Source organism: Xenopus tropicalis, chromosome 1, assembly GCF_000004195.4.
Source record: "Xenopus tropicalis strain Nigerian chromosome 1, UCB_Xtro_10.0, whole genome shotgun sequence".
Taxonomy (NCBI): domain Eukaryota; kingdom Metazoa; phylum Chordata; class Amphibia; order Anura; family Pipidae; genus Xenopus; species Xenopus tropicalis.
In genome coordinates this window covers 212,795,117-212,934,755 of record NC_030677.2, presented here as the reverse complement: position 1 = coordinate 212,934,755, position 139,639 = coordinate 212,795,117, and the positions used below count along the sequence as shown (strand labels likewise).

At 52.7% G+C, this 139,639-nt stretch overlaps 9 protein-coding genes across 23 annotated transcripts in view; 5 read left to right on the top strand and 4 right to left on the bottom strand.

The window, feature by feature from the left end:
• Positions 1-32,457: 32,457 nt before the first annotated feature.
• On the top strand, positions 32,458-55,971 carry fam214b (family with sequence similarity 214 member B). The gene is made up of 9 exons (XM_031894967.1): positions 32,458-32,675; positions 43,870-44,076; positions 44,695-45,898; positions 48,626-48,678; positions 49,348-49,435; positions 50,332-50,490; positions 51,492-51,560; positions 52,330-52,559; positions 53,613-55,971. Exons 2-9 carry the CDS (start codon positions 44,003-44,005, stop codon positions 53,764-53,766), a joined length of 2,031 nt encoding a protein of 676 aa, XP_031750827.1. The 5' UTR covers positions 32,458-32,675; positions 43,870-44,002; the 3' UTR covers positions 53,767-55,971.
• A 7,202-nt stretch (positions 55,972-63,173) lies between these two features.
• stoml2 (stomatin like 2) lies at positions 63,174-68,588 on the top strand. Its single transcript, NM_001004808.1, is given in 10 exon segments — positions 63,174-63,264; positions 65,353-65,505; positions 66,252-66,351; positions 66,561-66,619; positions 66,732-66,833; positions 66,921-67,055; positions 67,162-67,306; positions 67,824-67,903; positions 68,154-68,282; positions 68,367-68,588. Coding segments are annotated over 10 exon segments (1,053 nt in total). The 5' UTR covers positions 63,174-63,222; the 3' UTR covers positions 68,475-68,588.
• A 3,580-nt stretch (positions 68,589-72,168) lies between these two features.
• On the top strand, positions 72,169-79,033 carry mtarc1 (mitochondrial amidoxime reducing component 1). 6 transcript variants are annotated; one of them, NM_001278436.2, is given in 9 exon segments: positions 72,169-72,366; positions 76,143-77,675; positions 77,724-77,778; positions 77,819-77,863; positions 77,925-77,991; positions 78,092-78,322; positions 78,387-78,440; positions 78,489-78,541; positions 78,582-78,609. In NM_001278436.2, a coding segment is annotated over 1 exon segment (1,038 nt). In that variant the 5' UTR covers positions 72,169-72,366; positions 76,143-76,157; the 3' UTR covers positions 77,196-77,675; positions 77,724-77,778; positions 77,819-77,863; positions 77,925-77,991; positions 78,092-78,322; positions 78,387-78,440; positions 78,489-78,541; positions 78,582-78,609.
• LOC116408229 lies at positions 77,539-78,810 on the bottom strand. 4 transcript variants are annotated; one of them, XM_031894964.1, is made up of 3 exons: positions 78,387-78,810; positions 78,207-78,347; positions 77,625-78,139 (listed from the first exon to the last, which is right to left on the bottom strand). In XM_031894964.1, the coding sequence occupies exons 1-3, from the start codon at positions 78,784-78,786 to the stop codon at positions 77,646-77,648; spliced, it is 1,035 nt and encodes a 344-aa protein (XP_031750824.1). In that variant the 5' UTR covers positions 78,787-78,810; the 3' UTR covers positions 77,625-77,645. The 4 variants fall into 4 exon arrangements, with proteins under 4 accessions (XP_031750825.1, XP_031750826.1, XP_031750824.1 ...); XM_031894963.1 differs by having other exon boundaries at positions 77,625-78,242; positions 78,274-78,347; XM_031894965.1 differs by lacking the exon at positions 78,207-78,347 and having other exon boundaries at positions 77,539-78,139; positions 78,452-78,810.
• A 4,286-nt stretch (positions 79,034-83,319) lies between the features above and the next one.
• fancg (FA complementation group G) lies at positions 83,320-103,734 on the top strand. Of its 6 annotated transcripts, none has more exons than XM_012955789.3 (15): positions 83,320-83,382; positions 84,809-84,976; positions 86,760-86,850; positions 87,605-87,736; positions 88,257-88,450; positions 90,288-90,444; positions 91,238-91,368; positions 92,272-92,418; positions 93,482-93,648; positions 94,258-94,324; positions 95,330-95,625; positions 97,719-97,759; positions 98,375-98,536; positions 100,813-100,945; positions 103,355-103,734. In XM_012955789.3, the coding sequence occupies exons 2-15, from the start codon at positions 84,914-84,916 to the stop codon at positions 103,467-103,469; spliced, it is 1,896 nt and encodes a 631-aa protein (XP_012811243.2). In that variant the 5' UTR covers positions 83,320-83,382; positions 84,809-84,913; the 3' UTR covers positions 103,470-103,734.
• Positions 103,735-106,172: 2,438 nt separating this feature from the next.
• vcp (valosin containing protein) lies at positions 106,173-118,580 on the top strand. Its single transcript, NM_001005677.1, has 17 exons — positions 106,173-106,302; positions 111,040-111,151; positions 111,351-111,523; positions 112,413-112,555; positions 113,118-113,248; positions 113,758-113,889; positions 114,143-114,245; positions 114,607-114,740; positions 114,885-115,020; positions 115,116-115,228; positions 115,309-115,473; positions 115,556-115,678; positions 115,894-116,106; positions 116,193-116,501; positions 116,795-116,950; positions 117,102-117,256; positions 117,794-118,580. The coding sequence occupies exons 1-17, from the start codon at positions 106,286-106,288 to the stop codon at positions 117,894-117,896; spliced, it is 2,418 nt and encodes an 805-aa protein (NP_001005677.1). The 5' UTR covers positions 106,173-106,285; the 3' UTR covers positions 117,897-118,580.
• A 3,464-nt stretch (positions 118,581-122,044) lies between these two features.
• Positions 122,045-128,322, bottom strand: LOC116408228 (protein huluwa-like). The gene is made up of 3 exons (XM_031894962.1): positions 127,492-128,322; positions 125,793-125,991; positions 122,045-124,322 (listed from the first exon to the last, which is right to left on the bottom strand). The coding sequence occupies exons 1-3, from the start codon at positions 128,089-128,091 to the stop codon at positions 124,150-124,152; spliced, it is 972 nt and encodes a 323-aa protein (XP_031750822.1). The 5' UTR covers positions 128,092-128,322; the 3' UTR covers positions 122,045-124,149.
• Positions 128,323-137,640: 9,318 nt separating this feature from the next.
• LOC116408227 lies at positions 137,641-139,165 on the bottom strand. Its single transcript, XM_031894961.1, has 2 exons — positions 138,767-139,165; positions 137,641-138,560 (listed from the first exon to the last, which is right to left on the bottom strand). The coding sequence occupies exons 1-2, from the start codon at positions 138,972-138,974 to the stop codon at positions 138,166-138,168; spliced, it is 603 nt and encodes a 200-aa protein (XP_031750821.1). The 5' UTR covers positions 138,975-139,165; the 3' UTR covers positions 137,641-138,165.
• The window catches only part of dnajb5 (DnaJ heat shock protein family (Hsp40) member B5), a 20,771-nt gene continuing 18,772 nt past the window's right edge, over positions 137,641-139,639 (bottom strand). For both annotated transcript variants that reach the window (XM_004910329.4, XM_012966469.3), the window contains one exon: positions 137,641-139,639. This exon is cut by the window's right edge and continues 613 nt beyond it. The gene's annotated coding sequence lies outside the window, so the exon portion shown is untranslated.

Here is a 139,639-nt window from a genome sequence, read left to right as displayed (position 1 = left end):
GGAATTTAGGTGGGGGGTCAGGTGTCTCCCCTAGGTACTGGTGGAATTTAGGTGGGGGTCAGGTGTCTCCCCTAGGTACTGGTGGAATTTAGGTGGGGGGTCAGGCGTCTCCCCTAGGTACTGGTGGAATTTAGGTGGGGGGCCAGGCTTCTTCCCTAGATACTGGTTGAATTTAGGTGGGGGGCCAGGCATCTCCCCTAGGTACTGGTGGAATTTAGGTGGGGGGTCAGGTGTCTCCCCTAGGTACTGGTGGAATTTAGGTGGGGGGTCAGGTGTCTCCCCTAGGTACTGGTGGAATTTAGGTGGGGGGCCAACCGTCTCCTCTAGGTACTGGTGGAATTTAGGTGGGGGTCAGGCGTCTCCCCTAGGCACTGGTGGAATTTAGGTGGGGGGGGGCAAGCGTCTCCCCTAGGTACTGGTGGAATTTAAGTGGGGGGCCAGGCGTCTCCCCTAGGTACTGGTGGAATTTAGGCGGGGGGCCAGGTGTCTCCCCTAGGTACTGGTGAAATTTAGGCGGGGGGCCAGGCATCTCCCCTAGGTACTGGTGGAATTTAGGCGGTGGGCCAGGCGTCTCCCCTAGGTACTGGTGGATCTTAGGTGGGGGGCCAGGCGTCTCCCCTAGGTACTGGGGGAATTTAGGTGGGGGGTCAGGCGTCTCCCCTAGGTACTGGTGGAATTTAGGTGGGGGGTCAGGCGTCTCCCCTAGGTACTGGTGGAATTTAGGTGGGGGGTCAGGCGTCTCCCCTAGGTACTGGTGGAATTTAGGTGGGGGGCCAAGCGTCTTCCCTAGCTACTAGTGGAATTTAGGTGGGGGACCAGGGTTCTTCCCTAGATACTGGTGGAATTTAGGTGGGGGGCCAGGCATCTCCCCTAGGTACTGGTGGAATTTAGGTGGGGGGTCAGGCGTCTCCCCTAGGTACTGGTGGAATTTAGGTGGGGGGCCAACCGTCTCCTCTAGGTACTGGTGGAATTTAGGTGGGGGGTCAGGCGTCTCCCCTAGGCACTGGGGGAATTTAGGTGGGGGGGGGCAAGCGTCTCCCCTAGGTACTGGTGGAATTTAAGTGGGGGGCCAGGCGTTTCCCCTAGGTACTGGTGGAATTTAGGCGGTGGGCCAGGCGTCTCCCCTAGGTACTGGTGGAATTTAGGTGGGGGGCCGGGCGTCTCCCCTAGGTACTGGTGGAATTTAGGCGGGGGGCCAGGTGTCTCCCATAGGTACTGGTGGAATTTAGGCGGTGGGCCAGGCGTCTCCCCTAGGTACTGGTGGAATTTCGGCGGGGGGCCAGGTGTCTCCCCTAGGTACTGGTGGAATTTAGGTGGGGGGTCAGGCGTCTCCCCTAGGTACTGGTTGAATTTAGGCGGGGGGCCAGGTGTCTCCCCTAGGTACTGGTGGAATTTAGGTGGGGGGGTCAGGCGTCTCCCCTAGGTACTGGTGGAATTCAGGTGGGGGGCAAGGGGTCTCCCCAAGGTACTGGTGGAATTTTGGTGGGGGGGTCAGGTGTCTCCCCTAGGTACTGGTGGAATTTAGGTGGGGGGCCAGGCGTCTCCCCTAGGTACTGGTGGAATTTAGGTGGGGGGTCAGGCGTCTCCCCTAGGTACTGGTGGAATTCAGGTGGGGGGCAAGGGGTCTCCCCAAGGTACTGGTGGAATTTTGGTGGGGGGTCAGGTGTCTCCCCTAGGTACTGGTGGAATTTAGGTGGGGGGCCAGGCGTCTCCCCTAGGTACTGGTGGAATTTAGGTGGGGGGTCAGGCGTCTCCCCTAGGTACTGATGGAATTTAGGTGGGGGGCCAGGGGCCTCCCCTAGGTACTGGTGGAATTTAGGTGGGGGGCTAGGAGTCTCCCCTAGATACTGATGGAATTTAGGTGGGGGGCCAGGGGCCTCCCCTAGGTACTGGTGGAATTTAGGTGGGGGGCTAGGCGTCTCCCCTAGGCACTGGTGGAATTTAGGTGCAACTCAGTGTAGCTAGGGGGATATGGTACCCCCGGGATCCGTGTCATGCCCAACTCAGTGTAGCTAGGGGGATATGGTACCCCTGGGATCCGTGCCCAACTCAGTGTAGCTAGGGGGATATGGTACCCCTGGGATCCGTGCCCAACTCAGTGTAGCTAGGGGGATATGGTACCCCCGGGATCTGTGCCCAACTCAGTGTAGCTAGGGGGATATGGTACCCCCGGGATCTGTGCCCAACTCAGTGTAGCTAGGGGGATATGGTACCCCCGGGATCTGTGCCCAACTCAGTGTAGCTAGGGGGATATGGTACCCCCGGGATCTGTGCCCAACTCAGTGTAGCTAGGGGGATATGGTACCCCCGGGATCTGTGCCCAACTCAGTGTAGCTAGGGGGATATGGTACCCCCGGGATCCGTGCCCAACTCAGTGTAGCTAGGGGGATATGGTACCCCCGGGATCCGTGCCCAACTCAGTGTAGCTAGGGGATATGGTACCCCCGGGATCCGTGCCCAACTCAGTGTAGCTAGGGGGATATGGTACCCCCGGGATCTGTGCCCAACTCAGTGTAGCTAGGGGGATATGGTACCCCCAGGATCCGTGCCCAACTCAGTGTAGCTAGGGGGATATGGTACCCCCAGGATCCGTGCCCAACTCAGTGTAGCTAGGGGGATATGGTACCCCCGGGATCCGTGCCCAACTCAGTGTAGCTAGGGGGATATGGTACCCCCAGGATCCGTGCCCAACTCAGTGTAGCTAGGGGGATATGGTACCCCCGGGATCTGTGCCCAACTCAGTGTAGCTAGGGGGATATGGTACCCCCGGGATCTGTGCCCAACTCAGTGTAGCTAGGGGGATATGGTACCCCCGGGATCCGTGCCCAACTCAGTGTAGCTAGGGGGATATGGTACCCCCGGGATCTGTGCCCAACTCAGTGTAGCTAGGGGGATATGGTACCCCCGGGATCCGTGCCCAACTCAGTGTAGCTAGGGGGATATGGTACCCCCGGGATCCGTGCCCAACTCAGTGTAGCTAGGGGGATATGGTACCCCCGGGATCCGTGCCCAACTCAGTGTAGCTAGGGGGATATGGTACCCCCGGGATCTGTGCCCAACTCAGTGTAGCTAGGGGGATATGGTACCCCCAGGATCCGTGCCCAACTCAGTGTAGCTAGGGGGATATGGTACCCCCAGGATCCGTGCCCAACTCAGTGTAGCTAGGGGGATATGGTACCCCCGGGAAGCACAAAGCCCATCTCTTGGCAACATCACCTGGTAATTACCATCATATCAAGAGCAGCTCCGTCAGTCTCTGATGTGTAAATAGGATCTTATTGTCGGTGCAACAACAAAGGACGTGAGTCACGTTTCATATCGGGGTTTAATTGTATCCAGGAATAGTACTTAGGGGTAACGAGATTAAATGTCCGTTACTAGTGAGCTCACACCTATCACTGTGACCAGGGGCCCAAAGGACTAACTTGCACCTACTGGGTTACTCTCTATGGCCGACAGGTCACGTGATTCCTCATTGTAATAAAGTCACTACAGGGCTACTACTCTGTAACTATCCCCAGCCCAGTCTGCTGTGGGCATTATATATATATATATATCAATAGAATCCAGAGGAGAGCTCCCGTTTGTGTAGAACATTATATAATGCTGTGGGCATTACCTTAGAACAGTGCTGTCCAACTTCTGTTGTACCGAGGGCCGGAATTTTTCCGACCTACGTGGTGGAGGGCCGATAATGGAAGCCAGTTTTGACCACTCCCCTTTTTGAAACCACACCCACTTGAAACCACACCCATGTTATCACATGACCATACCCATTTTAATGGTTGTAGTACAGCAAAAACCTGCCATACTCTGCCTGCCCTACCCTGCCTGTGTGTGTGCCATACTCTGCCTTCCCTACCCTGCCTGTGTGTGCCATACTCTGCCTGCCCTACCCTGCCTGTGTGCCATACTTTCACTGTGTGTGCCATTCTTGGCTGGTTTGTGCCATACTTGGCCTGTGTGTGCCATACTCTGCCTGCCCTACCTGTGTGTGCCATACTCTGCCTGCCCTACCTGTGTGTGCCATACTCTGCCTGCCCTACCTGTGTGTGCCATACTCTGCCTGCCCTACCTGTGTGTGCCATACTCTGCCTTCCCTACCCTACCTGTGTGTGCCATACTCTGCCTTCCCTACCCTACCTGTGTGTGCGCCATACTCTGCCTTCCCTACCCTGCCTGCGTGTGCCATACTCTGCCTTCCCTACCCTGCCTGCGTGTGCCATACTTTCACTGTGTGTGCCATTCTTGGCTGGTTTGTGCCAAACTTGGCCTATGTGTGCCATACTCTGCCTGCCCTACTCTGCCTGTGTGTGCCATACTCTGCCTTCCCTACCCTGCCTGTATGTGCCATACTCTGCTTGCCCTATGCTGCCTGTGTGTATGGGACACACAGGCAGCCTACAGTGACACAATGCTGGCACTGCTCCTAAAGTCTGCACAATAACTATATATTTAAAAACTTTTTAATTGCAGTACCACCTCAGTATATGTTCTTTTTGTAGTATGCAGGGATTATTTGTGGGTTTCTACTGCTCCTGAGGTGTGAACAGGGGAACAATGGGGGTGATTACAGCCTGAGCCTGAGGTGTGAACACTGCAGGGGTTGAACAATGCAGAAACTAAAAGGTGTGAACAACACAGGGGATTACATATTTAAACAATACAGAGGGATTACAGCCTGAATCTGAGGTGAGAACCATGCAGGGGGGGCAGTTAATCTCAGTACTGATACCATTTAAATCTTACACAAGAGTAAGCCATCAAAGCAGCCAGACAGGTGGGGGGCCACACAGAGGGGGGTCGCGGGCCGCATGCGGCCCGCGGGCCGCCAGTTGGACAGCACTGCCTTAGAATAATGGGGGCTTTATGGGCTTTCACCTCCTAGTGTATCTGTAATCCCCCACCCTGATCTGATAGTCCCTGCATCTTGTTTCACCTCTCCGCGCCCCTGTGCCCTGCCCACCTTGCCCAGCAGGGAGCCTACACCTCCATTAGCCTTGAATCACTTACCTGGGATGAGCAAGTATAAAAACAAGTCTGGGAGGATTGGAGGGGTACAGGTGATTCTTTGCTTTGTATAGTATATGAGTAAAGGTTATGCCAGGACTCCCCGGGGCACCTTGCACCCTACACGCACCATCTCACATCCTATCAGCCAGGCATGTAGTGCTGCCACGCCTATTGTCTCCATCTTGTCCTACTGTCTCCATCTTGCCCTACTGTCTCCATCTTGCCCTACTGTCTCCATCTTGTCCTACTGTCTCCATCTTGTCCTACTGTCTCCATCTTGCCCTACTGTCTCCATCTTGCCCTACTGTCTCCATCTTGCCCTACTGTCTCCATCTTGCCTTACTGTCTCCATCTTGCCCTACTGTCTCCATCTTACCCTACTGTCTCCATCTTGCCCTACTGTCTCCATCTTGTCCTACTGTCTCCATCCTGCCCTACTGTCTCCATCCTGCCCTACTGTCTCCATCTTGCCCTACTGTCTCCATCTTGCCCTACTGTCCCCATCTTGTCCTACTGTCTCCATCCTGTCCTACTGTCTCCATCCTGTCCTACTGTCTCCATCTTGCCCTACTGTCTCCATCCTGCCCTACTGTCTCCATCTTGCCCTACTGTCTCCATCTTACCCTACTGTCCCCATCTTACCCTACTGTCTCCATCTTGCCCTACTGTCCCCATCTTACCCTTCTGTCTCCATCTTACCCTACTGTCTCCATCTTACCCTACTGTCTCCATCTTGCCCTACTGTCTCCATCTTGCCCTACTGTCTCCATCTTACCCTACTGTCTCCATCTTACCCTACTGTCTCCATCTTGCCCTACTGTCTCCATCTTGCCCTACTGTCCCCATCTTACCCTACTGTCTCCATCTTACCCTACTGTCTCCATCTTGCCCTACTGTCTCCATCTTACCCTACTGTCTCCATCTTGCCCTACTGTCCCCATCTTGCCCTACTGTCTCCATCTTACCCTACTGTCCCCATCTTACCCTACTGTCCCCATCTTGCCCTACTGTCTCCATCTTGCCCTACTGTCTCCATCTTGCCCTACTGTCCCCATCTTGCCCTACTGTCTCCATCTTGCCCTACTGTCTCCATCTTGTCCTACTGTCCCCATCTTGCCCTACTGTCTCCATCTTGCCCTACTGTCTCCATCTTGCCCTACTGTCTCCATCTTGTCCTACTGTCTCCATCTTGCCCTACTGTCTCCATCTTGTCCTACTGTCTCCATCTTGCCCTACTGTCTCCATCTTGCCCTACTGTCTCCATCTTGCCCTACTGTCCCCATCTTGCCCTACTGTCTCCATCTTGCCCTACTGTCCCCATCTTGCCCTACTGTCCCCATCTTGCCCTACTGTCTCCATCTTGCCCTACTGTCCCCATCTTGCCCTACTGTCTCCATCTTGCCTTACAGTGAGTAACCGAAGATGAACAGACAGTGGCTGAACATGCTCCTCAGATCCATCCAATCATAATGTCTGTTCTTGGCTGCTGTTCTCCTTGCACAATGGCAGTACCCACCCTAATATGACAGGCAGATCTGCATAGTGATGCCAGGCTGCAGTTCCTTGCTACACTATATATCCTTGCTATATATTTAGCTACACAAATCTGGTCACAGAGCTGTTAGTTATGGCAGTGAGATTCACACCTCAGTGAGGATTTTAGGGAAATACTGACAAGTCTGTGGCAAATCCCCTGCTAGGAACCCTGTGATAGTTGCTATGCTACATTCTCACTCCCAGCAACCACCGGCGGATTCTCTCTAAGCTGCAATCCCTTTACTCCCGGTGAGGAAAGCACAGTCCATGTAGCGTAGGGCAGAAAGGGCACCCCCTACCTGAGGGCTGCAAAATTACACCTGTAATAAAGCTTGGTCAGGAAAGGGTTACTGCTCCTCTGTCACTCTCACCCCAAAGGCAGGAAAAGGGTTGCTTTATTTCTATTCCACGGTGCCCTGTGCCAGCAGGGAAAGAGTTACTGGCTTGCCAATTCTCTCACAGCCCTAGTGTAGAAAGGGTTAGTGTATCTATCCCACCTCTATGCCTCTCTGTGCCCATCCCAGCAGGGAAAGGGTTACTGGCTATCCATTCCTCTTCGTATGGAAAGGGTTACAGTGTCTCTATGCCTCTCTGTGCCCATCCCAGCAGGGAAAGGGTTACTGGCTATCCATTCCTCTTCGTATGGAAAGGGTTACAGTGTCTCTGTGCCTCTCTGCCCCCCATCCCAGCAGGGAAAGGGTTACAGTGTCTCTGTGCCTCTCTGCCCCCCATCCCAGCAGGGAAAGGGTTACAGTGTCTCTGTGCCTCTGTGTGCCCATCCCAGCAGGGAAAGGGTTACTGGCTACCCATTCCTCTCTCTATGGAAAGGGTTACAGTGTCTCTGTGCCTCTCTGTGCCCATCCCAGCAGGGAAAGGGTTACACACGTACCCCCTGACATGCCATCTGGATCCCCCGCTCTAATTGTATCTAAGCAGCTTTATGGCAGAGCGGCATTTAGTCGTGTCACATGTTTGGGCTCTTTTCCTCCTATTCACAAAATCAGTTATTTTTAGGCAGTAGAACAGCCCCCCTGGCATATCTGGGGCACAGCTACACGGATCAGCCCCCCTGGCATATCTGGGGCACAGCTACACGGATCAGCCCCCCTGGCATATCTGGGGCACAGCTACACGGATCAGCCCCCCTGGCATATCTGGGGAACAGCTACACGGATCAGCCCCCCTGGCATATCTGGGGCACAGCTACACGGATCAGCCCCCCTGGCATATCTGGGGCACAGCTACACAGATCAGCCCCCCTGGCATATCTGGGGCACAGCTACACAGATCAGCCCCCCTGGCATATCTGGGGCACAGCTACACAGATCAGCCCCCCTGGCATATCTGGGGCACAGCTACATGGGACTGAGCGGCTGGGAATAGCTGCTGCCCCACGGGGGGGGTGCCAGGGGACCCCGCAATATATCGGTACATACTGAGCCAAGTTCTGCCCAAGTACCAACCTACCAATCAATAGGGAAAAGGAACATGTCATTTCATGCCCCCCCTGATTGGGAAGTCGGGGGGTTTCTCCCACCTACTCGCTATCACATGGAGGGACCCTCCCCACAATGGGAAAATGAGAGGATCCACTGGGCCAAGTGCGACTGCAAGAAATTAAAGCACAAGCTGTCAGGTTATAGGGGAAGCCAGCAGCACAGTCTCGCTTTACTGCAGCTGCTGCAGAGAGAGGCTTGAGATCAGACTCCCAATGACCCTTCTACACAGTGTGGGGGAGCTGGGGCCGCAGATCCTTAATTACTGTTGACATATCTCTAGGGAGCTGCCCTGGGTGCTGCCACATCTCTAGGGAGCTGCCCTGGGTGCTGACACATCTCTAGGGAGCTGCCCTGGGTGCTGACACATCTCTAGGGAGCTGCCCTGGGTGCTTAATATCTCTAGGGTGCTGACACATCTCTAGGGAGCTGCCCTGGGTGCTGACACATCTCTAGGGAGCTGCCCTGGGTGCTGACACATCTCTAGGGAGCTGCCCTGGGTGCTGACACATCTCTAGGGAGCTGCCCTGGGTGCTTAATATCTCTAGGGTGCTGACACATCTCTAGGGAGCTGCCCTGGGTGCTGACACATCTCTAGGGAGCTGCCCTGGGTGCTGACACATTTCTAGAGAGCTGCCCTGGGTGCTGACACATCTCTAGGGAGCTGCCCTGGGTGCTGACACATCTCTAGGGAGCTGCCCTGGGTGCTGACACATCTCTAGGGAGCTGCCCTGGGTGCTGACACATCTCTAGGGAGCTGCCCTGGGTGCTGACACATCTCTAGGGAGCTGCCCTGGGTGCTTAATATCTCTAGGGTGCTGACACATCTCTAGGGAGCTGCCCTGGGTGCTGACACATTTCTAGGGAGCTGCCCTGGGTGCTGACACATTTCTAGGGAGCTGCCCTGGGTGCTTACTATCTCTAGGGAGCTGTCCTGGGTGCTTACTATCTCTAGGGAGCTGTCCTGGGTGCTTACTATCTCTAGGGAGCTGTCCTGGGTGCTTACTATCTCTAGGGAGCTGCCCTGGGTGCTTACTATCTCTAGGGAGCTGTCCTGGGTGCTTACTATCTTCAGGGAGCTGTCCTGGGTGCTTACTATCTCTAGGGAGCTGCCCTGGGTGCTGACACGTCTCTAGGGAGCTGCCCTGGGTGCTTACTATCTCTAGGGAGCTGCCCTGGGTGCTGACACGTCTCTAGGGAACTGCCCTGGGTGCTGACACGTCTCTAGGGAGCTGCCCTGGGTGCTTACTATCTCTAGGGAGCTGTCCTGGGTGCTTACTATCTCTAGGGAGCTGTCCTGGGTGCTTACTATCTCTAGGGAGCTGTCCTGGGTGCTTACTATCTCTAGGGAACTGCCCTGGGTGCTGACACGTCTCTAGGGAACTGCCCTGGGTGCTGACACATCTCTAGGGAGCTGTCCTGGGTGCTTACTATCTCTAGGGAGCTGTCCTGGGTGCTTACTATCTCTAGGGAGCTGCCCTGGGTGCTTACTATCTCTAGGGAGCTGTCCTGGGTGCTTACTATCTTCAGGGAGCTGTCCTGGGTGCTTACTATCTCTAGGGAGCTGCCCTGGGTGCTGACACGTCTCTAGGGAACTGCCCTGGGTGCTGACACGTCTCTAGGGAGCTGCCCTGGGTGCTTACTATCTTCAGGGAGCTGTCCTGGGTGCTTACTATCTCTAGGGAGCTGTCCTGGGTGCTTACTATCTCTAGGGAGCTGTCCTGGGTGCTTACTATCTCTAGGGAACTGCCCTGGGTGCTGACACATCTCTAGGGAACTGCCCTGGGTGCTGACACGTCTCTAGGGAGCTGCCCTGGGTGCTGACACATCTCTAGGGAGCTGCCCTGGGTGCTTACTATCTTTAGGGAGCTGTCCTGGGTGCTTAATATCTCTAGGGAGCTGCCCTGGGTGCTGACACATTTCTAGGGAGCTGTCCTGGGTGCTTACTATCTCTAGGGAGCTGCCCTGGGTGCTGACACATTTCTAGGGAGCTGTCCTGGGTGCTTACTATCTCTAGGGAACTGCCCTGGGTGCTGACACGTCTCTAGGGAACTGCCCTGGGTGCTGACACGTCTCTAGGGAACTGCCCTGGGTGCTGACACGTCTCTAGGGAACTGCCCTGGGTGCTGACTGTCTCTAGGGAACTGCCCTGGGTGCTTACTATCTCTAGGGAACTGCCCTGGGTGCTGACACGTCTCTAGGGAACTGCCCTGGGTGCTTACTATCTCTAGGGAACTGCCCTGGGTGCTGACACGTCTCTAGGGAACTGCCCTGGGTGCTGACACGTCTCTAGGGAGCTGCCCTGGGTGCTGACTGTCTCTAGCTAACTGCCCTGAGTGCTGACAGTCTCTAGGGATCTGCCCTGGGTGCTTACTGTCTCTAGGGAACTGCCCTGGGTGCTGACTGTCTCTAGGGAACTGCCCTGGGTGCTGACTGTCTCTAGCTAACTGCCCTGAGTGCTGACAGTCTCTAGGGATCTGCCCTGGGTGCTTACTGTCTCTAGGGAACTGCCCTGGGTGCTGACTGTCTCTAGGGAACTGCCCTGGGTGCTGACTGTCTCTAGCTAACTGCCCTGAGTGCTGACAGTCTCTAGGGATCTGCCCTGGGTGCTGACTGTCTCTAGGGAACTGCCCTGGGTGCTGACTGTCTCTAGGGAACTGCCTTGGGTGCTGACTGTCTCTAGGGAACTGCTCTGGGTGCTTACTGTCTCTAGCTAACTGCCCTGAGTGCTGACAGTCTCTAGGGATCTGCCCTGGGTGCTGACTGTCTCTAGGGATCTGCCCTGGGTGCTGACAGTCTCTAGGGAGCTGCCCTGGGTGCTGACAGTCTCTAGGGATCTGCCCTGGGTGCTGACTGTCTCTAGGGATCTGCCCTGGGTGCTGACAGTCTCTAGGGATCTGCCCTGGGTGCTGACTGTCTCTAGGGATCTGCCCTGGGTGCTGACTGTCTCTAGGGAACTGCCCTGGGTGCTATCTCTAGGGATCCTGGGTGCTGATCTTCTCTCGGAGCTGCCCTGGGTGCTATTTTTAGAGTGCCGCTCTGGGTGCTGACTATCTCTGTTTCCTCACTCTGCGAGAGTGATAAGAGACAGACGTGCAGATGTCTCCGCGGGCTGACTCAGTTCTCCTGGAGTCTCTGCTCTTCAGCAACACTTTGCCCCACACTCGCTCATGAAGGTTGGGGGGGGGGTCATTTGTCAAGAGCTCAGAGCAGCTTGTGTGACCCCCCCTGCTTCATTAGGGCACTGCCTTGTGTATATGTACTAACCCCCGTCATAGGCAAGTCCTACACTATGGGGGGTATTTATTAAATTTATTATAGTGCGTAAGCCAATACCACCGGCGATGTTCCCCTCAGCAACCAATCATATCTTTGGTTTTGTTTTATGTAGTTGACTGTTCAAATCTAACTGCTGATTGGTTGCTATAGGCAACTGCACTGGTGGTGTTGGCTTAAACACTATAATAAATATGTCCCTATATGCGTAATCTCGTGCATGTTCCCGCGCTAATACGCACCCGGTATCCCCGCGCTTATGCCCACATATCTCCGCGCATATGCCCACGTATCCCCGCGCGTATGCCCACGTATCCCCGCGCGTATGCCCACATATCTCTGCGCGTATGCCCACGTATCCCCGCGCGTATGCCCACATATCTCCGCGCGTATGCCCACGTATCCCCGCGCGTATGCCCACGTATCCCTGCGCATATGCCCATGCGTATTCCCATATCAGGGAAGTTCTTGGTCCCCTTAGTAAGGGGCAATTCTAACCCCCTGCCCAGCTGGAAAAGGACCCCCAAACCTTTTACTTTCTGTTGAATCTGAGAGAGTCTGGGTTTTTGTTCTCTTTCTATGGAACATTTTTGGGGGGTCTCCCTGCTCAGTAGAAGGGGCCACATTACTACAGGGCAGATTGTTGCAGTGAATAGCCCCCCTGCCCCAGTGATATTTGTGCTGTTAGTCTCTATTTCAACCAAAGCTTTTAAAAGTTTTCAATAAACAACATAAACCCCTATGTCTGTACCCGGGATGGGGGGCCAATTGAGGGCCCTGACGTCACACACGGGTCCCCGCGGCACAATGTGCGCCCCCCCCAGCGGCCAATCCGCGGAGCAGCGATGTGTTTGTGTGAGATCTGCAGGGATCCCGGAGCCATTCATTCCCTGTGCGCTGGGGCTTTGTCTCTCCGCCACCGCCGGGGCCTCCCACGTCCCCCACAGACAAAGCCAGTTCCGCAACCCCCCCCATGACTGAACCAGTTCCGTGCCCTCCCCGCCTTAACCAATTCAGTACCCCTCTTCCTGAGCCAATTTACCCCCCCACAGAACCAGTTCCGTGCCCTCCCCACCTTAACCAATTCAGTACCCCACTTCCTGAGCCAATTTACCCCCCCACAGAACCAGTTCCGTGCCCTCCCCACCTTAACCAATTCAGTACCCCACTTCCTGAGCCAATTTACCCCCCCACAGAACCAGTTCCGTGCCCTCCCCACCTTAACCAATTCAGTACCCCTCTTCCTGAGCCAATTTACCCCCCCACAGAACCAGTTCCGTGCCCTCCCCACCTTAACCAATTCAGTACCCCTCTTCCTGAGCCAATTTACCCCCCACAGAACCAGTTCCGTGCCCTCCCCACCATAACCAATTCAGTACCCCTCTTCCTGAGCCAATTTACCCCCCCATGACTGAACCAGTCCCGTGCCCTCCCTGCCTCAACCAATTCAGTACCCCTCTTCCTGAGCCAATTTACCCCCCCATGACTGAACCAGTTCCGTGCCCTCCCTGCCTCAACCAATTCAGTACCCCTCTTCCTGAGCCAATTTACCCCCCCATGACTGAACCAGTTCCGTGCCCTCCCCGCCTTAACCAATTCAGTACCCCTCTTCCTGAGCCAATTTACCCCCCCACAGAACCAGTTCCGTGCCCTCCCCGCCTTAACCAATTCAGTACCCCTCTTCCTGAGCCAATTTACCCCCCCACAGAACCAGTTCCGTGCCCTCCCCGCCTTAACCAATTCAGTACCCCTCTTCCTGAGCCAATTTACCCCCCCCACAGAACCAGTTCCGTGCCCTCCCCGCCTTAACCAATTCAGTACCCCTCTTCCTGAGCCAATTTACCCCCCATGACTGAACCAGTTCCGTGCCCTCCCCGCCTTAACCAGTTCAGTACCTCTCTTCCTGAGCCAATTTACCCCCCCACAGAACCAGTTCCGTGCCCTCCCTGCCTTAACCAATTCAGTACCTCTCTTCCTGAGCCAATTTACCCCCCCACAGAACCAGTTCCGTGCCCTCCCCACCTTAACCAATTCAGTACCCCTCTTCCTGAGCCAATTTACCCCCCCACAGAACCAGTTCCGTGCCCTCCCCGCCTTAACCAATTCAGTACCCCACTTTCTCTCTCTCTCTCTGATGGTTTTCTCTCTCTAAGTTAATAGATTGATGGGTCAGTTTATATATCATTTCAGTTCAATGCAGATGGATTGAGACCCTTTGGATCCTCCCATTGTCCAATCAGGTAACTTCCAAATTAGTTCCAAAAGTTTATGCCTCTTGGGGGCAGTACAGGGGGACTTTTCAAACTCGACATATTGACCCTACAGCGAGGTGACACTTTTGGTAGTAAATCTTTGCATTTAGACGGTACATTATATGCACGATATATCTGAGCAGGAAATAGTTACAGGCACCAATGGTACGACAGTGACCCCCACGGTGGGGCCCCCAAGGGTATCGGTAGATACACAGATACATGCGCAGGTTTTATCCTTATCCAACTGATATTTTCCAACACGTCCAACTAAACGACCGATCACCATGGTAGGAAAATATCGGGAGAATAATTGTGAGCCCCCACATACATACAGTCTGTCTTACAGCCGAGCTGCTACAGCCATCGTGCCATTTGTCATCGGAATTTGTTAGTTGAAACCATATATGAGATCTCGCAGGCAGCACCGGCACCGCAGGTACAACCCCTACTGACCTCCTCGTTGGAGCCTCCAGCTGCTCTACTGGCTGATCCTGCCTCTCACAGTGACCTATTACACATCTACCCTGGCACCTCACTGTGCCTCCCCCCGGCCCCCCTGCACCACCGCACTCCCTCCAGCAAGTGGAGAACAAAATAACATGTGTGTAACCCTTTCTTGGCTACTCCCATAGAACAGGATCTCACTCACTTTAGCTCTGGGGCAGTTTAATATCAGTTCAATATCACTGTCCCACAATCAACTCCAAATAGGATTAAATAATGCACAGTTCAGTTCAATGCAATATATCCCTTCCCAAGAGCTCTTATACCCCAGGCAGTGTTACCTGCCCCAAAGTACCACAGCTTGGATTTAGTAGCCGCTCCCATGGAGCAGGTAAACAAAGGAAGCAGAGGAGAAGAACACAGGAAGCAGGGAAGGATTACACAGGAAGCAGAGGAGGATTACGCAGGAAGCAGAAGAGAAATATACAGGAAACAGAGGAGGAGGACACAGGAAGCAGAGGAGGATTACGCAGGAAGCAGAAGAGAAATACACAGGAAACAGAGGAGGAGGACACAGGAAGCAGAGGAAGATTACGCAGGAAGCAAAGGAGAAATACACAGGAAACAGGAGGATTATGCAGGAAGCAGAGAAAGATTACACAGGAAGCAGAGGAGGAGAACACAGGAAGCAAAAGAGGAGGACACAGGATGCAGAGGAGAAATACACAGGAAACAGAGAAGGATTATGCAAGAAGCAAAGGAGGAGAACACAGAAAGCAAAGTGGCAGAACACAGGAAGCAAAGAAGGATTACACAGGAAGCAGAGGAGAAATACACAGGAAACATAGGAGGATTATGCAGGAAGCAGAGAAAGATTACACAGGAAGCAGAGGAGGAGAACACAGGAAGCAGGGAAGGATTACACAGGAAGCAGAGGAGAAATACACAGGAAACATAGGAGGATTATGCAGGAAGCAGGGAAGGATTACACAGGAAGCAAAGGAGGAGAACACAGGAAGCAGGGAAGGATTACACAGGAAGCAAAGGAGGAGAACACAGGAAGCAGGGAAGGATTACACAGGAAGCAGAGGAGGAATACACAGGAAACAGAGGAGGATTATGCAGGAAGCAGAGGAAGAGGACACAGGAAGCAGAGGAGAAATACACAGGAAGCAGAGGAGAAATACACAGGAAACATAGGAGGATTATGCAGGAAGCAGAGAAAGATTACACAGGAAGCAGAGGAGGAGAACACAGGAAGCAGGGAAGGATTACACAGGAAGCAGAGGAGGAATACACAGGAAACAGAGGAGGATTATGCAGGAAGCAGAGGAAGAGGACACAGGAAGCTGAGGAGAAATACACAGGAAGCAGAGGAAGAGAACACAGGAAGCAGAGGAGGAGGACATTGGATGCAGAGGAGGATTACACAGGAAGCAGAGGAGGAGAACACAGGAAGCAGAGGAGGAGGACACAGGAAGCAGAGGAGAAATACACAGGAAACAGAGGAGGATTATGCAGGAAGCAGAGGAAGAGGATGCAGGAAGCAGAGGAGGAATACACAGGAAAAAGAGGAGGAGAACACAGAAAGCAGAGGAGGAGGACACAGGAAACAGAGGAGGATTACACAGGAAGCAGAGGAGAAATACACGGGAAACAGAGGAGGATTATGCAGGAAGCAGAGGAAGAGGACACAGGAAGCAGAGGAGAAATACACAGGAAGCAGAGGAGGAGGACACAGGATGCAGAGGAGGAATACACAGGAAGCAGAGGAGGAGAACACAGGATGCAGAGGAAGATTACGCAGGAAGCAGAGGAGGATTACACAGGAAGCAGGGGAGAAATACACAGGAAACAGAGGAGGATTATGCAGGAAGCAGAGGAAGAGGATGCAGGAAGCAGAGGAGGAATACACAGGAAGAAGAGGAGGAGAACACAGAAAGCAGAGGAGGAGGACACAGGAAGCAGAGGAGGATTACACAGGAAGCAGAGGAGAAATACACAGGAAACAGAGGAGGATTATGCAGGAAGCAGAGGAAGAGGACACAGGAAGAAGAGGAGGAATACACAGGAAGCAGAGGAGGAGAATACAGGAAGCAGAGGAGAAATACACAGGAAACAGAGGAGGATTATGCAGGAAGCAGAGAAAGAGGACACAGGAAGCAGAGGAGGAATACACAGGAAGCAGATGAAGAGAACACAGGAAGCACAGGAGGATTACACAGGAAGCACAGGAGGAGGACTCAGGAAGCAGAGGAGGATTACACAGGAAGCAGGGGAGAAATACACAGGACACAGAGGAGGATTATGCAGGAAGCAGAGGAAGAGGATGCAGGAAGCAGAGGAGGAATACACAGGAAGCAGAGGAGGAGAACACAGGATGCAGAGGAAGATTACGCAGGAAGCAGAGGAGGATTACACAGGAAGCAGGGGAGAAATAAACAGGAAACAGAGGAGGATTATGCAGGAAGCAGAGAAAGAGGACACAGGAAGAAGAGGAGGAATACACAGGAAGCAGAGGAGGAGAATACAGGAAGCAGAGGAGAAATACACAGGAAACAGAGGAGGATTATGCAGGAAGCAGAGAAAGAGGACACAGGAAGCAGAGGAGGAATACACAGGAAGCAGATGAAGAGAACACAGGAAGCACAGGAGGATTACACAGGAAGCACAGGAGGAGGACTCAGGAAGCAGAGGAGGATTACACAGGAAGCAGAGGAGGAGGACACTGGAAACAGAGGAGGAATACACAGAAAGCAGAGAAGGAGAACACAGGAAGCAGAGGAGGAGAACACAGGATGCAGAGGAAGATTACGCAGGAAGCAGAGGAGAATTACACAGGAAGCAGAGGAGGATTACACAGGAAACAGAGGAGGAATACACAGAAAGCAGAGAAGGAGAACACAGGAAGCAGAGGAGGAATACACAGGAAGCAGAGGAGGATTATGCAGGAAGCAGAGGAGGATTACACAGGAAGCAGAGGAGGATTATGCAGGAAGCAGAGGAAGAGGACACAGGAAGCAGAGGAGGATTACGCAGGAAGCAGAGGAGAAATACGCTGGAAAATCGAGGAGGATTATGCAGGAAGCAGAGGAAGAGGACACAGGAAGCAGAGGAGGAATACACAGGAAGCAGAGGAGGAGAACACAGGAAGCAGAGGAGGAATACACAGGAAGCAGAGGAAGAGGACACAGGAAGCAAAGGAGAAATACACAGGAAACAGGAGGATTATGCAGGAAGCAGAGAAAGATTACACAGGAAGCAGAGGAGGAGAACACAGGAAGCAAAAGAGGAGGACACAGGATGCAGAGGAGAAATACACAGGAAACAGAGAAGGATTATGCAAGAAGCAAAGGAGGAGAAACACAGAAAGCAAAGTGGCAGAACACAGGAAGCAAAGAAGGATTACACAGGAAGCAGAGGAGAAATACACAGGAAACATAGGAGGATTATGCAGGAAGCAGAGAAAGATTACACAGGAAGCAGAGGAGGAGAACACAGGAAGCAGGGAAAGGATTACACAGGAAGCAGAGGAGAAATACACAGGAAACATAGGAGGATTATGCAGGAAGCAGGGAAGGATTACACAGGAAGCAAAGGAGGAGAACACAGGAAGCAGGGAAGGATTACACAGGAAGCAAAGGAGGAGAACACAGGAAGCAGGGAAGGATTACACAGGAAGCAGAGGAGGAATACACAGGAAACAGAGGAGGATTATGCAGGAAGCAGAGGAAGAGGACACAGGAAGCAGAGGAGAAATACACAGGAAGCAGAGGAGAAATACACAGGAAACATAGGAGGATTATGCAGGAAGCAGAGAAAGATTACACAGGAAGCAGAGGAGGAGAACACAGGAAGCAGGGAAGGATTACACAGGAAGCAAAGGAGGAGAACACAGGAAGCAGGGAAGGATTACACAGGAAGCAGAGGAGGAATACACAGGAAACAGAGGAGGATTATGCAGGAAGCAGAGGAAGAGGACACAGGAAGCTGAGGAGAAATACACAGGAAGCAGAGGAAGAGAACACAGGAAGCAGAGGAGGAGGACATTGGATGCAGAGGAGGATTACACAGGAAGCAGAGGAGGAGAACACAGGAAGCAGAGGAGGAGGACACAGGAAGCAGAGGAGAAATACACAGGAAACAGAGGAGGATTATGCAGGAAGCAGAGGAAGAGGATGCAGGAAGCAGAGGAGGAATACACAGGAAAAAGAGGAGGAGAACACAGAAAGCAGAGGGAGGAGGACACAGGAAACAGAGGAGGATTACACAGGAAGCAGAGGAGAAATACACGGGAAACAGAGGAGGATTATGCAGGAAGCAGAGGAAGAGGACACAGGAAGCAGAGGAGAAATACACAGGAAGCAGAGGAGGAGGACACAGGATGCAGAGGAGGAATACACAGGAAGCAGAGGAGGAGAACACAGGATGCAGAGGAAGATTACGCAGGAAGCAGAGGAGGATTACACAGGAAGCAGGGGAGAAATACACAGGAAACAGAGGAGGATTATGCAGGAAGCAGAGGAAGAGGATGCAGGAAGCAGAGGAGGAATACACAGGAAGAAGAGGAGGAGAACACAGAAAGCAGAGGAGGAGGACACAGGAAGCAGAGGAGGATTACACAGGAAGCAGAGGAGAAATACACAGGAAACAGAGGAGGATTATGCAGGAAGCAGAGGAAGAGGACACAGGAAGAAGAGGAGGAATACACAGGAAGCAGAGGAGGAGAATACAGGAAGCAGAGGAGAAATACACAGGAAACAGAGGAGGATTATGCAGGAAGCAGAGAAAGAGGACACAGGAAGCAGAGGAGGAATACACAGGAAGCAGATGAAGAGAACACAGGAAGCACAGGAGGATTACACAGGAAGCACAGGAGGAGGACTCAGGAAGCAGAGGAGGATTACACAGGAAGCAGGGGAGAAATACACAGGACACAGAGGAGGATTATGCAGGAAGCAGAGGAAGAGGATGCAGGAAGCAGAGGAGGAATACACAGGAAGCAGAGGAGGAGAACACAGGATGCAGAGGAAGATTACGCAGGAAGCAGAGGAGGATTACACAGGAAGCAGGGGAGAAATAAACAGGAAACAGAGGAGGATTATGCAGGAAGCAGAGAAAGAGGACACAGGAAGAAGAGGAGGAATACACAGGAAGCAGAGGAGGAGAATACAGGAAGCAGAGGAGAAATACACAGGAAACAGAGGAGGATTATGCAGGAAGCAGAGAAAGAGGACACAGGAAGCAGAGGAGGAATACACAGGAAGCAGATGAAGAGAACACAGGAAGCACAGGAGGATTACACAGGAAGCACAGGAGGAGGACTCAGGAAGCAGAGGAGGATTACACAGGAAGCAGAGGAGGAGGACACTGGAAACAGAGGAGGAATACACAGAAAGCAGAGAAGGAGAACACAGGAAGCAGAGGAGGAGAACACAGGATGCAGAGGAAGATTACGCAGGAAGCAGAGGAGAATTACACAGGAAGCAGAGGAGGATTACACAGGAAACAGAGGAGGAATACACAGAAAGCAGAGAAGGAGAACACAGGAAGCAGAGGAGGAATACACAGGAAGCAGAGGAGGATTATGCAGGAAGCAGAGGAGGATTACACAGGAAGCAGAGGAGGATTATGCAGGAAGCAGAGGAAGAGGACACAGGAAGCAGAGGAGGATTACGCAGGAAGCAGAGGAGAAATACGCTGGAAATCGAGGAGGATTATGCAGGAAGCAGAGGAAGAGGACACAGGAAGCAGAGGAGGAATACACAGGAAGCAGAGGAGGAGAACACAGGAAGCAGAGGAGGAATACACAGGAAGCAGAGGAAGAGGACACAGGAAGCAGAGGAGGAATACACAGGAAGCAGAGGAAGAGAACACAGGTGTAAGGAGAGGTGCCTTACCGGCACGGCGGGGACGCCCGCCGCACTGCCATCGGCGGGGACGCCCGCCGCGCCGTCTGCTCACTGTGCCGGCTCCTTCCTAAGTGCGCGCGCACTTCCGCGTCTTAAAGGCGCATGCGCGCTGACGTCGTGACGTCAGCGTGCAAAGGCGCGAAATTCAAAATATTTAAAGGGCCATTTGTATTAGATTGATTGCCCGTGATAGGAATTCATTCCTGGTGCCTTTCTGAGCCTTGTGTATTTCGTTCCTGTATCCTGCTTGTTGCCTTCCTGTGTTTTTGACCCGGCTTGCTCCTGACTATCCTGATTATCCATATCTGACCTACGCAGGAAGCAGAGGAGGATTACACAGGAAGCAGAGGAGGATTATGCAGGAAGCAGAGGAAGATTACGCAGGAAGCAGAGGAGGATTACGCAGGAATCAGAGGAGAAATACGCTGGAAACCGAGGAGGATTATGCAGGAAGCAGAGGAAGAGGACACAGGAAGCAGAGGAGGAGGACACAGGAAGCAGAGGAAGATTACGCAGGAAGCAGAGGAGGATTACACAGGAAGCAGAGGAGGATTATGCAGGAAGCAGAGGAGAAATACACAGGAAACAGAGGAGGATTATGCAGGAAGCAGAGGAAGAGGACACAGGAAGCAGAGGAGGAGGACACAGGAAGCAGAGGAAGATTACGCAGGAAGCAGAGGAGGATTACACAGGAAGCAGAGGAGGATTATGCAGGAAGCAGAGGAAGAGGACACAGGAAGCAGAGGAGGAGGACACAGGAAGCAGAGGAGGAGGACACAGGAAGCAGAGGAGGAGGACCTCTGCTTCCTGTTGAGCCCAAAGCACTGGTCCAGCTTGGTACAAAATAAAGAGGTTCTGTTTGTGCCACTGAGTGGTTCTGCCCTATGGAGACTGATCCAATGGAACCATGGACCCATTCTCTCTCAGGTTCCTATGTGGCACTTGCGCCAGGGTGCCCGGCAGGGTGATAGTACCAGTACTCTAGGCATAAATCCCTGGGAATAATATATATATGGGACTATATTTATAGGAATGGGGCGTGGGCACATTGTTTGCCCCAAGGAAATGTCTGTGTTGCACCCAGTGGGGCAAATGTCTGTTCTGCTACAACTGAGCGCATACAACTGCCACCATCTGGGGCAGAACTACATGGGGGACCCTGGAAATCCCCAGCCCCCCTGTACTTGCAGCCTTATATTACCCCCCTGTGCTGGGTATAGCCATGCCCCCCCCGACAGGTGCCCTAAGTAACAGCGATTCCATACGTGCGACGCCCAATCTGTTCCCCCGGGGGAGACAAATGATATCGCACACAGTCATTTATCTTCCCCACTGCTATTTCCAGCGCCGATATAACTGGGGCGCAACGTGTCTCTGGCACTCGCTGCTCTCTCCCCGGAACCCTGCTGGGAACCCCAGGGGGCATCTGCGTGGCACAGTAACCCCTTCCTGCCTGCTCAGGCCCAGTCTGTGTGTAACAGGGAACCCTCTGTACCCAGGGGGGCATCTGCGTGGCACAGTAACCCCTTCCTGCCTGCTCAGGCCCAGTCTGTGTGTAACAGGGAATCCTCTGTACCCAGGGGGCATCTGCGTGGCACAGTAACCCCTTCCTGCCTGCTCAGGCCCAGTCTGTGTGTAACAGGGAATCCTCTGTACCCAGGGGGGCATCTGCGTGGCACAGTAACCCCTTCCTGCCTGCTCAGGCCCAGTCTGTGTGTAACAGGGAACCCTCTGTACCCAGGGGGCATCTGCGTGGCACAGTAACCCCTTCCTGCCTGCTCAGGCCCAGTCTGTGTGTAACAGGGAACCCTCTGTACCCAGGGGGCATCTGCGTGGCACAGTAACCCCTTCCTGCCTGCTCAGGCCCAGTCTGTGTGTAACAGGGGACCCTCTGTACCCAGGGGGCATCTGCGTGGCACAGTAACCCCTTCCTGCCTGCTCAGGCCCAGTCTGTGTGCAACAGGGAACCCTCTGTACCCAGGGGGCATCTGCGTGGCACAGTAACCCCTTCCTGCCTGCTCAGGCCCAGTCTGTGTGTAACAGGGAATCCTCTGTACCCAGGGGGCATCTGCATGGCACAGTAACCCCTTCCTGCCTGCTCAGGCCCAGTCTGTGTGTAACAGGGAACCCTCTGTACCCAGGGGGCATCTGCGTGGCACAGTAACCCCTTCCTGCCTGCTCAGGCCCAGTCTGTGTGTAACAGGGAACCCTCTGTACCCAGGGGGCATCTGCGTGGCACAGTAACCCCTTCCTGCCTGCTCAGGCCCAGTCTGTGTGTAACAGGGAACCCTCTGTACCCAGGGGGGGCATCTGCGTGGCACAGTAACCCCTTCCTGCCTGCTCAGGCCCAGTCTGTGTGTAACAGGGAATCCTCTGTACCCAGGGGGGCATCTGCGTGGCACAGTAACCCCTTCCTGCCTGCTCAGGCCCAGTCTGTGTGCAACAGGGAACCCTCTGTACCCAGGGGGCATCTGCGTGGCACAGTAACCCCTTCCTGCCTGCTCAGGCCCAGTCTGTGTGTAACAGGGAATCCTCTGTACCCAGGGGGGCATCTGTGTGGCACAGTAACCCCTTCCTGCCTGCTCAGGCCCAGTCTGTGTGTAACAGGGGACCCTCTGTACCCAGGGGGCATCTGCGTGGCACAGTAACCCCTTCCTGCCTGCTCAGGCCCAGTCTGTGTGTAACAGGGGACCCTCTGTACCCAGGGGGCATCTGCGTGGCACAGTAACCCCTTCCTGCCTGCTCAGGCCCAGTCTGTGTGTAACAGGGAATCCTCTGTACCCAGGGGGCATCTGTGTGGCACAGTAACCCCTTCCTGCCTGCTCAGGCCCAGTCTGTGTGTAACAGGGAACCCTCTGTACCCAGGGGGCATCTGCATGGCACAGTAACCCCTTCCTGCCTGCTCAGGCCCAGTCTGTGTGTAACAGGGAACCCTCTGTACCCAGGGGGCATCTGCGTGGCACAGTAACCCCTTCCTGCCTGCTCAGGCCCAGTCTGTGTGCAACAGGGAACCCTCTGTACCCAGGGGGCATCTGCGTGGCACAGTAACCCCTTCCTGCCTGCTCAGGCCCAGTCTGTGTGTAACAGGGAATCCTCTGTACCCAGGGGGCATCTGTGTGGCACAGTAACCCCTTCCTGCCTGCTCAGGCCCAGTCTGTGTGTAACAGGGAATCCTCTGTACCCAGGGGGCATCTGTGTGGCACAGTAACCCTTCCTGCCTGCTCAGGCCCAGTCTGTGTGTAACAGGGAACCCTCTGTACCCAGGGGGCATCTGCGTGGCACAGTAACCCCGTCCTGCCTGCTCAGGCCCAGTCTGTGTGTAACAGGGAACCCTCTGTACCCAGGGGGCATCTGCGTGGCACAGTAACCCTTTCCTGCCTGCTCAGGCCCAGTCTGTGTGTAACAGGGAACCCTCTGTACCCAGGGGGCATCTGCGTGGCACAGTAACCCCTTCCTGCCTGCTCAGGCCCAGTCTGTGTGTAACAGGGAACCCTCTGTACCCAGGGGGCATCTGCGTGGCACAGTAACCCCTTCCTGCCTGCTCAGGCCCAGTCTGTGTGTAACAGGGAACCCTCTGTACCCAGGGGGGCATCTGCGTGGCACAGTAACCCCTTCCTGCCTGCTCAGGCCCAGTCTGTGTGTAACAGGGAACCCTCTGTACCCAGGGGGCATCTGTGTGGCACAGTAACCCTTTCCTGCCTGCTCGGGCCCAGTCTGTGTGTAACAGGGAACCCTCTGTACCCAGGGGGGCATCTGCGTGGCACAGTAACCCCTTCCTGCCTGCTCAGGCCCAGTCTGTGTGTAACAGGGAACCCTCTGTACCCAGGGGGCATCTGTGTGGCACAGTAACCCCTTCCTGCCTGCTCAGGCCCAGTCTGTGTGTAACAGGGAACCCTCTGTACCCAGGGGGCATCTGTGTGGCACAGTAACCCCTTCCTGCCTGCTCAGGCCCAGTCTGTGTGTAACAGGGAACCCTCTGTACCCAGGGGGCATCTGTGTGGCACAGTAACCCCTTCCTGCCTGCTCAGGCCCAGTCTGTGTGTAACAGGGAATCCTCTGTATCCAGGGGGCATCTGTGTGGCACAGTAACCCCTTCCTGCCTGCTCAGGCCCAGTCTGTGTGTAACAGGGAATCCTCTGTACCCAGGGGGCATCTGTGTGGCACAGTAACCCCTTCCTGCCTGCTCAGGCCCAGTCTGTGTGTAACAGGGAACCCTCTGTACCCAGGGGGCATCTGCGTGGCACAGTAACCCCTTCCTGCCTGCTCAGGCCCAGTCTGTGTGTAACAGGGAACCCTCTGTACCCAGGGGGCATCTGCGTGGCACAGTAACCCCTTCCTGCCTGCTCAGGCCCAGTCTGTGTGTAACAGGGAACCCTCTGTACCCAGGGGGCATCTGCGTGGCACAGTAACCCTTTCCTGCCTGCTCAGGCCCAGTCTGTGTGTAACAGGGAACCCTCTGTACCCAGGGGGCATCTGCGTGGCACAGTAACCCCTTCCTGCCTGCTCAGGCCCAGTCTGTGTGTAACAGGGAACCCTCTGTACCCAGGGGGCATCTGTGTGGCACAGTAACCCCTTCCTGCCTGCTCAGGCCCAGTCTGTGTGTAACAGGGAACCCTCTGTACCCAGGGGGCATCTGTGTGGCACAGTAACCCCTTCCTGCCTGCTCAGGCCCAGTCTGTGTGTAACAGGGAACCCTCTGTACCCAGGGGGCATCTGTGTGGCACAGTAACCCCTTCCTGCCTGCTCAGGCCCAGTCTGTGTGTAACAGGGAATCCTCTGTACCCAGGGGGGCATCTGCGTGGCACAGTAACCCCTTCCTGCCTGCTCAGGCCCAGTCTGTGTGTAACAGGGAACCCTCTGTACCCAGGGGGCATCTGCGTGGCACAGTAACCCCTTCCTGCCTGCTCAGGCCCAGTCTGTGTGTAACAGGGAACCCTCTGTACCCAGGGGGCATCTGTGTGGCACAGTAACCCCTTCCTGCCTGCTCAGGCCCAGTCTGTGTGTAACAGGGAACCCTCTGTACCCAGGGGGCATCTGCGTGGCACAGTAACCCTTTCCTGCCTGCTCGGGCCCAGTCTGTGTGTAACAGGAAACCCTCTGTACCCAGGGGGCATCTGCGTGGCACAGTAACCCCTTCCTGCCTGCTCAGGCCCAGTCTGTGTGTAACAGGGAACCCTCTGTACCCAGGGGGCATCTGCATGGCACAGTAACCCCTTCCTGCCTGCTCAGGCCCAGTCTGTGTGTAACAGGGAACCCTCTGTACCCAGGGGGCATCTGCGTGGCACAGTAACCCTTTCCTGCCTGCTGCAGTCCATACTGCTATACATAATACAGTGGATTTAGGTAGCTAGACGAGCTTGGCCTAGAAACATAGGTGTACAGTAAGTCAATGCCCACAGGGATTTAGCAGGTATAGATCATTATTTCCCAGAATAGGGTTCCCAGGGGCTGAGGGGTCCAATTAAGCAGGGAAAGGCTGGGTGCCAATGTGTAAATGTGTGGAGGCTGTGGCCCCATCAAAAGCCCAGCTGGGAGCCCAGGGCCAAGGCCCAAGCCAGGCGTCACTATAAGGGCAGGTTATTTCCCAGAGTTCCCTGCCCCTGGCACTGCCAGTCCTGTGACTCACGGAGGGGCAGGAAGTGGCGCGAGGAAAGACAGGAGGATCCTGAGATTGTCGCTATGGCGATTATAACCTGACGATGGGGCATTTCCTGAGCATTAGATTGTCCTGTTCATTAACCCTCACTAAATAGGAATTTATAGCCCATTAAATGCTGATCCGTCTCCTCTGCCTAATGGCCGTCTGGGAAAGGCAAACTGGGCCCCCACGGATCCGCCGGGGTTCCAATCGGAGGAAGTGTTTAGGGAGAAATATTGCTTTAGGCATATTGCTGAACTGCAGCTCCCATCATGCATTAACCCTTGATAATATGCTGGGATTTGTAGTGCAACTCAGGTGAGCAAAGTGAACTTGAACAACAGAATTTAGTTCCCCTTTAATACCCGTCCTGCGCCCCCCACTCTGGGGGCTGAGTAACTTCCCAAGGGACCCACGCTGAGCTTTAGTTTGAGTCTTTGATTAATAACCCCCCCCTCGATCTCTGCCATAAAGCAAGACGGGATTGTTGTGTCAGAAGGGTCAGTGTCGGGGGATTTCCCCACCCCAAAAGTTAGTTTTGAATTGTACTTCCCCTCAATCCCCTCGGAACTGTCCAACAAAAATGCCTCTCGCTCCGCTTCCTGCTTGTGGCCTGAACCCGTTCTCTTTTTATTCACCAGGTCCTACTGTCACTAATAGGCTTCTCACTTATAAAGGAACAGAGAGTGGAACAAGTGCACCATCTGGTGGACATTACTGAGTATTGCAGGCCAGTGAGCCACAAAATAAATGTCCCCACGCTTACACTGTCCCTTGTTTTCTACATCACAATATGGGGGGAATCTGCTGCCATCTGCAGGCCACTCAGAAGAACTGCACTACTGTTTTGCAGCTTTAAAGGTGGGGTTCACCTTTAGGTTAACTTTTAGTAGGTTATAGAATGTACTATTTCTAGCAACTTTTCATTTGGTCTTCATTATTTATTTTTTTTTATAGTTTTTGAATTATTTGCTTTCCTCTGACCCTTTGCAGCTTTCAAATGGGGGTCACTGACCCCGGAAGCCAAACCCTATTGCTCTGTGAGGCTCCAGTTTTATTGTTATTGTTACTTTTTATTCCTTATCTTTCTATTCAGCCCCTCCCCTATTCATATACCAGTCTCTCATTCAAACCACTCCCTGGTTGCCAAGGTAATTTAAACCCTAGCAACCAGATAGCTGCTGAACAAAAGTTTAAATATTTTAAAAACTACAAATAATAAAAAATGAAGACCAATTGCAAATTGTCTCAGAATATCACTCTCTACATCCTACTAAAAGGTGACTCAAATGTGGACAACCCATTTAAGGGTCCTAAGCCGGTCACTGTGCACACATCTAAATGACAATATAATAGAGGGCCGCGTGTGTGTAACTCACACAAAATGCACTTAGTTGTGTTTTATAAGTGCAATATACACATTGGTATGTGCTCAGAGTGCATTAGTGAAGCAAGTAGCTGCTACTAGTAGCTCTGTGTGTCTTCAGCCTATGGAATGAGCAGGTTTCCCTGGCTGTGCAGTTTCTCTGAATGGCCAGCAGATGGCAGCAGATCCCCGCTGATAAATCATAGGTCCCGCTTGTGAGACTCTGTACAGAGTGGCAGATTTTCCATCCAGCGGTAAAGGGGGCACAAGTGCTCTTAGAATGTGGCCCAGGCGGTGCGCCCCCTAGTGCTCTTGTACTTGCACAACTACTTGGGGTTGTAAATAACTGCCCCAGGGTTGGTCCTTTTCTTTTGTTTCAGGAGCAACTTCAAAAATCACTGCACCCAATCAGGAGCTCCTCGTAACTTGTGTTCATTGGCATTGGATTGTCAGCCCCCGGGCCCAAAAGGGCACCTTTACATGCACAGGCCCAGGGGCAAAATTTGTAACCTTCCCACCCTACCCACCTGGTCACTGCCCAGTCACTGCCCCTATGGGAACACAGCACCCTGTCGGGGGGCAGTAGTGGGACAGTGGGGGGGGCAGTAGTGGGACAGTGGGGGGGCAGTAGTGGGACAGTGGGGGGGCAGTAGTGGGACAGTGGGGGGCAGTAGTCAGACAGTGGGGGGGCAGTAGTGGGACAGTCGGGGGGCAGTAGTGGGACAGTGGGGGGGGCAGTAGTGGGACAGTGGGGGCAGTAGTCAGACAGTGGGGGGCAGTGGGGGGGCAGTAGTGGGACAGTGGGGGGGGCAGTAGTGGGACAGTGGGGGGGGGCAGTAGTGGGACAGTGGGGGGGCAGTAGTGGGACAGTGGGGGGGGCAGTAGTGGGACAGTGGTGGGCAGTAGTGGGACAGTCGGGGGGCAGTAGTGGGACAGTCGGGGGGGCAGTAGTGGGACAGTGGGGGGGCAGTAGTGGGACAGTGGGGGGCAGTAGTGGGACAGTGGGGGGCAGTAGTGGGACAGTCGGGGGGCAGTAGTGGGACAGTGGAGGGGCAGTAGTGGGACAGTGGGGGGGGCAGTAGTGGGACAGTGGGGGGGTGCAGTAGTGGGACAGTGGGGGGGCAGTAGTGGGACAGTGGGGGGGGCAGTAGTGGGACAGTGGGGGGGCAGTAGTGGGACAGTGGGGGGGGGGCAGTAGTGGGACAGTAGGGGGGCAGTAGTGGGACAGTGGGGGGGCAGTAGTGGGACAGTGGGGGGGCAGTAGTGGGACAGTGGGGGGGTGCAGTAGTGGGACAGTGGGGGGGGCAGTAGTGGGACAGTGGGGGGGCAGTAGTGGGCAGTGGGGGGGCAGTAGTGGGACAGTGGGGGGGCAGTAGTGGGACAGTGGGGGGGCAGTAGTGGGACAGTAGGGGGGCAGTAGTGGGACAGTGGGGGGGCAGTAGTGGGACAGTGGGGGGGCAGTAGTGGGACAGTGGGGGGGTGCAGTAGTGGGACAGTGGGGGGGGCAGTAGTGGGACAGTAGGGGGGCAGTAGTGGGACAGTCGGGGGGCAGTAGTGGGACAGTGGGGGGGGGCAGTAGTGGGACAGTAGGGGGGCAGTAGTGGGACAGTGGGGGGGCAGTAGTGGGACAGTGGGGGGGCAGTAGTGGGACAGTGGGGGGGCAGTAGTGGGACAGTGGGGGGGCAGTAGTGGGACAGTGGGGGGGTGCAGTAGTGGGACAGTGGGGGGGGGCAGTAGTGGGACAGTGGGGGGGCAGTAGTGGGACAGTGGGGGGGCAGTAGTCAGACAGTGGGGGGGCAGTAGTGGGACAGTCGGGGGGCAGTAGTGGGACAGTCGGGGGGCAGTAGTGGGACAGTGGGGGGGGCAGAAGTGGGACAGTGGGGGGGCAGTAGTGGGACAGTGGGGGGGCAGTAGTGGGACAGTCGGGGGCAGTAGTGGGACAGTGGGGGGGCAGTAGTGGGACAGTGGGGGGGGCAGTAGTGGGACAGTGGGGGGCAGTAGTGGGACAGTGGGGGGCAGTAGTGGGACAGTGGGGGGGTGCAGTAGTGGACAGTGGGGGGGGCAGTAGTGGGACAGTGGGGGGTGCAGTAGTGGGACAGTGGGGGGGCAGTAGTGGGACAGTGGGGGGGGCAGTAGTGGGACAGTGGGGGGGCAGTAGTTGGACAGTGGGGGGTGCAGTAGTGGGACAGTGGGGGGGGCAGTAGTGGGACAGTGGGGGGGGCAGTAGTGGGACAGTGGGGGGGGGGCAGTAGTGGGACAGTGGGGGGGCAGTAGTTGGACAGTGGGGGGGCAGTAGTGGGACAGTGGGGGGGGCAGTAGTTGGACAGTGGGGGGGCAGTAGTGGGACAGTCGGGGGGCAGTAGTGGGACAGTGGGGGGTGCAGTAGTGGGACAGTGGGGGGGGCAGTAGTGGGACAGTGGGGGGGGCAGTAGTTGGACAGTGGGGGGCAGTAGTTGGGACAGTGGAGGGGCAGATAGTGGGACAGTGGGGGGGGCAGTAGTGGGACAGTGGGGGGGCAGTAGTGGGACAGTGGGGGGGTGCAGTAGTGGGGACAGTGGGTGCAGTAGTGGGACAGTGGGGGGGGCAGTAGTGGGACAGTGGGGGGTGCAGTAGTGGGACAGTGGGGGGGGCAGTAGTGGGACAGTGGGGGTGCAGTAGTGGGACAGTGGGGGGGGGCAGTAGTTGGACAGTGGGGGGTGCAGTAGTGGGACAGTGGGGGGGGCAGTAGTGGGACAGTGGGGGGTGCAGTAGTGGGACAGTGGGGGGGGGCAGTAGTGGGACAGTGGGGGTGCAGTAGTGGGACAGTGGGGGGGGGCAGTAGTTGGACAGTGGGGGGGTGCAGTAGTGGGACAGTGGGGGGGGGCAGTAGTGGACAGTGGGGGGGCAGTAGTGGGACAGTGGAGGGGCAGTAGTCGGACAGTGGGGGGGGCAGTAGTGGAACAGTGGGGGGTGCAGTAGTGGGACAGTGGGGGGGGCAGTAGTTTGGACAGTGGGGGGTGCAGTAGTGGGACAGTGGGGGGGTGCAGTAGTGGGACAGTGGGGGGGCAGTAGTTGGACAGTGGGGGGTGCAGTAGTGGGACAGTGGGGGGGGGCAGTCGTGGGACAGTGGGGGGGCCAGTAGTGGGACAGTGGGGGGGGGCAGTAGTGGGACAGTGGGGGGGTGCAGTAGTGGGACAGTGGGGGGGCAGTAGTGGGACAGTGGGGGGGGCAGTAGTGGGACAGTGGAGGGGCAGTAGTGGGACAGTGGAGGGGCAGTAGTCAGACAGTGGGGGGCAGTAGTGGGACAGTGGGGGGGGGCAGTAGTCGAACAGTGGGGGGCAGTAGTGGGACAGTGGAGGGGGCAGTAGTCGGACAGTGGGGGGCAGTAGTCGGACAGTGGGGGGCAGTAGTGGGACAGTGGGGGGCAGTAGTGGGACAGTGGGGGGGCAGTAGTGGGACAGTGGGGGGGCAGTAGTGGGACAGTGGGGGGGGCAGTAGTGGGGACAGTGGAGGGGCAGTAGTGGGACAGTGGGGGGGTGCAGTAGTGGGACAGTGGGGGGGGCAGTAGTGGGGGACAGTGGAGGGGCAGTAGTCGACAGTGGGGGGCAGTAGTGGGACAGTGGGGAGCAGTAGTGGGACAGTGGGGGGGCAGTAGTGGGACAGTGGGGGGCAGTAGTGGGACCAGTGGGGGGCAGTAGTGGGACAGTGGGGGGGCAGTAGTGGGACAGTGGGGGGGTAGTAGTGGACAAGTGGGGGGGCAGTAAGTCGTTGGCACGGGGGTAGGGAACTGGCGGGTACAGAGGGGGGGGGTACATTCTCTACAAGATATCGGCTGATATTGTTATGCTTTTATCTCCTTTTGCCTTACCCCCCCCCCTATATGGAACGTACCATCATTAGGGGTCGGCTCGCTCCCCCGGGTACTAATTAGCTTTCAGCATCTGGGTGAGTTACCTGCTCGGAGTTAAAGGGGCCGCGCACTCATTAACCCATCGCTCTGTGTGTGTGACAGTGATTGGCCGGGGAGACAAAGGAACAGATGGCAGAAGAGTTGGATCCTGGGGGCCCTTGGGGGGGATGCGCCAGTCACGGGGCCACGGTGCCAGGAACAGGTCTTGTTACTCTGCGGTGTCTGTAGGGTCGGATTTGCCCCTGCACCAACCACCGGGGGCACAAACCTAGGTCTGCACATAGGGGAGGGTAAGTACCTGTGGGTATTAGCGGTGCCACCTGCCCGGGGAATGTTGCTTGTGCCATTAGTGAGGTTGGGCAGTGATGTTGGGGGTCAGGCTCACAGTCGGGGTTCCATCCCACAGGGGGTCAGTTGGGTTGCCCCTCCCCTTGCTGCTATAACTGCCCCTGCCCTTCTGGGAAGGTTCCCACTAGATGGTGGAACAGTGTTGCTGGGAGTTGCTCCCATTCAGCTAGAGGGCTGGCAGGGCAAGGTCATATGTGCCCGGGCTGAAAGGGGAGGGGTTAATAATACAGCTGAGAAGGGGGTGGCAGTTGTATGTATGTATGTATGTATGTATATCTTTATTTATAAAGTGCTACTTATGTACGCAGCGCTGTACAGTAGAATACATTAATACAAACAGGGGGTTAAAGATAATGAATAAATACAAAGTACAACAATAAATACAATAAATACAAGGTACAGTTGCAATAAGAGTCAGAAACACAAGATGGAGGAGGTCCCTGCCCCGTAGAGCTTACAATCTATATGGGAGGGGTAACAAACAGACACAAATGGGCAAATGTAAGTGCTGTAGGTCACAGTGGGTGACATTACAGTATAAGTTGTTAATAAGAGGGGTTAATAGTACAGCTGAGAAGGAGATGGCAGGGGAGGGGTTAATAGTACAGCTGAGAAGGAGATGGCAGGGGGAGGGGGTTAATAGTACAGCTGAGAAGGAGATGGCAGGGGAGGGGTTAATAGTACAGCTGAGAAGGGGTGGCAGGGGAGGGGTTAATAGTACAGCTGAGAAAGGGAGGGTAGCGAGTGGCAGGGGAGGGGTTAATAGTACAGCTGAGAAGGAGATGGCAGGAGAGGGGTTAATAGTACAGCTGAGAAGGAGATGGCAGGGGAGGGGTTAATAATACAGCTGAGAAGGGGGTGGCAGGGGAGGGGTTAATAGTACAGCTGAGAAGGAGATGGCAGGGGAGGGGTTAATAGTACAGCTGAGAAGGAGATGGCAGGGGAGGGGTTAATAATACAGCTGAGAAGGAGATGGCAGGGGAGGGGTTAATAGTACAGCTGAGAAGGAGATGGCAGGGGAGGGGTTAATAATACAGCTGAGAAGGAGATGGCAGGGGAGGGGTTAATAGTACAGCTGAGAAGAGGAAGGGGTTAATGCTTCAAGGTTACATAAGTAGGGGTTTGCAGGGGTTAATGGGGGAGATAAGAGGGGGGGCCGGCAGGGCAGGGGTTAATGAGCGCAAGGTGAGCTGGGAGGAGGAGAGAGCTGAGCTGTGACTTCCCTGCCTACCAATGAGAAAGGAGTTTTTACAGCCAATCAGCGGGCCGACCGTGAGTGAAGGGGGCGGGGTTAGGGAGGGGCCAAGCCCAATCAGCTGGCAGAGTGAGGGCGCAGGGCTCCGGCGCTATTGAGGCAGATTGTGGCCCCGGAGCCGCCGAATCCTCCCGTCACAGACCGACCGCCCCGCCCGCCCGCACCCCGGGATCCAGCCGGCCCTCTGTGCCCTCTCCCCGGAGCCTCCCCCCACCGGGCCTCACACCCCTGCCTGGGAAAGTTTGGGGTAAGTCTGCCCTGGGGGAGGGGTATCAGTGCAACACTGGCTGCCATTGTACTGGGCCACAGGGCTTACACTCTATCTACTGCTGGACACGCCCTCTGGGAGGGGCATCTGCATTCCTCACAGGTCTCTTTAACCCCTTCCCCTTAGTCCTTATGGCAGGGAGCTTGTCCTGAGAGATATGGCTCTGTGGTGCTGGGAGTTGGGGGAGGCCCACCCTAGTGCTGGGAGTTGGGGGAGGCCCACCCTAGTGCTGGGAGTTGGGGGAGGCCCACCCTAGTGCTGGGAGTTGGGGGAGGCCCACCCTAGTGCTGGGAGTTGGGGGAGGCCCACCCTAGTGCTGGGAGTTGGGGGAGGCCACCCTAGTGCTGGGAGTTGGGGGAGGCCCACCCTAGTGCTGGGAGTTGGGGGAGGCCCACCCTAGTGCTGGGAGTTGGGGGAGGCCCACCCTAGTGCTGGGAGTTGGGGGAGGCCCACCCTAGTGCTGGGAGTTGGGGGAGGCCCACCCTAGTGCTGGGAGTTGGGGGAGGCCCACCCTAGTGCTGGGAGTTGGGGGAGGCCCACCCTAGTGCTGGGAGTTGGGGGAGGCCCACCCTAGTGCTGGGAGTTGGGGGAGGCCCACCCTAGTGCTGGGAGTTGGGGGAGGCCCACCCTAGTGCTGGGAGTTGCCCCGGGCCCACCCTAGTGCAGGGAGTTGCCCCGGGCCCACCCTAGTGCAGGGAGTTGCCCCGGGCCCACCCTAGTGCAGGGAGTTGCCCCGGGCCCACCCTAGTGCAGGGAGTTGCCCCGGGCCCACCCTAGTGCAGGGAGTTGCCCCGGGCCCACCCTAGTGCAGGGAGTTGCCCCGGGCCCACCCTAGTGCAGGGAGTTGCCCCGGGCCCACCCTAGTGCAGGGAGTTGCCCCGGGCCCACCCTAGTGCAGGGAGTTGCCCCGGGCACATCTGCCTGTATATTCTGCTTGCATTGTATTTACTGCACTTTGCACTTTCCTGTCCCAAGGAAACACGGCATTCTATCCCACTGGCACAGATCCTATCTGATCCCCCCCCATTGTAAGCAGCAGTCCTGCCCTGCTTTATGGCTGAGATTCTAGCTATCTGTATAACAGAGCATTCTGTCACAGTGGCACAGATCCTATCTGATCCCCCCATTGTAAGCAGCAGTCCTGCCCTGCTTTATGGCTGAGATTCTAGCTATCTGTATAACAGAGCATTCTGTCACAGTGGCACAGATCCTATCCCCCCCCATTGTAAGCAGCAGTCCTGCCCTGCTTTATGGCTGAGATTCTAGCTATCTGTATAACAGAGCATTCTGTCACAGTGGCACAGATCCTATCTGATCCCCCATTGTAAGCAGCAGTCCTGCCCTGCTTTATGGCTGAGATTCTAGCTATCTGTATAACAGAGCATTCTGTCACAGTGGCACAGATCCTATCTGATCCCCCCATTGTAAGCAGTAGTCCTGCCCTGCTTTATGGCTGAGATTCTAGCTATCTGTATAACAGAGCATTCTGTCACAGTGGCACAGATCCTATCTGATCCCCCCATTGTAAGCAGCAGTCCTGCCCTGCTTTATGGCTGAGATTCTAGCTATCTGTATAACAGAGCATTCTGTCACAGTGGCACAGATCCTATCCCCCCCCCCCCCCATTGTAAGCAGCAGTCCTGCCCTGCTTTATGGCTGAGATTCTAGCTATCTGTATAACAGAGCATTCTGTCACAGTGGCACAGATCCTATCTGATCCCCCCATTGTAAGCAGCAGTCCTGCCCTGCTTTATGGCTGAGATTCTAGCTATCTGTATAACAGAGCATTCTGTCACAGTGGCACAGATCCTATCTGATCCCCCCCCCCCATTGTAAGCAGCAGTCCTGCCCTGCTTTATGGCTGAGATTCTAGCTATCTGTATAACAGAGCATTCTGTCACAGTGGCACAGATCCTATCTGATCCCCCCATTGTAAGCAGCAGTCCTGCCCTGCTTTATGGCTGAGATTCTAGCTATCTGTATAACAGAGCATTCTGTCACAGTGGCACAGATCCTATCTGATCCCCCCCATTGTAAGCAGCAGTCCTGCCCTGCTTTATGGCTGAGATTCTAGCTATCTGTATAACAGAGCATTCTGTCACAGTGGCACAGATCCTATCTGATCCCCCCATTGTAAGCAGCAGTCCTGCCCTGCTTTATGGCTGAGATTCTAGCTATCTGTATAACAGAGCATTCTGTCACAGTGGCACAGATCCTATCTGATCCCCCCATTGTAAGCAGCAGCCCTGCCCTGCTTTATGGCTGAGATTCTAGCTATCTGTATAACAGAGCATTCTGTCACAGTGGCACAGATCCTATCTGATCCCCCCATTGTAAGCAGCAGTCCTGCCCTGCTTTATGGCAGAGATTCTATGTGAGTCAGTAGGAGGCACAGACTGGGTGCTTGTGGGAGTGGCTGGGCCTATTTCTGTGCTGCTATAGATAACGACTCCCTACTAGGTGACATGTCAGTGGGTGACACAGTGGGTGACACAGTGGGTGCTACAGAGGGAGGGAATAGCCCTGCGCTGCTGTTCATGACTCGGCAGATACATTTGTTCCTGAGTGAGTCACTGCGGTGCATCTGCTCCCGGTATAAAAGCGGAAATGAGTCGCCAGGCGCCAGACAGTTGTCAGAAATGAATGAGAATCAGTAGATCCAGTTAGGCCTGTGGGTTTCCCAGCAGGCCGTGGGGTAGAGTATAAGCCTTTGGGTTCCCCGGTACCTGGGGCGCAGCTTTCTGTCTGACCCGGGACAGTTTGTTCCCTGCCGTGGGACACAAAGCGCAAACATTGGACAAACAAACAGAACTCACATTTTCCAAAGCTAAGAAATTCCGAAGCCTCCTTTGTTCTCTGGCCGTGAAGTGAACTCCCCGCCCCCTGTAGGGACTACACCTCCCAGCATTCCCAGCGGGCACATTAGGCACAAGTCTGAAAGTGCTGCGGCGATAAAGGTCTCTCTAAATCATTGAATGTATGTAGGTGGGAGCTGCCATGTTTGTTCCCTAAGACAGAGGAAATGGGGGGGGGTGTTCTGGTTACCCAGGGAGTACTGTGCCTGTCCCAGTGGTACAGCAGGGGAGGTTCTGGTTACCCAGGGAGTACTGTGCCTGTCCCAGTGGTACAGCAGGGGGGGTTCTGGTTACCCAGGGAGTACTGTGCCTGCCCAGTGGTACAGCAGGGGGGGTTTTCTGGTTACCCAGGGAGTACTGTGCCTGCCCCAGTGGTACAGCAGGGGGGTTCTGGTTTACTGTGCCTGTCCCAGTGGTACAGCAGGGGGGGTTCTGGTTACCCAGGGAGTACTGTGCCTGCCCCAGTGGTACAGCAGGGGGGGTTCTGGTTCCCAGGGAGTACTGTGCCTGCCCCAGTGGTACAGCAGGGGGGTTCTGGTTACCCAGGGAGTACTGTGCCTGCCCCAGTGGTACAGCAGGGGGGTTCTGGTTACCCAGGGAGTACTGTGCCTGCCCCAGTGGTACAGCAGGGGGGGTTCTGGTTACCCAGGGAGTACTGTGCCTGCCCCAGTGGTACAGCAGGGGAGGTTCTGGTTACCCAGGGAGTACTGTGCCTGTCCCAGTGGTACAGCAGGGGGTGTTCTGGTTACCCAGGGAGTACTGTGCATGCCCCAGTGGTACAGCAGGGGGGGGTTCTGGTTACCCAGGGAGTACTGTGCCTGCCCCAGTGGTACAGCAGGGGGTTCTGGTTACCCAGGGAGTACTGTGCCTGTCCCAGTGGTACAGCAGGGGGGGGGTTCTGGTTACCCAGGGAGTACTGTGCCTGTCCCAGTGGTACAGCAGGGGGGGGGTTCTGGTTACCCAGGGAGTACTGTGCCTGTCCCAGTGGTACAGCAGGGGGGGGGGGGTTCTGGTTACCCAGGGAGTACTGTGCCTGTCCCAGTGGTACAGCAGGGGAGGTTCTGGTTACCCAGGGAGTACTGTGCCTGTCCCAGTGGTACAGCAGGGGGGGGGGTTCTGGTTACCCAGGGAGTACTGTGCCTGTCCCAGTGGTACAGCAGGGGGGGGGTTCTGGTTACCCAGGGAGTACTGTGCCTGTCCCAGTGGTACAGCAGGGGGGGTTCTGGTTACCCAGGGAGTACTGTGCCTGTCCCAGTGGTACAGCAGGGGGGGGGTTCTGGTTACCCAGGGAGTACTGTGCCTGCCCCAGTGGTACAGCAGGGGGGGTTCTGGTTACCCAGGAGTACTGTGCCTGTCCCAGTGGTACAGCAGGGGGGGTTCTGGTTACCCAGGGAGTACTGTGCCTGCCCAGTGGTACAGCAGGGGGCGGTTTCTGGTTACCCAGGGAGTACTGTGCCTGCCCAGTGGTACAGCAGGGGGGTTCTGGTTACCCAGGGAGTACTGTGCCTGCCCCAGTGGTACAGCAGGGGGGGTTCTGGTTACCCAGGGAGTACTGTGCCTGCCCCAGTGGTACAGCAGGGGAGGTTCTGGTTACCCAGGGAGTACTGTGCCTGTCCCAGTGGTACAGCAGGGGGGGGTTCTGGTTACCCAGGGAGTACTGTGCCTGTCCCAGTGGTACAGCAGGGGGGGGGGTTCTGGTTACCCAGGGAGTACTGTGCCTGTCCCAGTGGTACAGCAGGGGGGGGGGGGTTCTGGTTACCCAGGGAGTACTGTGCCTGTCCCAGTGGTACAGCAGGGGAGGTTCTGGTTACCCAGGGAGTACTGTGCCTGTCCCAGTGGTACAGCAGGGGGGGGGGGTTCTGGTTACCCAGGGAGTACTGTGCCTGTCCAGTGGTACAGCAGGGGGGGTTCTGGTTACCCAGAGAGTACTGTGCCTGTCCCAGTGGTACAGCAGGGGGGGGGTTCTGGTTACCCAGGGAGTACTGTGCCTGTCCCAGTGGTAACAGCAGGGGGGGGTTCTGGTTACCCAGGGAGTACTGTGCCTGTCCCAGTGGTACAGCAGGGGGGGTTCTGGTTACCCAGGGAGTACTGTGCCTGTCCCAGTGGTACAGCAGGGGGGGTTCTGGTTACCCAGGGAGTACTGTGCCTGCCCCAGTGGTACAGCAGGGGGGGGTTCTGGTTACCCAGGGAGTACTGTGCCTGTCCCAGTGGTACAGCAGGGGGGGGTTCTGGGGGAAATATACTTATTTTTATCTTTATTTAGAGGAATATCAGTCACTGAGAATCCCTGCACCATTAGGACCAACATTGCTGCACTTTTAATCCATTTTTTTCTCATGTTGTGTATTTAGAGGAATACTTTGCCTTTAGTACCTTCACTTCCTGCTGGGTCCAACCAGTCTGTCATTCAGGAGTCTGAGGGCTGAATTGGTGCTGCTCTAATATCCGCCCCCCAACTCCCTGCGTGTGAGAGGGATCATTTAACCCCTTCATTGCCAGCTCCTAGCAAGTTATTTGTTCCTGGGAAGTCAGTCGTCTGAATTTGCCTGATGGGAAGAAAGGTCTATGGGTTTCCCTATGGGGCTGCTCAGGTGTGTGGAAATGTGGGAGCCAATAGGAGGGGAGACTGGGGTTACATTTAGGGCAGGCAACTCCCAGCACCTCACTGTGGGGTGACCGCCCAATCATATGGTCCGCTGAGTCTGGATATTACTCGCTGTCTGTATGAGGCCTGGCACCCGGCGTACCATCCTGAGCTCGGGCATTCCTGGGCACCCTGCCAGGGCCTGCAGACGGGGATTATAGATTCATATTGGGTGCCATGTTCGGGGGGGGGGGGCTGAATCACAGCTTTATTGGGTTATTGTGGTTCTAAATGAATATCCAATCCACTTCCTTATCTGTGCCAGGGGGTGCCAGCTGCCCCGGGTTTTACCCATAGAAACCATGCTTGGTGCAAATGTCATTAATAAGGGAGAAAGATAAAACTATAAGGCTGGTTGGTCTTTTCTAGATAATGTGCCCCCCCCCCCCCCCAGCTTGGGGCTCAGCCAAGGGAACACAGTTGAATTGAATAAATGTCCATGTTGTTGCTCTGCTGAGCAGTAAATGAAATAGGGGGTTTCTATAAAGTGGCCTGGGTGGGATTCTGGGAGATGTAGTTCAACAAGGGATTTAGAATGCAGAGGTGTAGAGATATTGCTTTACACCTTGATTCACCCTAAGCGGACCCCACTCTTGCCCCCTGGGGTTCTAAGCACAATAGGAAGTTAGACATTGGCTGCAATGATTGGGGTGGGGCACACTCAGAGTTATGGGGGGTGAGACTTCCGCTGTACCCTAAACACGCAGCAATCAGCACCCCCCCACCTGCCGAGGCGGTGGAATCGGGGAGGAAATGTGGCACTGGGGGGGGGGCTGTGTAAGGCAGCAGGGATAAATGCCCCCCTCAGCAGCGGGTATACATGCTGGGTATAGGGCGGGTATACATGCTGGGTATAGGGCGGGTATACATGCTGGGTATAGGGCGGGTATACATGCTGGGTATAGGGCGGGTATACATGCTGGGTATAGGGGGGGTGTACATGCTGGGTATAGGGCGGGTGTACATGCTGGGTATAGGGCGGGTGTACATGCTGGGTATAGGGCGGGTGTACATGCTTGGGTATAGGGCGGGTGTACATGCTGGGTATAGGGCGGGTGTACATGCTGGGTATAGGGGGGGTGTACATGCTGGGTATAGGGCGGGTGCACATGCTGGGTATAGGGGGGGTGTACATGCTGGGTATAGGGCGGGTGTACATGCTGGGTATAGGGCGGGTGTACATGCTGGGTATAGGGCGGGTGTACATGCTGGGTATGGGGCGGGTGTACATGCTGGGTATAGGGCGGGTGTACATGCTGGGCATAGGGCGGGTGTACATGCTGGGTATAGGGCGGGTGTACATGCTGGGTATAGGGCGGGTATACATGCTGGGTATAGGGGGGGTGTACATGCTGGGTATAGGGCGGGTGTACATGCTGGGTATGGGGCGGGTGTACATGCTGGGTATGGGGCGGTGTACATGCTGGGCATAGGGCGGGTGTACATGCTGGGCATAGGGCGGGTGTACATGCTGGGCATAGGGCGGGTGTACATGCTGGGTATAGGGCGGGTGTACATGCTGGGTATAGGGCGGGTATACATGCTGGGGTATAGGGGGGTGTACATGCTGGGTATAGGGGGGTGTACATGCTGGGTATAGGGGGGGTGTACATGCTGGGTATAGGGGGGTGTACATGCTGGGTATAGGGGGGTGTACATGCTGGGTATAGGGGGGTGTACATGCTGGGTATAGGGGGGTGTACATGCTGGTATAGGGCGGGTGTACATGCTGGGTATAGGGCGGGTGTACATGCTGGGCATAGGGCGGGTGTACATGCTGGGTATAGGGCGGGTGTACATGCTGGGTATAGGGCGGGTATACATGCTGGGTATAGGGCGGGTGTACATGCTGGGTATGGGGGGGTGTACATGCTGGGTATAGGGCGGGTGTACATGCTGGGTATAGGGCGGGTGTACATGCTGGGTATAGGGCGGGTGTACATGCTGGGTATAGGGCGGGTATACATGCTGGGTATAGGGGGTACAAACTCCAGGATATACAGTAGAACCCTGATTATTACAGTTACCTCACAGCAGCATAAATTCTAGTAAAATGTACAGTTCCTATGGCCCCCAATGTGTTACACACAGACATCTGACCCCACCCACTGCCATTATCAGATTATACTTCCTGTTTCACTCTCTGTGGGGGACAGATGTACAGGTGGCGCTGCTGCTTCCTGTGCTGTGCGGGTGGGGGTGGGGGCTTTATTCGATCCCCCCTGTGTGGCAGAACATTGTATTGGGGGGCAGGTGGGGTGGGGGGGGTGCAGGCTCACACCACATGACAGGCCTGGACTGGATCTGGGGGCAAATACCAGCTGGGGGGGCTGTTTGTGCCTCTGGGTACTGGGAATGCCAGGGGGGCTGTAAGGTGCCACAGACAGTCACTATTTATTGGGCTGGGGGGGGGCTGTTTGTGCCTCTGGGTACTGGGAATGCCGGGGGGGCTGTAAGGTGCCACAGACAGTCACTATTTATTGGGCTGGGGGGGGGGGCTGTTTGTGCCTCTGGGTACTGGGAATGCCAGGGGGGCTGTAAGGTGCCACAGACAGTCACTATTTATTGAGCTGGGGGGGCTGTTTGTGCCTCTGGTTACTGGGAATGCCAGGGGGGCTGTAAGGTGCCACAGACAGTCACTATTTATTGGGCTGGGGGGGGACTGTTTGTGCCTCTGGGTACTGGGAATGCCAGGGGGGCTGTAAGGTGCCACAGACAGTCACTATTTATTGGGCTGGGGGGGGTGTTTGTACCTCTGGGTACTGGGAATGCCAGGGGGGCTGTAAGGTGCCACAGACAGTCACTATTTATTGGGCTGGGGGGGGGGGGGGGCATAGAGTTGGGTGCAGCTGTACCTGACTCATTTACTAACAATGGGCACATTTGCAGTTGTGCAGTAACCAATAGCAACCAGTGATTTGTTTTGTTATTTCAGCTGCAGGAAGAATGATAAAAGTTACACGATTGGTTGCCCTAAGGTGCAAATATGCCCCAGGGTAATAAATGATCCCTATGTGTATATGTGGGGCGTGTAGGATTGGGGGAGGGGATCAGCTGAGACCAACTGCATGGGGGAACGGTTGGGTCAGATCCTTGTCTGTTACCTTCTTGCAATCCTGGTCACAGCTTGATTCCCTGTAACTGTGCCAGCCCCTCACCCCTTCCCTGTAACTGTGCCAGCCCCTAACCCCTTCCCTGTAACTGTGCCAGCCCCTAACCCCTTCCCTGTAACTGTGCCAGCCCCTAACCCGTTCCCTGTAACTGTGCCAGCCCCTCACCCCTTCCCTGTATCTGTGCCAGCCCCTAACCCCTTCCCTGTATCTGTGCCAGCCCCTAACCCCTTCCCTGTAACTGTGCCAGCCCCTAACCCCTTCCCTGTAACTGTGCCAGCCCCTAACCCCTTCCCTGTAACTGTGCCAGCCCCTAACCCCTTCCCTGTAACTGTGCCAGCCCCTAACCCCTTCCCTGTAACTGTGCCAGCCCCTAACCCCTTCCCTGTAACTGTGCCAGCCCCTAACCCCTTCCCTGTAACTGTGCCAGCCCCTAACCCCTTCCCTGTAACTGTGCCAGCCCCTAACCCCTTCCCTGTAACTGTGCCAGCCCCTCACCCCTTCCCTGTAACTGTGCCAGCCCCTCACCCCTTCCCTGTAACTGTGCCAGCCCCTAACCCCTTCCCTGTAACTGTGCCAGCCCCTCACCCCTTCCCTGTAACTGTGCCAGCCCCTCACCCCTTCCCTGTAACTGTGCCAGCCCCTCACCCCTTCCCTGTAACTGTGCCAGCCCCTTTGTACACACTGTATTGGAGCCAGTGGCGCTTTGAGGTGGCACACAGGAGTCGATGGGCAGCGCTGTGTGCCAGTGAGGGGCAGAAAGTTACCAGTTTTCAGTTAGATAAAGATTTTGTGGGAAATGTTCTCATTTATTGATTGGGGGCCCCCCCTGTATAAGAGTGAGGTGTGTGCCCGATGGTGGGTACAGAGGGGGCCCTCCTTGCCCGTATGGCATGCCAGGCAGTGAGTGGGTCCCTAGGGGTGCCATACGCACAGCTATTTCTGCCTGACACTTATCTCACAGGCTAGGAATTCCGTATGCAGCCGGCCTGAGCTGAGGGCTAGCAGACTGGCTGATCGGGCAAGCTGTGCCAGTGCCACAGAGATGGGGGCCGTACCCACCTGTGCCTGGCAGTTCTGCCCTAATCTCCTCCCCATCTCCGGAACATTCCTGTCGGGCTGCCAGCTAGAGAGGCCCGGGGGTGCCGGGGAGGGGAGTCTCTGGCCTGTTCTGTGTGTGTTTCCCGGGCCAGCTTTGGGCAAGCTCTAGCCCATCAGATGTTGTTCAACTACAGCTCCCAGACCCCCCCACTGTGCAGTTTGCCTGAATCCCTTACAGCCAGTTACCCCCAGGGGCCGATCTAGACCCCCCGTGCTAGTGAGTCAGGGGCAGTTTGTGCCTTAATGGCTGTCTCTGAACTCCCATCATTCTCTGCTAGCCAACACTTGGACATGGGAGGCCCGGCCTCAGCGACAGGGGCTTGTGGGAGGCCATTGCTTGTCAAACTCAGGAAGTGGCCTGTAGCTGCCGGCAGTGCGGGGGTTAAGGGGTAATCCCTCGGCTGCCACAGAACTGCTGACCTGGGGGCTTGTCCTTATCAGACCTTTGTGACATTGCAGCTCCCCCTCTTGCCCCTCCCCTCACCCAAAGCCCTCGGTCCCCATTAACCCTCTCAGTGCTGGTGTTAGTTGGCTAAATCAGGCTCTTACCCCCCCCCCCCCCACACCGTTATTGGCATCTCTTGTTATTCCTTTCCTCTGTCTCTTTTGCTTCTTATTCCTCCCCTCCCTCCAACTGTCTCTCTGCCTGTCTCTCCCTCTTGGCCTGTCTACCCTGCTTCTTATCCAACTTCTCCCTCAAGCTGTCTCAGTGCATCACAGTCTGTCTCTCCTCTCTGTCTGCCTGTCTCTTTGTCCTTTCTGTGTGTCAGTTTTATGCTCTCTCTCTTTAAACATTTCTTTTCCCTGTGTGACTGTCCCACCACCTGCCTGTCTCTCTCCTCTCTGTTTCTCTCTATGCCTCTTCCCCCCCCACCTGGTCTGTCTCTCTCCCTGTGTGACTGTCTCTCTCTCCCTGTGTGACTGTCTCTCTCTCCCTGTGTGACTGTCTCTCTCTCCCTGTGTGACTGTCTCTCTCTCCCTGTGTGACTGTCTCTCTCTCCCTGTGTGACTGTCTCTCTCTCCCTGTGTGACTGTCTTTCTCTCCCTGTGTGACTGTCTCTCTCTCCCTGTGTGACTGTCTCTCTCTCCCTGTGTGACTGTCTCTCTCTCCCTGTGTGCCTGTCTCTCTCTCCCTGTGTGACTGTCTCTCTCTCCCTGTGTGCCTGTCTCTCTCTCCCTGTGTGCCTGTCTCTCTCTCCCTGTGTGACTGTCTCTCTCTCCCTGTGTGACTGTCTCTCTCTCCCTGTGTGACTGTCTCTCTCTCCCTGTGTGACTGTCTCTCTCTCCCTGTGTGACTGTCTCTCTCTCCCTGTGTGACTGTCTCTCTCTCCCTGTGTGACTGTCTCTCTCCCTGTGTGACTGTCTCTCTCAGCGTTAGTGTATTAGTCCCTGTACCCTGTTTTCCTTCCCCGTTTCACCCCACAAAGCTGCCGATATAGTTATTCACTCTGTTTCTCTTTCAGGCAAGGCAGTCTGGGCGGCCATATTGTTGGTGGTGGTGCAAGTTGGGGGTCTCCGGCATGGTGTGTGATATACCTCATACCCAGACTTCTGCCCCCTCCTGCGGATGCCAGCATGGCCAGACCTTGAAGCTAGATGTGCCAGGGAAGAGCGCCAGCTGCCAGACACAGGGCACCACACTGCCACTGGCGGCACCGCAACGCACAGGGGTAAGTATGTTAGTATGTGGGGGTAACAGAAGCCCCCACCCAGTAGGTATGGAGGGGAGGGGTACTAAGCAACACCATAGGTTAGCTATACTTATAGGCAGCCAATAGACTCACTATTGAGAAACGGCTAAATCCTATTGGCCTTCGCTCCCCGCTAAAGGATAATGGGCCCAAAAAAATTACCCTGATAATTCCATTCCCCTGTGATCCAATCCATTACCTGAACAGCATCCTCACGTCTGCCCAGTATGTGGCCAAAGGTTCACTTGTTCATCGACCAATCAGGGTTCAGACAGGCAGGGGAAGCTCCTCACATAGGCTGATGGCCCATGGAGCGAGATAGTCGCCCACAATAGATCTCTGCTACCGCAAGCAACTTACCCTTTTAGCCTCACAGAGCAATAGTTTTTTTGGTTGCCGGGGTCAGTGACCCCCATGTAAAAAATGAAAAGATGTGGACAACGAAGGGAAACAATTCAATAACTCTAAAAAAATAAATAAGGACCAATTGCAAAGTTGCTCGGAATAGTACATTCTAAAAGTTATCTTAAAGGTGAACCTCCCCTTTAGGGGCAAACTTTTCGTTCTTGACATGACAATTTGCTGTTTCTCCTACAGATGCAGACGTCACTGGACACCTTGGGGTTTGTCTGAGTCTCGCGAGAGGAACCCCCTTCTGCACCCCGATGCCCAGAACTCTCCAGGCAGCAGCACATTGGCTCCCCGCTCCCTGACATTGAATCGGACTGCTGCTGGATCCATGAGGCACATTGAGATGGATTTGCCACCCAAGGAGGAGGCTGGGGCAGATGGTGGCTCCGGTGCTGCTGGGAGCTCGGACTCTACAAGCCAAGATGGAGCATCGGATGGGAGGGGCGATTGCAGGGTTCTGGTTGGGTTCCCTGAGGCAGATCACCAGCTACAGAGAGTTTATCATGTCTCCATTATCTCGGACGTGCCAGCCTCTAAAGCCTCTTCCCGCCAACCCTTAAAGAGGCCTCCTCCTGACCAGCTCTTTCAGGAAGCCACCCGAAGCCCAAAGAGAGCCTTCTGGGGCCACCCGAGAAGCGACGGTCCCCTTGGACAGTCGGAATTGGGTGGGGAGGACGAGGAACAGGACAATATTGAAGATGGGCTTCTCTCAGTAGAGGTACCGCTGTGTAGCTCCGCCCAGCATTTCTCCCATAGTGGCCTCCATGTCACTGAGCACCGAGGCGAGGCCTCCTCCTCCTCTAGAGAGTCGCTTTCTAGATTGCGAGGAAGTCGCTTGTTCGCCAGTTGCCAGCAGACAGACCCCCATTTGGTACCCACCCAAGGCACATTGCACAGCAGCCCAGTAGAGGCCCAGCAGGTTCTGCCAGACGGACTGCCCCACAGCCCCGTGGGAAATGGCACTAAGGTTCCTTCGGATCATGCGGAGGAACCCACCACCAACCAGCACATACTTGATCCAGTTTTGCACAGCATTGCACAGCCCAAGGGCCCGGCCCAAATGCCTGCTCAGGCCAACGGTAACCTGGCAGCGGAACCGGTCCTGAAAGAGCCCCTTTCCCCACAGCTGCAGCCCCCCACCGAAGGGCCGAGCCCCGCAGAGACCCCTCCGGGCCCATCCCGCCTTTGCACTCCGGGAAGCTCCGCCGTGAAAAGGAAGCTGCTTCCATCCAGCGAATCGGCGGACTCCTGCTCTGAGGATGAGGGGCACGGCAAGAAGTGGAGGGGGGGGCAAGGGTGCCAAGCGCTACATGGAGCTTGCAGGAGCACCGACTCCAAGGCTGCCCCCTTCTGGAACCATCTCTTACCAGCAGCCCGGCACTCGCAGAAGGTACATTGTGCTGCTTTCCCTTTTATAATAGATAGGGTGAACTTTCCCTTTAAAGCGGTGGATAACTTTTATTATTATGTAGAATTGCCAATTCTAAACAACTCTTCAGTTGGTCTTCATTGTTTATTTTGTATAGTTTTAAAGTTATTTGCCTTCTTCTCCAGACTCTCAAATGGGGGTCACTGACCCCGGCAGCCAAACCCTATTGCTCTGTGAGGCTCCAGTTTTATTGTTATTGTTACTTTTTATTCCTTATCTTTCTATTCAGCCCCTCCCCTATTCATATTCCAGGCTCTCACTGCAACTCTACCTTAGAAAGTCCCTGGTTGCTAAGGTAATGTGGACCCTAGTAACCAGGTAATGGCTAAAATTTCAAACTGGAGAATTGCTAAACAAAAACTAAAATAAAAATGAAGACCAATCACAAATTTTCTCAGAATATCTACCATTTTCCCTCACTGTGTCCATCCTGCCCAACATTCACAATTCTGCCCTACTGTCCGCATTCTGAACCATGCCCCCTCCTTTCCCCTTGGCACATTGGGCGCTACCGACAGCCTCTGTCTGGCTGAGCTCTTGGGCAGTTGGCAATACAGTGTGGCAGTTAACTGAATTAACCTCCAGTATAAGCCCCACACATGGAGGACTGATTGCCCCTCTGGCTAAATACCCCGTGGCTTAAAATAAACAGAGAGAATGTGGGGGAAATTAACCCTTTGTGTAAGTAACGTTTCTCATCTACTTTATTGCTTTCCCTATTGTTGTGTTGCCATGTTGTTTCCTTTAGACCGGTGCTTTTTGGACTCTTTTTACCCTTTGGGGTCTCACCCCCCCCCCCCCCCAACAGATCATAATATATACAAATATTGCTGTAATTGCCAATTGATTAAAACAGAAAGGGGGTGATTAATCAACGGGTTTTTTTTTTTCTCGATTTCAAGTTTTTTGGCAAATTATGGTTTGAAACCTCAAGACCCAAAAATATAAAAATTCGCCATGTTAAAGCTTGCGAGTTCCTATAGTCGGTGGGAGTTGCCCCGGGCACAGCCAAGCCGTATTCTAAAACTCACGTTATGCGACTTTTAAGAGCCCGTAAACTTGAAAAATTAGAGATATTTAGTTTTTTATTGGAGCAAGTTTTCCTTATTAATAAATAAACGACGATTGGATGTGAGTTTATTCAGTTTAGAAAAACAAACTCGAATTCACAAATTTGAAAACTGCTAAGTGTTCAGCCCTGAATCTCCCCCTAGTGGCCCTTCCCAGTACTATTGGGGGACAGTATATAAGCATCTCCCCATTTCTCCCCCTAATTGCCTCTAGCTGAGCCCCCCAACCACTGGGCCCCCCTCTGCCTGAGACGGTACAGTATGGGGGTACAGCTCACTGCAGAACATTCCTTGTATTTGTATTTATACCCATTAGAGTCCCTCTGGGCATTGTGGGAAAGTTGCCTGTGTGACTGGGGCCACGTGGCTTTTGCTTTGTGCCCACAATCACTAACAGAAAGCGTGACTGCTCAGCCTTTCGATGGCAGGAAGGAAGCATGTCGAGTCACGTGACCACCAGGAAATGTGTGCACTCTCCATAGTTGGTTCTGGCATTCCGCTAGTTACTGGCACATTGTATTTGAGCACAAAAACTGCCTTTTTTTAGGAGAGAGCAGGTTTATAGGGTCAGACACCTGTCATAGATGTTTCCACGGTCCCATTCATTGCCCCCCACCCCCTGCAGTCACAGCCCTGCTCTGCATTTACAGATTATATGCCATTATAACCTGGGAAATGCCCCCTCCCTATGGCACAGGGCAGCAGCAGGGAGAGTGTGGGGCAGTAAATGGGGAGTGGGGGGGGCCCAGCACACAATATGGCGGCCGTCATGCAGGAATGGTGGAGAATGGGCAGCTTGGATCTGACTCTCCTGGTAGGTGCCCCTGTGCTAGGGTGTAACTTGGTACTTTCCTTGCCCCAGTATGTGCCTGCCCATCTCATTGGCAGTTATACTTCCCCTTTAACCTGACTATGGTGCCGCGTTATAGAGCCCGGGGCTGTTGTAACAATGGGGTTATTGCTTTGCAAGTGAAGCTATTTGTTTTTCTGGCTGATCATGAGTTTGCTGGTTTTTCTTCTCCTTTATATACACAGATCTGCTCTAAACGAATTCACCCTCGTTATTCCCATAGATTGCTAGCTGCTGGGTTTGGCTGGGCACAGATATGACTGCCGGATACAAGTAGCAGTTACTAATCCCCCCCCCCCGGGTCGTAGTAACAGTATCATGTACAGCAAGTGGAGTTACAATCTGTAGAAGGGTTGCCTTCCGTGTTTGTTAAACTACATATCCCAGCATTCCCTTTCAGTTTTTTTTGTATAAGATGGTGTTGGAATAGTTGTTTTTAATCTAGTAGCTAGCAATCTACCTGTGTACATATCCCACAAACTTGGCTGCCGCTCAGTTGTTTATCTCTTTATTGGGTTATATATAATGTATAGTGTAGATATATATATAATGGTCAGCTCTTTGAAAACAGGGTCTAGTTGCTATGGGTAACTAAATGTGGACAAACCTTTTCCTGCCCTTATATCTCCCCATCATGATTCCTTCCCCCCCCCCCCCCCATTATCATGTGCCCTTTCTCTCTCCGCTACACGCACTTGGCCCCCCCATGTTTAATATCCTCCCTGCTATGTTTTGCCCAAAGTTAACCCTTTCCTTTTCTGCTCCCAGATTCTCTCAGACCACAGTGGGCGAAGACCAAAACGAGGACTGCGCCTGAAATCGTAGGTACCCCCTGTCGTGTGTCCTTACTGTATGCGTGCGTTCAAGAATTCCTTCCCCCCCGGAATGAATTTGTCCTCTTGTCCTGTTTAAAGTGGGGCAGAACCAGATCCAATGTCGGCAAAGAGCTGATCCGACTGCTGGCAGCTTATATGAGGCTATGCCCTGCATAAAGGGGTTGTTCACCTTTTGGGTTAATGGTTATTGTAATGTAGAGAGTGATATTCTGAGACAATTTGCAAATGGTCTTCATTATTTGTAGTTTTTGTAATTTGAGCTGTTATCTGGTTGCTAGGGTCCAAATTACCTTAGCGACCAGGGCCTTGCTAAAGTAGAGTTGCAATAATAGGCTGGAATATGAGTGGGAGAGGGGGCTGAATTGAAAGATAAGGAATAAGAAGTAACAGTAACAATAAAACTGGAGCCTCACAGAGCAATAGGGTTTGGCTGCCGGGGTCAGTGACCCCCATTTGAAAGCTGGAAAAAGGCAAATAATTTAAAAAACTGTACAAAATAAATAGTGAAGACCAAATGAAAAGTTGCCCACCATGTTTATAGCCTATGGGGCACAGGGGTATTAGATGAGTACTGTCAGTCAGCACAGCATGCTGGGACATGGAGTCCATAATAATAATAATAATAATAATAGATATGTCTGCTCTGTAATACAGGAGATCCCCGATCAGCCCACAGAAGGGACCTGCGGCGAGGAGCTGGGCCAATTCCTGCATCAGCCGCCCCCTGCTGGGCAACTTTGAGGTGCAACTTTTATCATTTAATATATTATAGTGTGGGGCCCCTGAAGATGTTGGTGGTGTTGGGTAATGTACAGGTCTAGTAACGCTTAGCAACCAATTAGCAGGCATCAATTCTGTGCGATGGTGTAGGAATGGGTGTGGGGGTACCTGGGCGCGAGGCGTAGGGGCTTTTATGTAGGCCCTAGGGCATTGGCACACTAGGGATCAGTACTAACCAATCAGCAATTATCCAAATGCTCTGCCTAGTACATGACTAATGAAAGCAAATCTCTCATTGGTTGCTATGGGTTACTGCACTGGCCAATCCAAATGCCCCTGGACAGCCCTTCCTATATGATGTCCAGCAGCATTAGGTGGTGCCATTAGGTGCCAGTTTCATTCGTGAGCGACAATTGTTACCGTTGGAGAGGAGCTCAACCAATCAGAATGCTCCATGGAGCCCTAAATCCCTGGGCAAATCGTTCTTATGACTTAACAAGACACGCCCTCGGGGTAAATGAAGGGGTGGCGCCTACCGGTGCAATTAAAATGGATAAAGAATAGGGGATCAATGGCTCATGTAGGTTTAAAGGGGAAGTATGCCTTCACGCTTAGTGAACATAACTGGATAATGCTTATTTGAGGTTAACCTGAATAGTGTGAGTTTCTGTCAATGCAAACCTGTATTTTTTGGTTCAAAAACAGCCGCTGCCTGGGGAGATCCGCTTTGGCCTCGTTTGGGTTTCTGCGCTGAAAACCATTTGTTTTAGTGACTACAAAGTTACATTTTTTTGACTCCTGTTCAGAATATTCCAGAATCACCCAACAACATTCCAGGCCTGGGCTCCATATGTGGGAGTCAGTCCGTATCTGCGGGGCTAATAGATACCGTGTGTGATATGTGTGTCTGTCCCCCAGGAGTCCATACTGAGGGGCCGGTTTGCTCCATCTGGTCAGATTGAAGGATTCACTGCAGAGATCGGCGCCAGCGGCTCCTACTGCCCCCAGCATGTCACTCTGCCCGTCACTGTCACCTACTTTCACATCTCTGAGCACAGCGTCCCCTCCCCATTCCTGGTATGTACTGTACTGTCTGTGGGAAACACTATGGCACCTCCTACCCATATGTATAAATACAAATATACAGAGAGGGAATGTTCTGGGCACACAATAAGCTGTACCCCCATACTGTACTGTCTAAGGGAAACACTATGGCACCCCCTACCCATATGTATAAATACAAATATACAGAGAGGGAATGTTCTGGGCACACAATAAGCTGTACCCTCATACTGTACTGTCTAAGGGAAACACTATGGCACCCCCTACCCATATGTATAAATACAAATATACAGAGAAGGAATGTTCTGGGCACACAATAAGCTGTACCCCCATACTGTACTGTCTAAGGGAAACACTATGGCACCTCCTACCCATATGTATAAATACAAATATACAGAGAGGGAATGTTCTGGGCACACAATAAGCTGTACCCCCATACTGTACTGTCTAAGGGAAACACTATGGCACCCCCTACCCATATGTATAAATACAAATATACAGAGAAGGAATGTTCTGGGCACACAATAAGCTGTACCCTCATACTGTACTGTCTAAGGGAAACACTATGGCACCTCCTACCCATATGTATAAATACAAATATACAGAGAAGGAATGTTCTGGGCACACAATAAGCTGTACCCCCATACTGTACTGTCTAAGGGAAACACTATGGCACCCCCTACCCATATGTATAAATACAAATATACAGAGAAGGAATGTTCTGGGCACACAATAAGCTGTACCCCCATACTGTACTGTCTAAGGGAAACACTATGGCACCCCCTACCCATATGTATAAATACAAATATACAGAGAAGGAATGTTCTGGGCACACAATAAGCTGTACCCCCATACTGTACTGTCTAAGGGAAACACTATGGCACCCCCTACCCATATGTATAAATACAAATATACAGAGAGGGAATGTTCTGGGCACACAATAAGCTGTACCCCCATACTGCTGTTTGAGAGAGAATGCAGTATAGAGAGAATAACTGTTTATTCCCCCCCTGCAGGGAGTGATCAATCTGGAAGCGGTGGGGAAGAAGGGATACAGCGTCCCCAGCACTGGAACTATTCAAGTGGTGAGTGTGCAAGGAAACACTAGGGGTTAGGGATAGGATGAATGATGTGTTGCTGCTCCATGGATCATTTGGCTGAGGAAGGCTGCTGGGAGTTGTAGAGCAGCTGCAGAATAATGGGGAATATTAGTGACAGATTCACTCTCCTTGACTCTGACTGTGCAGTGTTCTGCCTGCAGTTCTCATTCTCTCCACTAGGTGTTTCTGGCTTTGGGCTGTTTAGTTGGAGATTGAAAGGAACAGTAACATCAAAAAATGAAAGTGGGTTTAAGTAATGGGAAAATAATGTACTGTTGCCCTGGACTGGTACAAGTGGTGAGTTTGCTTCAGGAACACTACTGTATTGATATAAACAAGCTGCTGTGTAGCCACCGGGGCAGCCATTAAGGCACAGGATACATAGTAGATAACAGATAAACTCTGAATATTGCCATTATATTCAACACAGCTTATCTGTTATCTGCTTTGTAACCCTGCATTTGTTGGTTTTTAACCCCCCGTCCTTCATTAATTGGGGAAAAATTGATCCAAATGTGCATAAAAATTCTTATTAAGCAGAATCTTTAACCAAAATGAGTCTTATGAACTGTTAGACAAGACTTTGCCGTATGACCGCTGGTGCTTCCCATTGGTTACACGGGATCCCACTGGGCAGCCATTGTCCAGCCTGGTGCCTGCAGGTGTGAGCAGCTTGGGTCTGTATGTAGAATCCCTGCCATAAAGCAAGACTGTAATGCTGTGTATAATCCGTATGTGGCCTCTGTCTCCCCAGACCTTATTTAACCCCAACAAGACTGTGGTGAAGATGTTTCTCGTTACGTACGACTTGAAGGACATGCCCCCCAACCATGTGACCTTCCTGCGCCACCGCATCTTCCTGGTGCCCGTGGAAGAGGAGACGGAGAAGGGCGCCGGGGATGGGCCCCGAGAGAGCGGGGATAATGAAGCCATTACCACCAAGGAGAGAGCCAGGAGGATCCTGTGTTACCTCATGCACCTGAGGCAAGGCTACACTGCTAGAAACTGTATGTCTGACCTGTGCCCTGCCCCACCTGTGCCCCACCTGTGCCCCGCCGGCCCTGCCCCACCTGTGCCCCGCCAGCCCTGCCCCACCGGCCCTGCCCAACCTGTGCCCCGCCGGCCCTGCCCCACCTGTACCCTGCCCCACCTGTGCCCCGCCGGCCCTGCCCCACCTGTGCCCCGCCGGCCCTGCCCCACCTGTGCCCTGCCCCACCTGTGCCCCGCCAGCCCTGCCCCACCTGTGCCCCGCCCCACCTGTGCCCTGCCGGCCCTGCCCCACCTGTGCCCCGCCGGCCCTGCCCCACCTGTGCCCCGCCGGCCCTGCCCCACCTGTGCCCCGCCGGCCCTGCCCCACCTGTGCCCCGCCGGCCCTGCCCCACCTGTGCCCCGCCGGCCCTGCCCCACCTGTGCCCCGCCGGCCCTGCCCCACCTGTGCCCCGCCAGCCCTGCCCCACCTGTGCCCCGCCAGACCTGTGCCCCGCCGGCCCTGCCCCACCTGTGCCGCGCCGGCCCTGCCCAACCTGTGCCCTGCCCCACCTGTGCTCCGCCGGCCCTGCCCCACCTGTGCTCCGCCGGCCCTGCCCCACCTGTGCTCCGCCGGCCCTGCCCCACCTGTGCTCCGCCGGCCCTGCCCCACCTGTGCTCCGCCGGCCCTGCCCCACCTGTGCTCCGCCGGCCCTGCCCAACCTGTGCCCCGCCGGCCCTGCCCCACCTGTGCCCCGCCGGCCCTGCCCCACCTGTGCCCCGCCCCACCTGTGCCCCGCCGGCCCTGCCCCACCTGTGCCCCGCCCCACCTGTGCTCCGCCGGCCCTGCCCCACCTGTGCCCTGCCAGCTACATATCCCAGCACTCCGATAGCCGGCGGCTGAGAGTTGTAGTTCAGTTGGCCAGTCATGTATTTGTATAGTGGGCTCACCCCGGGCTCGGGTGCTTCTTCTACAGTAAAACTCATCACTGTAGAAATATTGGGTTATTTCCCCTTTAATAGTTGTGTACAAGCGGGCTTGGGATTAATCTATGGCTCCGTCTCCTTCAGGTTCCAGAGATCCAAATCAGGGAAGATTTACCTCCACGGTGACATCCGCCTTCTCTTTTCCCGCAAGTCGATAGAAGTGGATTCTGGGATCCCCTATGAACTGAAATCCTTCACCGAAACTCCCAGGAACCCCAAATACTCCCCGCGGGTTTGAAGGTGAAGCACAAGATGATCGTGTTTAAATGGGGGGGTCCCAGGACTGTGAGACTGCCCCCCACTTCAGACTTTGCCCCTCCCACCCTGCGGATTGCACACACCTTATTTATTACCTGTGTCCCCGCTTCTTCCCGCCGGTCCCCCAGGGACTGTCCAATCGCTCAAGGCTTCCGTGGGTCACATGGGAACCAACCTCACAAGCAGGAACCCCCCCCCCCCCAAGGTGTTTAACTCTTGCCTGGACTTTATCATTTAACCCCCAGTTGCCTGGTTTATTAAACCCACGGTCTTATTTTATTTTTATTTCATTTGAATTGCTATGATTGTTTTAATGTGGCCTTTAAAAATCCAGCAAGGAAACCCTCGGGGGGTGATTAATGGAAGGAAGTGTGTAAGTGAAAATAAGTGGGATTTGTTGTTGTTTCACTGTTGCAGGGTTCAGTCCCTCCAGCAGGAGGCGCTTGTACAGTTACAGATATAGCATTCTCTTCCCATATCCAGCTAAAAGGATTACTTCCCCTTGAAATTAACTCTTAGTGAGATGGAGGCAGTTGCCAAGGCAAGGCAATTGATTTTTTTTTTCCCCAAACTTGTTCGCTGAATTCTGTAACTTTTTGCTCTGCAGAAATCTAGTCTGAGACTTAAATTGTTATCTGGTTGCTAGAGTCCCACACCCTAGCAACCAGGTACTGTTGTTTTTTTTTTTTAATGGCTAAAGGGAATAGCAAGTGACCCCCACGGCAACCAGATAACATTTTAAAATTCAGGCTGGAGAGAGACAGAATAAAAATGGCAAAGCCTTCAAAAATCACAAAAAGTAAAGTAAGACCAACTGCAAATAGTCAGTTTTAGGAGCTGTCACTTTTAGAAACAACTCCCTCTTTTGTTTATATCTTGAGTAAGTGAAACAGTCTCTCCCAGTACTGACCCAGGTAGGCAGCTCTGAGTCTGTGCTTCCTGCTCCTGGGCTGCTCTCTTCCCCATGGTATGCAGGGGAGGCGTGGCCTTGTTCCTGAATGTCAGGGCTGGCTGGGGTTTTTCCACTGCTTCCCGACAAACTCCGCCCCCTACATGACCACAGGAAAGAGAGCAGCCCAGAGACGCAGGTACCTAGGTAAGTAATGTAGGGTGAGTGGATTTACTACAGTGGAAAGAAGGTTAATAGTAGAAATGGGCCTGGTAGGTGCCCCCCCTGGTATTTACCAGTAGCCAATGGGCTACTGTTTATCATAAAGTGATGTCACGTGGGAGGAGTGGCGGCTTATTGGTTACCTAAGTGCTGTGTTAGCCAATTGTATCCCTGGTTAAGTCACTTAAAGGGGAAATAGAATGCAGAAATGATATTATTATAAGTGTAATGGAATGTTTATCCTGCGCCCCCCAGTGGTCAGTGCTGGGAGTTGCAGTTTAATAACAGCAGGAGGGTTGCTGCTTGGACCTCTCTACTTGATATAAATTTGATGCTCCTAGAGGGGGGCCCCAAGCTGTACTGCCCACCCCTAGAGGGGGGCCCCAAGCTGTACTGCCCACCCCTAGAGGGGGGCCCCAAGCTGTACTGCCCACCCCACAAGGGGCAAAGCAGTAGTGAGGGTGGGATTCCCCTCTGGCTGTAGCTTTGTCTGTAATATGATTTAATTGCCTCTATTATCTGTTATGCAGGCAGGTCTCCCTCTAGTGGGGAGGGGGGGTACTTCCTGCAACTGGACTACACTTCCCATCAGCCTTAGGGAGCTGCTCAGTGTGATGGGAGTTGTAAGTTCTGAAACCAGTATTCTGGGAAAAGTGCCCTAGTGCCTGTATCTGATTGGCTGCTCATTAGCCCCTCCCCCAGAACCCACAAACACCTACACGCTGGGATCCTCATTAACTTAGGGTGCGGGAGGGACCAGGAGTGTAATTAACCCCCAGTCCCTTCTTATACCCCCAGTTTTGGGCAGCAAGACTTCCCCTCCTGTCACTCAATTGGCCATTTCTAGGGGTGTCGTTTGTCCCTCTTCTTACGCTGATCCGCCATTGCCTTGTAACTAATGACCCAATACAGACCCCGCCCCCTGCCCCAAATCCGCATCAGTATCGGCCAAGACTTGAATTTTTTTGTATTTTTCATAGTGAGTTTGGGTCGGAGTGGGGCGTGTCCTGAACTGCTAGTTACTTTCATTTCAATGTGTACAGCACCGAGCGTGAATAAACTCACCGAATCTGCTCCGTCTGTGTGTCACTTACTGTCTACTTACCTGCCACTTACTCACTGCCTCTATGGGGCTCTTACTTTACTATTACTGCTACTATCTCTCTGCTATCCCACAGCCCCAGTCCCTTCCCAGAGGCTATTATCCCCCCACTGCTACTATAGGCACCATCTCTCCCTACTATACCTGCTATCCCACAGCCCCAGTCCCTTCCCAGAGGCTATTATCCCCCCCACTGCTACTATAGGCACCATCTCTCCCTACTATACCTGCTATCCCACAGCCCCAGTCCCTTCCCAGAGGCTATTATCCCTCCCACTGCTACTATAGGCACCATCTCTCCCTACTATACCTGCTATCCCACAGCCCCAGTCCCTTCCCAGAGGCTATTATCCCCCCACTGCTACTATAGGCACCATCTCTCCCTACTATACCTGCTATCCCACAGCCCCAGTCCCTTCCCAGAGGCTATTATCCCCCCACTGCTACTATAGGCACCATCTCTCCCTACTATACCTGCTATCCCACAGCCCCAGTCCCTTCCCAGAGGCTATTATCCCCCCACTGCTACTATAGGCACCATCTCTCCCTACTATACCTGCTATCCCACAGCCCCAGTCCCTTCCCAGAGGCTATTATCCCCCCCACTGCTACTATAGGCACCATCTCTCCCTACTATACCTGCTATCCCACAGCCCCAGTCCCTTCCCAGAGGCTATTATCCCCCCACTGCTACTATAGGCACCATCCTCTCCCTACTATACCTGCTATCCACAGCCCCAGTCCCTTCCCAGAGGCTATTATCCCCCCACTGCTACTATAGGCACCGTCTCTCCCTACTATACCTGCTATCCCACAGCCCCAGTCCCTTCCCAGAGGCTATTATCCCCCCACTGCTACTATAGGCACCATCTCTCCCTACTATACCTGCTATCCCACAGCCCCAGTCCCTTCCCAGAGGCTATTATCCCCCCACTGCTACTATAGGCACCATCTCTCCCTACTATACCTGCTATCCCACAGCCCCAGTCCCTTCCCAGAGGCTATTATCCCCCACTGCTACTATAGGCACCATCTCTCCCTACTATACCTGCTATCCCACAGCCACACCCCCTTCCCAGAGGCCATTTGCTCATTGCTGTTGCTACTGAGTGGAGGTGCTCTGTGGAGTTGTGACTTTCTCCCAGGCCCGGCTGGGTCTGGGGGTTAGTTTTGTGGGTACTTTTTCTCTGTTTTTTACTGTTTTTCCCTACTCAATGGGGAAGAAGACGAAACCATTTGGCCGGGTAGTTGAGACCCGTTTGAGAAGCAGCAGGAAGGCCACTGAGTCCAACATCATGGTGACAGTGGAGCGCACTGCAGAGGGCAATGTTTCCTGCTCTGATAAAGGAAAGGAAAAGAAAAGCAAAAGCTGTTCCCAAAGCGGCATGGAGAGTGACTCTGAGGACCTGGGCGCCGGTGTTGGAGTAACTGCAGGGAGCTGCGGAGCTACAGCAGAGGCGGACCAGGAGGTGAGAGGAGAGTCTGATGGCTGCAAAATGGCTGCTGGCAGTGAGGGGCATGGAAGCCATATGGCAATGGTGGTTGCAGAAAGTGTTCTGACCAACCAGGAGATGGCTGCTGCCAATGGGGAACATGGAAGCTGTGTGGCCCTGGAGGTTGCAGAGAGCGCTCTGAGTGATCAGGAAATGGCTACTGCCTGTGAGGTACATGGAAGCCGTGTGGCCCTGGAGAGTGAGCAGGTAATGGCTGCCGGCCCCCTGGGGAAGGCTGGGGAAGTGCACAAAGGTACTGAGACTGTTATACAGTATGACACCATTATTAATGCTTTGAAAGAGCTGCGGTGTTTGGAGGAAAAACAAAGTAAGTTAAACAGAGACATTGACAGACTGATAAAGAGTGAGGATTCGCTGAAAGGAGAGAGGAGAACTCTGTTTATCAGAGAGGTGACTTTCCTCAATAAGGAGCTGGAAGAGACTGAGATCTACATTAAAGACATTCTGGCTGTTATAGAGCCATGGAGGGCGCTGTATGGCAACAAGCAGAGATTTGAGCAGATGAAAGAAGGCAATGTGACTACTGAGAGACTGCTTAAAGTCGCTGAACTGCTCAAAGAGACTGAGGTTTCAAAAACTGTTGCAGAATGTAGCGTTGCTACTGATACTGTGCATAGTAACGGTCTTTCCAATACTGATGGTGTGTGTGCAGCTGCCGTGAGTGGGATGAGGGCTGAGGTGCAGGTGATTGCAGGTAATGCAACGTGTGTGACTGAGGGGGGAGGGGAAGGAAAAAATGTAGTTTATTCTGCTGGGGAAAGCAATGTGCATGGGGGGACTGAGAGTGTTGCTGGGGCTGCGGGGGGCAGTGTTTGGGAGGGAAGGAGATTCTTTGCACGTGAGCAGGATGATGAGTTTGATGATGAGTTTGATAAGAGGAAGAATGTTGTGAAAATTAAGTGGGAGAAAGAGAGGGAGGATTTCCCGGGGCGCAGGTTTGTGGGCAGAAACATCATTAAACAGTTGCTGGGTTTTACCCCACAGGACGTTTATGCCTTGCTGAGTGTCACAGACACAGAGTTTGATTTAAGCTATAACTTATCCCAAGGGTTAGAGGAGTTCTGGAGGCGGTACCATCTGAGTAAAGAGGCCAAGGAGTGGGAGGGGTTTAGGGTAATACCGGTGTCCAAACCCGAAACCAAACTGGTCACCATTATCATGAAGAGAGAGACAGTGCATGAGCAGGACATCCTCATATGGCTCCGGCGCCAGTGCACTGTCCTATCCCCCCTGGAGCCGGTGTTTGATGAGGAGGGATTCTGGGTAGGGGGGTATAAAGTCCTATCCCCCCTGGAGCCGGTGTTTGATGAGGAGGGATTCTGGGTAGGGGGGTATAAAGTCCAAGTAAAACTGCATGTGGATCAGAATGTTCAGAAACATCTCCCAAATTCCTTTTTCATTGGGAAAGCAAGGGGTGTCTGTTTCTATGTGGGCCAGCCCAGGCTATGCTATAAATGTGGGTCCAACAGGCATTATGCTGTAAAGTGTAACATACAGAAATGTGCTTTGTGTGGGGAGACTGGGCACCCAAGCAAGGAGTGTGTAAAGGCCATAAAGTGTAACCTGTGTATGCAATCCGGCCATGCTTATAGGGCCTGCCCCGACGCCTGGCGCAACATTAGGAAGGCTTGTCCCAATCTGGAAAAAGTAATGAGTACCCCAATGCCAGGGGAGAACTTGCCCCAGACTGAGGGAAGGGGGGAGGAGAGGGCAGGTGGGGCAAAAGAGACAGACAGGGGGCGCCCAACAGAGGTGAGAGGGAAGGAGAGAGAGAACAAACAGGCAGTGGTACAGGCATCCCAAGAGGAGGGAGGTGGAGGGGATGGTTGGATAGTGGTGGGCAGCAAATATAATAAAGCTAAGGAGGCTCAGTGCCCGGGTGTAATTACCCTCCCAACTGAAAATAGGTTTGTTTTGCCAGGAGGGAAGTCATGGGGGGATTTAGCAGAGGAACAGGTAGAGTTGGAGAGAATGGAGGAGGAGGAGGAGGAGAGGGAGAAAAGGAAAAGTCTCTCATCTGATATCATCTCCAGCAGGAAGAAGAGCAAAAGGGAAGGGGCTTTTCAGTCTCAGGGGGCAGAAAAGGAGTCACTGGAGGAAGGGGAGTTGGGGGAGCAAGATGTGATGGAGAGTCAGGGGGCAGGTGTGCGGGTACAGGTTAAACGGTCTGCTGGGAAATGTTTGGACAATTTTCAAAAAAAGAAACATAAAGATGCCTCTTGATATGTGTTTTATAATGATCTGTAAGAAATAAGATGCTTTGGAGGGAGGTACGCTTTGTTTTTTGTGATATTGATTTATATGTTTGTTTGTTTTTGTTTTGTTTTTTGCTTGATTGAAATGTAATTATTGTTTAATTCTATTTGTTTAATATATTTTAATAAAATTCTCTCCCTACTATACCTGCTATCCCACAGCCCCAGTCCCTTCCCAGAGGCTATTATCCCCCCACTGCTACTATAGGCACCATCTCTCCCTACTATACCTGCTATCCCACAGCCCCAGTCCCTTCCCAGAGGCTATTATCCCCCCCACTGCTACTATAGGCACCATCTCTCCCTACTATACCTGCTATCCCACAGCCCCAGTCCCTTCCCAGAGGCTGTTATCCCCCACTGCTACTATAGGCACCATCTCTCCCTACTATACCTGCTATCCCACAGCCCCAGTCCCTTCCCAGAGGCTATTATCCCCCCACTGCTACTATAGGCACCATCTCTCCCTACTATACCTGCTATCCCACAGCCCCAGTCCCTTCCCAGAGGCTATTATCCCCCCCACTGCTACTATAGGCACCATCTCTCCCTACTATACCTGCTATCCCACAGCCCCAGTCCCTTCCCAGAGGCTATTATCCCCCCACTGCTACTATAGGCACCATCTCTCCCTACTATACCTGCTATCCCACAGCCCCAGTCCCTTCCCAGAGGCTATTATCCCCCCACTGCTACTATAGGCACCATCTCTCCCTACTATACCTGCTATCCCACAGCCCCAGTCCCTTCCCAGAGGCTATTATCCCCCACTGCTACTATAGGCACCATCTCTCCCTACTATACCTGCTATCCCACAGCCCCAGTCCCTTCCCAGAGGCTATTATTCCCCCACTGCTACTATAGGCACCATCTGTCCCTACTATACCTGCTATCCCACAGCCCCAGTCCCTTCCCAGAGGCTATTATCCCCCCACTGCTACTATAGGCACCATCTCTCCCTACTATACCTGCTATCCCACAGCCCCAGTCCCTTCCCAGAGGTACTCAGTGCCAGACATACAGAGGGGGCACAGGGGGTGCCAGTACACACGGGGGGGGCACAGGGGGTGCCAGGACACACGGGGGGGGCACAGGGGGTGCCAGGACACACGGGGGGGGCACAGGGGGTGCCAGACACACGGGGGGGGGGCACAGGGGTGCCAGTACACACATGGGGGGGCACAGGGGGTGCCAGTACACACATGGGGGGGCACAGGGGGTGCCAGTACACACATGGGGGGGGTAGGTATCAGACACACAGAGGGGGCACAGGGGGGGTAGGTATCAGACACACAGAGGGGGGGCACAGGGGGGGGTAGGTATCAGACACACAGGGGGGGGTAGGTATCAGACACACGAGAGGGGGCACAGGGGGGGTAGGTATCAGACACACAGAGGGGGCACAGGGGGGGGTAGGTATCAGACACACAGAGGGGGCACGGGGGGGAGGTATCAGACACACGGGGGACGGGGGGGGCAACAGGGGGGGGGGGTAGGTATCAGACACACAGGGGGGGCACGGGGGGGGTAGGTATCAGACACACAGGGGGGGGTAGGTATCAACACAGGGGGGGGGGGGGTAGGTATCAGACACACAGGGGGGGGCACGGGGGGGTAGGTATCAGACACACACACAGGGGGGTAGGTATCAGACACACAGGGGGGGGTAGGTATCAGACACACACGGGGGGGCACAGGGGGGGTAGGTATCAGACACACAGGGGGGCACAGGGGGGGTAGGTATCAGACACACAGGGGGGGGCACAGGGGGGGTAGGTATCAGACACACAGGGGGGGCACGGGGGGTAGGTATCAGACACAGGGGGGGCACAGGGGGGGTAGGTATCAGACACACGGGGGGGTAGGTATCAGACACACAGGGGGGGCACAGGGGGGGTAGGTATCAGACACACAGGGGGGGGCACAGGGGGGTAGGTATCAGACACACAGGGGGGGGCACAGGGGGGTAGGTATCAGACACACAGGGGGGGCACAGGGGGGTAGGTATCAGACACACAGGGGGGGGCACAGGGGGGGTAGGTATCAGACACACAGGGGGGCACAGGGGGGGTAGGTATCAGACACACAGGGGGGGGCACAGGGGGGGTAGGTATCAGACACACAGGGGGGGCACGGGGGGGGTAGGTATCAGACACACGGCGGGGGTAGGTATCAGACACACGGGGGGGGCACAGGGGGGTAGGTATCAGACACACAGGGGGCGGCACAGGGGGGGTAGGTATCAGACACACAGGGGGGGGCACAGGGGGGTAGGTATCAGACACACAGGGGGGGGCACAGGGGGGGTAGGTATCAGACACACAGGGGGGGTAGGTATCAGACACACAGGGGGGGGTAAGTATCAGACCACACGGGGGGGTAGGTATCAGACACACAGGGGGGGTAGGTATCAGACACACAGGGGGGTAGGTATCAGACACACAGGGGGGTAGGTTCAGACACACGGGGGGGGCACAGGGGGGGGTAGGTATCAGACACACAGGGGGGGGGTAGGTATCAGACACAGGGGGGGGGAAGGTATCAGACACACAGGGGGGGGCACAGGGGGGGGGTAGGTATCAGACACACAGGGGGGTAGGTCATCAGACACACAGGGGGGGGTAGGTATCAGACACACAGGGGGGGCACAGGGGGGGTAGGTATCAGACACACAGGGGGGGGGCACAGGGGGGGGTAGGTATCAGACACACAGGGGGGGGGCACAGGGGGGGGTAGGTATCAGACACACAGGGGGGGGGCACAGGGGGGGTAGGTATCAGACACACAGGGGGGGGCACAGGGGGGGTAGGTATCAGACACACAGGGGGGGCACAGGGGGGGTAGGTATCAGACACACAGGGGGGGTAGGTATCAGACACACAGGGGGGGTAGGTATCAGACACACAGGGGGGGTAGGTATCAGACACACAGGGGGTAGGTATCAGACACAGGGGGGGGTAGGTATCAGACACACAGGGGGGGTAGGTATCAGACACACAGGGGGGTAGGTATCAGACACACAGGGGGGTAGGTATCAGACACACAGGGGGGGTAGGTATCAGACACACAGGGGGGGTAGGTATCAGACACACAGGGGGGGTAGGTATCAGACACACAGGGGGGGTAGGTATCAGACACACAGGGGGGGTAGGTATCAGACACACAGGGGGGGTAGGTATCAGACACACAGGGGGGGTAGGTATCAGAGTTACAGCCAGTTGCATCAAGTACAGGCAAATCCACCTGCTCATCAACATCTTGCAGGCCCCTCCCACTCGTGTACGTCACGGAGCTCCAGCCAGTCCTAAGTCGCCCTCCCAGTGACGTCACTAGATGCCTGCCAATCCTAAGTTGGTTTCGCACAAATAGAAGGGAGGGCGGTGACGCAATCAGACAGCGCCGGAAGGGAAGGGACAGGCCGGGCAGTGCCGGGCACACAGGAGCGGGGAGCGGCATGTTCCGAGCGGTCAGTCGGGCGGGGAGCCTCCTGCTGCGGGTAAGTGGCCCCGTAATGTAATGGTACCAATGGGATTGGCTTTCCCATATAATGTCTGTGAACCTGTAGAGAAACCCCCCCCCCCTAATGGATCTGACCCACAAATCCCTATAAACCTGGTGAGAATGAGGGATGACTTCATAGTGGTACAGCCCCAGTGTGAGTGTTATATCCCCCTATACTTATAGTGGTACAGCCCCAGTGTGAGTGTTATATCCCCCTATACTTATAGTGGTACAGCCCCAGTGTGAGGGTTATATCCCCCTATACTTATAGTGGTACAGCCCCAGTGTGAGTGTTATATCCCCCTATACTTATAGTGGTACAGCCCCAGTGTGAGGGTTATATCCCCCTATACTTATAGTGGTACAGCCCCAGTGTGAGTGTTATATCCCCCTATACTTATAGTGGTACAGCCCCAGTGTGAGGGTTATATCCCCCTATACTTATAGTGGTACAGCCCCAGTGTGAGTGTTATATCCCCCTATACTTATAGTGGTACAGCCCCAGTGTGAGGGTTATATCCCCTATACTTATAGTGGTACAGCCCCAGGTGAGTGTTATATCCCCCTATACTTATAGTGGTACAGCCCCAGTGTGAGTGTTATATCCCCCTATACTTATAGTGGTACAGCCCCAGTGTGAGTGTTATATCCCCCTATACTTATAGTGGTACAGCCCCAGTGTGAGTGTTATATCCCCCTATACTTATAGTGGTACAGCCCCAGTGTGAGGGTTATATCCCCCTATACTTATAGTGGTACAGCCCCAGTGTGAGTGTTATATCCCCCTATACTTATAGTGGTACAGCCCCACTCCTATATATAATCACTAACCCAGTCTGAGTGTTATATCCCCCTATACTTATAGTGGTACAGCCCCACTCCTATATATAATCACCCAGTGTGAGTGTTATATCCCCCTATACTTATAGTGGTACAGCCCCACTCCTATATATAATCACCCAGTGTGAGTGTTATATCCCCCTATACTTATAGTGGTACAGCCCCACTCCTATATATAATCACCCAGTGTGAGTGTTATATCCCCCTATACTTATAGTGGTACAGCCCCACTCCTATATATAATCACTAACCCAGTGTGAGTGTTATATCCCCCTATACTTATAGTGGTACAGCCCCACTCCTATATTTAGTCATTAACCCTATGTGGGTACTCAGCTTTACTCTTATACAGCAGAATGAGCCCCCACTAAGCTCCGCTACGGTATATATTAAACCCTGTATGTCCATACAGCGATACAGAGCATGTGGAATTTATATACAGTAATTTATCTATATGGCGAAGCCACCTTCATTAAATACCCCTAGGAATGGTGACAGGCAGATGGGGCATCTTTGCTTCTGTTTAATGCAACGCTGCAGCGGCATCAAGATCCTGCACTGACTGGCAGCCTGTATGTGCCCCTGACTTGTCCATTCCTGATCATGCTGGCGCTGACTTTATCCCCACTCTTAAGGGATCCACCCCAGCAAGTCCCCCCCCCCCCCCATATTATGGGACCCACCCCGCTCTTACTGTATCCACCCCCCATGCTGACCACTTTTATAGTCCTTTTTATCCCAGGTCTAATTTCTGCATTATATTATAGATATTACCATTGTTCTATATTATGCTAGTATTGCCCCAGGATATAGTATCGCGGATGTGCAGTATTGCCCCAGGATATAGTATCGCGGTTGTGCAGTATTGCCCCAGGATATAGTATCGCGGATGTGCAGTATTGCCCCAGGATATAGTATCGCGGATGTGCAGTATTGCCCCAGGATATAGTATCGCGGATGTGCAGTATTGCCCCAGGATATAGTATCGCGGATGTGCAGTATTGCCCCAGGATATAGTATCGCCGATGTGCATTATTGCCCCAGGATAAAGGCTGTAGGGCAGAATCCAGCCAATGAAAGCTTCCATGCCCCCTGATACCCCTCTCTCATTCCCTCTCACTCGAGGTGCCAGGGTTCTACTGAATGTGGGGCAGGGTTGTGGGCAGGGGCTGCTGTGGGTTGTACTGTGGGGCAGTTTCAGGGAACTTACCTGCCTATAACCCGTCTCTCCTTATACCCCCAGGGCTCCCAAGTACATTACCCCAGAACGTGGAATAGAGAGGCCCAGCGGTGCTTGTCCTCCGGCCTCCCCATGAACACCGTCGTGCTGTTTGTGCCCCAGCAGGAGGCCTGGGTGATAGAACGAATGGGGCGCTTCCACCGCATACTGGAGCCTGTGAGTATCTGCCCCTTCACTAACCCATTGGCCAAACAATGGGGCTACACCTACATGTGTGAGACTGCAGGCATAGGGGTAATATGGCCCTTAATTACCCCCAGTACCAGATAAACGGCTTCTATAGAACCGCAGTGAAACAGGAGATGAGACAATAATGGTTGAACTACAACAATTTACGGTTAAGCCATTCCCTAGAAATAACAGGGCCACTGGTTTCATTATCCGCACTCTACAACATGGCTGAAAATGTCTTTCCCTGGTTTACTTGTCCTTTAATCTTCTTTCGGCGAGAAAATAAAACGACATAATAGAGAAAAATGTGCCCAGTTCTGTGTTTTTGAAATTTACCAGTGGGACATAACCAGAAAGGGGCGCGGGGGGCTCCGCTACTGGGGTGTATGTTTAGAATCTGGGGACCTGCAGAAGGGGGGGCTACTGAAAAAGCCAGTCTGATGCCGGTCACTTGCAGCTCATCTGTTGGGGCAGTTGCCCTTGGGATTCGGGGCAATTTGGCTCATGTAATTGTTTGCCCCAGGGACTGGAGGTGCTTGTTGGGTGGTCAATGTGGCAGTTTTTAATCAGTGTTGTTGTAGCAGGCAATGGGGGGGCAGGGGTTGGGGCATTTGGCCACCCCCCCCCCCCAGCCATTTGCCCCCCACCCATTTGCCAAAACTGCTCAGTGTTCCAATGGTGTAATATCCCCCCTAAGCTGTTACTGAACCCCCAGCATTTCACCCTTTCAGGGCCTGAATGTGCTCATCCCTATCCTGGATCGGATCCGCTACGTGCAGAGCCTGAAGGAAATCGTCATCAATGTCCCCGAGCAGTCGGCGGTGTCACTCGGTGAGGGGCCGATAGGATCCAATCACAGCTCAGACATGTCAACATCTCTGTAGGCGATACTAAATGGGGGGGGGGGAGGGTTATGTTACATAATTGTTTTGGTTATTTGTAACAGTAATTAAAAGCAGTATCTGCCCCTTTCAGTGGGTATTTGGGTTTACTTGCCCTTAGGAATGACTGTTTAGTCATTGTGCCTTTTTGCCCTGCAGATAACGTCACCCTGCAGATAGACGGGGTTCTGTACCTCCGGATCATGGACCCATACAAGGTACCGTCTCCCATAGTCTCTCCGGTGTTGCCTTTGTTTGAGTTCTGTAGCCTGGCTACATGTTGCAGTTGGTCTCAGTTTCAGTGGGAATCGCTTTCTTCCCTATCCCCAGGCAAGTTACGGGGTGGAGGACCCGGAATACGCAGTCACCCAGTTGGCACAGACCACCATGCGCTCTGAGTTGGGCAAACTGACTCTGGACAAGGTCTTCAGGGTGAGTCCATTTGTGTTCACCCGAGGGGGGGGATCTGGGGGTCTCTCTGTATAAAGAGGAAGGTTTATAGAAGCTGTTCCCATCCAGGAGAGAGAATCCCTCAATGCCAACATCGTGGATGCAATAAACCAGGCATCGGACTACTGGGGCATCAAGTGCCTGAGATACGAGATCAAGGACATCCACGTCCCCCCCAAGGTCAAGGAAGCCATGCAGATGCAGGTGGGTCTGGGCCGACCCCTTGGGGTGATTGGTGGCAGTTTGTTCCCTGCGCCAGCGTCTGGCAGCCGTTCCCCACTTGTGTCTGAGTGTCTGGCTCCTCCCACAGGTGGAGGCGGAGAGAAGGAAGAGGGCGATGGTGCTGGAGTCTGAGGGGACCAGAGAGTCGGCCATAAATGTGGCAGAAGGACAGAAGCAAGCCCAGATCCTGGCCTCCGAGGCTGAGCGGGCAGAGCAGATAAATAAAGCTGCGGGTAAGGGATCCGGTGTTACTCCCGGAGATGGGCGGGGCATGAGAAAAGCAGGTGGAGCTACTTGGATTGGGCACAGCACCATCTGCATTCTGTGCCCTGGGTTGGGACTGTGGGAAAATGGGGAGACAAAGGGCTCACATCCCAATCACAAAAGAGGCTGCATTAGGTTTTAGGTATAGGTCCATCATAATCAGGGGGCTCCGGGGATAGGTCCATCATAATCAGGGGGCTCCGGGGATAGGTCCATCATAATCAGGGGGCTCCGGGGATTGGTGCAGTCATCAGGGGGCTCCGGGGATTGGTGCAGTCATCAGGGGGCTCCGGGGATTGGTGCAGTCATCAGGGGGCTCCGGGGATTGGTGCAGTCATCAGGGGGCTCCGGGGATTGGTCCAATCAATATTGGGCTCCGGGGATTGGCACAGTCATCAAAAATAGCACCTGTTTGCAAAACCAAGCAGAGAGGCTGGCACTGGGCACATAATACTTATACTGACTTGGTCTATTTGTCCCCATTAGGTGAGGCCAATGCCATCCTGGCGAAAGCAAAGGCTCGCGGAGACGCCATCCGGATGCTGGCAGAGGCCCTGACACAGCAGGTAAAGCTGCACAACTGATACCCCGAGTGGTTAAATACCCTGTAACTAATGTTAAACCTGTAGGCAGTACCAGGGCAAATCTAAGGGGCGCTCTAGGCAAGCCCCTCCCACAGTCATGTGACAAGCAGGAGAGGGGCAGTGGTTACTATGGAAATAATGTTTAATCAGGACATTTTAACTGCAGTTACTATAGGGGGTGCCCAGACCCCCCCAGTACAAGCCAATGAGTATTATCTCTTCCCCCCACCAGAATGGCAATGCAGCCGCCTCCCTCACCGTGGCTGAGCAGTACGTGTTGGCCTTCTCCAAGCTCGCCAAGGAATCCAACACCATTCTACTTCCAACCAACACCGGAGACATAAGCAGCATGGTGGCCCAGGTAAGAGCTGCCCCCATCATTGCCCCTGAGGCACTTTCCCAGGGGACATAGCATCTAACCCTCGTCTTCTCTTCTCTCCCCCAGGCAATGGGCATTTATGGGAAAATGACCCAGCAGCAGTTAGCGCAGAGCAGCCCCACCCTGAGTGACGGCACAATGGGCACCGAGACACAAGGGCAGAGCCAGAGTTAGCCGTGCAACTGAACCTCGTGGCTGCCAGCCGGGACTCTTACCTCTATACAATGTCGGGCTCATTGATTATTTTTTTTAATGGAATTTCATTTATGTAATATATTATTATTGGGATTGTGTGTCTCGGGCTCTTCTTCCTCTCGGGTGTAACTGCTGGGATGGAGCGGTAAAAGGACAGAGCCTCACGCGTCTAGTGATAAATCACTGAATCCTAGGGCTCCCCCCATTCCCTACAGGCACCCCCACTTACCCTATGTGCTCCTGTATATAGCCTATGTATCTCTCTGTACAGGCTATGGGCAAACTTAGGGGGCTGTTCCTGCTGAATTGTGCTTAGTACAGGGGAATCCCTATGTGCCATAGTTTTATGGTATCTCTCTGTACAGGCTATGGGCAAACTTAGGGGGCTGTTCCTGCTGAATTGTGCTTAGTACAGGGGAATCCCTATGTGCCATAGTTTTATGGTATCTCTCTGTACAGGCTATGGGCAAACTTAGGGGGCTGTTCCTGCTGAATTGTGCTTATACAGGGGAATCCCTATGTGCCATAGTTTTATGGTATCTCTCTGTACAGGCTATGGGCAAACTTAGGGGGCTGTTCCTGCTGAATTGTGCTTATACAGGGGAATCCCTATGTGCCATAGTTTTATGGTATCTCTCTGTACAGGTTATGAACAGAAGTGTATTTATTTGCTTGATATGGAAAAGCCTGACTTATACTATATGATATATACTAAATAAATACACTTTATTATCGTACAATGAAATGCCACAAAAACAGTAACAGCGACCCATTTCATACATGCACTTACTTGTAGGAGCTTGTTGAGTGCGTTAAATGTGTAGCTGGTAGCTATGGGGGCAGTGGTACCCTAGGATTATATCATAAATGCCATAAAGAGCGCAATACATTCAGGTAAGAGCTCTGCTGCACTGTCAGCGCCCCCTGCTGATAAGGACTTGTGAGTGAATCTCTCCTGTTTCACTTTGCCAAAAAATGTGTGGAATGCATTTAAGTCAATTGGCGTTTGTCCTGGGTGGATTTTCATTATGGCTAAGCTTCCCCCCACCATTTTGCCCCCTCCAGAGAAGTTTACAAAAAAAAAAAAAAACTTGTGCCTGAGTCTGAGCTTTCAGAAGGAGCCAGCGTTACACATTAGAACTGCTTTCAGCTAACCTATTGTTTCTCCTACTCCCATGTAACTGGAGGAGTCCCAAGCCGGACTTGGATTTCTTACTATTGAGTGCTATTCTGATACCTACTGGGAGCTGCTATCTTGCTCCCTTCCCATTGTTCTGCTGATCGGCTGCTGGGGGTGAGGTTGGGGGATATCACTCCAACTTGCAGCGCAGCAGTAAAGTGAGACTGAAGTTTATCAGAGCACAGGTCACATGGCTGTGGCACCCTGGGAAATGAAGAATATGGCTAGCCCCATGGGAAAAACAGATTACAATGCAGGATTCTGCTGGAGAAGCTCTATTAACTGAAGGGCCCTGAAGGAGCCATTTCTCTGATATTCTCCCCCCAATAAATCATCCGCCCCTCCTAATTGCCAAATCCTTCCTTTTCCACTTGCCTATGTAAGCAGGGAATTATGGGAGAGTAGACATGGGAGGTGCACATTGTGCTAGAACTGCCTATTATACACAATATCCTGTGAACTGTATCCTTATAAATGGTGCTTAGTGATGTCATCACTGTCACGTGACTCCTGTCGTACTTGTGTATTATGCAGAAGGGTAGAGGTTTTGCCAACCTAATGAGGGGATTAACTTCCCCTTGAAACTGGGTGAAACAGAAAACAATGAGGGGATTAACTTCCCCTTGAAACTGGGTGAAACAGAAACAATGAGGGGATTAACTTCCCCTTGAAACTGGGTGAAACAGAAAACAATGAGGGGAATAACTTCCCCTTGAAACTGGGTGAAACAAAACAATGAGGGGATTAACTTCCCCTTGAAACTGGGTGAAACAGAAAACAATGAGGGGAATAACTTCCCCTTGAAACTGGGTGAAACAGAAAACAATGAGGGGAATAACTTTCCCTTGAAACTGGGTGAAACAGAAAACAATGAGGGGAATAACTTTCCCTTGAAACTGGGTGAAACAGAAAACAATGAGGGGAATAACTTCCCCTTGAAACTGGGTGAAACAGAAAACAATGAGGGGAATAACTTTCCCTTGAAACTGGGTGAAACAGAAAACAATGAGGGGAATAACTTCCCCTTGAAACTGGGTGAAACAGAAAACAATGATGGGATTAACTTCCCCTTGAAACTGGGTGAAACAGAAAACAATGATGGGATTAACTTCCCCTTGAAACTGGGTGAAACAGAAAACAATGATGGGATTAACTTCCCCTTGAAACTGGGTGAAACAGAAAACAATGATGGGATTAACTTCCCCTTGAAACTGGGTGAAACAGAAAACAATGATGGGATTAACTTCCCCTTGAAACTGGGTGAAACAGAAAACAATGATGGGATTAACTTCCCCTTGAAACTGGGTGAAACAGAAAACAATGATGGGATTAACTTCCCCTTGAAACTGGGTGAAACAGAAAACAATGAGGGGAATAACTTTCCCTTGAAAATGTGCCAAGGACAGGCTGTCACTGACTATTCTATTCCTCTACTATTCTAAGCCTCCATAGGGCTCCATATCTCCCTGCCCCCCCCCCGTGGCACAAACCCATTGGTACATGCCGATGCTTTACATGATATGCACCAATCAGAACAGCCCATAGAAAAGCATAGTGTGTACATGAATCTGTGGGCCAGGTGTTAGTGCCCAGGGTACTGGTTGGGATGTTAGTGGGTCATTTTGCTGCATTTGGCACAAGGATGGGAGGCATTGGCTGGCTGGCTGGCTGGCTGCCCCTGTGATGTCACTGTCCCGCCCAGTAAGATCATGCCCCGCCTCCGTACCCAGAGTTCCCAGAGAGGAGAGGGGAAACCCTATATGGAAGCTAAAGAGGGAAATCCAAGAAACCGAGGGAATTCAATTATCCACAACTCTGGGCCCCCAACTCCAGCTGGGCCCTTCCTGACTCCCCTGATACCGGGCCTGAGTGTACCCCAAAATCACTGGCTTGTCCATCTGACCAATGAGACGGCTCCATTACTGAGTATCAGAGCATATATGTGTATATATATCAGCTAGGGTATACATATGTGTGTGTGTGTGTATATATATCAGCTAGGGTATACATATGTGTGTGTGTGTGTATATATATATAATCAGCTAGGGTATACATGTATATATACATTAGCTAGGACATACATGTATATAGGGTATATATATATATATATATATATATCACTGCTGTGTGGCCCTACAAACTGTCAGCCCGCCTAGCACTGCCCCATCGCCCAGACCCAAATCTACCTGCGCCTGACCCACCTGACCTACAACTGCCAGATTTATGTCAAAATCTCTCAGGGGGCGATGAAAGTTATAGTTTAACCATGATAAACATTGTTTATTTACACTTGGGGCTTATTTATAAACACTGGGCAAATGTGCACCAGGGCAGTAACCCATGGCAACCAATCTGGGATTAGATTTTTCCAGCCAGCTGCAGATGGAGTGCTGAGAGCAAACTTCTGATTGGTTGCCAGGGGTTACTGCCCAGGTGCACATTTGCCCAGTGTTTATAAATGACCCCCACTATGTTCCATGCTGTGTGAGCGCTGTATGTACTTAGTATGTGCAACACACACACACAATCGCATACTTGTGAATCTCCGCCTCTGGGTCACGTGACTGGCTGGGAAGGGGGGGCTGGCCTCTCGCACTGAGCCTTATTCCTGGCCATAGTGAGTGGGGCTGAGAAGCAGAGAGGACAAAGTTTACATTGTGAAGCTAAACTGCCAGAGGAATCGAGGATACAGTGAGTTCTGACTTCCCAGCACTTCTTCCCTCCCTGAGTGCCAGCTGTGGGGCAGTGAGTGCCAGCTGTGGGGCAGTGAGTGCTGGGGGGGCATTAGTGCTGTGGGACAGGCCGTTACTGCCCACTGAGCTGAAAATAATCCCTGCTGGGGTGTGTCGGAGCTGCTGGAATACTATTAAAGGGCAAGTAACACTGAAACCCTTCGTCCCTGCACAGCTATAGGGGTGAGCTCTGCAACCTGGGACTCCCCAACTGTTACTGAACTACAGCTCCCAGCATGCCCTCTGAGCTACCAGCTATAATAGGTACACACAAGGGTGCAGAGGCACAATTAGGGGCCACATAAGGACCCTCGGCCACGGGCGGCTGTACCTGCGCTGGGTGCACTTATCTCAGGGCAAACATAGGAAATAATGGCCCAGGGTGGGACTGGCCTGCCGGGATACTGGCAAATTCCCAGGTGGGACTGGTCAGTGTGGGCCCCTTTTCCCTTTCTGGAACCCTTTACTATATATATATATATATATATATATATAATTACTATTTTTTTTTTTTTATAGGTTTTGCATTGTGTTTTCAATATTCCAACTTGACAAAAGGGAAAGATAAGAAAGAGTTAATTTGAGACTCTCTAAAGGGGTCAGAAGCCTAATGTTTTGCTCAGATAAGCAAGTGATTGGTGGGGCTTTAATGTAGGTATAATGTGTGTGTGTGTATAAATGTATTTAGTGCTATAAGGATACAGGGTCGGACTGGGCTGGGGGGGGGGCACTGGGAAAAAACCCGGTTGGCCCCGTCGGCCCAGAACCAATCCACACTGGAGCCCCGCCAGGCCACTCATCTCCCTCCCCCGATGCGCTGAAGGTAAGTTTAATTAATGTGCGCTCAGGGGAGGGGGTCAAGTGGGGGCCCCTGCAGGGGTTGTGGGTGCTGCACCCCCCAGTCCGACGCTGCAAGGATACCCAGTGCTGTACAATCTTATAATGTACAATAAATATACAGAGATTTGGTGCCTTGGGGTATTTGGCGCCCTGTGGCCAGTACTGGCCAATCAGTACACAGCAGGCTGCGCAGTCCAGCCCCACATAACAGTTACAGCTGCGACCCTCTGTGTGCCCCTATAGGAAGGCTTATGGCACATACAAGGAGTGTAATTGCACCCCCTGGGGGCCCCACTGAGCTGCCTAACAAAGTCATTTCTTCAAAGCCAATGAGAAAAGCGCATCTGAAGTGGAAGGCAGGGGCGGGCCAAGCCGACCTGGCGCCCTAGGCAACCCGGTTGGCCTCCTCCTCCCCCAACGGCACGGCGCGATCCGATCGGTCATTGCCTCCACCGCTAATGACAAGCGCCGGGGGGCAATGACAAAGTAGCAGGACTAGGGGTAGGCAGAAAGGGTTCCCCCCAATCATTGCGCCCTAGGCAGCTGCCTCTTCTGCCCCCCCCTAGTTCCAGCGCTGGCGGAAGGGGGGGCCCCGGTTCCACATGCTGCTCCCAGGCCCGGCCAATGATCGTTACATTACTGCACCCTAGTAAGAAAAACTCAGCCCGCACCCAATCCTAACCTGCCCACTCCCAACCCGACCCAGCTTCTACCCTCTATTTATAGACCCGCCCCTTTTGTCACATCATCAGCGGGGAGGGCGTGGCTCTATAAATAGAGGGTAAAAGTCTATTTGGGCTGGGAGCTTTACTTATTCCCATAACCCCCAGTTCCTAAAATGCACCATTAATTCACCTTCTGGGCCCCACTGTTTCCCTTTACCCCCCTTGTGTGAGTCCCACCCCCCAGCATTGTGCCCTGTGCCCACAGAGATGAACTGCCAACCCCGACCGGCCCTTGGGTCCAGTGATTGGATGATGGCGGTAGACACAATACAAAGTGTATATATTTGCATTGAAGCAGATCCCTTGAATTCTACCCCTGGGGGTATCTGCCAGTTACACTATTGTGACGTCACTCTCTCCCTGGTTATAACTCCAATGGTTGCTGTTCGTTGCACCATTTCACATAAAATGTTTGTCTCGCAGCAGCGCTCACGTGGTACCGACAGATCCTCTCGTTAATCATTAGCCAAGTAAACCATATCAAAGTGCATGGAAGCTGAAAGTCGGGGTAATTAGTTTCTCTTCATTAGTCAGAACTCACAGCCATAGTGTTTCCCTTAGACAGTACAGTATGGGGGTACAGCTTATTGTGTGCCCAGAACATTCCTTCTCTGTATATTTGTATTTATACATATGGGTAGGGGGTGCCATAGTGTTTCCCTTAGACAGTACAGTATGGGGGTACAGCTTATTGTGTGCCCAGAGCATTCCCTCTCTGTATATTTGTATTTATACATATGGGTAGGGGGTGCCATAGTGTTTCCCTTAGACAGTACAGTATGGGGGTACAGCTTATTGTGTGCCCAGAACATTCCTTCTCTGTATATTTGTATTTATACATATGGGTAGGGGGTGCCATAGTGTTTCCCTTAGACAGTACAGTATGGGGGTACAGCTTATTGTGTGCCCAGAACATTCCTTCTCTGTATATTTGTATTTATACATATGGGTAGGGGGTGCCATAGTGTTTCCCTTAGACAGTACAGTATGGGGGTACAGCTTATTGTGTGCCCAGAACATTCCCTCTCTGTATATTTGTATTTATACATATGGGTAGGGGGTGCCATAGTGTTTCCCTTAGATAGTACAGTATGGGGGTACAGCTTATTGTGTGCCCAGAACATTCCCTCTCTGTATATTTGTATTTATACATATGGGTAGGGGGTGCCATAGTGTTTCCCTTAGACAGTACAGTATGGGGGTACAGCTTATTGTGTGCCCAGAACATTCCCTCTCTGTATATTTGTATTTATACATATGGGTAGGGGGTGCCATAGTGTTTCCCTTAGACAGTACAGTATGGGGGTACAGCTTATTGTGTGCCCAGAACATTCCTTCTCTGTATATTTGTATTTATACATATGGGTAGGGGGTGCCATAGTGTTTCCCTTAGACAGTACAGTATGGGGGTACAGCTTATTGTGTGCCCAGAACATTCCTTCTCTGTATATTTGTATTTATACATATGGGTAGGAGGTGCCTCCTCCAGCACCTGAGTTACACTCCAGCACCTGAGTTACACTCCAGCAGTTAAGTTAATCTGCCAGTTATCCCCCCCACCTACAGAAGTGCAACTGGGAGCCTCACTGTGAGGGGAGCTGTTACTGGGCTGCCTGGGAGCTGCAAGTGACTAATATAAGGGACTGGGCCACAAATACCCCCTACAGTTGTGCCTTTGTTGGGCAGTTACACCTTGTTTGTGCCTAAGGGATTGCTTGTTATTAAAGCTGTGTTGTACCGTTACCTGCCCCTGTGCTGCTTATGTGCCCATAGACTGGTCCCGTGCTCAGGGACGTCACAGGTAGGGGGTGCCATAGTGTTTCCCTTAGACAGTACAGTATGGGGGTACAGCTTTTTGTGTGCCCAGAACATTCCTTCTCTGTATATTTGTATTTATACATATGGGTAGGGGATGCCATAGTGTTTCCCTTAGACAGTACAGTATGGGGGTACAGCTTATTGTGTGCCCAGAACATTCCTTCTCTGTATATTTGTATTTATACATATGGGTAGGGGGTGCCATAGTGTTTCCCTTAGACAGTACAGTATGGGGGTACAGCTTATTGTGTGCCCAGAACATTCCTTCTCTGTATATTTGTATTTCTACATATGGGTGGGAGCTGCCATATTGTTTCTCTACCACCAAATAATAAGAGTTGTGTAATTGCAGGATCCTTGGGTGAAGATGTCCAACACGGTCATTTCCGGTACAGTGGGGGCAATGAGAGCTGCCGCTGTGTCTATATCCCGCCATCGCCTGCCCTTGCTCTGTGCCGCCGGCCTGGGGCTCACAGCCGTTGCTTCGTGGATATGGTGGCGGAAGCGACAAGGTGAAGAGGAGGAACTGGAACAGGTTGGCACCGTGTCTCAGCTCCTGATATACCCGGTGAAGTCGTGCCGGGCGGTGCCCGTACAGGAGGCTGAATGTTCCACTCTGGGCCTGAAGAGCGGGGACCTGGAGGACCGGCATTGGCTGGTGGTGACCGAGGAGGGCAACATGGTGACGGGCAGGCAAGAGCCTAGAATGGTCCTCATCTCCGCCACCTTTCATGGTCATTCTTTGTGCCTTAATGCCCCAGAGATGCAGGAGATTCTGATCCAACTGCCGCTGCCCAAGACTAATAGGGTGCTGGACTGCAGGGTATTTGGCCACGACATCCAGGGTAGAGACTCCGGTGAGCAGGTGTCCGAATGGCTTACGACTTACTTCCAGAGCAGCCAACCCTACCGCTTGGTTCACTTTGAGGCCGGCGTCATGCGACCACGGAAGTCCAAGAAGGTTGAGAAGTTGTTCCGAGATAAAGACGTCATTGCTTATCCCGATGCCAGTCCCATCATGCTCTTATCCGAGACCTCCCTGGAGGCACTCAATGGTCGCCTGGAGCAGCCGGTCTCCTTGGCCAACTTCCGGCCGTGCATCGTGGCGTCGGGGTGCGAGGCCTTTGCAGAGGACAGCTGGGATAATGTGAGGCTCGGCACCACCAGACTGAAGAGAGTAATGGCTTGTGGCCGCTGTGTATTGACCACTGTGAACCCCGAGAGCGGAGTTATAACCCGCAAGGAGCCGCTCGACACCCTCAGAACCTTTCGGCAGAGCGACCCCTCCCTGAAGCACCTGTACAAGAACTCGCCTCTCTTTGGCCAGTACTACGGTGTGGAGCAGACCGGCCTCATCCGCGTGGGAGATCCGGTGTATCGCGTCACCAGGAAGGGCCACCACTGAGACGGCCTCGACCCAAGTAATGGAATTAGCCCACCTTGGCCTACGAGACCAAGTCTAACCAGGCCAAGTTATAGAAATGCACACTCAGAACATAACTGATCCAGAACCGTAATAACCAGATTAAATCAATGAAAAATTTAGGCTCGTTGGCAATGCTGCTTCCGACTTTACTCTATATAATTCTAATTACTGTGAGATGGTCTATATCCAGGCCCTGTATCCCAGGCAATCGGCACAAAGACTATGGCACTCGGCTATACCGGGCTTCACTAACGTTACATCGGGTGCAGAACACCCGGCTCTCAGGACCATTGCGCCTTTTAACGCCCAACAAGAATTGATCTCATCGATGGGCAGGTGAGGAGGCAAAGAGGAGCCAGAGCTTGGCTACCTGCTGTCTTTCAGTGGCCTGAACCATGAAATAAAAAGGTGGCCATTCTGTGTATGGGCCTATGTACGGACCTGTGTATGGTAACTTGTTATGGACCTGGACCTGTGAATGCTGTATATGGACCTGTGAATGCTGTGTATGGACCTGGACCTGTGAATGCTGTGTATGGTAACTGGGTATGGACCTGTGAATGCTGTGTATGGTAACTGGGTATGGGCCCGGACCTGTGAAGGCTGTGTATGGACCTGGACCTGTGAATGCTGTGTATGGTAACTGGGTATGGACCTGTGAATGCTGTGTATGGTAACTGGGTATGGGCCTGGACCTGTGAAGGCTGTGTATGGACCTGGACCTGTGAATGCTGTGTATGGACCTGGACCTGTGAATGTTGTGTATGGTAACTGGGTATGGACCTGTGAATGCTGTGTATGGACCTGGACCTGTGTATGCTTTGTATGGACCTGTGTATGGTAACTTGGTATGGACCTGGACCTGTGAATGCTCTGTATGGACCTGGACCTGTGAATGTTGTGTATGGTAACTGGGTATGGACCTGGACCTGTGAATGCTGGGTATGGTAACTGTATATGGACCTGTGAATGCTGTGTATGGACCTGGACCTGTGAATGCTGTGTATGGACCTGGACCTGTGAATGCTGTGTATGGTAACTGTATATGGACCTGGACCTGTGAATGCTGTGTATGGTAACTGTATATGGACCTGGACCTGTGAATGCTGTGTAAGGTAACTGTGTATGGACCTGTGTATGGACCTGGACCTAAGTATGCTTTGTATGGACCTGTGTATGGTAACTTGGTATGGACCTGGACCTGTGAATGCTGTGTATGGTAACTGTATATGGACCTGTGAATGCTGTGTATGGACCTGGACCTGTGAATGTTGTGTATGGACCTGGACCTGTGAATGTTGTGTATGGTAACTGGGTATGGACCTGTGAATGCTGTGTATGGACCTGTGTATGGTAACTGGGTATGGACCTGTGAATGCTGTGTATGGACCTGTGAATGCTGTGTATGGACCTGTGAATGGTAACTGGGTATGGACCTGTGAATGCTGTGTATGGACCTGTGTATGGTAACTGGGTATGGACCTGTGTAAGGTAACTGGGTATGGACCTGTGAATGCTGTGTATGGACCTGTGAATGCTGTGTATGGACCTGTGTAAGGTAACTGAGCATTTGGCCGCCAGGCTAGAGCAGCCCACAGATACAAGCCTGACTGGCTAAGGAACACTTTACACTAAGAAGAACCACTGACTGGCGCTCCCTGGGCCGGCCTACAGAACTGCACTTGGTACCGCTGCACAGCTTTGGATCTGCCTGGAAACTCCTGGAAAATGACTTGTGATACTAATTCTTGTTACTATTCAGCTGTTTAACTGGACCCGCACTAGTGATTAATGGCAATAAATCCATTTCTAATGAGTGTCAGAGCCGCCTGTCCTACCTGCAAACCCCCAAAGGGCTTGGTGCTCCCTGCACATTGGGTCGGTTCCTTGTGGGTCCGGGCGGATATGGATGTCGGTACGTGGGCACCGATGCCCCAGGAGTGCCGGTATAAATGGACAGGAGGGATGGCAGTTAGTGGGGTGGGAACAGGCAGCAGAAAGAAGGGAAACAATTTCCAACATTTGCAGTAGAAGCAGCCAGGGGGGTATCTATAGGGGGGGTAGAACCTGTGACTCCGGGGGGGCCCAGTGGGGCACTGACTGATAAACAGCGTCTTATTCCCCAAGCTGAGAGGGGCCCTAAATTGATATTGATCTGTTACACCAGCACTGTACTGCAGGAATGGGATCTCCCATCCGACAACCCCATATCCAGAAAGCTCAGAATTAAGGATGTGCGTCTCCCCAGAATCCGTTCTAAGAATGATTTCTTGTGTCTCCGTAACAATCAGACACTACAATAACGAGGCCATGAATCCATATTGGTGCCAAACAATCCCATTGGGCTTATTTAATAATGTTTCAGTAGCCTTAATGGAGACCCCCACTAGTAAAGTAATAGTAATGGCCAGTTGGCAACCTGAACACCACTAGCCACTGATTCACTTTCACCAATGCCGAATACCAACCAGCAGTACATGGTGTGCAGGGTCTCCATATTAAATGGGTTCTGTTAAGGGGGGGCTGGCATATTTCCCCTTTACAGGACGAAGAAAGGTAGAATACAGGGTTTACATTTTATCCAAGAGAAGGATCTCAGATGGCCGGCCAAGCAGGGACGGAATTATTGGGACACAGCCCCCAGATTAAAGGGCACGTCTACCAAAAGTATCCCAGAACTTAACAAAAATTCAAAAATCAAATTTCAAAATTATTTGAAAATCCCTATTAAAAACATACGAACCCCAAAACAAACTGCCTTACGTGTTCCCTACCCCAACGGTACTTAATCATAGGCAGTTGTAACCCCACGGGTTCCATATATTTAAGCACAAGATAACCCCGCCCCTCATTAAAACATCATTTCTAACAACGTAAGATATACTAAAACTCCATAATCATTCAATGCAACTTCTCACATCAAGTAAATACCAAGAAATGGCACTCCAAATCCTACATAAATCCTATCTGACCCCGCTTAAACGATACAAAATGGGTCACCTACCTACATCTAACTGCCTGCGCTGCGACACCCCAGAAGCAGATTTAGAACATTATCTGTGGCCCAAAAATACAAAACTTTTGGTCACAAATTAGCAACTATTGGTCTAGCCCAGGGGTGTCAAACAAGATTGCACAGGGGGCCGAAATTCAAAACACACTTTAGGTCGCGGGCCGAACAGGATAAACAGTTATTGAACTCACTAAAATTCAGTTGTCTTTGCTCTTATATCATTTTATCAGAGCTGGAGTGCCAGCAGCCATATTATTGCCCCGTGTACCTGTGCCAGCAGCCATATTATTGCCCCGTGTACCTGTGCCAGCAACCATATTATTGCCCCATGTACCTGTGCCAGCAGCCATATTATTGCCCTGTGTACCTGTGCCAGCAGCCATATTATTGCCCCGTGTACCTGTGCCAGCAGCCATATTATTGCCCCGTGTACCTGTGCCAGCAGCCATATTATTGCCCCGTGTACCTGTGCCAGCAGCTATATTATTGCCCCGTGTACCTGTGCCAGCAGCCATATTATTGCCCCGTGTACCTGTGCCAGCAGCCATATTATTGCCCCGTGTACCTGTGCCAGCAGCCATATTATTGCCCCGTGTACCTGTGCCAGCAGCCATATTATTGCCCCGTGTACCTGTGCCAGCAGCCATATTATTGCCCCGTGTACCTGTGCCAGCAGCCATATTATTGCCCCGTGTACCTGTGCCAGCAGCCATATTATTGCCCCGTGTACCTGTGCCAGCAACCATATTATTTGCCCCGTGTACCTGTGCCAGCAACCATATTATTGCCCCGTGTACCTGTGCCAGCAGCCATATTATTGCCCCGTGTACCTGTGCCAGCAGCCATATTATTGCCCCGTGTACCTGTGCCAGCAGCCATATTATTGCCCCGTGTACCTGTGCCAGCAGCCATATTGCCCCGTGTACCTGTGCCAGCAGCCATATTATTGCCCCATGTACCTGTGCCAGCAGCCATATTATTGCCCCATGTACCTGTGCCAGCAGCCATATTATTGCCCCTTGTACCTGTGCCAGCAGCCATATTATTGCCCTTGTACCTGGTGCCAGCAGCCATATTATTGCCCTGTGTACCTGTGCCAGCAGCCATATTTGCCCTGTTGTACCTGTGCCAGCAGCCATATATTGCCCGTGTACCTGTGCCAGCAGCCATTATTGCCCCGTGTACCTGTGCCAGCAGCCATATTATTGCCCCGTGTACCTGTGCCAGCAGCCATATTATTGCCCCGTGTACCTGTGCCAGCAGCCATATTATTGCCCCGTGTACCTGTGCCAGCAGCCATATTATTGCCCCATGTACCTGTGCCAGCCAAAAATCAAGTAAGTGCCAGAACTCCGGTTTCTCCTGCCAGCTCTCTCTGTCTCTCGATTCAGATAACGGAATTATTCCCCAACGTGAGTTGTAGGTGGGTAAAGGGGCGCAGGGAGGACACCCCTGTATATAATAATGTCACAGCTCCAACCTGTTGCCCTCAATTAACTGATTCTGGTGACTTCTAATATCCTCATATTTTAGAACTGGGGGCACATTATTATAAAATACAAGTTTTAGGAAGCCATGTGACAAATGACATCACTAAGCACCGTTTATAAGGATTTAATTTACAGTTTGGTCCCATAGGGAAATGACTAAACTGTATATTATAGCTATTTAAAAGGTCATACACGAGTTTAACCCTTTCCACCCAAACAAGCTGCATCAGACAGGCAGGAGCTGGGATATACCATTTCCCCACCCTCCTATGCAGTACAGTACCTACCCCATGATAGTGATACCGGCCTTTCATGGCCCATCCCCCACACCCGCTACGGCCCGTCCCCCACACCCGCTACAGCCCGTCCCCCACACCCCCTGCGGCCCGTCCCCCACACCCGCTGCGGCCCGTCCCCCACACCCGCTGCGGCCCGTCCCCCACACCCCCTGCGGCCCGTCCCCCACACCCGCTGCGGCCCGTCCACCCGCTGCGGCCCGTCCCCCACACCCCCTGCGACCCGTCCCCCACACCCCCTACGGCCCGTCCCCCCCACACCCCCTACGGCCCGTCCCCCCCACACCCCCTACGGCCCGTCCCCCACACCCCGTCCCCCACACCTGCTACAGGTATAGTACCTGTGTGTATAGAAACCACGTGTATGGTACCTGTACATAGCACCTGCCTATTGTACCTGTGGGAGGGGGATGAAATCTGCAGCAAAGGTTTGAAGTTGGTTCTCAGGTAAAGTTAAAGCTGCAGATTCACATTTTCAGGCTTCATTTCTGCATTGCCTTCAGTCTGTAATATCTCCCCAGCCCTGTCTGTATCTGTGCCTTGATTGGTCAATTGTACTGTCTGTTAAGAAAGCTGTGCTCTGATTGGATAATCCACAAGAAGAAAGATCCAATCAGAGCACAGCAGGGCCGGAGCTTGAAGGGACACCCGCTACGGCCCGTCCCCTACACCCGCTACGGCCCGTCCCCCACACCCCCTGCGGCCCGTCCCCCACACCCCCTGCGGCCCGTCCCCCACACCCCCTGCGGCCCGTCCCCCACACCCGCTGCGGCCCGTCCCCCACACCCCCTGCGGCCCGTCCCCCACACCCGCTGCGGCCCGTCCACCCGCTGCGGCCCGTCCCCCACACCCCCTGCGACCCGTCCCCCACACCCCCTACGGCCCGTCCCCCACACCCCCTACGGCCCGTCCCCCCCACACCCCCTACGGCCCGCCCCCCACACCCGCTACGGCCCGTCCCCCCCACACCCCCTACGGCCCGTCCCCCACACCCCCTCCCCCACACCTGCTACAGGTATAGTACCTGTGTGTATAGAAACCACGTGTATGGTACCTGTACATAGCACCTGCCTATTGTACCTGTGGGAGGGGGATGAAATCTGCAGCAAAGGTTTGAAGTTGGTTCTCAGGTAAAGTTACAGCTGCAGATTCACATTTTCAGGCTTCATTTCTGCATTGCCTTCAGTCTGTAATATCTCCCCAGCCCTGTCTGTATCTGTGCCTTGATTGGTCAATTGTACTGTCTGTTAAGAAAGCTGTGCTCTGATTGGATAATCCACAAGAAGAAAGATCCAATCAGAGCACAGCAGGGCCGGAGCTTGAAGGGACAGGAGAAGATTCCCGGGACAGTGCAGGAACGGACTGAGGTTTTTCTTTTTTTGTTGTTTCTTTTAAGGCGGGAGTTTAACCCTTTGCACCCAAACAAGCTGCATCAGACAGGCAGGAGCTGGGATATACCATGGCCCCACCCTCCCAAGCCTCCTGCGCAGAACAGTACCCTATACCGCATCAGCCAAACGGTACCGCCCCCATCACGCACAGCTAGGCGATTGGCCAATCTTACAGAAGCCTGTTCCTGTTCCTGTCCCCCCCCCCCACTCAGCTCAGTGTAAGGAGATTCAGCGGCTCAGAGGGACAGGCGGCTATGGGGGGGGGGGGCTGTTACTCAGCTCTGGAGAGGCGGGACTTCTGCAGAGTCAGCAGCGGGGCCCAGTTTCATTGCATGCTGGGTACGGGTAGTTTTATACAGAGCGTCACTGAACAACTGCTACAAAAAGAACTACATTACCCAGCATGCACTGGGTACTCAGCCAGGAAAAGGGTGAGGGGCAGGTCAGATGGGCCGTTCCCCGCGGGGTTGGACTTTAAAACCCGCCACTGAATTGAAAAATTAGCCCCTCCTCCCTCCTGTATAGGTCCCGCCATTTCCTTGATCTAAATCCGAGTTTTTACTTCACGTCCAACCTACATATCCTGTCAACCAATCCGTACTCGCAAGGGGGGCGGGCAACTGCGGAGAAGCCAATTGCCTAGCGCGGTGGGCGGGGTTACTATAATATCAGCGAGTTTCAGTACCTCCTGCTATTGGCTAGCTGTATTGTGACAGGTAGGGAGGGGGCGGGATTAAGTTCCAATCTCTCTCTGACTGACCCCGCGTAGTTTAACAGCGCTGTTATAATGGTGCGCTTGTTATACGATCATATCGGGCGAGCTGGGGCGGGGTTAGGCTTTCTGTGGCATTTATAACTCGGTTTAGCTGTGAGAATCTAGTATAAACCTCATCTAATAAATGTCTGTCAGTCTATCAAGCAAGATGTCTGCCCTGGGCCCCTCAGTGCCAAAAGCTGTACCCACACACACAAACCCCCACAAATCTATCTATTGCTGGTAGGGGGGGGCAGAGACTGTGTGATTGGAGACAGTACCCCCTGCCCCTGGATGAGAGGGGATTATGGGAGTTAATTGCCAGTAACTGGAGGGCTCTGTAAGGTTTGGCCCTTCATACACACCCAGGGGCCCCATCTGGATAAGTAATGTTTGGCCCTTTATACACACCCAGGGGCCCCATCTGGATAAGTAATGTTTGGCCCTTTATACACACCCAGGGGCCCCATCTGGATAAGTAATGTTTGGCCCTTTATACACACCCAGGGGCCCCATCTGGATAAGTAATGTTTGGCCCTTTATACACACCCAGGGGCCCCATCTGGATAAGTAATGTTTGGCCCTTTATACACACCCAGGGGCCCCATCTGGATAAGTAATGTTTGGCCCTTCATTTGTGCAATGCAGGTGGTGCCTCTCGTGCGAGTCGGATGGAGGGACAAGGAGTAGACGAGCCCCAAGTGCTCGGGGTACAAGGAATTGGCGGCAGCTGATTGGCGCAGGAGAGAGACCATGGCTGGGGACTGTCTGACGTTGTGGTTGGAGGAGAATAATGTCATAGTCAGCCAATGGCAGGTAAGGAGATCATGCACAAAGCGCAGCCATTGGGTTTTACTGTCACTCTGTGTGATGCCTGGGAATATCACTCCAACTTGCAGCGCAGCAGTAAAGTGTGCCTGAGTCTGAGCTTTCAGAAGGAGCCAGCACTACACATTAGAACTGCTTTCAGCTAACCTATTGTTTCTCCTACTCCCATGTAACTGGAGGAGTCCCAAGCCGGACTTGGATTTCTTACTATTGAGTGCTATTCTGATACCTACTGGGAGCTGCTATCTTGCTCCCTTCCCATTGTTCTGCTGATCGGCTGCTGGGGGGGAAGGGGGGATATCACTCCAACTTGCAGCGCAGCAGTAAAGTGTGCCTGAGTCTGAGCTTTCAGCCAGCGCTACACATTAGAACTGCTTTCAGGTAACTTATTGTTTCTCCTACTGCCATGTAACTGGAGGAGTCCCAAGCCAGACTTGGATTCCTTACTATTGAGTGCTATTCTGATACCTACTGGGAGCTGCTATCTTGCTCCTTTCCCATTGTTCTGCTGATCGGCTGCTGGGGGTGAGGGGGGGGGGGATATCACTCCAACTTGCAGCACAGCAGTAAAGTGTGCCTGAGTCTGAGCTTTCAGTAGGAGCCAGCGCTACACATTAGAACTGCTTTCAGCTAACCTATTGTTTCTCCTACTCCCATGTAACTGGAGGAGTCCCAAGCCGGACTTGGATTTCTTACTATTGAGTGCTATTCTGATACCTACTGGGAGCTGCTATCTTGCTCCCTTCCCATTGTTCTGCTGATCGGCTGCTGGGGGGGATATCACTCCAACTTGCAGCGCAGCAGTAAAGTGTGCCTGAGTCTGAGCTTTCAGCCAGCGCTACACATTAGAACTGCTTTCAGCTAACCTATTGTTTCTCCTACTCCCATGTAACTGAAGGAGTCCCAAGCCGGACTTGGATTTCTTACTATTGAGTGCTATTCTGATGCCTACTGGGAGCTGCTATCTTGCTCCCTTCCCATTGTTCTGCTGATCGGCTGCTGGGGGGGAGGGGGGGATATCACTCCAACTTGCAGCGCAGCAGTAAAGTGTGCCTGAGTCTGAGCTTTCAGAAGGAGCCGGCGCTACACATTAGAACTGCTTTCAGCTAACCTATTGTTTCTCCTACTCCCATGTAACTGGAGGAGTCCCAAGCCGGACTTGGATTTCTTACTATTGAGTGCTATTCTGATACCTACTGGGAGCTGCTATCTTGCTCCCTTCCCATTGTTCTGCTGATCGGCTGGTGGGGGGGGGGGGGGGATATCACTCCAACTTGCAGCGCAGCAGTAAAGTGTGCCTGAGTCTGAGCTTTCAGCCAGCGCTACACATTAGAACTGCTTTCAGCTAACCTATTGTTTCTCCTACTGCCATGTAACTGGAGGAGTCCCAAGCCGGACTTGGATTTCTTACAGTAAAAAAAAGTGTGTTTGAATTAAACCCATTTGGGGGTGGGCAGATTGGGCAAAGATCAACAACTGGCAACCTCTCCAGCTGATTTGATCAAATGCTCAAGGCCTGTGTAAGGGGTATAAAGGGCAGTCTGTTGGCACTGCTGTGTAGGTACCAGCTGGGCCCATCGCCTCCATCAGGATGAGTCCAACCAAAATAACTGACTGTGAGTCCTACAAATCCCTGCTGATACACTCTATTAACTGCAGGGGGCACTGTCTCTCTTGGGTCAGGGCTCCTGGTTGGGGGCAGTTGCACAAAGGGGTGGGACTGTGCTTCTCTATGGGATCTCACTGAGTTTATCTGATGTCTCTCTCTCAGGGTTCCACATCGTGCGCAAATACCCCCACCGACAAGCAGAAGCTGCAGCTGTGCCACGCAGACCTGTACCGACTACTACAGAAAATACAGGGTATGGAATTGGGTTTTGAATTATTTGCCGCCTTCTTCAGACTCTTTCCAGCTTTCAGATGGGGCTCATTGACTCTAATCTATTGCTCTTTGATTGCAGTTGTATCATAATTGTTGCTCTTTATTCCTTAATTTATTTATTTAGAACATCTCCTATTTAAATTTCAGACTCTCATTCACACCACTGCCTGGTTGCTAGGGTAATCTGGATCCTAGCAACCAGATAGCCGCTGAAATTCCAATCTAGGGAGCTGCTGGAAAAAAAAAAAGATAAATAATTTAAAAATGACAAACAATAAAAAAATGAAGACCAACTGCAAAGTGGAGAAGTGAGAAGGGCAACTAACACCCCACCCACTGCCAACTGGGCATTGGCAAAGGATGGGGGTGTGGCTCCAGGAGGGAAGTTTGACTATTAATTGACTAAACCTAGACACTAAGGGGCATATTTATTACAGTGTGTAAGCCAACTTTAACAGTGATGTTGCCCATAGCAACCAATCAGCAGTTAGATTTTAACGGTCACCTACAAGCTAGAAAACAAAAGCAAAGATCTGATTGGTTGCTATGGCAAACGGCACTGGTGACGTTGGCTTACCCACTATAATAAATCTGCCCCTAAGTGCAGTGTATACAACACTCTCTCCTATAATAAACTGAATTTATGTGGTTACCGCACAGACAAGGCAAGAGAAAGCCCATATGCCATTGGCCACCATCAGACCAATAATCTGTCTCACTGTCCTCTCTCCCAGGGTTACCGGCGTCACCCCGAAGCCTCCCCCTAGAGATGTCTGTTCTGTTCAACGCGGTGATTTGTCACATTAGCGCCACCGGCAGGATCCACGGAGAACACAACAATCACATAGCAGAGGCCCTCGTTAGAGGTGGGTGATACACTGTGCCGCTCCTTTCCAGCCAATCCCCTTGCTATTATATGGTTAGGAATCCATACCCGTGCTCCGCCCGTGACAATGGTTCCCCCAATTCCTTCTCCGCTGTGTGTGAAAAAGCTGAGAGAGCCCTTTGTTGGAGTAAAACTGATGTAAAACACTTTCTCCATATTCTTGACTTTTCCCCCAACATTTTCAAAATGGAGTAAAGCTCAATGTAAGCTCCTTTGTTTCACCCAGTCTCCATTTCCCTCCTCTAGTAGGGGCCACATTCGGGGTCATTAGTATATAAATGGGGAGTAGCCCCTTATTGTCAGTGGACAAGTTTCTGTCCAATCCTACAACAATAGGTGCAAAAAGCCTATAGCAAATAAAAGGCTTTGCCTGGCTGGCAGCGAATGGCATTGGCACCAGTGGGTTCTGTATGAATTCTTTCCATAAATATAAATGTGGTTCCTGTGCAACGTACATTGTGTTCCCTGTGACGGGGGGTCTGTTTGTGTATTCCTTGCAGTGCTGGCAGTGGGCAGCCCCGGGGTTACCGAGCAGAGCAGTGCGGAGCTGTGGCAGAGGGTACTCCGTGGTGGATATGCCCCGGATATGGCGGCTCCCTTGCACAGAGTGGCGGGCCTGCAGGGGGCGCTCTGGTTGGCAGAGGAGAAGCTGCAGGAAGTTCATGACTTGATTTCTTCACTTTTGCACCCAGAGGTGAGATGGCAGAATCATTCTAGCAGTGATATTGTTATATTTTATTGGGAATCTATCAGAGGCCTGGGGAAGTTATTCTGTTCCAAACTCCTTTACCAACTTCCAAGTCCCTGCTGTCTGCCTCTCTAAGGGTGCCCATACAGGGGCCAATGAAAGCTGCCAACTCAGCCGGCAGATTACTAGCCTGTTTATAGGACCCTCCCAATAGGAGAATCCCATCAGGACTAAACTGCATTGGCACAGTGATGTGGCCTCCCTCTGCCCCATTAGGATTTGCCCAAGTGTCTTGGCCCAGTAAATGGGTGGCCAAACCGAGTAAAGATCCACACTTTTGGTGACTTTTCCAAATGAGCAGATTTTACAGCTTAAGGCTACTGTCAGTTTTGCGGGTAAGGGAGTTTGTTTGCCAAACTTGAAATTACCCCCCCCCCCCCCATTATCAGCAATGCGTGACTTCATTGGGTCGGCCTATAAAACACACTGGAGCTGCTATGACTTTCTGATCGCACAAGCTGCAGTTCCAAGTTCTAACCAGTAGATGGAGCCATAAGTCTGCCAAGCTCTCGTACTGATGAATTTAGCCAGTTGCAAATGTACCATAGCCAGAAACCCAGACATGTCAACAATCCTGATTTATTTTGGGAGTCACATGGTTTAGGTCTCTGGGTCACAGGTAGTAGGGAGCCCAGTTTTCCATTTCTATGTTGTTTAATTTGCTACACTCCCTGTACCTGTGCCCTCCCTATACTTGTACCTGTGCCCTCCCTATACTTGTACCTGTGCCCTCCCTGTACCTGTACCCTCCCTATACCTGTACCTGTGCCCTCCCTGTACTTGTACCTGTGCCCTCCCTGTACCTGTACCCTCCCTATACCTGTACCTGTGCCCTCCCTGTACCTGTGCCCTCCCTGTACCTGTGCCCTCCCTATACCTGTACCTGTGCCCTCCCTGTACCTGTGCCCTCCCTATACTTGTACCTGTGCCCTCCCTGTACCTGTGCCCTCCCTGTACCTGTGCCCTCCCTGTACCTGTGCCCCCTACCTGGCCCTCCTGTACCTGTGCCCTCCCTGTACCTGTGCCCTCCCTGTACCTGTGCCCTCCCTGTACCTGTGCCCTCCCTGTACCTGTGCCCTCCCTGTACCCGTGCCCTCCCTGTACCTGTGCCCTTCCTGTACCTGTGCCCTTCCTGTACCTGTGCCCTCCCTGTACCTGTGCCCTCCCTATACCTGTACCTGTGCCCTCCCTGTACCTGTGCCCTCCCTATACCTGTACCTGTGCCCTCCCTATACTTGTACCTGTGCCCTCCCTATACTTGTACCTGTGCCCTCCCTGTACCTGTACCCTCCCTATACCTGTACCTGTGCCCTCCCTGTACTTGTACCTGTGCCCTCCCTGTACCTGTACCCTCCCTATACCTGTACCTGTGCCCTCCCTGTACCTGTGCCCTCCCTATACCTGTGCCCTCCCTATACCTGTACCTGTGCCCTCCCTGTACCTGTGCCCTCCCTATACTTGTACCTGTGCCCTCCCTGTACCTGTGCCCTCCCTGTACCTGTGCCCTCCCTGTACTTGTGCCCTTCCTGTACCTGTGCCCTCCCTGTACCTGTGCCCTCCCTATACCTGTACCTGTGCCCTCCCTGTACCTGTACCCTCCCTGTACCTGTGCCCTCCCTGTAACTGTACCCTCCCTATACCTGTACCTGTGCCCTCCCTGTACCTGTACCCTCCCTATACCTGTACCTGTGCCCTACCTGTACCCTCCCTATACCTGTACCTGTACCCTCCCTATACCTGTACCCTCAGTATAACTGTACCTGCGCACACTGTGCCACCTTAGGATCCTGCATGTAGTACCCACATTAGAGCAGAGGAGAAGCTTCTGGCCGTGCTGAGAGCATGGAGGGTGCCCAGTGAGTCGGGGGAGAGAGCGCTGGTTGTGCAGCCGGTGCAGCAGCTGAGAGACGTCCTTTACACCTCGGCAGCCTTCCTGCAAGGTACGGCCAAACCGGTTCCTGTATAATCATACCTGTAAGTGCATTTGTATTCACTGGGAGCAGGTGAAATGTTATTATGTCCACCCTGAGGGAAGCACCCCTTCATTTCCCCTAGTAGTTTGGCCCCCAGACTCACTACTGAGAGAGCACCCACCTACCAACTCTGCACATAATGGGGGGCACAAATGCACGAGCACACATTTTAGTGCCATCTATGGAACACTTGTGCCCCCCTCTGCACTAAGGGCATTGAAGTGCACAGCTAGCCTGTACGTTAGGCAGTAGGGCCCGTCCTACCCCCACCCTCCCCATTAGAATCAAGCGTGGCCTAATGCAAGCTGCACTTCATTCTAAGCACTGTTCACAGGTCTCTGCGCTTTGAAATGGAGCTCAGAGGCCTGCGGCTGTGTACGTAATGCTCCACGCAGTGACCAAAGTGCAATAAATTTGGCTGATTGTGGCCTTTTTTGCACTTTGCACACTGCTTGGATCATCGTCAATGAGCCCTATTGTCTCTCCTGTCTATATGCATACAGCTTGGAAAAGGTGTTATATACTGAGTATGTACTGAAATCACTGAAACATGTAGGGGCAGGATTCAGCCCACAATCAGGAAATAAAAAAGCTGCATATTGGCTAGTGCTGCCCCAGATTATATTAATGTAGTTCGGAAAGGTTAATGAAATAAGCACAAATCTCATTCTTTGGTACAGATGGAAAGATGGTAGAGATGATTTTCCCTGTATAAAACACTCCATGTGTCCTGTAATGTATCCCCTTCTCCCCCCCCCAGGTATCCGTGCCATGGAAGCCTCCCAACTCCCTTCTGCCATCGACCTCCTTAGAGAGGCAGCGGAAAGCCTGTGCTCCAGCCGAGTCCTGGCCCAAATGTACACTTGTCTGGGCTTCTGCTTTCAGAAACTGGTACGGTTCTGACCCACTGGATCATCTCCAGTCCCAGAGGATAGTATAGTACAAGTCAAAATGTTTGTGGCCAAGTCTGGTAACCAGTAGCCACCAATCATACATTTTTGCTTTCTAAAGCTGGCCATACAGGGGCAGATTTCAGTTGCCGATTCAGGTCCATTAGACCAATTGGGCACCTCCGACAGCCTTATTTGACCCATATCTTGGCACAAATTGGGTAGATGTTGATTGAGCAGGTTTGATTTTCTCTGATGGCCCCTATTCCAGAGGGACATCACCTCCGGATATCACCTTGGGTGGGCATATCAGTGGCAAAATCTGCTTGCCCTCGCCAAATGAGCGGATCTTATGGTGTATGGCCACCTAAACAGGCAACCAGTGAATTCTTCCCCCCGCAGGGTCCCCCACCCGACATCCTTCCCTGAGCGTGCGTAAGTTTAATGCGTCATGGGAGGAACACCGTCGGCTGGGGGTCAGGTCAGGTCTGGGCCACCGGGTTTTATCCTGGTGTCCCGGCGGCCCAGTCCGACCCTGCCTGTGGGTACATTAACCTGAATGGGGAAAATGCATTGTTACTATCACCTTAAACTAGCCATACAGATTTGTTGAATTGGCCATATGACCAGATATTTGTTCTGTATGGCCACCCATATAATCATAAACAGACCTGCTCAATAGATATAGCCAAGTATCTGTTGGATAGACTGTCCCATATGGCAGCCCATATATATATATATATATATATATATAAATATTCTCAATGCAGAGCTCACACTCTCCCCACTGAATGGCTTTTCTTTCATTTTCCTCTTAATATCAATCAATGATCAATCATTTTTGTTCCTGGTGTAACTTTGATCATGGAAACCCCTTGTACTGACCCCGATGTTCCGTGCCCAGGAGAAGCCCCAGACAGCCCTGCAGTATTGGAAGCAAGCCCTGCAGTTGGACTTCCGCTGTCTGGCCGCACTCCATCACAGCGCCGCTCTATACAGGGCAATGGGCAACGTGGAGGCAGAACTGGAGGCGCTGAGCTTGCTCTATAAGGTAACCCACACTCCTGTGGTTCCATAGCAACCAATCAGATGATTGCTTTCAATGTTCAGGAATAATCTAACCAGTGATTGGTTGCTATGGCTTACTGCCCATTTGCCAATGTGCCCAATGTTTATAAATAAGCCCCAGTGTTTCTTATATTCTGTGTCCAGCTGCCCAAACTTAAACATAATAGGGGCCTATGTACGCCCATTAGGAGAGGATTGTATTAAAAGGATGGTTTAAGTTAACTTTTAGTATGTTATAGAATAGCCAATTCTATACAACTTTTCAATTGGTCTTCATTATTTGTTTTTCATAGTTTTTAAATTATTTGCCTTCTTCTTCTGACTCTTTGCAGCTTTCAAATGGGGGTCACTGACCCCGGCAGCCAAACCCTAATGCTCTGTGAGGCTCCAGTTTTATTGTTACTTTTTATTATTTATTTTTCTATTCCCTTTCCTATTTATATATCGGTCTTTCATTCAAACCACACCCTGGTTACTAAGGTAATTTGGACCCTAGCAACCAAATAGCTGCTGAAACTCCAAGCTGGAGAGTTGCTGAACAAAAAGTGAGATAACTAAAAGACTACAAATAATAAAAAATGAAGACCAATTGCAAATTGTCTCACTCTCTACATCATACTAAAAGGTTGACAACCCCTTTAACTAGCACATATGGTCTGCGCTCTACATGGTATTTAACCTGCCCAATACCGATACCTTATGTTGCCCTTTCCAAAACCACACAGCAACCAATCACGTTCGTACTTTCCCCGCATTTGGTGAGTGGCTGTACGTTGGATTCTGACACGAGGCCTAGACTCTGCATGTAGTGTTTATATAGCTCGGCTATGGTTAGCCTTTGGCCCTCCCATACTTCCTAGAACTACAGCTCCCAGCATCCCCAGCCACAAGCTGAGTGCAGCAACACACTGAAGCTCTAATAATGACCTGGTATAGCTGTTTGCTGTGCTGGAAATCTACTCTGGAAAACTTTGGATCTTGTTGAACTATAACTCCTGGCGCTGGGATGTTTAGCTCAATGTACACTGTACTTTGCCTTTCCTTAGGCTTTACTGAGTCCCCAGCCGGAAGCCGCCTCCTCCTCTACGCAGGCCTGTTTCCTGATTGGCACAGAGCTGATAGTAAAAGCCCCCAGCCTGACCTGCGCTGTGCGGTCTCCGTCTCCCTGGAAAGTGAAGTATCTAACCGCAAGGAGCTGCCTCGCAAGCAAAAGGTAATGACGTCTCCAGCATCTTGGACCTTGGGGGTCCCCAGCATGTGGGGTATTGCCATAACAAGCACAGAGTGTGCTCCATGCAGAGTAACCCATAACAACCAATGGGGCATTCAGGTTCATTCAAACTTCTGATTGGTTGTTGTAAGTTACTACCTTTGACCAATTATTGATTATTTTCATAGAGGTAGAGTGAAGTTATGGGATGTACTTGTGCTCAACTTCCCTAATGAAATAGCAGCAGCCGGATGTCTGATTGGTCAGATCCCGGGTATATAAAATATTAAGAAAATGATGGTTCTGTTAAATAAGTGCAGGGTCGGAAAGAACCCAGTGGGCCCTGCAGCCCAGACCTGATCTCCGTCGGGCGATCCACCGGTCTCCTTCCCCTGAAAGTAAGTGTGGGGGCCGCGGCGGGGGCCCTGGGGCAGCAGCCCCCATGGGCCCTGCACCCCCAGTCTATTGGCCATTCTCCCTGCCCTAAGCTTAGTGTGACTGCAGAAAGCTGCCATAGAATGAGGATAAAACACAGCTATTATGGGGTGCAAGGTGAAGTTGTAGGAATGTACTGAGTATCCTACATTGTTGGTTCTCTTGTTTTCCCACTAGGGGGGAAGAAGCAGCGGAACACTATTTGGACCTCTTGGCTCTTCTGCAGGATGAAGCCCACCAGGAGGTAAGTTATACAGAGAGAGTATAAGGGGCCACAATACAGAGTTGTATCGCCCTGTGGCTGGGACAGTGTCGGACTGGGGGTGCAGGGCCCACCCCTAACCCCCCCCAGAGACCACTGTCCTACATCCTCCCCTGAACGCGCGTATGTGAAACGCGTCGGGGGGGACATTGGAGGCCAGAGGAAGCGGCAATAGGGTCGGGTCTGGGCCGCTGGGGCCCACTGAGTATTTTCCTGGTAGCCCGGCGGCCCAGTCTGACCCTGTGCTGGAGATGCTTAGTGCAGGGCTAGGAATATGGAGAGTAACGAGGGGACTGAATTTCCCTGTGGCACTGCAGCACAGCATTGTTATGGCCTGACCCTGCCTGGCAGAACCAAGGTGCTTGAGGGAATGGACTCTCCCTCTTGCGGAACAATGCCGTACAGAGTATGTGGGGGGGAGAAGCTTTTCCGAACCCCTTTTGTATGAAGCTTTGTGGGTGCAGCACCATTGGCACAGAACCGATGCTTCTCCTAGGATATTGCGGCTGATGGTTCTGTTGAGTGTTGCAAAAGTATTTACACCACTTCTCTCGTCTTACACCCAGTCTTGTTATTTAGTATATTTTTATTTTGCTTACATAAAACTTACATTTTGTGGTGGGGGGGGGGGGGGTGTTTTATTACAGATTTGAGGGGGAAGTTTTCCCCATTGTGCAACATGAGTCAAATGAATAGGGCTTGGGATTAAAGGGGAACTAAACCCTAGCCCAGGCTGGACTGGCCTTGGCATTTCAAGTACACAGAGGCCCAAACTCCACTGTCCCCCCTCTAAGCTGCGCAGCATCTATTCTGTTCAGCAGTTTCCCTGTGTGCCGATCTTCCATCAAACTAGGGTTTAGTTCTCCTTTAAAATACTTTTCCCATTTATTTTATTTACAAAAAATCTACTGGTTTTATTACTTCTTGTACTTCAACACCCTGGGGGAATGTGGTTTTAGCCCGGTGCTATGTGTCCCTCACTTGCAGGATTTACTCCCCAACCCTGATCCTGCCCCCAGGATCCCAGAGGTGTTTCTTGAGGCTGCTGCCAGTCTTGTGTTGGAGAAACGATGGCAGGATGCCATGACAGTGTGTGAGGAAGTCCTTGGCAGAACTGCAGAGCTGATACCTGGGAGCCTTTCTGTAGATAGAACACAAGGCAGCCCAGCGGGTATAGCGGAACAGCTGAACTGTATCTTATGGGCATCGGCTGCCCACCTACACCAAGGCCTGTCCCAGGGGCTGCTGGGAGATCACAAAGAGGCAGTCACAGAATATACCAAGTAAGTGCAGAAAGCAGGAGCTTACAATCTAATGCTCCGGGAAAAGCAAAGGGTATTTGGTTCTCAGGGGCTTGTCAGATAAACCAGGGTGTGCCAGTTGGTACCCAGTACTGGGCCAGTTTAGGTGGTTACAGGGATCCTTTACCTTCTCACCTGGGAAGGGGTGCAGCTGGGTAATCTGCTGTTTATTCACAGTAGAAAATGAAGATAAAATCACATTATGTGAGACAATAAACACAGTATTCAGTGTAAGGGCTGCTGGTATTTACAATAAAAGCATTTGTTATGTATTTTGGATTTCAGGCACCTTAGTAGAGCGTAAGTGCTAAAATGTTAGTGACATTGAAATGCCTGCCATGTACTGTCATGTGACAAGTAGGTTGCCTGTGGAGCTAGCAATTAACTGTGCATCACAGAGTGCAATGCATGAAAGCTGCCTACGTTCTACTCAGCCCCTCTGTATGCTGTTACTACACTGTATGGCCAAAGGGATCTAAACCCTCCATCTAAATGCCATGTCCTCCATTGGAACATTCACTGCTGAGTTCCAAATTCAGAACTTTTGCAAAGAGGGTTTTATTGGGGATCAGGGGCAAACAAACCTAACATCACCCCGGTGCAGTGCCAAGTGTCGGCTGGAGTGGTGGAACTGCCCTCTCTGGAATGAGCCATGGCATTCAGTGTGCCGGGCTGATGGGGAAGGCTAGGGATGCCAGGAGAACACTCCCTGCCTGACTGCATCAAGTTTGGTAAAGGAGGAATAATGGGCTGGGGATGTTTCCATGGTTTGGGCCCCTGGTTCCAGTGAAACCTTAAGGCTACAGGGACATCCCTGACAATTCCGTGTTTCCAACTTCGTGGAACAGTCTGGGGGACCCCTGCCCAACCTCACTAATGCTCTTGTGGCTGAATGGGAGCAACTCCCAGCAACACTGTTCCACCATCTAGTGGGAACCTTCCCAGCAGGGCAGGGGCAGTTATAGCAGCAAGGGGAGGGGCAACCCAACTGTGACCCCCTGTGGGATGGAACCCCAACTGTGAGCCTGACCCCCAACATCACTGCCCAACCTCACTAATGCCCTTGTGGCTGAATGGGAACAACTCCCAGCAACACTGTTCCACCATCTAGTGGGAACCTTCCCAGAAGGGCAGGGGCAGTTATAGCAGCAAGGGGAGGGGCAACCCAACTGACCCCCTGTGGGATGGAACCCCGACTGTGAGCCTGACCCCCAACATCACTGCCCAACCTCACTAATGCCCTTGTGGCTGAATGGGAGCAACTCCCAGCAACACTGTTCCACCATCTAGTGGGAACAGGGCCGGATTTGTAATCCCGCCTCCCCAAGGCCGCCCCTGTCCATCTTGATGCGTGGACGTACGAGCGGCACTCCTCGCGCGCATGCGCGATTGACACGGCGTGTAAACATTCGCATACGGAGCAGTGGGGGAGAGGTCCCCACTGCTCCGTATGGGTGAAAAAGCTTTAGCTGGCGGGGCGGCATGCCGCCCCCAAATTTGTGCCGCCCTAGGCCCGGGCCTTTGCGGCCTCTCCGCAAATCCGGGCCTGAGTGGGAACCTTCCCAGAAGGGCAGGGGCAGTTATAGCAGCAAGGGGAGGGGCAGCTTCATATTCACCCCCTTAAGTTGGGAATGAGATAGTGCCCCGGATGCCCCAATGTGCATTTACAGGCAGAGCCCCAATTTTACATTTCCCAGGGAACCACTTCAAAACGGTGTAAATTCTGGGAAAACATTAAATCCGGGGAAATAAAAACACAGGTTGGCTGAATGGGACTGCGACAAATCAGCATCCGTTCCAGAAATATGTAAAATTTGGGGACATAAAATAAGGGTTCTAGTTTATTACAGATTTTCAGTGCTTTAAAAGTTATTTCTAAATGTAATTTCTGTTGAAAGCAGGATTTGCTGAACTTCTCTTATTTTCTCATTTATTAGGCAAAATTGTATTTTTGGGTTGACATGCCCTTTAGTTGTGCTGTGTCCCAATAGCAAGGCAACCCCCCCCCCCCCCCCCCAGTTCCACACATCTAACCTGCTGGGCTCTGATATCTTGTGTTCCCTCCTCTATTTCAGATGCATCAATTTACTTGTGAAGGTGCAATTTACAAACACAGGCAAGTACCACATTTTATAATTATTATTATTATTATTATTATAAGGACAAGGAAAGCCCATTCTGGCAAACACCCCAGTGACCAAGTGGCCAAAATGGCTGCTGGTTGATTTTATTGGCATACACCCAGACCTATGATAGTACTGGCAGGTAATAATGGCATACACCCAGACCTATGAGAGTACTGGCAGGTAATAATGGCATACGCCCAGACCTATGAGAGTACTGGCAGGTAATAATGACATACGCCCAGACCTATGAGAGTACTGGCAGGTAATAATGGCATACACCCAGACCTATGAGAGTACTGGCAGGTAATAATGACATACGCCCAGACCTATGAGAGTACTGGCAGGTAATAATGGCATACGCCCAGACCTATGAGAGTACTGGCAGGTAATAATGACATACGCCCAGACCTATGAGAGTACTGGCAGGTAATAATGGCATACACCCAGACCTATGAGAGTACTGGCAGGTAATAACGGCATACACCCAGACCTATGAGAGTACTGGCAGGTAATAATGGCATACACCCAGACCTATGAGAGTACTGGCAGGTAATAATGGCATTTCCTTGTGCTAATCAGACGGTGCCTCTCCTTTCTGTGCCCAGGGGCTGGCGAGGAGATGGAGACTGACTGGCACAGTACAGAGGAGGCAATGCTGTGTGTACTGAAGGCTGCAGCGTTTCTGGGCAGAGGCCGCCAGTTCTTGGCGCTGGGCAAGCAGAAGGAATCACTTGTGAATGTGCAGCTGGGCCTACAGGTATCACCAGGTGAGGCACTCAGGGTACAGAGGGTGGCAGAGGGGCATATACACAGCACAGCTTGGGTAAAGGGGAGGAACAGTCAGAGCAGAATTCCACTGAATTGCACAGGTATTTATGCTCACACCGGGCATTGGCATTACATACAGATGCTGGAGAGTAATGTGGGTCTTACTGGCACTCACACCGGGCATTGGCATTACATACAGATGCTGGAGAGTAATGTGGGTCTTACTGGCACTCACACTGGGCATCGGCATTACATACAGATGCTGGAAAGTAATGTGGGTCTTACTGGCACTCACACTGGGCATTGGCATTACATACAGATGCTGGAGAGTAATGTGGGTCTTACTGGCACTCACACTGGGCATTGGCATTACATACAGATGCTGGAGAGTAATGTGGGTCTTACTGGCACTCACACTGGGCATTGGCATTACATACAGATGCTGGAGAGTAATGTGGGTCTTACTGGCACTCACACTGGGCATTGGCATTACATACAGATGCTGGAGAGTAATGTGGGTCTTACTGGCACTCACACTGGGCATTGGCATTACATACAGATGCTGGAGAGTAATGTGGGTCTTACTGGCACTCACACTGGGCATTGGCATTACATACAGATGCTGGAGAGTAATGTGGGTCTTACTGGCACTCACACTGGGCATTGGCATTACATACAGATGCTGGAGAGTAATGTGGGTATTACTGGAGCTTCCAGTCTGAAAGGAGAAGGGGCACGAGGCACAAGGTGTGAGGTTGGGCAACATCCAGAGTCAGCAAAGTGAGAGGTGTGCCATTGGGCATTGTGCTTAGGTGGGTTTAGCATGTAGTGCCCAGGGGATGCCAGGCTAGATGGGGGCAGGGGTATATAGTGTATAGGGAAGGGATGCCGGGCTAGATGGGGCAGGGGTATATAGTGTATAGGGAAGGGATGCCAGGCTAGATGGGGCAGGGGTATATAGTGTATAGGGAAGGGATGCCAGGCTAGATGGGGCAGGGGTGTATAGGGAAGGGATGCCGTTCTAGATGGGGGCAGGGGTATATAGTATATATGGTAGGAATGCTACCATATGTTGGACCTCTTGGGCACATAAGCAGATACTACGGACCCTTGGCCTTGGTGGTGCTGTGGGTACATGGATAGAGAGCTGGCTGATGGATCCAGTACAGAGAGTAGCTATAGGTACATGGATAGAGAGCTGGCTGATGGATCCAGTACAGAGAGTAGCTATAGGTACATGGATAGAGAGCTGGCTGATGGATCCAGTACAGAGAGTAGCTATAGGTACATGGATAGAGAGCTGGCTGATGGGATCCAGTACAGAGAGTAGCTATAGGTACATGGATAGAGAGCTGGCTGATGGATCCAGTACAGAGAGTAGCTATAGGTACATGGATAGAGAGCTGGCTGATGGATCCAGTACAGAGAGTAGCTGTGGGTACATGGATAGAGAGCTGGCTGATGGATCCAGTACAGAGAGTAGCTGTGGGTACATGGATAGAGAGCTGGCTGATGGATCCAGTACAGAGAGTAGCTGTGGGTACATGGATAGAGAGCTGGCTGATGGATCCAGTATAGAGAGTAGCTGTGGATACATAGACAGGGAGCTGGCTGATGGATCCAGTACAGAGAGTAGCTGTGGGTACATGGATAGAGAGCTGGCTGATGGATCCAGTACAGAGAGTAGCTGTGGGTACATGGATAGAGAGCTGGCTGATGGATCCAGTACAGAGAGTAGCTGTAGGTACATGGATAGAGAGCTGGCTGATGGATCCAGTACAGAGAGTAGCTGTGGGTACATGGATAGAGAGCTGGCTGATGGATCCAGTACAGAGAGTAGCTGTGGGTACATGGATAGAGAGCTGGCTGATGGATCCAGTATAGAGAGTAGCTGTGGATACATAGACAGGGAGCTGGCTGATGGATCCAGTACAGAGAGTAGCTGTGGGTACATGGATAGAGAGCTGGCTGATGGATCCAGTACAGAGAGTAGCTGTGTGTGACCCTCCAATTGCAACTGACTTGTAGCTTCCCAAAGTGCAAATGGGATTCTGAGAGTTGTAGTTTTATCAGTTTAGAAACTGTGAAAATGGTTATTATTTCCACATTAAAATAAAATGGACGCATAAGAAAATGCTCAGGGGCCCCAGAGGCGTAACGGTTTCCAGTTCTGTCCGAGTGGCCCGAGTGGGCAGTGTTTAGATCCCTGTGTGGCTGTGGATTGGTGGTTTGATCGGGAAGGTGCGTCTGGTTAATCTCTATTTCCCCCCTGCAGCTTTCCCTGGGGCAGCACTTACCCGGGTCGGACTCCTGCGCACGTTGGGCAGAAGAACGGAGGCCGCTTCCTACCTGCAGAGATACCGGGGGGAGAGGGAATCCTTAGCTGAGCAGTGGGGGGCGCTGAAACGGTAAGCTGAGTGTGCACTAACGGCTGAGCTGAGTGTGCATGTTGGTGCCAGTGAGGCCAGTACAGATCATGCTGACTCGCTGTGACAGCGCCATTGTCCTTAATGGGTCGGGAGGCCGGGAATGTTGCACCTCTGCACGTGGGATTATCCTGTCGGCTCATATCACTCATCTCTATGTTATATTCCCTACAGAGACCCCCTTCTCCTGAAATGCACAACCTGCAAACCATAAAACCTCCCTGTTTGCCTCAATCAGTTACAAATACAATAGGAATGATTCCCACAATCCTCGCTGGGCTCCAGTTTTGGGTTCCTTTCTCCTCCTGTGCCAAGAAAACAGTATCCGTGCCCTGATTGGGTGCTTCTCCCTCCAGCAGAGCCTGGCTATAACTTGTTAACAGTCTAGTCCCTCTTATGTTTGGGACCAGAGGTTTGGCCACTAAATTCATCAAGGTCGGGGGCCCCCGGTGTGACGTAGCCCCCTTGCCAGACTGAACCCTGGGCACAATGCAGGGTTCAGCAGGATTGTGGGGGCTCTTGGGTTCAGCAGGATTGTGGGGGCTCTTGGGTTCAGCAGGATTGTGGGGGCTCTTGGGTTCAGCAGGATTGTGGGGGCTCTTGGGTTCAGCAGGATTGTGGGGGCTCTTGGGCTCAGCAGGATTGTGGGGGCTCTTGGGCTCAGCAGGATTGTGGGGGCTCTTGGGCTCAGCAGGATTGTGGGGGCTCTTGGGCTCAGCAGGATTGTGGGGGCTCTTGGGCTCAGCAGGATTGTGGGGGCTCTTGGGCTCAGCAGGATTGTGGGGGCTCTTGGGCTCAGCAGGATTGTGGGGGCTCTTGGGCTCAGCAGGATTGTGGGGGCTCTGGTTCAGCAGGATTGTGGGGGCTCTTGGGTTCAGCAGGATTGTGGGGGCTCTTGGGCTCAGCAGGATTGTGGGGGCTCTTGGGCTCAGCAGGATTGTGGGGGCTCTTGGGCTCAGCAGGATTGTGGGGGCTCTTGGGCTCAGCAGGATTGTGGGGGCTCTTGGGTTCAGCAGGATTGTGGGGGCTCTTGGCTCAGCAGGATTGTGGGGGCTCTTGGGTTCAGCAGGATTGTGGGGGCTCTTGGGTTCAGCAGGATTGTGGGGGCTCTTGGGCTCAGCAGGATTGTGGGGGCTCTTGGGCTCAGCAGGATTGTGGGGGCTCTTGGGCTCAGCAGGATTGTGGGGGCTCTTGGGCTCAGCAGGATTGTGGGGGCTCTTGGGTTCAACTGGATTGTGGGGGCTCTTGGGTTCAGCGGGATTGTGGGGGCTCTTGGGTTCAGCGGGATTGTGGGGGCTCTTGGGTTCAGCGGGATTGTGGGGGCTCTTGGGTTCAACTGGATTGTGGGGGCTCTTGGGTTCAGCGGGATTGTGGGGGCTCTTGGGCTCAGCGGGATTGTGGGGGCTCTTGGGCTCAGCAGGATTGTGGGGGCTCTTGGGCTCAGCGGGATTGTGGGGGCTCTTGGGTTCAACTGGATTGTGGGGGCTCTTGGGTTCAGCAGGATTGTGGGGGCTCTTGGGTTCAACTGGATTGTGGGGGCTCTTGGGTTCAGCAGGATTGTGGGGGCTCTTGGGTTCAGCAGGATTGTGGGGGCTCTTGGGTTCAACTGGATTGTGGGGGCTCTTGGGTTCAGCAGGATTGTGGGGGCTCTTGGGTTCAGCAGGATTGTGGGGGCTCTTGGGTTCAGCAGGATTGTGGGGGCTCTTGGGTTCAACTGGATTGTGGGGGCTCTTGGGTTCAGCAGGATTGTGGGGGCTCTTGGGTTCAACTGGATTGTGGGGGCTCTTGGGTTCAGCAGGATTGTTGGGGCTCTTGGGTTCAGCAGGATTGTGGGGGCTCTTGGGTTCAGCAGGATTGTTGGGGCTCTTGGGTTCAACTGGATTGGGTCTATTAGGGGTTTGGGCAGATTGTAGATGGGGTTTAGTACCGTGGGTGTGGCTCGGTGGGCAAGGGGCGTAGCTTTGTATCTGAGTGTCATTATATTCCCCATTGGTCCCCATTCTACTTGTTGCAGGACCTTCTGCCCACCATGTGACCAATGGGTTGGGAAAGGCTAAATTAGTAGTAGGGGGCCCTGTAATTCCTGCTGACAGCCTTGAGTTTGAACCTGCCCCACCTGTGGGCTAAGGGCTGAGCCTTTCTGATTGGGCCATTGTCAGTCACAGTGTTGTTTTCCCCCTGCTGCATTAGCCTCCCATCTGCATTATGGGGGAGGGACTGCTGTAGGGTATGAGAGGGGGGCATGGGACACAGAAAGGGGTTCACTTTAGATCTGGGGGATAAAAAAAGAACCCAGGAAGGTTCTGCATTTCCCATATTTCCATAGAATTATTTCTGACACCTGCTGAATGGGGGCACTGGGTGCTAATAACCAATTCAATCTCTTTGCAGGGACTTGCCCCTGTACCTGGATCCGCACATCGGTGACCCCTTCCCTGCACACGACTCTCTCACGGGAGAACTAGACGAGAGCGCAGAAGAGATGGAAAGTGAGGCCGCAGTGTAGCAAATGGCACATATTATTGTGTTATTCCAATGGATTCAGGCCACTCGCCCAGACTGGGAGTAACTACAGCCCTGACTGCCCTCCTGTAGGAGTGGGACTCTCCGGCTGCCCAAAGGGACATACACGTACATTGTGCCACTGGCAGATATCTGCCCCCCCTTATCCCTTGTATATAGGTACCCGCTCTGGCACTGAGCAGGAGAAGCACAAGGCATGTCAAACACATTAAAGATGGAATATAATATTATAATATTCTTCTACTAAACACATCTCGAGTCCATTCTGTGATTAAAGGGCTGTAATGGGAATTCAGGGCCCAAACCAAACAAATGAGCGATTTCCTACTCACTTGGTGGGTAGTGGGCAGGGGCGGGGCATGATGCCAGTGGGAAGGGCTAAATGAATTCTTCTCTTCTTGATACAGAGAGTTTCCTTCAGCTCATTAAATCACAGAGATATATATATAAATATATAGAAAGCTTCAGTCAGAATTTCAATGATATTCTTTTCTGATCTGTAACATGGCAGTGGTCACGTAGGGGTTAAATCCTGCACCACATAAGGGCTAGAAGTAGTCATTTTTATGAAATTCTGACTGGTCTCTCTATTTGATGGAGAAAACTCAACCAGTGTGCAGCTAAGATAATCTTCCTTCTGCCTGTGGCTCTTGCTTATTGTTAGGGTTCTACGGAGGGAACCTGCTCATCTGCAGTTGGATTGGGTGCAAATCCTTTGCCCGGTATCTGTTGTCTCACAATCAATTCCTGTCACAAGAGAAGCAGTTGCTTTAGGCAGAAAGTTCTCTAACTTGGGTCCAAACAACAACTGATGTCCATAAGGAGGGTTGCACAAAGGATGTTTTGATCTTCTGGTAACAGCCCCCCAATGCCATGGCCTTTGCTGCCCATTTAATAGTATCGGAGGAAGCCTTGGCAATATAACTGCACCCAGTTGGATTATGTCTATATCCTTGACATTCTGCTTAAATTTCACCTTTAAAAAGAAAATATGCCACTTTTCAACTTGCCCTTTTTATGTAAGACTAAGATACCTTGAGTATGTGTGCTTGCTATGGCCAGTTCCCCACCCCTCTTAGGCTCACAGTGTCCTGCAGCCCCTCCCTCATCCTGTTCCAGGGTGAAGTGACTCTGGGATTTGAAGCCCCTCTGCTCTCCAGAGAATCCATGCACCGCCTACTAAGCAGGGGAACTACATGTCCCAGAGTCCATCACTTCACTCTGGAATGAGGCGAGGGAGGAGTTGCAGGACACTGCAATGGGCAATGCCTAGAGGTGGCCATATATACGGGCCGATTCTAGCTGCCGATATGGGTCCCTTAGACCGATTCAGCAGCTAATCAGCCCGTGTATGGGCACTACCGACGGGTCTGCCTGACTGATATCTGGCCTGAAATTCTAAGATTAGCAGACAATGGAAAGGAATAACGACTCTGCTGACTTTGTGAAAATCTGTTTTGTTTTTTTACCTGTTTATTAGAATATAAAAACCAAGAAAAGATTTCAGCGGCCAAACGCAAGGTGGAAACTGGAGGTTCCGAGAGGCCCTAGGGCCAAACGATTGAATTAACCCGATATTGGGCACCTTAGATGGGAATATCAGGAGAAGAGCCACTTGTTTGGGGAGGTGTATGGCCACCCTTTAGGTATATCTGTTTAAAAACAAACAAACATATATTCCTATGTTTATGTACCTTGTTCCATGTGTAAAGAATGGGGACATATTTCCCCTTTAATGGCTTTAAGGATTGGAAGGAATGTTTATATGAATAGAAACAATTCCCACCAGGTAACTTACTGCCAGTTAGTCCAGCAAAACACCATCAGTTCCCCACAATAAACTGAACCATTAACCCCCTGTGTGCCAGCTTCTCTCCCAGTGCCAGGCCTGCCCAATGTGTGATATTATGGCACTTTGTGGGTCAATGTTACCTCAGCTCTGGGCAGGTAGGGGAAATTACCCACAATGCATTGCCTTACAGACAGGGCAGATAATGAGCGATCACTGCCATGTGAGGGGCAATAGATTGAGAGCTTGTAGCCCAGGAACTGCAGGGGGAGGGGCTAACATGTAGTACAGTTGGGGCACATGTATTACTCCTTATGGGTGAAGCTACTAGTGGGTGCATGGCTACAGGCCCAGGGGCCATATCACATTACAATGGCCAAACTTCATTTATTGTATGTGGCTGGGCGCCATATTCCATCTGTTGTGAGTAAATTGCCCTGTCACGCCGCTCAGCGAGTTGACTGACAGTCGGCCAACCTCAGAATTTGTTTCTCTTTTGTGCGGCTTCTTCCTGGTGACACGCCCCCTTTTCCGTTTTTTGACCAATCCCAGTCGGCCAGACGCGCAGTTGCTAGGAGTTAGTAGGACAGACGCGGTAGGCTCCTTCATTGCAGTGCGCCTTCATCTTTACGGACCAATCAGAAGCGGCGGCCGGGTAGGACGCTAGAGGCGTGGCCTATATCCCATCATTCCTTGCTCATCACCCGTCAGTTCTGGGCCCCGCTGATTGGTTGCAGTATTAAGACGCAAGCGCAGACGGCGGACAGTGATGCTGCACTTTACCCTCCTGTGTGTGTAAGCCCCGCCCAGCCGCCGGCGCTCCTCCTCCTTTCCCTCGGTCAGTCACACAGTGAAAGCGAGAGAACGGACAGCGGGGCAGCGAGCGGAGCAGCGAGAGGGAACAGCGGGACTCACAGGCGGGACGGGACCGAAACACCTGATAAGCGGCAGGAACCGAGCGCTCAGTTTCTCCTTACCGGCAGCGGAGCGGCACAGGCCGGACACCGAGCATGGCTTCCGGATCCGAGTGAGTTACCGGGGAGCGGGCTGAGGGGGGTCTGTGGGTGCCGGTGGGACGCCGCCGCCGGGAGCTCCGCCCATTGGCTGGCACAGCGGGACCCGGGGTGTGCGGCCTACTGCGGCCTCCTCATCCTGCTGTGTCATGCACCCCTCACAGCGGCACCTACCGGCAGGACTACAACTCCCAGCATTCCCTGCCAACAGCCGGCCCCAGTGTTATCTGCTGGGAATGGTACCCTGCCTGCCGGGACTGACCTACAGGAAACCTGCCGGGAGAGCCTTGTCTTTTCCAGTGGGTCACCTCTGGCTGCCTTGGGGGATGCTGGGAGTTGTAGTCCAACATCAGGATTAGGGTGCCCTGCCTCTAATATCATCATGTCTGGGGCCCTAGCTGCCCTGGGGGATGCTGGGAATTGTAGGCCACTAGCAGCATGGGTTTATACTGTATGACATTAGTGGGGTACAGGGAGTCTGCAGTAGTACCAGGCCTTGTACAGTGGCTGATCTCCAGCTGCTGTGGGGGATGCTGGGAATTGTAGTCCAACATCAGGATTAGGGTGCCCTGCCTCTAATATCATCATGTCTGGGGCCCTAGCTGCCTTGGGGGATGCTGGGAGTTGTAGTCCAACATCTGGATTAGGATCCCCTGCCTCTAATATCATGTCTGGGGCCCTAGCTGCCTTGGGGGATGCTGGGAATTGTAGTCCAACATCAGGATTAGGGTGCCCTGCCTCTAATATCATCATGACTGGGGCCCTAGCTGCCTTGGGGGATGCTGGGAGTTGTAGTCCAACATCAGGATTAGGGTGCCCTGCCTCTAATATCATGCTTGGGGCCCTAGCCGCCTTGGGGGATGCTGGGAGTTGTAGTCCAACATCAGGATTAGGGTGCCCTGCCTCTAATATCATGCTTGGGGCCCTAGCCGCCTTGGGGGATGCTGGGAGTTGTAGTCCAACATCAGGATTAGGGTGCCCTGCCTCTAATATCATGCTTGGGGCCCTAGCCGCCTTGGGGGATGCTGGGAATTGTAGTCCAACATCAGGATTAGGGTGCCCTGCCTCTAATATCATGTCTGGGGCCCTAGCTGCCTTGGGGGATGCTGGGAATTGTAGTCCAACATCAGGATTAGGGTGCCCTGCCTCTAATATCATCATGACTGGGGCCCTAGCTGCCTTGGGGGATGCTGGGAGTTGTAGTCCAACATCAGGATTAGGGTGCCCTGCCTCTAATATCATGCTTGGGGCCCTAGCCGCCTTGGGGGATGCTGGGAGTTGTAGTCCAACATCAGGATTAGGGTGCCCTGCCTCTAATATCATGCTTGGGGCCCTAGCTGCCTTGGGGGATGCTGGGAGTTGTAGTCCAACATCAGGATTAGGGTGCCCTGCCTCTAATATCATGTCTGGGGGCACTAGCCGCCTTGGGGGATGCTGGGAGTTGTAGGCCACTAGCAGCATGGGTTTATACTGTATGACATTAGTGGGGTACAGGGAGCCTGTAGTAGTACCAGGCCTTGTACAGTGGCTGATCTCCAGCTGCTGTGGGGGATGCTGGGAGTTGTAGTCCAGTCACCGTATCTAGTTGAACGCTGGTTGCTATAGAGAACCTGACATTGGCAACACAGGGTACCCTTTGGGTATAATAGGAGCCATAGCTGGGCATGAGGGTGGGTATCCATGGAAACCTGCCAGAAATGAGGCAACTTGCCGGGAACTCTTATTGGCCCTTTGTCTGCATCCCAATCTGAGCTATGGCTGATGTACCCTATCAAATATGTATAACCCTGCCCATTTGGGCCGCTGGCACACTGCCTGGGTGTGAGTATGTGCCTGTGGCCCAGTGCCAAGGTGCCAGTGGAACTGCTTTATGATGCTGGCACCGGTGCCCACAGCTGCTGGCACTCACAGCATAGAGAGGGGCCGTGCCACCTCATCCTAATCACTGGCCAGTTAGTGGGGTTTGGGCAGGACCTACCCCTGCCATTACAATGGTACGTTCCAGAACAGGCAGTGCAGAGAGATACACCAGGGTTATACCAACTGCAGCTGGGGGGGTTATATCTGTGTGCCCATGCCTATTGGCTGACCCTCGGGCCCCCATGTGCTCTGGGCCTGCTCCCTGCTGGGTCCCTGCGCTTTGCCCAATGAATGGTTCTCCCCTGTCAGCACAAATGCCCCTGCCCCCAGAGGGAACGGCCATGCTAAGCTTTCCTGCCCCTCGTGAGAGAAGCCCCCCCCCCGCACTACAGTCTGACCTTCTGGATCCCCAGCGCCCACCTACCTACCTGCCCCTGGGCTCTTGGGGTGCTCTCCTCCCCTTCTGCTCCACATTTATATAAATCTCTATACATTTGCCCAAACCTGCCCAATATTATATGGAGTAGCCCCCCCATCCCCCCTCCTTGTCCCAACTCTCTTTATAACCGGTGCCAAGCGATACCCTTAGCAACCTGGGTGTTATTATCCCCCCCCCTGAGGTGAGAAGTGGAACTGCAGGAGACTGGAGGAGCCCCACACACACTTGGCTGATAGTGATACCCCATTGGGAGATGCTGATGTATCCAGGATCCCGTACCCTGTGGGTAAATGGCATCTGTGCCCGCTAATTGGCAGGAAATAGGGCTGTACTTCTGGTTCTGACTCTTCAAACAATGTAGCCCTTCCCCAGTTCTGCAGCTGGATTCTGCTACATAGTTTCAGGAGTCGGAACCAGCAGTGCAGAGAATATAAACAGAGGCTGCCGTCTGTAGCAACTCAATTTAAAACCATTTGATATGGAAAATGAATAAATATCAAGAGTTTGTGTTTTTATTGTCAAAAGGTTTTTAGTTGGAAATCCCCTAAATTCCCTCACAGTCACCTCCTGGGCTGGGCCCTGCCTGTCACTCATTCCCAGTCTCCTTGGTTACATGTAAATATACCTGGGTGGGGGCAGTACCGGTACTGGTATCAGTTCTGGCCCCACTGGGTATCTGTATGGGGCCAGGTATTGTGTCTGTCTGTCCCTTTCCCTTCCCTGCACTGCTGGTTCTGACTCCTGATACAACTCCCCAATATCCATTCATCCCTCATTCTCACTGGGTTTATAGTTATGTGTAACTGTCACTGTCCCTTTCCCTTCCCTGCACTGCTGGTTCTGACTCCTGATACAACTCCCCAATATCCATTCATTCCTCATTCTCACTGGGTTTATAGTTATGTGTAACTGTCACTGTGTCTGTCCCTTTCCCTTCCCTGCACTGCTGGTTCTGACTCCTGATACAACTCCCCAATACCCATTCATTCCTCATTCTCACTGGGTTTATAGTTATGTGTAACTGTCACTGTGTCTGTCCCTTTCCCTTCCCTGCACTGCTGGTTCTGACTCCTGATACAACTCCCCAATATCCATTCATCCCTCATTCTCACTGGGTTTATAGTTATGTGTAACTGTCACTGTCCCTTTCCCTTCCCTGCACTGCTGGTTCTGACTCCTGATACAACTCCCCAATACCCATTCATTCCTCATTCTCACTGGGTTTATAGTTATGTGTAACTGTCACTGTGTCTGTCCCTTTCCCTTCCCTGCACTGCTGGTTCTGACTCCTGATACAACTCCCCAATATCCATTTATTCCTCATTCTCACTGGGTTTATAGTTATGTGTAACTGTCACTGTGTCTGTCCCTTTCCCTTCTCTGCACTGCTGGTTCTGACTCCTGATACAACTCCCCAATATCCATTATGTTATGTGTAACTGTCACTGTGTCTGTCCCTTTCCCTTCCCTGCACTGCTGGTTCTGACTCCTGATACAACTCCCCAATATCCATTCATCCCTCATTCTCACTGGGTTTATAGTTATGTGTAACTGTCACTGTGTCTGTCCCTTTCCCTTCCCTGCACTGCTGGTTCTGACTCCTGATACAACTCCCCAATACCCATTCATCCCTCATTCTCACTGGGTTTATAGTTATGTGTAACTGTCACTGTGTCTGTCCCTTTCCCTTCCCTGCACTGCTGGTTCTGACTCCTGATACAACTCCCCAATACCCATTCATTCCTCATTCTCACTGGGTTTATAGTTATGTATCTGTCACTGTGTCTGTCTGTCCCTTTCCCTTCTCTAGTTCTGACTCTAGAAACAATGTAGCTGAAATCTGCTTACATCCGTACACCTTTTTACAGCAGTTCGTACTTGCTTTATGGCAGCAGTTCTGGATAGGAGCTGGGTATCAGAGAGGTACAGATACCATAGGAGTTGGGGCAGTTGCCGCTGGGCGGGAGGGGGAGTTGGGGCAGTTGCCGCTGGGCGGGAGGGGGAGTTGGGGCAGTTGCCGCTGGGCGGGAGGGGGAGTTGGGGCAGTTGCTCAGCAGTCTGTGCTGTTAGTAAATAGGGAAGGAGCCAGCCAGAAACGAAACCAAAAGCTGCGCTCCCTGCGTCACCGCTTGCACCCCTGGCACTGACTGTACATTCCTAAGGCTTTAACCCTTGCTTATCTCTGTTCATCTTCATACAATAAACAATCCTTTAGATTGTAAGCTCTTGAGCAGGGCCCACTAATCTTATTTTTTACTCTGTTACCCTTGTTTGTTAAGTTATTGTAAGACCATAAATAATAACTATATATATTATAGTAAATGCTAAATAATAAATACAGTGCCAGACTCAGTGGCTGGGGGGTGCGGGCCCATAAGTACTGGCAGGCTCACACTCCATTAAGATGAATGAATAATTTAGCTAATTAACCCCCCCCCCCCTCTCTATTCAGTTCCAAATCAGACGACCTGTCTACAGCAATCCTGAAGCAGAAGAGCCGGCCCAATCGGCTGATTGTGGATGAATCCATCAATGAGGACAACAGTGTGGTGTCTCTGTCCCAGGTACGGCCAGTGCCAGTAGCACAAGCGCCTTGTTCCCGGGGTCTGTGTGGGACGGGGGGGTGGGGGGCCAGGGTTTAATGGCACCGGGGGGGGGGGGGGGGGCGCTGGGGTTTAATGGCACCGGGGGGGGGGGGTTGCTGGGGTTTAATGGCACCATTGGTGGACGCCGGGGTTTAATGGCACCGGGCTCTTGTTTCAGGCCAAGATGGATGAGCTGCAGCTCTTTAGGGGGGACACCGTGCTGCTGAAAGGGAAGAAGAGGAGGGAAGCCGTTTGCATCGTTCTCTCAGATGACACCTGTTCCGATGAAAAGATCCGAATGAACAGAGTCGTCCGGAACAACCTGAGGGTGCGGCTTGGAGATGTTATCAGGTATCACTGGGGATTGGGTTTGTTACTCGTGGCTCAGCTATTGGGCAGCATGGGGTATTGGGCCTGGTACTGTGGCTCAGCTATTGGGTATCATTGGGTCTGGTAATCATGGCTCAGCTATTGGGCAGCATGGGGTATTGGGCCTGGTACTGTGGCTCAGCTATTGGGTATCATTGGGTTTGTTACTCATGGCTCAGCTATTGGGTATCATTGGGTTTGTTACTCATGGCTCAGCTATTGGGTATCATGGGGTATTGGGCCTGGTACTCATGGCTCAGCTATTGGGTATCATGGGGTATTGGGCCTGGTACTCATGGCTCAGCTATTGGGTATCATTGGGTTTGTTACTCATGGCTCAGCTATTGGGCAGCATGGGGTATTGGGCCTGGTACTCATGGCTCAGCTATTGGGCAGCGTGGGGTATTGGGCCTGGTACTGTGGCCCAGCTATTGGGCACCATGGGGTAGGGTCTGGTACTGGGGCCCAGCTATTGGGCACCATGGGGTATTGGGTCTGGTACTGTGGCCCAGCTATTGGGCACCATGGGGTAGGGTCTGGTACTGGGGCCCAGCTATTGGACACCATGGGGTATTGGGTCTGGTACTGTGGCCCAGCTATTGGGCAGCATGGGGTAGGGTCTGGTACTGTGGCCCAGCTATTGGGCAGCATGGGGTAGGGTCTGGTACTGTGGCCCAGCTATTGGGCAGCATGGGGTAGGGTCTGGTACTGTGGCCCAGCTATTGGGCAGCATGGGGTAGGGTCTGGTACTGTGGCCCAGCTATTGGGCACCATGGGGTAGGTTCTGGTACTGTGGCCAGTGGTTGCTCTGCCATTGGCCACTCTGAGTTCTGTTACAGTTCCGCTACTCACTGCTCCTGTTTCTGCGCAGCATTCAGCCGTGCCCGGATGTGAAGTACGGCAAGCGGATCCATGTCCTGCCCATAGACGACACAGTGGAGGGCATCACTGGGAACCTGTTTGAGGTGTATCTCAAGCCTTACTTCTTGGAAGCCTACCGGCCAATCAGGAAAGGTACAGACTGCGCATCCCGGTGCTTTACCCTCAGTGCTACTTGGAAAGGCCCAGTTCTCTGGGCTCCGGTACCACCTAAAACATTTAAAGCGATAGTGACACATTCTGATTCTAACAGGGCCGTGTCACCATGTCCCTGGTTGGGAGAGCAGCAGGCCGGGCTTTGATAAGCTGGGCCAGTGTTCATAGTTGTCCTCCAGCCTATCAGGACATTACGTCCCCCTCCCCCCTGCCAAACTCTCAAGGAACCATGGTATGGGAGAGCCGGACAATTTTGGGGGATGTGGTTGCTGCAGTTTCCGAAGGGGCTCAGTGTTGGCTAAATGGGATTAGTTTCCCTTTAATACTTGTGTATTTGCACTGCCATTGTGTGAATTGTGCTCCACTGTAGGCACTTGTCATTGAGACTCATTGATAAGGATGTGTTTTACTGTTGGACTGATCCAGCCCATATCTGATGGGAGGGGTCAGGCTCAGAGAGAAACTGGACCCGGATCAGTATCTTTGCCCCAAATGTACATGCTATGTCCGACTGATTTTAATGGCACTTTCCTGCCTCTAGGTGACATTTTCCTGGTGCGCGGAGGGATGCGAGCAGTGGAGTTCAAAGTGGTGGAGACTGATCCCTCCCCGTACTGCATTGTGGCCCCCGATACTGTAATCCATTGTGAAGGGGAGCCCATTAAACGTGAAGTAAGTGCACTGTAAAGGCTATGGGGGGAGAGAAATGGGGGGGGGGGGAGCATGGGAAGTTCATACTGGTGCTGCAAGGCTAATAATTATATGGATGTAGCACTCATGGTGGGAGGGGGGCACTGTGCCAGGGGTATGGAGCTGGGCAGGGTACCTAGGCATGTAACTATTCTGCCTGACTTTACTGCCACCTACTGTTAGAATCTACTCCCTACAGTCCCATAGTGATTAGAGTATTTCATGATTATTACACAAACCCCCGTGATTCTGCTGGTCACATGATCGAGGGGTATGGGGTGGGCAAGCCAACCGTCCTGCGTGATAACGAGAGACTGAAATGTTGGCGTTTCTTTTTTTTAAAAATTGTTTTTATTGAGTTTTATTTAACATAAAGAAAGAAAAGGAAGAAGAGAGAGGAGATAGGAAAGAATGGAAATAAATAAAATGGCATGATACGGTTCTTGGTGAAATGTTGGCGTTTCTTAACCCGGCCGCACTTTCTCTTGCAGGATGAGGAGGAGTCCTTGAATGAAGTGGGCTATGATGACATCGGCGGCTGCAGGAAACAGCTGGCCCAGATCAAAGAGATGGTGGAACTGCCTCTCAGGCACCCGGCCCTCTTTAAGGCTATTGGGGTGAAGGTAAGACAATGGCAGTGAAGGGTGGGGGGCTGCTCTCTGTAGCTGTGAATGGAGGGGGGCAGAGATGTAACTGCTGCGTTTCCCTATTACCTATATACAGAGATCATAGGCTCTTGTTCCCCATTGGATGTAGTTTGTCCTTTTATCTTAAGGGAATATTAGGGGGATGTGGGGGCTTATAGGGGAAGAGCCAATGTGCCCCAGTTACTGCCTGTGCGCTTTGTGTACTGATACCTTTTGTTCTGCCTCTCAGCCTCCCAGGGGCATTCTGCTGTACGGACCCCCAGGCACTGGAAAAACCCTCATTGCTAGAGCTGTGGCCAATGAAACCGGAGCTTTCTTCTTCCTGATCAATGGTGAGAGATTCTGTTCCATCGGTCCCCTGCGCACTAGCTCTGTGTCCGCCATATTGTGCAACCCACCCAGCTATCAGTGATGTCACTGCACCCCCCCCTCCCAGCCAGTGGCATCAATGCATCAATCCTGCTGAGATGCTGCTGGGGGTGGAGGGGGTCAGTCAGAATCTTTAAAATGGCCAAAGACTTCAGGTTGGGACGGATGCAGGATGGAAAGGGGGGGGTAAGGGTTAATATGGCGATACATAGATACCGATCCTTTGCTCCTGGGCCCCCTGTTGCACAGCCCTGGGTGTTTGGGTGAGCGTTGCCGATTGTTGGGGTGGGCCAATAACTGGGCTACTTCTATGTCTCCGTCCAGGGCCCGAGATCATGAGCAAGTTGGCCGGCGAGTCGGAGAGCAACCTGCGCAAAGCGTTTGAGGAGGCCGAGAAGAACGCCCCGGCCATCATCTTTATAGACGAGCTGGACGCCATCGCCCCCAAGAGAGAGAAGGTGCGTCCCCAGAGGGAGCGGCTCACTTTATCTTTATTTAGGGGGGGCAGAGCAGCCTTTGTGATACCCCCATAAGAGGGCAGATTCTAATGCCCTGCCCCAGTGGCACAGAGCAAGACGTGACTTCTACTTTCCCTCCCTCAGACACACGGAGAAGTTGAGCGGCGCATTGTCTCTCAGCTACTGACTCTGATGGACGGGCTGAAACAGCGGGCACACGTCATTGTCATGGCCGCCACCAACCGACCCAACAGCATCGACCCGGCGCTCAGGCGATTTGGTTAGTCCCTGCTTCCCTGTGTCATTTGTACCTATATTTACCCCTGTTATTGCCCCACTGTGCCAACTCTCCGTTCAACCTGCTTGTGCCCTCAGGTCGCTTCGACAGGGAGGTTGATATCGGCATCCCCGACTCCACCGGGAGGCTGGAAATCCTGCAGATCCACACCAAGAACATGAAGCTTTCCGACGACGTGGATCTGGAGCAGGTTGGTGGCATTTCCCTTGTTCCCCGGCAGTCTGGGTGCAGTTGCCCCTGTGATTTTAACCCTTTCTGTTACGCCCACAGGTTGCAAATGAAACCCACGGACACGTAGGTGCCGACTTGGCCGCTCTGTGCTCGGAAGCCGCGCTCCAGGCCATCAGGAAGAAGATGGACCTCATAGACCTGGAAGATGAAACCATCGATGCTGAAGTGATGAACTCTTTGGCCGTCACCATGGATGACTTTAGGGTGGGTACAGTCACCCACTTTACATGAGGCTCCCCTCTCTGAGCTGTCTCCCCCCACTAATATCTTCATGGTTTGGTTTCAGTGGGCGCTGAGTCAGAGTAACCCCTCGGCCCTACGGGAGACGGTGGTGGAGGTGCCGCAGGTCACATGGGAGGATATCGGTGGCTTGGAAGACGTCAAGAGGGAGCTCCAGGAGCTGGTGCAGGTAAGCCCCCCCCCCCCCCAATTAATCTGTCGGCAAATAGAATCATTTCACAACTGATGCTTTATGGCAGGGATTATTGATCCCCGGCAGTGTCAGTTACCCTTTATCTGAGAGGCTTATGTGCAGCAGTGCAGTAATGGATTCCCTTTGCCGACTTCCTTGTTGCTTCCTCCATTTCATTCCACTGTTACTGACGCTGATTTGTCCCTGCTCAGTATCCTGTGGAGCATCCAGACAAGTTCCTGAAGTTCGGAATGACCCCATCGAAGGGTGTGCTTTTCTACGGGCCCCCCGGGTGCGGTAAGACTCTGCTGGCTAAGGCCATTGCCAACGAATGCCAGGCCAACTTCATCTCCATCAAAGGGCCAGAACTGCTCACCATGTGGTTCGGAGAGTCTGAGGCCAACGTCAGAGAGATATTTGACAAGGTAAGGCCCCTCCCACCCCCTGTAACTGCGTGTGCGCTGGCGCCCGTACGGCACCCTAACAACCAGCTCTTCCCCTCTGCTCTCAGGCTCGGCAGGCCGCTCCTTGTGTCCTCTTCTTTGATGAATTGGACTCCATTGCCAAGGCCCGAGGCGGCAACATTGGAGATGGTGGTGGAGCCGCCGACAGAGTCATTAACCAGATCCTCACAGAGATGGATGGAATGTCCACAAAGAAGAACGTCTTCATCATTGGAGCCACCAACAGGCCAGATATTATCGACCCCGCCATCTTGCGTCCCGGCCGTCTGGATCAGCTCATTTACATCCCACTGCCCGATGAGAAGTCCCGCATTGCCATCCTGAAGGCCAACCTTAGGAAGTCTCCTGTTGCCAAGGCAAGTCATTACCCAGGAAGGGGGCAGAATGTCCTTTTATTGCCCAACTGGCTTTATTGGTCCCACCCCACACCCAATAAAAGGCATTTAATTGGTTCCTTGTGTGTATATGATAGAGACTTTAGATTACCCATCCATCTTCCAGTCTGTCATTCAAAGCACTGCCTGGTTGCTATGGTCGTGGGAGGCTTTAGCAACCAAGTGCAGCACAAAAAGTTAATTGTTCTGTTTCTGTGGGGCCAAACCTCCCATGCTCCATGTAAGTTACTGACGCCTGCTGCGATTCTAAACAGGATGTGGACCTTGACTTCCTGGCCAAGATGACCAATGGTTTCTCCGGTGCCGATCTGACTGAGATTTGCCAGCGTGCCTGCAAACTGGCCATCAGGGAATCCATTGAGAATGAGATCCGAAGGGAGCGAGAGAGGCAGACCAACCCCTCGGCTATGGTAAGGAGGCGCTCGCTGTGATTGGGGCAGAACATGGGGGGTATTATAGGATGTCTCTGGGGTTTGTGCCTCACTGCGCCCCCCGTAGCCTGGGGGTCCGGGGGTTTCGCCTTCTACTGACCCCTCTCTCTGTTTCCCCCACCGATTGCAGGAAGTGGAAGAAGACGACCCTGTACCGGAAATCCGGAGAGACCACTTTGAAGAAGCCATGCGATTCGCCCGCCGCTCCGTCAGCGATAACGACATTCGCAAATACGAGATGTTCGCACAGACCCTTCAGCAGAGCAGAGGATTCGGCAGCTTCAGGTAACGCTGAGCAGCGAGGGCCGTCTCTTATGCCAAGTGCCAGCGTGGCCCCTTCACTTCAGCTTATTGGTCCCTGTATGGGGCCCTCCAGCCTAACCAATATATGGCCAAAAGTTGTACAGAAAATTCTAGTTAGGAGTTGGGATCAGATTGGTGCGTTGGTGGGTGTCATTTCCCAGTGTGACCTCTCCTTAGGCCTCTGTTATTGCTTGGGGTTCTGATCATACAAATCTGGGCCAGGGGCTGGTACCGGAGACGCTAAGGGTCCACTCTGTGACCTTGCCCAATGGGCAGCTGTATAATGTGTTGCCACCCTAGTCACTAAGGCAAAACACAATATTTTTGCAGCACAAAAGCTTTATCTGTGCTTATTGGTGCAGAGTAACTGCACTTACAGACCCTGGCATGGGGGGTGCGCTGGGCACCCTGATCCCCAATATTAACACTTACGGCACCCTGATCCCCAATATTAACCCTTACGGCACCCAACCGATTGCTTGTATCATCCACATAAACTGCGCATTTGCTCTCTGTCAGATTTCCCGCCGGGGGTCAAGGTGGAGCCGGTCCCAGCCAAGGAGCGGGCGGAGGCAGCGGCGGCAGCCATTTTAACGAGGAAGAAGATGATCTGTATGGTTAAAGAGTCGGCCGACTCGCCCCTCGTTGTACAGCGCAGAAATTCCTACGTTAATGGACACTCAGCTTTTCATTCCCCAGTCCCGGCAGCGTAGATGCACCCCCCCCACTCCTATGATTTGTTACACGGCTGTGAGAAGGGGAGAGCCAAGTCTCTCAGGATTCCGCCTTCAACTCTTACTTTTCTCTCCTTTCCCTCCCCGTCCCCCCCCCCCAAGCGGCCCCTGTGCTCGCGGCGTCGAGGGCGGGGAATGAAAGTTCTGCCCCTCCCACCGAGTGACTTTGGACTCCTTTTACCACCTGTGGGGGGAGGATCCTGCAGATCTGGTTCTGACTCCTCCAGTTTCAGCTGTTTTGCCTTCAACTGTTCATCCAAAGTGGGTTCTGTTGGGTTCTGGTTCTGTTTGGGGGAATCGATGCCAAGATTAACCCTTTGGCTGCCACCGTGCCTGGGGAGCTTTGTAGCCGGGCACCCTGGCAGTGAAAGGGTTAATAGAGCGGCAGCGGGGCCCCAGGGTGTTGCAGGGTTCTCCAGCTGTGATTGGGTCGCTCCCTCTCCTGTGGGTATGAGAAAAGCAGAATAAAAGAAATTAAACATTCTCTGAGGGTTTTTTTCCTTTCATTTTTTTCATGTTGGATTGAAATACGGAGGCTCGAGCGTCTCGACAATAAACTGACTGATCTCTAATGCGACTGTCTCTTTGCTCTTTGTAATTGAGTGGGGGGGGGGGTTATTGTATGTCTCCTCACCTGTGGGTATATAGGTGGCACCAGAGCACCACTCGGACCCCCCATACAGGGTAGGGTGTAATAGGAGTGGCTACTGGGCACCCACCTGGGTCGGGTCTGTCCTGCTGGGGAACATGGGCCCCCACTGTCTTTGTGAGAGCTTCCACTGGGGGGGGGGGGGGAGAGAGAGAGGCAGACAGGCAAGTGTGGGCAAGGCAATACTCTGAACCCAATTCTGCAGGGATCTGGCCAGCACTTGTGGGGTTGATGCCATACTCTGAACCCATTTCTGTGGTGATCTCGCTGGCACGTGTGGGGTTAACGCCATGCACTGAACCCATTTCTGCGGTGATCTTGCCGGCATGTCTGGGTCATTCTGAGGGGGGTGATTTATCTTCTGAATCAGAACGCTGGACCCAAATTTACATGCAGTTTTAGTGGCCGAGTCGTGATTGGATTTGGGGGCTGAAACAAAAGGTTTTTCCTAAATTCCAGCAGAATCTGAATTCTACTAACGATGGTTGTGATTTGTATTAAACGGCAGAGATAAATCCCATCAGCAGCTGCTGCTCCATAGAGTGTGTGTGTGTGTGTATATATATATATATATATATATATATATATATATATATATGTGTCAATAAGGAACAGTCAGTGGGGCAGGAAGGGGCAGAATGAAAGGGGGGGGGGGGGGTATAAAAGATATATAAAGATATATAGGTTCCTATTATCACTGAAGGGCTTGCATTTAGAGACACAAAGGGGCAGATTTAGCAAAATGTGAATGTGAGTTTAAAGGGTTAATAAGAAAGATGGGGGGGCATTTATTAATAAAAAAAGATAAATGAAAGTTTTAGTAAATCTGCCCCCAGTGCCTGTTGTTGGCAGTGAGTAGGTGCAGCCACCCTCTGTGGGTTTGTCTTGTGTCTGTAATTCCTGTGCCAGAGACACGGAGCTCTCTCCTCTCTCCTGCTCCCCCCTCCCTCAAGAATGCTAAGAACTCCCCCCCCCCCCCCCCAGGAATGTGGATCTGAGCCAATCAGCAGGAAGCTGACTCATAGTCTTACTGACAGAGCATGTACACGAGTCTTGGTGCAGGAGCAAGGCATTATGGGAACTTTGTATACCCAGCTCAGTGTTTTTTCCTATGAGGCTTCTGATCATCTGAACAGGGGAAATATGGGGAGACTTAAGGGCACTATTGGGAGAACTGAGGGTATGCCTGCAGCTTGGGATTAACTCTTTACTAGCCTTTCCTTCTCCTTTAAGCCTCTACCCCCATCTGTCTGGGTACGGTGGATAAGAAAGGGTTAAATACTCCGTCCTTGTTCCCAGAATAATCGGCCGCTGCCATTTTTCCATGGTTCCAAAGGCAAAAATATCCCTGTTTCTGGGTCTCTGACTGAAAAAAGAGCTTATTGGCAATGGCCTTCTGTTTTTATAAAAGAAACTTACCCCTCAATTGCCCCTAGCATTGCCCCCCGTGCTGCTTCCCTGCCCAGCAGCAATGTCCCAGCACCGGGAGGGGGCAATTCATATTCACCCCCTTGGCTTGGGAATGGGATGTTGGGCAAGAAGCTGCCCGGAGAGTGGCTATTGGCTGAATGCAATCGGAACAGCCCGGGTCTCAGTCTTTGGCTCCTCCCCCTGTTCTGCTATTGGGCCCCTCGGCCTCGTCTGGGCTCTCTGCCCCTAAACCCCTTTATCTTAACCTTGGAGCTCCAGATACTGTAGGACAAATATATATATAATGTATAGAAATAAGGGTGTAAGCAGGCCGGGAGTGGCGGGAGTGGGAGTTGCGGGAGTGGGAGTTGCGGGAGTGGGAGTTGTGGGGCCGGGAGTTGCGGGAGTGGGAGTTGTGGGAGTTGTGGGGCCGGGAGTTGCGGGAGTGGGAGTTGCGGGAGTGGGAGTTGTGGGGCCGGGAGTTGCGGGAGTGGGAGTTGCGGGAGTGGGAGTTGTGGGGCCGGGAGTTGCGGGAGTGGGAGTTGCGGGAGTGGGAGTTGTGGGGCCGGGAGTTGCGGGAGTGGGAGTTGTGGGGCCGGGAGTTGCGGGAGTGGGAGTTGTGGGGCCGGGAGTTGCGGGAGTGGGAGTTGCGGGCAGCGCCATACGAGGGCCCGAGGTTGGTGGTTGGGGAGACCGCCTCATACATATGCAAATAAACACAAGGAATTCTGGGAACTAATCCCAAAGAGCGCCAAGGATGGGATTTTCTTTGAGCTCTTCAAGACTGGTTTATTGTTTTCTGAGAATTTCTGCTCTGCCTTTCCTTGGCCTTCTCTCACCAGTTTGGCGCCAGTTTGCCCCTCCAGTTCCCATGCCTTGGCCTACTGGCGCCAGTTTGCCCCTCCAGTTCCCATGCCTTGGCCTACTGGCGCCAGTTTGCCCCTCCAGTTCCCATGCCTTGGCCTACTGGCGCCAGTTTGCCCCTCCAGTTCCCATGCCTTGGCCTACTGGCGCCAGTTTGCCCCTCCAGTTCCCATGCCTTGGCCTACTGGCGCCAGTTTGACTGGGGAACAGTTGTCCCGGGCTCGGTGGGTTTTTGTTGGTGAGGGGGTCCCGGCCGGGCTGTATTTGCATTAGCTGGGCCCCCCTGCTCTCTTTTTACCTGCAAAGCTCTCTGTCCCACTAGTTATCCTATCAAAGTGTTAGTCCCAGTATAGCCGTGTAGGGATTGGATAGGCTGGGAGGTGAAGTTTGAACCTCCCCCCACCCCAGCCAATCCCCACACAGCTCTACCAGGACTTAAACTTTGATAGGATAACTAGTGGCACGGCCCAGTGGGTAGATGGAGAGACCTGTGGGCATAGGGGCAGTATGTGTGGCATTATCGGGGGCTCATCAGTGTACTGGTAATTGTTAGTGACAGGAAGTGCTTCATATTCTTTTTTAGAGCCAAACAAATTGAGATATTTCTTAATTAAAACAATGTTGAAACAACTCATGTTGAAAAAGGGGGGTGACTGTTCCTTTAAAGTAACTGTTAGTATGTTACAGAATGGCCTATTCTAAGCAACTTTTCAATTAGTCTTCATTATTTCCTAAAGTTTTTTTTTTTTTATTTATTTGCAGCTTTCAAATGGGGGTCACTGACCCCGGCAGCCAAACCCTATTGCTCTGTGAGGCTCCAGTTTTATTGTTATTGTTACTTTTTATTCCTTATCTTTCTATTCAGCCCCTCCCCTATTCATATACCAGTCTCTCATTCAAACCACTCCCTGGTTGCTAAGGAAATATTGACCCTAGCAACCAGATACCTGCTGAAACTCCAAACTGCAGAGCTGCTGAACAAAAAGTGAAATAACTAAAAAACTACCAATAAAAAATGAAGACCAACTGCAAATTGTCTCAGATTATCACTCTGTACATTCCCTTTAAAGAACATTTTGCTAAAACCTCAGAAACAAAAGGATAAACAATCTATAAAATTGAATAAATCTTTAATAAATAAAATATATAAATATAATAAACATTCAATTAAAAGTGCCGCTTTCCATTCAGACTATGGGGATAAAATGCCATTTCCAATATTGGGGGGCTGGCTCTTAGCACCGAGCCAATCCGGCGCTGTCCGGCCCAACCATTCGCTCACACACAGAATCAAACACAAATACAGAACAAATATAAAAGACAATGAAAGAGAAGAGATCCGGGCACGGCCAGAGCTAAAATATACCCCACGCTGCCCTGTTGCCCCCCGAGCCCCCCCACACAGGGCTCAGACATGCAGACAATATAAAGGCACAAATCACCTGACAGGTATGGGGGGTGTGTCGGGGGGCGGAGTTACAAGGACAAAACAGACAATAATAAAAGTCACATTGATACTCTGACCCCCAGCATTCGATATTAAGGATAATATCACGTTCATCTTACAGTAGCCATACTCTTCAACAATTATATATTATATATTTATATATTATACAATTACATATTTTTTTGACCCAATATAATATAAAACCAAAAGACACATTTTTTTTAGGACCCAATAATTGATTTCTTTTTAGCGGAAAGAAAAGAAGGGGTTGGACTACAAATGGGTGCGAGACTGTGGCCATAGGGGGGAATGGTGGAAGATCTGGGGGGGGATAAATGATAAAGGAAATGGTTAATATATATTAAGTGCAGTTGGGTGCCGAAAGCCCATTGGGTGGCACAAGGTAGGGTACGAAGTGAAAGCACGGCTGCCATTGGCAGGGACTAGGTGGCACAGGGTAGGGTACCATGGAAAGTGAAAGCACGGCTGCCATTGGCAGGGACTAGGTGGCACAGTGTAGGGTACCATGGAAAGTGAAAGCACGGCTGCCATTGGCAGGGACTAGGTGGCACAGGGTAGGGTACCATGGAAAGTGAAAGCACGGCTGCCATTGGCAGGGACTAGGTGGCACAGGGTAGGGTACCATGGAAAGTGAAAGCACGGCTGCCATTGGCAGGGACTAGGTGGCACAGGGTAGGGTACCATGGAAAGTGAAAGCACGGCTGCCATTGGCAGGGACTGGGTGGCACAGGGTAGGGTACCATGGAAAGTGAAAGCACGGCTGCCATTGGCAGGGACTAGGTGGCACAGGGTAGGGTACCATGGAAAGTGAAAGCACGGCTGCCATTGGCAGGGACTGGGTGGCACAGGGTAGGGTACCATGGAAAGTGAAAGCACGGCTGCCATTGGCAGGGACTAGGTGGCACAGGGTATGATGGGAAATGAAAGCACGGCTGCCATTGGTAGGGACTGGGTGGCACAGGGTATGATGGGAAGTGAAAGCACGGCTGCCATTGGTAGGGACTGGGTGGCACAAGGGGGCAGTTTGTGGCGCTGGGAAGGGGAGTACGGGGCAGAGTGGGGTTGTGGCACCCACCGCACAGTAATGTGTATGTTGTACAGTAGTGTGGCGCTGGTTTGGTGCCAATTGGCATTGACTGTGTGGGATCTATTGGGGGGGTAGGGCACTGGGTAAAAGGTGCAGGGTATGTGGGGCAGTGTGGGGCGGGCACCACTGGGGTGCAGTGTCGATGCCCATTGGATGGAAGATAAAGGGTACAGGGATTAGGGTGTCGGTGCCCATTGGCATTGACTGTGTGGGATCTATGGGGGGTAGGGCATTGGGTAGAAGGTGCAGGGTATGTGGGTAAGTGTGGGGCGGGCACCCCTGGGGCGCAGTGTCAGTGCCCATTGGATGGAAGATAAAGGGTACAGGGAATGAGGGTGTCGGTGCCCATTGGCAGGGAATGTGTGTGGGGGGGGGGAACATTCTCTAGCAGCTCAGTGCACTCTACATTGGGCTGAATAGGATATAGAGGGTGTCACTCACACTCACCCAGTGCTATGGCAGCCATTGCATGGGGCACTGTGTAGGGTATGGGGCAAGGGGGCACATATATCGCTGGGGATACAGGCAGGGAACTCCCCTACATTTCTCAGGTGGGTGAGACTAAACGTGTCGGCAGTGCTGGGGTTAAACAGACTGTGGTAAGTGCTCAGCTTGAGCCTGAGGGGGTTAAAGAAACCATTGGGGGTGAGGGTGCCGCTGGGCTCAGATCCAGTACTGCTTGCTGCACATCATGGGGCGCTGGTGGCTGCGGTGCAGATCCCTCCGGAGCCGGTTGCGGCGCATGTAACACGGGTCGTAATAATCCCACTCCATTCCCGAGGTCCAGGACAGGGAGCTGGAGTCGCTGTCAGAGGACAAGATGTGCAGGGAGATACCTGTAGGGGGCGAAACAGCAAACACTTGGGCACCACTGGCAACTACAACTGCCTACTGGCTACCAGAGAGTTCTGCAGTGACCGGCCATGCCAATGGCTACCAGAGAGTTCTACAGTGACCGGCCAAGCCAATGGCTACCAGAGAGTGCTACAGTGACCGGCCATGCCAATGGCTACCAGAGAGTGCTACAGTGACCGGCCATGCCAATGGCTACCAGAGAGTTCTGCAGCGACCGGCCAAGCCAATGGCTACCAGAGAGTTCTGCAGCGACCGGCCAAGCCAATGGCTACCAGAGAGTTCTACAGTGACCGGCCATGCCAATGGCTACCAGAGAGTGCTACAGTGACCGGCCATGCCAATGGCTACCAGAGAGTTCTGCAGCGACCGGCCATGCCAATGGCTACCAGAGAGTTCTACAGTGACCGGCCATGCCAATGGCTACCAGAGAGTTCTACAGTGACCGGCCATGCCAATGGCTACCAGAGAGTGCTACAGTGACCGGCCATGCCAATGGCTACCAGAGAGTTCTACAGTGACCGGCCATGCCAATGGCTACCAGAGAGTTCTACAGTGACCGGCCATGCCAATGGCTACCAGAGAGAGTGCTACAGTGACCGGCCATGCCAATGGCTACCAGAGAGTGCTACAGTGACCGGCCATGCCAATGGCTACCAGAGAGTGCTACAGTGACCGGCCATGCCAATGGCTACCAGAGAGTGCTACAGTGACCGGCCATGCCAATGGCTACCAGAGAGTGCTACAGTGACCGGCCATGCCAATGGCTACCAGAGAGTTCTGCAGCGACCGGCCATGCCAATGGCTACCAGAGAGTGCTACAGTGACCGGCCATGCCAATGGCTACCAGAGAGTTCTACAGTGACGGCCATGCCAATGGCTACCAGAGAGTTCTACAGTGACCGGCCATGCCAATGGCTACCAGAGAGTGCTACAGTGACGGCCATGCCAATGGCTACCAGAGAGTGCTACAGTGACCGGCCATGCCAATGGCTACCAGAGAGTGCTACAGTGACCGGCCATGCCAATGGCTACCAGAGAGTGCTACAGTGACCGGCCATGCCAATGGCTACCAGAGAGTGCTACAGTGACCGGCCATGCCAATGGCTACCAGAGAGTGCTACAGTGACGGCCATGCCAATGGCTACCAGAGAGTGCTACAGTGACCGGCCATGCCAATGGCTACCAGAGAGTGCTACAGTGACCGGCCATGCCAATGGCTACCAGAGAGTGCTACAGTGACCGGCCATGCCAATGGCTACCAGGCACATCAGGCAATAAGAGTTCTGATTGGTCCCTGTACCTTTAAGGGACAACCAGTCATGGGCAGTTTGCCTGGTTACATCGCCAGGAACCTCTCTAGAACCGTTGCCAGGGCAGCAGAGAAAGGGGCGGGGCAGAAGAGGCAGAAAGGGGCGGAACCAGGGGAAATGGAGGAAGATTCAGTCACCAACCTGCACTGACCCCAAAGTCACTGTCCAATCCCGGGCCGGCCAGGCTGCTGCTGGCGTAGAGCGGGTCGGTGGAGTCTTCCCTGGGAATCACACTGGGATGTTCCGAATACTCAGAACCGGCCGGGGTGAAGGGAACCAGCCCTAAGCGGGTCTTTCTCTGGGTGCTCGACGTATGGCAGAACTTTACTTTGGGGGTCACCTGGGAGCAAAATGGAAAAATCAGTCAAATGAAACAGTAAGAAAGGGAGACAGGGCCCCCCCCCCCGATACTAGGACCCCACAGCGGGCAAAATGGGCCCCCAAATATTAACCAATCAAACGCTGGCAGTCATTATTTAGACTGCACTAAACTGAAGTGCTGGGGGGGGGGGGGTTATAGAGCAAATGGGGGGAGAGAAGAGGGAGGATGGGGGGGAGTAAGGCCAAACAGTTGGGGGGGGGAATAGAAAAGGAAAGGAGAGGGGATGAGAGACAGAAGGGGAGAGGGAAAGGGGGTTCGGGGAGTAGAGAGACAGAAGGGAAGGGGGTCGGGGAGTAGAGAGACGGAAGGGAAGGGGGTCGGGGAGTAGAGAGCAGAAGGGAAGGGGGTCGGGGAGTAGAGAGACGGAAGGGAAGGGGTCGGGGAGAGAAGAGGGAAGGGGGTCGGGGAGTAGAGAGACAGAAGGGAAGGGGGTCGGGAGTAGAGAGACAAGGAAGGGGGGAAGGGGGGGTCAGGGAGTAGAGAGACAGAAGGGAAGGGGGTCGGGGAGTAGAGAGACAGAAGGGAAGGGGGTCAGGGAGTAGAGAGACAGAAGGGAAGGGGTCAGGGAGTAGAGAGACAGAAGGGAAAGGGGTCGGGGAGTAGAGAGACAGAAGGGAAGGGGGTCGGGGAGTAGAGAGACAGAAGGGAAGGGGGTCGGGGAGTAGAGAGACAGAAGGGAAGGGGGTCGGGGAGTAGAGAGACAGAAGGGAAGGGGGTCGGGGAGTAGAGAGACGGAAGGGAAGGGGGTCGGGGAGTAGAGAGACAGAAGGGAAGGGGGTCGGGGAGTAGAGAGACAGAAGGGAAGGGGGTCGGGGAGTAGAGAGACAGAAGGGAAGGGGGTCGGGGAGTAGAGAGACAGAAGGGAAGGGGGTCGGGGAGTAGAGAGACGGAAGGGAAGGGGGTCGGGGAGTAGAGAGACAGAAGGGAAGGGGGTCAGGGAGTAGAGAGACGGAAGGGAAGGGGGTCGGGGAGTAGAGAGACAGAAGGGAAGGGGGTCAGGGAGTAGAGAGACAGAAGGGAAGGGGGTCGGGGAGTAGAGAGACAGAAGGGAAGGGGGTCGGGGAGTAGAGAGACAGAAGGGAAGGGGGTCGGGGAGTAGAGAGACAGAAGGGAAGGGGGTCGGGGACTGTCTATGGCATGTTACACTGGGTGTATATAACACCTATAGGCACCGCCGGGTGTTTGAGAGACTCACAAATGCCCCAGGTAATGGGACAATTAATCACAGAGGGGGAGTTGCCAGAAGACAGAATCATAGGGAGAAGATGTGAGTGTGAAAGGGTTAAAGCCGGTAGGTAACAGTGTAGGCACTATATAAATAACATACTCCCCAGGGGGCAATCTGTGTCGCCATTTGGCTTGTCCCATAGGAAACAATGAATCCTATCCCAGGCACAATACAAGCGATGCATCTATGAAGTCCCCCCCAAGAGAAGCCATAAAGTGCCCCGTACTTACCCCTGGGGCAGTCTGTGCTGCCGGAGTATTGGGGGGCACCTCGTTGTGCCGAGTGTCCAGCTCGCAGGAGGACCCCATTTCAGCCTGGGCTTTCGGCCTCTGCCGCTTCTTTACCCGGCCGGGGGCATTCCGGGGCCTCCTGGGGGTACAGTAGGGCAGGGGGGCGGCACAGTGTGGGGAGCAGCAGATCTGCTCGCTGGGGGTACTGCCCCCCTTATAGCAACTCTCTCTGGACTGGGGTCGGTTTAGTCGCCCACAAACCCCCTCCTCCAGGGCCAGTGTGGCCTCAAAGCCTTGGCTAATGGTGTCAGAGCTCAGGCGGCCCCCCCGCAGCACTGGCCCCGGGGTAGGGATATAGGGGGGCTCCAGCCTTGCTGGGCTGTGGGGGTACTGGCCCCGGGGGGCCCCTCTCCGAGCCGGGAGCCGGTGGAACAGCAGGAAGCAATTGAGCAGGAAGAGCAGCAGCACGCAGGGCACCAGCAGGAGGACCAGCAGGGTCAGGGGGGGCTGCACCCCCAAACTCTCCTCCACTGAGGGGGCCGCACTGGCTGCCGGAGCCCCCCCATCCGAGGGCAAATAAGAAGGAATCAAGGTGACCATCGCATGTGCGGGGCAATGGGGCAATTAGGAGGCGGGGGAGGGGTTGTTTAGGGAGAGTGCGAACACTTGGGGGAGTGGAACCTCCGGCAGCTGAGTGTGTGGGGTAAGTACCTGGGGGAGACTCCAACATCATGGGGTTTCTGCCCCAAATGGTCTGTCTGTAGCGCTTGGGCAAGCAGCAAGAACCCCCCATATCGGCCCCTAGCAACACAGAAACCAGTGCAGTCTGCAGCACCGACTGGGGCACTATCAGCCCTGCAGCATGTATACTCCATATCCTCTGGTTTAAAGGGATGGAACCCACCATTGTGCCCAGCCTGAAGGCCAGTTAGGGGGGGATTTGGGGTGAGTGCTTATTTGTGCCCTGGGTACCCCTGGAACTATAGCGGGGTGACTGTTACCCCAATGTTTCTATATATCTGTAACCTTGTTATGGGCTAAGGGGGCCCAGCCTGAAGGCCAGTTAGGGGGGGATTTGGGGTGAGTGCTTATTTGTGCCCTGGGTACCCCTGGAACTATAGCGGGGTGACTGTTACCCCAATGTTTCTATATATCTGTAACCTTGTTATGGGCTAAGGGGGCCCAGCCTGAAGGCCAGTTAGGGGGGATTTGGGGTGAGTGCTTATTTGTGCCCTGGGTACCCCTGGAACTATAGCGGGGTGACTGTTACCCCAATGTTTCTATATATCTGTAACCTTGTTATGGGCTAAGGGGGCCCAGCCTGAAGGCCAGTTAGGGGGGGATTTGGGGTGAGTGCTTATTTGTGCCCTGGGTACCCCTGGAACTATAGCAGGGTGACTGTTACCCCAATGTTTCTATATATCTGTAACCTTGTTATGGGCTAAGGGGGCCCAGCCTGAAGGCCAGTTAGGGGGGGATTTGGGGTGCTTATTTGTGCCCTGGGTACCCCTGGAACTATAGCGGGGTGACTGTTACCCCAATGTTTCTATATATCTGTAACCTTGTTATGGGCTAAGGGGGCCCAGCCTGAAGGCCAGTTAGGGGGGATTTGGGGTGAGTGCTTATTTGTGCCCTGGGTACCCCTGGAACTATAGCGGGGTGACTGTTACCCCAATGTTTCTATATATCTGTAACCTTGTTATGGGCTAAGGGGCCCAGCCTGAAGGCCAGTTAGGGGGGGATTTGGGGTGAGTGCTTATTTGTGCCCTGGGTACCCCTGGAACTATAGCAGGGTGACTGTTACCCCAATGTTTCTATATATCTGTAACCTTGTTATGGGCTAAGGGGGCCCAGCCTGAAGGCCAGTTAGGGGGGGATTTGGGGTGAGTGCTTATTTGTGCCCTGGGTACCCCTGGAACTATAGCAGGGTGACTGTTACCCCAATGTTTCTATATATCTGTAACCTTGTTATGGGCTAAGGGGGCCCAGCCTGAAGGCCAGTTAGGGGGGATTTGGGGTGAGCGCTTATTTGTGCCCTGGGTACCCCTGGAACTATAGCGGGGTGACTGTTACCCCAATGTTTCTATATATCTGTAACCTTGTTATGGGCTAAGGGGGCCCAGCCTGAAGGCCAGTTAGGGGGGGATTTGGGGTGAGTGCTTATTTGTGCCCTGGGTACCCCTGGAACTATAGCGGGGTGACTGTTACCCCAATGTTTCTATATATCTGTAACCTTGTTATGGGCTAAGGGGGCCCAGCCTGAAGGCCAGTTAGGGGGGATTTGGGGTGAGTGCTTATTTGTGCCCTGGGTACCCCTGGAACTATAGCAGGGTGACTGTTACCCCAATGTTTCTATATATCTGTAACCTTGTTATGGGCTAAGGGGGCCCAGCCTGAAGGCCAGTTAGGGGGGATTTGGGGTGAGTGCTTATTTGTGCCCTGGGTACCCCTGGAACTATAGCGGGGTGACTGTTACCCCCAATGTTTCTATATATCTGTAACCTTGTTATGGGCTAAGGGGGCCCAGCCTGAAGGCCAGTTAGGGGGGATTTGGGGTGAGTGCTTATTTGTGCCCTGGGTACCCCTGGAACTATAGCGGGGTGACTGTTACCCCAATGTTTCAGAACTATACTTGACTGATGTGTTAGTTGGCCAATCACTGGCTGCATTCACTGACCCTAACACTTGTCAGGACCAGTCATGGAAGGAAGGTGCAGCCCCAGAAAGAGTCACCGGGTCACAGATATAAATACTCAGTACGGTACTGATCCATTTTGGGTTTTCAGGTTCCTTTGGATCATGTAGAAGCTGGAGGGGAATAATGGAATTATGGGAGGGGAAGGCTGCACTTGTCTGTATGGGAACTCCCAGTACCTACACTTGCCCAGCAGGGGGAGCTCCAGATGTGGGAATAGGGGGCACAGCTGGGTTTGGGGGGTCCCAGTTCAGGGGGGAGAGGGTCGGTGGGAATATAAGGAGACGCGGTGTCACGGCTGCAGGTTCTGCCCTGTTTGTTTTCCCTGCTTGGGGTATTTTGGGGGGTAACTGATCCTCCCAGGGGAGCAATTAGGGGCTGGTTTATTAGGTTACATTTCTGTCCTTCCTAGAAGTGGTGCCCGTCAGTTTCCTGAATTAGAGATCTGCCCTTTGGCACAAAGCATTCGGCTAATTATGGCCCATTATTTCCAGCCCTCCTGGAATATGGGTTCCGGTGAAGCCGGCGGCACATTCTGGATGGTTCCGCCCAGGGACCCCCATTATGTGAGAATGGATATGCAGCCCCCCCGCTGTAATGGATCTGTGGGTCCTGGCTCTGGGCAATGAGGATCTTGGCATCAGGGGCAGCAATAGGCACATTTCTAGCAACTGAATGCCCCCCTGCCCACTTCTGCCCCAGATGGCATCATGTCCCAGTTTGGGGCAAGTACCAACCTGGGGCAAAGCCATGGGCCCACAGCGCCACCAGCTGGTGAGTGTTAGCTCAGAGGAACACGGGGCTTCTAATGGGAATGGGGGGCACAGGCAGTATTGATACAAGGGGTAATGGTTGGGGTACATGCTGTGCTGTGGGGCATCAGAGGTGCTTTTACGGGGGGGGGGGGCTCTCCTTGTTTGCCCCCAGCCATCAGTGCAACAGTAGAGCAGCTTTGCCTCTCTAGGTTAGGGCCACAGTTGGGCAGCGCCGGTACCATCCCGACCCGCACACATTTACTCTCAGCACATTCAGAAACCGCAGCAGGAAGGATGGAATGCTCTGGGCAGATGAATTTCAGATTTGGCCTTTCTCCCCCATGATACCCAGACTGGCACTGCCCATCTCCCCCCATGGTACCCAGACTGGCACTGCCCATCTCCCCCATGATACCCAGACTGGCACTGCCCATCTCCCCCCATGGTACCCAGACTGGCACTGCCCATCTCCCCCCATGGTACCCAGACTGGCACTGCCCATCTCCCCCATGATACCCAGACTGGCACTGCCCATCTCCCCCCATGGTACCCAGACTGGCACTGCCCATCTCCCCCCATGGTACCCAGACTGGCACTGCCCATCTCCCCCATGATACACAGACTGGCACTGCCCATCTCCCCCCATGATACCCAGACTGGCACTGCCCATCTCCCCCATGATACACAGACTGCACTGCCCATCTCCCCCCATGATACCCAGACTGGCACTGCCCATCTCCCCCATGATACCCAGACTGGCACTGCCCATCTCCCCCCCATGATACCCAGACTGGCACTGCCTATCTCCCCATGATACCCAGACTGGCACTGCCCATCTCCCCCATGATACCCAGACTGGCACTGCCCATCTCCCCCATGATACCCAGACTGGCACTGCCCATCTCCCCCCATGATACCCAGAACTGGCACTGCCCATCTCCCCAATGATACCAAGACTGGCACTGCCCATCTCCCCCCATGGTACCCAGACTGGCACTGCCCATCTCCCCCCCATGATACCCAGACTGGCACTGCCCATCTCCCCCCCATGATACCCAGACTGGCACTGCCTATCTCCCCCATGATACCCCAGACTGGCACTGCCCATCTCCCCCATGATACCCAGACTGGCACTGCCCATCTCCCCCATGATACCCAGACTGGCACTGCCCATCTCCCCCCATGATACCCAGACTGGCACTGCCCATCTCCCCAATGATACCAAGACTGGCACTGCCCATCTCCCCCCAGGCTGGATTGATACAGATATAAGGGAAATGCCAGAGTGGAGGCTGCAGAGCTCTAGAGAGCCCCCTGGGTGTGGGCATATAATTGGGCAATGAGTGAGGGGCAGATGGTTAGGGGGGTTATTCCCCTGATGTGGGTAGAAATAACCCTGACGTGGGTAAATGTGGCACTGGGGCAATTCCTGGGACAATAATGACAATTTTACTAAGTGCGACAAACTGCTGTGCCAGGAGATACCCCCAGTATCATGTGCCCGACCCACTTGGGCTGAAAGAGGTGAGGGGGGCAGGAAGGGGTGAGTGGGGGGCAGGAAGGGATGAGGGGGGCAGGAAGGGATGAGGGGGGCAGAAGGGGTGAGTGGGGGCAGGAAGGGGTGAGTGGGGGCAGGAAGGGGTGAGGGGGGGGCAGGAAGGGATGAGGGGGAGGCAGGAAGGGATGAGGGGAGGCAGGAAGGGATGAGGGGGGGCAGGAAGGGGTGAGGGGGGGGCAGGAAGGGGTGGAGGGGGGGGGCAGGAAGGGGTGAGGGGGGGGCAGGAAGGGATGAGGGGGGCAGGAGGGGGTGAGGGGGGGCAGGAGGGGGTGAGTGGGGGCAGGAAGGGGTGAGGGGGGAGGCAGATAGGGATGAGGGGGGGGCAGGAAGGGATGAGGGGGGGCAGGAAGGGATGAGGGGGGGGGCAGGAAGGGATGAGGGGGGGGCAGGAAGGGATGAGGGGGGGGCAGGAAGGGATGAGGGGGGGGGGCAGGAAGGGATGAGGGGGGGGGGCAGGAAGGGATGAGGGGGGGGGCAGGAAGGGATGAGGGGGGGGCAGGAAGGGATGAGGGGGGGGCAGGAAGGGGTGAGTGGGGGCAGGAAGGGATGGGGGGGGCAGGAAGGGATGAGGGGGGCAGGAAGGGATGAGGGGGGCAGCTATTCCTGCCTGTGACTCACCCCTCTATCTTTGGCCCAAAGCCCCGGCCCAGGTGTCAGTGGTGAGAAAGAAACTTGTGACAAGAACTAGGAGTCCCCCCGCCCGACCCAAATACCCTCCCTCGCTTCCAGTAACTGCCACCCTGGGGTAACGGGCAGCTTATTAACCCTAAGGTGCCCAGCGCCCCCCGCATAGAGGGACAGTGATCTACTCACTGAGGTGCTGACCCCCCCACCCTGTCCTGTCACTACAGAGAGAAACTTACCCCCTTACGGGCAAATAATACCCACAGCTCCTCCCTGTGCCCCTTAGCCCCTCCTCTTACCCAGCACCAAGGGGGGGGGGGGGGTCACTTTTATGTTATTATTGTTACTTTTTATAACTTATTTTCCAACTTAGCTCTGCACTGTGTTACCCCTTATTACTCACTGGATTGGCACCCCCTTAACTCACCCCCTGCTTTAGACCTGGCTCCTCCCCCTCTGATGTCACTGCCCAAAGGGTAAGAGCCACTCACACAGCAATTGTCTGGCTATAAATACCCCTGGAACTATAGCGGGGTGACTGTTACCCCAATGTTTCTATATATCTGTAACCTTGTTATGGGCTAAGGGGGCCCAGCCTGAAGGCCAGTTAGGGGGGGATTTGGGGTGAGTGCTTATTTGTGCCCTGGGTACCCCTGGAACTATAGCGGGGTGACTGTTACCCCAATGTTTCTATATATCTGTAACCTTGTTATGGGCTAAGGGGGCCCAGCCTGAAGGCCAGTTAGGGGGGGATTTGGGGTGAGTGCTTATTTGTGCCCTGGGTACCCCTGGAACTATAGCGGGGTGACTGTACCCCAATGTTTCTATATATCTGTAACCTTGTTATGGGCTAAGGGGGCCCAGCCTGAAGGCCAGTTAGGGGGGATTTGGGGTGAGTGCTTATTTGTGCCCTGGGTACCCCTGGAACTATAGCGGGGTGACTGTTACCCCCAATGTTTCTATATATCTGTAACCTTGTTATGGGCTAAGGGGGCCCAGCCTGAAGGCCAGTTAGGGGGGGATTTGGGGTGAGTGCTTATTTGTGCCCTGGGTACCCCTGGAACTATAGCGGGGTGACTGTTACCCCAATGTTTCTATATATCTGTAACCTTGTTATGGGCTAAGGGGACCCAGCCTGAAGGCCAGTTAGGGGGGGATTTGGGGTGAGTGCTTATTTGTTGCCCTGGGTACCCCTGGAACTATAGCAGGGGTGACTGTTACCCCAATGTTTCTATATATCTGTAACCTTGTTATGGGCTAAGGGGGCCCAGCCTGAAGGCCAGTTAGGGGGGGATTTGGGGTGAGTGCTTATTTGTGCCCTGGGTACCCCTGGAACTATAGCAGGGTGACTGTTACCCCAATGTTTCTATATATCTGTAACCTTGTTATGGGCTAAGGGGGCCCAGCCTGAAGGCCAGTTAGGGGGGGATTTGGGGTGAGTGCTTATTTGTGCCCTGGGTACCCCTGGAACTATAGCGGGGTGACTGTTACCCCAATGTTTCTATATATCTGTAACCTTGTTATGGGCTAAGGGGGCCCAGCCTGAAGGCCAGTTAGGGGGGGATTTGGGGTGAGTGCTTATTTGTGCCCTGGGTACCCCTGGAACTATAGGTGAGACTGTGCATATACTAATCAGATGATTATTGGTCCAATAGGAAGACAGAAGCTCTTTCAATAAGGATAAGAGGATTTATTAAAGGAAAAAGAAAGCCAAAGTCACTTGGGGGTGCCAAAATGTTAGGCACCCCCAAGTGACTTTGACCACCTACCTTTTACCCCGGGCTGGTGCCCCTGTGAGGAGGGAACAGCCCGGGGTAGCTGCCGGCGCTTCCTTCCTTCTGTTTTGCTGCGCGCGCATGCGCAGTAGAGTGAGTAGTGGAACTTAAACATTAAAGTCGGCTTTTCACTCTACTGCGCATGCGCCCACCGCTGGCATTCCGGAAAAGGAAGCCAGAACACGGAAACGATCCGCTCCAGGTGCCCCGGGCTGGTGCTGTTTTCTCCCAACAAGGGCACCAGCCCGGGGTACGAGGTAAGCGGTTAAAGTCACTTGGGGGTGCCTAACATTTTGGCACCCCCAAGTGACTTTACCTTTCGTTTCCCTTTAAGGTGGATCACAGACATAATACTGTAGATCAGTGATCCTTAACCAGTGGCTCCCAGTGGCCCCCCAGTAAGTGCCAGGCTTGGAGGCATAAGGGCACAGTTTTACTCCAACAGAGCCTCCTGCAGGCTGGCAGTCAGGCCACATGGGGCTACAATTAGCCAATCACAATCCCCAAGGAATTTTCTCATGCTTGTGTGGCTCCCGTCTCTGGAGTTGTCCGTATATACTTTATATAATGGGGCTTAGTGATGTCATCAGTTATAATCAGAGATTAGTGATGTCATTGCTGTCACATGACTCACTGCAACTTTTATATTATAATAAAGTACCTCCTGTTGTAAAATATGAGGATATTAGAAGTCACCTCCATGACCTGTATAAAAGCATTCGGCCTTGTACCTTTATATGATCATGGAACCCCTCGGGGGCTTAAAATATCCCTATATGTTACAATAGGGGGCACTTTATTCACTATATATTATAAGGAACTCCTCGGGGGCTTAAAATATCCCTATATGTTACAATAGGGGGCACTTTATTCACTATATATTATAAGGAACTCCTCGGGGGCTTAAAATATCCCTATATGTTACAATAGGGGGCACTTTATTCACTATATATTATAAGGAACTCCTCTGGGACTTATAATATCCCTATATGTTACAATAGGGGGCACTTTATTCACTATATATTATAAGGAACTTCTTGGGGGCTTATAATATCCCTATATGTTACAATAGGGGGCACTTTATTCACTATATATTATAAGGAACTTCTTGGGGGCTTATAATATCCCTATATGTTACAATAGGGGGCACTTTATTCACTATATATAAGGAACCCCTCGGGGGCTTATAATATCCCTATATGTTACAATAGGGGGCACTTTATTCACTATATATTATAAGGAACCCCTCGGGGGCTTATAATATCCCTATATGTTACAATAGGGGGCACTTTATTCACTATATATTATAAGGAACTCCTCGGGGACTTATAATATCCCTATATGTTACAGTAGGGGGCACTTTATTCACTATATATTATAAGGAACTCCTCTGTGACTTATAATATCCCTATATGTTACAATAGGGGGCACTTTATTCACTATATATTATAAGGAACCCCTCGGGGGCTTATAATATCCCTATATGTTACAATAGGGGGCACTTTATTCACTATATATTATAAGGAACCCCTCGGGGGCTTATAATATCCCTATATGTTACAATAGGGGGTACTTTATTCACTATATATTATAAGGAACCCCTCGGGGGCTTATAATATCCCTATATGTTACAATAGGGGGTACTTTATTCGCTATATATTATAAGGAACCCCTCTGTGACTTATAATATCCCTATATGTTACAATAGGGGGCACTTTATTCACTATATATTATAAGGAACCCCTCGGGGACTTATAATATCCCTATATGTTACAATAGGGGGCACTTTATTCACTATATATTATAAGGAACTCCTCGGGGACTTATAATATCCCTATATGTTACAATAGGGGGCACTTTATTCACTATATATTATAAGGAACCCCTCGGGGGCTTATAATATCCCTATATGTTACAATAGGGGGTACTTTATTCACTATATATTATAAGGAACCCCTCGGGGACTTATAATATCCCTATATGTTACAATAGGGGGCACTTTATTCACTATATATTATAAGGAACTCCTCGGGGACTTATAATATCCCTATATGTTACAATAGGGGGCACTTTATTCACTATATATTATAAGGAACCCCTCGGGGGCTTATAATATCCCTATATGTTACAATAGGGGGCACTTTATTCACTATATATTATAAGGAACCCCTCGGGGGCTTATAATATCCCTATATGTTACAATAGGGGGTACTTTATTCACTATATATAATACCCCTGAGAAAATTCTGCCCAGACACCCCCCCGCCCCCACTGACCCAAGGGTGCCGGACCGGATGCACCTACTGCTCCAGTACTAGACCCCCCACATACCTGACTTCCCAAAATCCATCATCTTGGTCCCTGGAGTGGATTCCCAAAACATCCCCTGGATTCCCATAAACACAGAAGTCCAGTGTTAAGAAAACATGGGTTGCGAGTTCTAGATGCATCATGCTCTAGAACAGCCGCAAGTCCGAGGCCAGCAGCCTGTCCTGAGTAAGGCTCAGTGGAAACAGGAAGGGGAAATAGAATTCTGGGAGTAAATGAACCCCACCCCCCTTGCAGAAAGGAATCCTTATGATCACACAAAGTGCAGTTCTAGGAGACTCATAGGGTTCCCTTGCCATTAATGGACTCCCACAGCTGCGCCCCCTGCTGGTCAGTGCAACCAACACAGACAGAGGAGAGCCCCAAATATTCCCATATATCCCCCCCCCCCTCCCCCAGGAGACCAAAGCCAAATCCAGGATCCTTTCTCATTTATTTCGGCTCAGCAGGTAGAAATGGTAAAATTTCCGGCCAAATTTTAAATTATATTTACAAACTTCTTTAAAAAAAAAAAAAAAATTCTTACATTTACATAAAGTTCGTGTCACAATTAAAAACCCATAAAATTGTCTGTGAGAGTCCAAATCCTTGAGTTCTAGGCAGTCGCCATGTTGGGAAGTGGCCTGTTGGGCTCGTGCAGAGGTAACGCGCAGATAACGCTCCGGAACCACTGGTTTTTCCAGAATAACGTCCCGGTTTTGATGTTTCAAGTATAATGTTCCGGTTCTGCCCTTTGGGAATATCGTTCCGGTACCATAGTTCCCAGGGTGATGTTTGAGAATAATGTTCCGGGTTCTGCCCTTTTAGGAATATCATTCCGGTACCATAGTTCCCAGGGTGATGTGTGAGGTTAATGTTCCGGTTCTGCCCTTTAGGAATACAGTTCCGGTACCATAGTTCCCAGGGTGATGTTTGAGAATAATGTTCCGGTTCTGCCCTTTAGGAATACAGTTCCGGTACCATAGTTCCCAGGGTGACGTGTGAGGATAATGTTCCGGTTCTGCCCTTTAGGAATACAGTTCCGGTACCATAGTTCCCAGGGTGACGTGTGAGGATAATGTTCCGGTTCTGCCCTTTAGGAATACAGTTCCGGTACCATAGTTCCCAGGGTGATGTTTGAGAATAATGTTCCGGGTTCTGCCCTTTTAGGAATATCATTCCGGTACCATAGTTCCCAGGGTGATGTTTGAGAATAATGTTCCGGGTTCTGCCCTTTAGGAATACAGTTCCGGTACCATAGTTCCCAGGGTGATGTGTGAGGATAATGTTCCGGTTCTGCCCTTTAGGAATACAGTTCCGGTACCATAGTTCCCAGGGTGATGTGTGAGGATAATGTTCCGGTTCTGCCCTTTAGGAATACAGTTCCGGTACCATAGTTCCCAGGGTGATGATTGAGAATAATGTTCCGGGTTCTGCCCTTTTAGGAATATCATTCCGGTACCATAGTTCCCAGGGTGATGTGTGAGGTTAATGTTCCGGTTCTGCCCTTTAGGAATACAGTTCCGGTACCATAGTTCCCAGGGTGATGTGTGAGGATAATGTTCCGGTACCATAGTTCCCAGGGTGACGTGTGAGGTTAATGTTCCGGTTCTGCCCTTTAGGAATATCATTCCGGTACCATAGTTCCCAGGGTGACGTGTGAGGATAATGTTCCGGTTCTGCCCTTTAGGAATACAGTTCCGGTACCATAGTTCCCAGGGTGATGTTTGAGAATAATGTTCCGGGTTCTGCCCTTTTAGGAATATCATTCCGGTACCATAGTTCCCAGGGTGATGTTTGAGAATAATGTTCCGGGTTCTGCCCTTTAGGAATACAGTTCCGGTACCATAGTTCCCAGGGTGATGTGTGAGGATAATGTTCCGGTTCTGCCCTTTAGGAATACAGTTCCGGTACCATAGTTCCCAGGGTGATGTGTGAGGATAATGTTCCGGTTCTGCCCTTTAGGAATACAGTTCCGGTACCATAGTTCCCAGGGTGATGATTGAGAATAATGTTCCGGGTTCTGCCCTTTTAGGAATATCATTCCGGTACCATAGTTCCCAGGGTGATGTGTGAGGTTAATGTTCCGGTTCTGCCCTTTAGGAATACAGTTCCGGTACCATAGTTCCCAGGGTGATGTGTGAGGATAATGTTCCGGTACCATAGTTCCCAGGGTGATGTGTGAGGATAATGTTCCGGTTCTGCCCTTTAGGAATATCATTCCGGTACCATAGTTCCCAGGGTGACGTGTGAGGTTAATGTTCCGGTTCTGCCCTTTAGGAATATCGTTCCGGTACCATAGTTCCCAGGGTGACGTGTGAGGTTAATGTTCCGGTTCTGCCCTTTAGGAATATCGTTCCGGTACCATAGTTCCCAGGGTGATGTTTGAGAATAATGTTCCGGGTTCTGCCCTTTAGGAATACAGTTCCGGTAC

What these genes read in the sequence shown, in the direction of transcription:
- fam214b (XM_031894967.1), top strand. Translation starts at nt 44,003, where the DNA reads ATGTGCCAGGGAAGAGCGCCAGCTGCCAGACACAGGGCACCACACTGC. An exon ending in CCCTGCTGGGCAACTTTGAG is followed by an intron (nt 49,436 to 50,331) that starts GTGCAACTTTTA and finishes TCTGTCCCCCAG; the next exon opens with GAGTCCATACTGAGGGGCCG. An exon ending in GCGTCCCCTCCCCATTCCTG is followed by an intron (nt 50,491 to 51,491) that starts GTATGTACTGTA and finishes CCCCCCCTGCAG; the next exon opens with GGAGTGATCAATCTGGAAGC.
- mtarc1 (XM_031896729.1), top strand. Translation starts at nt 76,158, where the DNA reads ATGTCCAACACGGTCATTTCCGGTACAGTGGGGGCAATGAGAGCTGCC.
- LOC116408229 (XM_031894963.1), bottom strand. Translation starts at nt 78,786, where the DNA reads ATGCTCAGTTACCTTACACAGGTCCATACACAGCATTCACAGGTCCAT. An exon ending in TACCAAGTTACCATACACAG is followed by an intron (nt 78,348 to 78,386) that starts GTCCATACAAAG and finishes GTCCATACACAG; the next exon opens with GTCCATACACAGTTACCTTA. An exon ending in ACCATACACAGCATTCACAG is followed by an intron (nt 78,243 to 78,273) that starts GTCCAGGTCCAT and finishes TACCATACACAG; the next exon opens with CATTCACAGGTCCAGGTCCA.
- fancg (XM_012955789.3), top strand. Translation starts at nt 84,914, where the DNA reads ATGGCTGGGGACTGTCTGACGTTGTGGTTGGAGGAGAATAATGTCATA. An exon ending in CTTCACTTTTGCACCCAGAG is followed by an intron (nt 88,451 to 90,287) that starts GTGAGATGGCAG and finishes GTGCCACCTTAG; the next exon opens with GATCCTGCATGTAGTACCCA. An exon ending in GCTTCTGCTTTCAGAAACTG is followed by an intron (nt 91,369 to 92,271) that starts GTACGGTTCTGA and finishes TTCCGTGCCCAG; the next exon opens with GAGAAGCCCCAGACAGCCCT.
- vcp (NM_001005677.1), top strand. An exon ending in CTACCGGCCAATCAGGAAAG is followed by an intron (nt 112,556 to 113,117) that starts GTACAGACTGCG and finishes TCCTGCCTCTAG; the next exon opens with GTGACATTTTCCTGGTGCGC. An exon ending in TCACCATGGATGACTTTAGG is followed by an intron (nt 115,474 to 115,555) that starts GTGGGTACAGTC and finishes GTTTGGTTTCAG; the next exon opens with TGGGCGCTGAGTCAGAGTAA.
- LOC116408228 (XM_031894962.1), bottom strand. Translation starts at nt 128,091, where the DNA reads ATGGTCACCTTGATTCCTTCTTATTTGCCCTCGGATGGGGGGGCTCCG. An exon ending in CAGCACAGACTGCCCCAGGG is followed by an intron (nt 125,992 to 127,491) that starts GTAAGTACGGGG and finishes TTTTGCTCCCAG; the next exon opens with GTGACCCCCAAAGTAAAGTT. An exon ending in TGACTTTGGGGTCAGTGCAG is followed by an intron (nt 124,323 to 125,792) that starts GTTGGTGACTGA and finishes CGCCCCCTACAG; the next exon opens with GTATCTCCCTGCACATCTTG.
- LOC116408227 (XM_031894961.1), bottom strand. Translation starts at nt 138,974, where the DNA reads ATGATATTCCTAAAAGGGCAGAACCCGGAACATTATTCTCAAACATCA. An exon ending in GGGAACTATGGTACCGGAAC is followed by an intron (nt 138,561 to 138,766) that starts ATTATCCTCACA and finishes CAGAACCGGAAC; the next exon opens with ATTATCCTCACACATCACCC.